At 40.8% G+C, this 115,478-nt stretch overlaps 1 protein-coding gene across 2 annotated transcripts; it reads left to right on the top strand.

The window, feature by feature from the left end:
- The first annotated feature begins 19,706 nt into the window (after window positions 1–19,706).
- Window positions 19,707–77,052, top strand: ZNF37A (zinc finger protein 37A). Of its 2 annotated transcripts, none has more exons than XM_082632982.1 (5): window positions 19,707–19,837; window positions 21,671–21,729; window positions 54,628–54,754; window positions 55,028–55,123; window positions 66,182–77,052. In XM_082632982.1, exons 2-5 carry the CDS (start codon window positions 21,715–21,717, stop codon window positions 67,630–67,632), a joined length of 1,689 nt encoding a protein of 562 aa, XP_082489108.1. In that variant the 5' UTR covers window positions 19,707–19,837; window positions 21,671–21,714; the 3' UTR covers window positions 67,633–77,052. The 2 variants fall into 2 exon arrangements, with proteins under 2 accessions (XP_082489108.1, XP_082489107.1); XM_082632981.1 differs by having other exon boundaries at window positions 19,707–19,933.
- Window positions 77,053–115,478: the final 38,426 nt, after the last annotated feature.

Here is a 115,478-nt window from a genome sequence, read left to right as displayed (position 1 = left end):
TTTGTTTGTCAGTCGTATGTTTTTGCACTGCAGCTGTAATCACCACTAATGAATATTTGGGTTGTTTTTATAGTCTTCATAATACTTTATTTTAATATTTATTTAATTATTTATTTGGCTGTGCTGGGTCTTGGTTGCAGCCTGCAGGATCTTTGTTGCAGCATCCGGACCCCCTGCATTGCGAGTGCAGGGTCTTAACCACTGGACCACCAGGGAAGTCCCCAAAATACTTTAAATTATAGCAACTTAAGGCCCAGTGTAATAGTCTCTTAACACCTGAAACTAAAAGGGCCTCTAATGTCCTAACTGCACATTTCCCTCCCCATTCTACTCCCACAGATAAGGTCCTGTAATCAGACAATCCTCCTGTCTTACCAAGGCGACCGGGTGTACCTGTGGTTCTTGCTTTTCCCTGAGTAGCAAGTTTCACTTCCCTGCCAGCCTGCAAGATTATTCAGAAAAGCCAGTCCCATCCTCTCACAGGAACCAGGGGTCGCTGCACCCTCCTGATAGTACAGAGCCATTTCCCACAACCCCTAGTTGTTCCCTCTGTTCCCAAGTGCGCTACCTGTGTGACCTTGGATGGCACGTGGTGCCCTCTTGCCTGGCCTGTGAATATGCATAACTAGTAAACTTACGTAGATCTCACCTGTCCAGTGTGAGATGTCATGTGTTCAGCTATTCCATTACCCCAGGGCAGGAATCCCGCCACCAACAGAGTGACTAGAAGGCAGTTAATACAGTTGGCATCATGAGCAGGATTATCCATCCAAGACAGGTCACCTAGCCAGTGTTAGCTAATTGCTCTTGGCTAACTGGTTCTGTGACGTGGCAGAGGCCACTTGGGATAGAACCACCAATTGCTGGTAGGCTTGCACTTTGGCCTGCTCTGCTCTGTGTTCTTTTTTTGGAGTGTCGCTCTCCCTTCCCACTCTGAGAGGCTGTTGTCGCTAAGAGAGAATTATTAATTGGCTATGCCCCTGTGTGGCTTGCCATTGGGTTCAGTCTGTTTGGCACGTGGTCTCTGAGCTACCTATGAGGCCGGCTCCTGGACTTTGATACTCTCCCTTGTAACCACCCAGAAGGTCCATGCCATGGGTGATTGGATAGAGACAAAAACTGAAAGCCAAGACTTTATGTGGCTAGAAATCCAAAATAACCGAGGAAATTTGCACAGAGAAAACTGAGAGAGAAAGAAACCTGCATGGCAGAAAAAAAGACCACAGCCATGGTAGACAGAGGATGTTCAATCAATCAGCCACTGGGTTATGGGCCCAGCATGCTTTTGCTGCACAACCTGCTACCTATTTCAATGTTGTAAAAAAAAAAGAAAAAAGAAAAAAAGTTCTGTGCTCATAGTTAGAGGGGAAAACTCCCATCCTGTGGCACAGCAAAGAGGTTAATTCAAATGCAACTTAAGCCTGGGATCCTTAAGCCATATGCAGAAACTATTGCCATGGAGCAGGCCCCTAACCCTGACGATCCTGATCGGAGGCTCTCTGGAGACGGAAATTTGTAAGTTTGATTAGAGTAAAAAGAACACCCCCTCCTCAGAACTATATCCAGTAACCACAAAAAGAAAAGAAATGGAAAGAAAGAATGAAGGGAGGGAGGCAGACTTAGACACAGGGAGAGGAAACAACAAAATAACTGATACAAAGGTCCACAGTTTTTTGTTTTTGTTTTTAATTGAGGTATAGTTGCTGTACAATATTATGTAAGTTAGGTCCACAGTTTGACCCAATTGGAAATCCAGAATTTACTAAAATAATTTATACAACAAAAGATAAAAGGTTGCTGATTGGCTTTTATACCTTCCAAATTAACTTTAATGTTAACTCTAGTATCTGCTGAAATGTACCATTGGCAAACTTTCATAGCCTTAATAAAGGGTTCAATTTATAGTTATACCTGGGCATCCCACTAAATGTAATCACATTACCCCCTAAAATCTTAGAGGAGTTACTGAACATAAAATAATGCTATAGACTCAATTGTGTATTGCTCCAAATTCGTAATATTGAAATCTAATCGCCAGTGTGATAGTATTTGGAGGTTGGGCTTTTGGGGGTGATTGGGTTATGAGGACAGAGCCCTCATGAATGGGGTTAGTGCCCTTACAATAGAAACTCCAGAGAATTCCCTTGCTGCTTCTGTCATATGAGGACTTAGGAAAAGACAGCCATCTGTGAACCAGGAAATGGGTCCTCACCAGACATCTGGCACCTTGATCTTGGACTTCTCAGCCTCTAGAACTGTGAGAAATAATTTTTTTTTGTTTATAAGGCACCCAGTCCATTGTATTTTATTATAGCAGCCCAAACAGACTGAGCCATTTAGGACAAATAGACAGTATTTCTGTTGGTTAAGGTGAAACATCCTAAGATTCATAGTACCCATTGATTTAATTTTAACATAATCCCATAGAAGGCATGGATGCTCTGATTATTATTATAATTTTATAATAATAAAATTATATTTTTGGCACTTACAAATTGGATTGACAAAATGGGACCCCGTGTACCATATACCCCAACTGAAACCATTATAAAGACCTATCTAGAGAAGTGGTTATCACCTCTGCTTCTCTGTTTAATGGTCCAGTTTAGCTTATTCTTAGTCTGGAAATAATGATGATGCTTCACAAGGGATTATCACAACCTTAATGCTATGGCCCATCTGTTAAGGACCCAGTACCCAATTTATTAAAATTACTGCTTCCATCCAAATAGCAAGTAGTAAATATTTTGTTATTCTAGGTTTGGCTAATATGTTCTGTTCAGTGCTCTTTTCAACAGCCTCTCAGCCACAGTTTGCCTTCACCTCTGAAGGGACACCAGACACCTTTACCAGGCTACCGGTGGGATACCTCAGCAACTCTGCCATTGCACAGTCTTCGTGGGCAATACCTTAACTGCATCCAGTTTTCTCCAGGAGCACAGGTATGACATTACATTGATGACATCCTCCTCTGAGGAAATTCGTTTCACAAATCCATTTGGAACATATAAATACCCACAAAAGAACTCACAAAAAGAAGCATAAGTTATGTCACCACACATAACACAAAGATCTACCCCCTCAGTTAAGTTCCTGAAAATTATTTGTAAACCAAGGGCCGCTCCATCCCTGACACCATCAGGAAACAGCTATCGACTGTTTTTTTTTTTCATTGTGTGTTCTTAACACACACAGTGTTAATACACATATGTCCTTTAGTCCTTTTTGGGTTCTGTAGGCAACATTTCCTCACTTAAATTTTTTTTTAATCTCACTGATGCTGTTACTTTCAAATTGGCCCAACTTGTATAGGGCCTCCTCCAAAAGCAGGCTCAAGAATCAGTCCAAATTGAAATCAACAGGTACTCCCATTCATGCCCTCAGAGACTCTTTCACTGTGGGGGCTTTAGCAGCCTCCTCTCATGCCTCCTGGAATCCAAACCAAGGCTGCAAGGAATACCATGCTGGTGGATGAGGCATTTTGTAAATCTCTTGATGTTGGTTTTGACAGATGCATTGCAGGCAGGGAAGGCAAATCCATGTACTCTAAATCTTTTGATGGTAGGTATGAAATACTATCTGTTTTGTGATGGGAATGATCTAATGCAGTCACCCTGATAACAAGTAGCTGAACTAGTCCATCCATGGAATGGTGCCAAGTTGGTTGGTAATTGGTGGTCTCTACTGCTGGCAGATTAGGCACTTAACAGTGACTTTAGCCAGATCGGCCTTGACGAGAGTAAGTCCGTTTTGCTGAGCCCATGCATAATCTCCTTCACTGCCGCTGTGGCCACTTCATTCATGAGCCCACTGGGCAATGCCAGAAGTGTCTGGGAAAAAGGTCTGACTGACAGAAGGAGATGGGCATCCACAGAATGTGTCCTTAATTATTCAGTCCTCCAGTGAAGTTACTCTTTGGTGAGCATTCACATGGTACACAAATACCTTCACTCTGCCCATTTGGAAAGGTCTGGGCATGCATCTCTTCCCAAGAACTGCTTTTCAAAAATTTTCCAGTGTACCCCTTCTTAGTCCTTGACCATTTAGCTAAACCATTAGCCACTGTACATAAATACGTGTAGACCCATAACTTGGCCATCTCTGCTTCCAGGCAAAATAAACCAGGTGCACTGCTCAAATTTCTGCCCCTTTGGATGATTTCCTTTTACCACTGACTTTCAGGACCATCTCAGAGTGGGGCTGCATACTGTGCAGAATCATCTAACCCAAGCCTGAGGTTTTTTCTTTCTCAGTCATCTGGTCATAGGGAACTCCTCATGAGGCCATAGCTGTGGATTTTGGTGGTGGGTGGGGGGGCGTGGGGTTAACAGATATACTGAAAGCATTTGTAGGCATTGAGGGTCTCAGCCCCATTGAAATCTGTTCTTATTTTCCTGTCGCAGTTTTTAGGATTCTGTTCCCTACCGGTCAGTGCCCTAACTTTTAATGAGGCCGTGCAAGGTTGGAAATTCAGTTTACATAGTAATTAAGCTACCCAACAGATTTGTCACTGGGTTTCCTTTCATAAATCTCAGCCCTGCAGCTTTAGGGGATGAGGTGCTTTCAAGATTATCATTGAAGCTTTAAGGTCCCTGTGTGGATCTTGAGCTGGGAATTTAAATCCCCGAGCTTCTCATCTTCTTTCCCCAAAGTTCTCCAGCACATTTAGAAGTAACAACCAGTTCCATTTTACTCCTTGTGTTCACTAAAATATCTAGGGGAGAAAATACTTGATTTCCCAGAGCCTTGGTTTCTATAGGCACTTGATTACAGGTATCTAAAGGTAATAATTTGAGTATCTGTATTGCCACTGCATGTCATGGACTATCACTGCCCCTTTACAACTGAAACAGGATCTTTAATAGCTTTAAATCTGACTCTAGTCAGATAACAGAATCTAATTAAGAAAAACCAGACCCAGTTCAGAAAAGCCAGATCCAATTTGGTACAAATTTATGATTCAGGAAGGATTTAATTAGAGACATAGAACCATAAGAAGAGTGTGTATATCTAAAGGGATTTATTACAGGGCTTTGGCTTTCTACAGCTGTGGGAACTGTTTGAGCAGTCTCTATAAGGTTGTTGTCTTCATGTGTGATGAAGGCACTTGAAGTCCACAAGGCAGACAATAAGGAAAGGAAGGTGGATGTAATGGGAAAAGAGCAAAAACAAACGAGAACTCACAACCATGAGTAGCGCTGACGAGGATGGGTTAAAACTGGAGTCAGTTCTCATTGCCTCTGACCTTGATGGTGTGGTGTCCTACAGAAGCTTGGTCCCTTAGTCACTGAGGTGGTGTGTGCATCGGAGGAGCTGAAGGATCCATGTAGAACACAGTCCTAGAGGTGTCTCATGCCAATGAAGTGGTCAGTAGATCAGCAGTAGCATGTGTGAGATACAAAATGGCTGTTACATCACTTATGCCCTCCAAGTCTTGCACAAGAATCTCTTTTATGGTCCACCCCATGGGAAACATATAGGAAAAGGAATTTTGGGAAATGTAATTCAGCCTCGCCTAGGTAACACATTACAAAGCAACCACATTGGCCTATGAAGGAACTGTGAAATCAGTTCAATGAATCAGAGCTAATATTTTTAAAGAAATAAAACATAATATCAGAATTCATTATAGATATAGGTAAATACTGTTTTATGAAAAATATTTGAAGTCAGTTATATGTTATCCTGGACTGAAGTGGTTTTCCTCCAGATCCATCCTAATGTGACTGTTTTGGAGGTAGAGCCCTTAAAGAGAAAGTTAAATGAGGTCATAAGGGTGGGGCCCTAATCCAACATGATTGGAGTCCTTATAAGAAGAGGAGGAGACCCAGGGATGATCATTGCCCAAAGAAAAGGCCATGCAAGGACACAGTGAGAATGCAGCCATTTGCAAGCCAAGGAGAGAGGCCTCAGGAGAAAACAAATCTACCAACACCTTGACCTTGGACTTCAGCTTCCAAAACTGAGCCAAATAAATTTCAGTTAAGTCACCTAGTCTGTGGTGATATTTTGTTATGGCAGCTGAATGTTTGTGTCCCACCACCCCAATTCATATGTTGAAATCTAATCTCCAGTGTGATGGCATTAGAAGGTGGGGCAGTTGGGAAGTGATTATGTCTGGAGAGTAGAGCCCTCATGAATGGGATCCCCAGCCTTTCCACCATGGGAGGACACAGTGAGAAATTGCTGTCTGTTAACCAGGAAGACAGTTCTCACCAGAATGCAACCATACTTGTGCATTAATCCTGGACTTCTCAGCCTCCAGAACTGTGCAAAATAAATTTCTGTTGTTTATAAGCTATCCAGTCTGTGGTATTTTGTTATAGCAGCCTGAATGACTAAGACAGTAGCCTTAGCAGACTAGTACGTGTGTGTACTAAAGATTGAATCAGTCTTCTGGCAGCTTTTTTAAAAAAAAGATAATCTTTCTAGAGCGATTTCAGGTTCATAGCAAAATTGAGGGGAAGGTACAGAGAGTTCCCATTTCCCACACACGCACAGCCTCCCGTGTTACCAACATCCTGCACCAGAGTGGTGTGTGTGATAATTGATGAGCCTACATTGACACATTGTAAAAGTCCATCATTTACATTGCAGTTCACTCTTGGTATTGTACATCCTATGGTTTGGACAAATGTATTGATGACATTTATCCATCATTATGGTATACTGAGTATTTTCACTGCCCTAGAATTCCTCCGCACTCTGCCTTTTCGTCCTTCCATTTCCACCCCCAACTCCTGATTTTTTTATTGTCTTCATAGTTTTTCATTTTCTGTAAACTCTTTATCCCACTTCAATACTTTAGTTTTTTGCCAAGGTATCATTTAGTATACAAAATATTATACTTAGTCTCTTTATTATTTTATAGTCCCTCACTAGAATATAAACTCCATCAGAACTGGGAGTTTTATCTATTTTACACACTACTATGAATCCAGTGCCTAAAACTGGCACATTGTTAATATTCAATGAGTGGGGGGATTCCCTGGTGGTCCAGTGGTAAAGAATCTGCCTTCCAGTGCAGGGGACACGGGTTCAATCCCTGGTCGGGAAACTGAGATCCCACATGCCGTGGGGCAACTAAGCCTGTGTGCCGCAACTACTGAGCTCGTACGCCTCAACTAGAGAGGTTGCGTGCCACAAACAGCAGACCTCACGCGCTCTGGAACTCACGCACCACAACTACAGAGGCCATGTGCCCTGGAACCTGCTCGCCACAACTAGAGAAAACCTGCGCGTCGCAACGAAGAGCCCACACGCTGAAACCTAAGATCCTGCGTGCCTCAATGAAGATCCCACGTGCTGCAAGTAAGACCCTACGCAGCCAAAAACAAATCTTTAAAAAAAAATGTTGAACGAATGTTTGTATTGGATCATGAATTTAAATGTATTTCTTACTGTAAATTGAGGTTGAAGATACTTGCAAACTTTGGCAATGTCTTACAGAAGTAAACCTAGTCTTATCACACAATTCAGCCATTGCTCTCCTGGGTAATTACTCAACTTATTTGAAAATTTAGTTTCACACAGAAGCCTGCATACGAATATTTATAGCAGGTTTATTTCCAAAATTGGAAGTAACCACGATATGCTTCAGTAGGTGAATGGTTAAGCAAACTGTGGTACATCTATACAATGGAATATTATTCACTGATAAGAAGCGAGGTGTTAAGTCACTAAAAGTCATGGAGGAATCTTAAATGCATATTGCTTAGTGAAAGAAGCCAGTCTCAAAGGGCTGTACAATGTATGATTCATATTATATGACGTTGGAAGAGGCAAAACTATAGAGATAGTAAAAAGATAAGTATTTGCAAGACCTTTAGGGGGACGTTGGGAGGGTTAGATAGATGAAGCACAGAATATTTTTTCCTGATTGGTGAAGCTGTTTATTATTCTGTGTGATACCATAATGATAGATACATGACATTATGCATTTGTCCAAACCCACAGAAGTTTACAGCACAAATAGGGAGCCTTAATGTAGGCAAATTTAAAAATCATTGAGGAGTTCAAAGAATACCAGGAAGTATTGCAGACTATGACAAGAGAATCTATGTAACAACTTCCCTGAAGGCGGTGGGCAGAGCAGGTGCTAAGTAACTTTGGAAATGAGACTGTTAGCCTCAAGACAAAAGAAACTGTACATAAGCACTCTAGGTGATAAAGTTGTTTTCCATGGGTTACAGGTTAGCAATTCTGATTTATACTGGATTGAAACAGTTAAGTGGATGGCAGATAAGGGAGCCAGGTTTATCACTATTGCATTGGAAGGTTACATATCAGCAAGAAGAGGAGGCTAGAATGATCCACAAGATACTCTGGATTAGAGTTGGAAACATCAGTATGAACTCATGTTTAATTTAATATAGATAATTATGGTTATATATGAGAATTATATAAATAGGCTTATATACACGTTAGTATACACAAAATATTACCTTGCTCTGTCATCTGAGAGACTATAAAAACACCAAAACCCTAATAGCAGTATGTACATGCAGTGCCCAGATCTTGGTTCCTAAAACCATATTCCCATAAAAGGAACCAGGGCTTCTTGGAGAAGTTGCTGATTGTAGGAATTGGGCAGGAAATAAATAGAAGAAGCCTGGAGCATCTTATAGTACCAGAATGTAAGGAAGTGCTCAAACAAAAAAAATACCACCTTGATGAGGATATGTCAGAGGACCACAGGAGCCAATCATACTGATACAAATTATTGAATAAATGGGGGAGAACAGAGCTCCTATGTAAAATTCCAAATAATTTATGTAGATTGCCACCAAGGAAGAAGAGCGTAACTCCCCATTCCTGTGGCTGTGCATGGTTACTTCTAAAGTGTACCGTATGGAAAGAAGGACATAAACATGTAACAACCATGGAGAAACTGGACAAAAGTGATCAAGGTCAGTATCAGCAGTGGTAAGTCATGTTGATGGTGTGTACCTCTGGTCTGATGTGATGAAAGTGGCATTTTATGTGCTTTTCCTCCCCAAATCCCACAACCACAGTTTAATCTTAAGAAAAATTTCAAATTTCAGCTAAGAGGCATACTGAAACGTACCTGACCAGTACATCTCAAAACTGTGAAGTTCATACAAAACATGGAAAGTCTGAGAAACTGTCATAGCCAAGAAATGCTTAAGTTGATATGACAACCAAATGTAATGTGATATTCTGGATGGGGTCCTGGAACAGAAGACGACATTAGATGAAAACCAAGGAAATCTGAGTAAAGTGTGGATGTTAATTAATAGTAATTCATCAATATTGGTTCATTAATTGTAACAAATGTGCCATACAGATATAAAATGTTAATAATATTGGGAGCTAGATAGTGTGGGTTATATGGGAACTTGCTGTACTATCTTCTCTTTTCTATAAATCTAAAATTCTAAACTTAAAGTCTATTTATAAAAATGTAATGATAGAATTAGGACATCATTATTTTGCCTCGTCCAGTGAATTAACGGCATCATCAGTTGTTACATCACAAAGAGAGACTACTAGTTAATTATATGCCTCATGGTAAAAGGACACACACTGCATATGGTCTTGCTAAAGTGATCACCCTCAGCATGGTTAGGCCTGTCAATCCAGCAGCCAGTTTGCATGGAGTACAGAGGACAAAGGAACACAGTGACTGCACCATGAATGTGTAAGCAGCAAAATCTGGACTGCACCATGTCAGATGCCCCAGGTTTTTCAAAGCCAAATTGAAAAGAATAGAAAGATACAGAAGAAAATCTGTAGAAGAAATTGAAAGCCATAATCAGTTCTTTTTTTTTTTTTTTGCTTTTTTAAATGGGAAAGACTAAACTATAACTCTAGAGATGCACACTTAGAGGTAACACATGCTGTAAAGAAACGAAAAAAGAATGACTCTAAAATTCAAGATGGTATTACTATGGGGAGAGGTAAACTGGGCAAGGGAAAGATTTTTAGGGTGGCTGGTAAAGTTCTATTTCTTGACCTAGTGGTGATTACTAGGATGTTTGCCTAATAACATTTATGCTGTATATTTGTATGGTTTTCTGTATATGTGTTTTATTTAAGTAGAAAAAGTTGTTTGTTTTTTTGGTTTTTTTTTTGCAGTACGCGGGCCTCACACTGCTGTGGCCTCTCCCATTGCGGAGCACAGGCTCCGGACGCGCAGGCTCAGTGGCCATGGCTCACGGGCCCAGCCGCTCCGCGGCATGTGGGATCTTCCTGGACCGGGGCACGAACCCGTGCCCCCTGCATTGGCAGGCGGACCCTCAACCACTGTGCCACCAGGGAAGACCTAAAAAAAGATTTTTAAAAACCGAATATACAGGATGGATTGGAGTTCAGGTGAGGAAGGGAAACCAGGAAGGAGTCTTTTATAATAGTTTAGATGAGAAGTGATGAATGCCTAGTATGAGGAAATGGTGGTGTGGAAGGGCTCTAAATAAGAGATAAAGGCAAGAGGCATAATGAGTAAGGTTGAGTAGACATTTGGGTGTTTGGTGTGAGATAGAGACAGATCAGGGAGTAGGTATCTTATATCGAGAAGGCTTGAACTTTTATTCTTTTGAAAAGAGCAGGATGTAATAATAGTTTGCACAGGGAACCAAAGGGCAGAGAGTATGTGCTGAGCTTTGTTTTATTCATCTTCCTTCCACACTTTCTTCTTATAAGTCTGATGCTTGAGAGCAAAAAAAGTTTTTTCATTTTCTTCAGTTCTGCCTCCCTCTATTAACTGCAGCCCTTCAGTGTAACTTCACCGTCTCTGCTATCTATAGAACAGAAGCTGAGGAGTCTGAGGTATCTTCATTCCAAGTGGATTTTATAAGATCACATATATGGAATTACATGAGTACATGCACATTTATTTAATTGTTTCTTGGCTGTTACTGTTACTTTCAAATAAAGTGACCCTAACTGATATTGACATGTAATTTAACGATAGAGGTATAATTGCCTATAAACGTAGAAGAAAATTAAGTGACCCCATCCTCTTTTAAAATAGGCATAATTAAATTAAATATGCATAAACTCCAGAGAGATTGATTAATTGATTGATTGATTTTAAGGAACTGGCTCACAAGAATTGAGCTTACCAAAGGCTCCAAACAGCATCCCTATCTGCCACTAACACTTTAAACATGTATAGAAGGGATATCTTGACATGCTCCACACCACTGAACCCCTAGAAATTTCACTAAGGTAAAATTCCCCTGAATTTTTTCAGATTTATTTTTCACCTTTTGACATGCAAATATATTTCTGCTCTCTTTCTCTTGTCCTTCTGGGACTTCCATAATGTATTGCATATATTGGTTTTCATCCATGGATTGTTGTTAAATTGGTGTTTCTAGGGAGAGAGAGGGCTGGAATCTTATTTTTGCCATCTTGCCGATTTTCCATTTATTTAGATCTTTAAAAATCTTTCAGTGAACTTTTCATCTGGCAAGCCTTGTACAGGTCTTTCAGTTTTCTTTGTAGAAATGTTACACTCCTTTTATTAAATTCACTCCTAAGAATTGTTTTCTTTTGATGCTATTGCAAATGAGTTTGTTTTCTTAATTTTGTTTTTGGCTTGCTCATTGCTAGTGTATACAAGGTCAATTGATATATATATATTGATCTTGTGTCCTGTAACTTTGCTGAACTCATTTATTCTAATATTTTTCAGTGGGTTTCTAAGCATTTTCTATATACAAGGTCATGCCATCTGCATATAGCAATAGCATTACCTCTATTTCCCATCTCTATGCCTTTTGTTGCATCTTCTTTCCTAATTGCTGTAAGACCTTCAGTACAATATGAACTAGAAGTGGTGAGAGTGGTATAAGGGCAAATAGAAATGAAAAATAAGAGGAGGATTATTATTCTCTGTTAAAAATAATGGAAGAGACATCCCCCTTCGTTTTTGTAGAGCATTTTCTTTTGTAAACTTGTAAATTCTTTATCCCTTTGAGATGAATATGAACCTTTTAAAAAGCCTCTTGGCAGTTTTGCACCCCTACAGTATCTTTCTCAAGGAGCCTCAGAGCCATCTCTTTGAAGTACTTCCAGGGAGATAGCACTCCTTTTTCCCAGTTTCTGGGGGAGGGTGGGAGCCTAACTTCAATGGGTTCCTTGCTCCAAGTTGCAAAACTGCCTCCTGTCATAAAGATATGAGAAGCTTGTTTTTCCTTTTATAAAGACAACAGATGGTCATCCCAATTACCATATGAATTTTGGGTGAACTATGTGCAATAAATGGTACTGTCAAGTCCTCTTACTTAAGAACTAGTTAGTGTTTATCTTGAGAACATGTATGTAATGAGTTGTACCTGCTTGGCTTTATAAAAAGGTGAGATTTCTCTCTGTCTTTGCAGTCTCTTAGCAGATTGCCTGTAATGCACATCACATTATGGTTTTATGCTTATTCTATAATAAAATTCTTTGTCTTCTACCTTTGTAAGTAGGTTTTCTGTGTTGAGAGAAATTTTTATTTTTAATTATATTTCTCCAACAATTTTGGTAATAATAATGGGATGAGGCTGGCAGTTCCTGATTTGAGCAAATCAACTGAAAGTCTGTGGCCTCACAATAGTCAGTAAAAGACCCTAAGTTATTTTAGCTCTGCTCTTTTGGAATACTGGCTAAACAAACCTCCCTGTTCAAATTCAAGATTTTACTATTGAATGAACATGGGTAATAATGGGCTCTAAAATCTCATCATGATCACCATATGGTTGGAAAATATGGGAAGCCAGGAATGTTGCCTGCAGGTCTCTTTTTTTTAAAGCAGTTAATATCTGTCACATTGGGAATGGGCCTACATGTGAGACTCCAATCCTGCAGTGGCCAGAGGACAATTCTTTTGATTTGCAGAAGTTCTTAGAAGGACTTTATTCCAGTAAATGAGTTGCTGATATTTATGGGATGAATATCATTCTAACTATCATAAGAGGAGTTAAAAATTATTTAGATAGCCAGAAGGAAATATTGAAAAAACAGAAGAGAAAAATATGAGAATTAAATACATTTTCTCTTTCACAGAACCCTACTCCTCCTCACTCTGCTTGTCCCTCCTCCTGCTTTCCCTGAATGTCTTTACCCCTCCATGCCTCAAACTGACTCAGGGGAAGTGAGGTGATGATCTTTCAAATGGGTGGTTCCCTTCAGGGCACACCTTCTTTTTTTTTTTTTGCAGTTCGCGGATCTCTCACTGTTGTGGCCTCTCCCGTTGCAAAGCACAGGCTCCGGACGCGCAGGCTCGGCGGCCATGGCTCACGGGCCCAGCCGCTCCGCGGCATGTGGGATCTTCCTGGACCGGGGCACAAACCCATGTCCCCTGCATCGGCAGGCGGACTCTCAACCACTGTGCCACCAGGGAAGCCCAGGGCACAACTTCTTTAGCTGGTAATAAGTTACCTGCTTGGTTTGAGGACACAGAGTTATGTACTTTGTGGCCTAGACTGGGTCCATTTCATGTCTTAGACCAGATGACCCCTTAAGTAGTCCCTTATTATCCACACATAGCTAGGAAGGCACAAATGATAAAGGGAGAATCATGGAAAGATTAAGAGCTTGGATAATGAGTGCGTAGGAAGGCAGCATATGGAGACTAGCTGTACTAGTCACTTGGAAAAAGGCAAACAAGGTGTTCAACTAATTAATGTAAACACAGGAAGGGAAACCAAAGTGCCCACATGATTCATATTTTTCTTGTCTCAACATGAAGGAAACCAGCCCATCCTATTTGGATCACCAGCACAGCTGATGCCGTTGAGAAGCCACCCAGGACTCCTGGGTAATTCAAGTGCCTTTCTTACCAGCTGATGTTACTCACTTAAAGGCTTATTTTCCCCATGCCCAGAACTTTGCATACACCGCAGTGTCTTTTCAATTTACAGCCCAGACATGGGAATGTATACTGATTATTGCATAGAATTCAGCAACCAGCAGCTGCATGGAATCCTGTAATTAGCAGATTTTGCTCCTTTGATAGAGCAGTCACATTAGGGTCTGGAAGATCACTACATAAAGGGGTGTGGTGGCCAGGGGAAGCTGACTATCTGCCACGCCACCCCTCATAACTGTGGAGTAACTAAGGAAGTTACGAACTCTTTGAGAAGGGTTGCTAACAGCTGTACTTGAAGCCTTTCCACTGAAGTTGAACTGGGAGATGTTGCAACAGTGTACCCAGAAGACATGTGAGTCCCCCACTGATTTCCATCAGTGGTTTGTTGAGGCTTTGTCAAAATTCCCTGATGTGAACCTGGGGTCAGGTCAAAATATGCTCTGGTTTTAGCAACCTTTGTTTTGACTCTCTAGCCAACTGTTCAAATCCAAATTAAGGAAAAGTGGGAGGATGGCAAGGACAGACTGTTAGTCAAATCTGAGCAGCAGCTACCCATTTTGGGGATAATCTAGAGAAAGTGAAAAAAAAGAAATTAAAGACTTCTGTGTTGGCTGCTCAGAACTCCTTGCTAAAGGGAATGCTCCCTACTCTAGTCAGCCTGTGATGGGATCAGCGAGAGGGGACTGTAGAGAGAGACTCCGGAGGAGGCAGGGGTTGCAGGGACAAGAGAATCAGCAGGACCTAGAACAAAACCTTCAGCCAGGAAATACTTGGCAAATGGCTCAACATTGGCAGATTGTGAGAATCTCAGAGGTGGGAACTGGTGAACCGCATGTGTCAGTAACTTTCCCTCAGGCTAATCTCTGCCTGTTCTAATAAAGCCTGGTGCTACTTATTCTGCAATTTCCTCAGAAATTTCTCATTTTCCATCTGGCAGCAGATCGATACAGATGGTTGGTATTTTGCATCAGTCTCCTATTTGTTCCTTTTCCTCCACAGTTCCCATGCAGATAGGTCCTCTAACTTGGGAATGCATGTTCTTACTTTCTCCTGATTCTTCTATAAACCTACTGGGGAGAGACCTGTTGTGCAACTAAAAGGCTATCATACTCTGTACTCTGGATGGAGTAGCTGTGGAGCTCCTTGGGGAAAAGACACCTGATTTGGTCATGATGTGCCCTTTGAAAGAAAAGGGGTATGGCAGAGAGTGGCAGTTTCACACCATGCTGGGCAAGCACACCAAGTGAAATAAATCAGTGCATCATGTTGGGCCTAGGAAATGATTTTTCTTTCCTTCTACCTATGTGGAGAGGTTTTCTGAATTGGAAGATTTTGTTTTGTCTTGTTCCTGATCTTTGTCTTGATTTTGTCTTTGTCTTGTTCCTGATCTTAGGAGGAAAGCGTTCAGTCTTCCATAATCAAATATGATGTTAGTTGTGGGTTTTTAACAAATGGCCTTTATTAGGTTGAGGCAATTCCATTCTATTCCTAGTTCTGTCTTGTATCATGAAAGGGTGCTGGATTTTGTTGAATGCTTTCTTGCATCTATTGAGATAATCATATATTATTAAATGAGATAACAATATGAGTTTTTTCTGTTAGTATGATGTATTAATGTAATAGTCATTTTTGATATTCTGTAATTGATGGTTTAGCATCTTGAAATCATGGGCCAAGTTAATGGCTAAAGATGTTGGCATACATACCATCCCTGTGTTTCCACAGGTGCATAAAAACCCCACCATCTGTGTTTTGCTTCCTGCCCAATAGGGCACTTCCCCACCTAACATAGTATAGTTAGGTTACTATAGTTTATCACCACCACTGTAGTAAGAAAGGCTTTCATTCATGATTTCTCTTCATGTCTTCTGTCTCTTGACTGATGTTTCCCCATGTGGCCCTGCATGGTGTGGTGTCTCCCCTCCTCTTGAACATTGTAAGTAATGAAGTCTTCTTTTAAAGGCAATTGTCTCCATGTCTATCATTTTATCATGCCTGATTAAAACAAATCCCAGGTACATCTTAAAACAATTGGTGCAGTGAGCAGGGTGGTTCAGTGACAGATGAGGATGACATGTCTCCAGACGGCTTTTGGCTTACTAACTGGATCCAACTGACAGCAAATAATGCTTGGGAAGGCTCTGCTGGCTGTTGACATACTTGTGCTTTAGCAGCCACCGCGTAGTGTTGTATCTGTTGGGTTTTTCTGGTTATCCAGTCCAATTGTGTCAGAGCTCAGAAAGCTGAGCCCACCCTGAGCTTAGGGTGCTGTAGTCTGAGCAAAGAGGTCCCCACTTGGTCCCTATGTGTTGTGATGCACCTAGTCTGGATGCAGTCTCCAGGGGTGCTTAGGGTAATTGGCTATCATACTGAGCAAAGGTTCCCTAAAGGGATGGGAACAGTTACCCTCCCACCCTCACCTGGCGAGCTTGATCTGTAGGTAGGGGCTGCTCCAATATTCTCCCTTATTTTCCTTGTATGCAAAAGACATACTAGCCTGTCTCATTAGGTAGCAGGATGCTACCTGGCTAGGCATCCTTAAATTGGAAGGACCTAGTGACGATCAGTTTGAGGGCACCCACCCTACAGAGACCACGGCTCCCACAAATGTTATGTTATTGCAAAATCCTCTGCTGTTCTCCACCGTGCTGTTGTCACAGTTTGATCCCAGACCCAGTGATATAAGATATGAGAGCCCATCCCTGGAGACCAATGGCCCAGTGTTTAATGAAAAAGGGGAAAGGAATATCTGTTTCGAACTCCCCCCGCAAACTAAGGATGTGGTCCAATTAATAAAAACTTATAAAATACTAATCAATTATATCTCCTAAATGCTGCTGATTATCAGTACACAAAAGGTCTTATACTCTTAACAAAAAATTTTAAAGCTAAGGCTGATGCCACTCTTGCAAATTCACAATGCTTTCAATGGTTCAACCTGTTTGTTGTTAGTTGTGAGTTCAGACGTGTGAATGACAGACACATTAACGTGTCATAGGATTATCAAGTTCAATCATTTCAATTTTTGCAGTGGTTGGTATTACCTGTTTTTATTTGTGTACATTTGAATCCTAAAACGCCAAAATGCAAGTGTAAACTTTACGATGAATTTTCTGAAAAGTGGAAATTTATTAAGCAAGGAAAAATTCCCTTTGAAGATTTTTTACAGTATGTAAAAATGGTAGTGGGAATTCCCTGGTGGTCCAGTGGTTAGGACTCCGTGCTTTCACTGCCAAGGGTATGGGTTCAGTCCTTGGTTGGGGAACTAAGATCCCACAAGCTGCACAGTGTGGCCAAAGGCATAAAAAAAAAAAAATGTAGTGAGTCAGATATAAACCGGCATATACTAACAGCTAAGCATAAGAGATGTATAATTTCTTCAGCTAGTACTATAGAAAGAGATAAAATAAATTTTTTGATTAATAGGAATTCAGATTGAGATATAGTAATTGCAGCGGAAGCTGTAAATACCCTCCACGCCATACATCATCACCAGTCTTTCAGCTCAAATGACTGAATGTAGTGCTGCCGGAGTATTTTCTAATTCCAGAGTTGCAATCAAAATTTCAAGTACCAGGGCTTCCCTGGTGGCGCAGTGGTTAAGAATCCGCCTGTCAATGCAGGGGACATGAGTTTGAGCCCTGGTCGGGGAAGATCCCACATGCTGCAGAGCAACTAAGCCCATGTGCCACAACTACTGAACCTGTGCTCCAGAGCCCAGGAGCCACAACTCCTGAAGCCCAGGCGCCTACAGCCCGTGCTCCACAACAAGAGAAGTCACCGCAATGAGAAGCCGGCGCACTGCAACGAAGAGCAGCCCCTGCTCACCGCAACTAGAGAAAGCCCACGCACAGCAACAAAGACCCACTGCAACTAGAGAAAGCCCACGCACAGCAACGAAGACCCAACGCAGCCAAAAATTAAAAACCTTTTTAAAAAAAATTGCAAGTGCCAGGATAAAGTCCACTGCAACAACAACAAAAATAATAGCTTCAGTTATGATTACAGAGATTATCAGTGTTCTAAATGCTTTATCTTTTTTCTTTTTTTTTTCTTAGCATCATCACTGTGGATGCAAGCAATTACAGTGCAGAAAATACATATTTTCCCCTTGCTTCTACATTGCTTTTGGTTGAGGTAATAAAAATACAAATTTTGGTGGATATTTGCATAAAGGTGCAGACATGTTTATTCCAAGGTTAAACAAAGCATGAATGATTCTGTGGAAGATGTTGACTCTGCTGCCCATATTCTGCACAATGCTTGCTGTTCAAATAGCTTCTGATCTTTCTATTGATGTTGAAGTAATTGTCATGAAGTTGTTCTCTTACTTCAGCACTTATACGATTTGAATTGAGTGATTAAAGGATTTTTGTGATTTTTTATTGGCATTCAGTATTTTTCATTTCTCTTGCATTCAGAAACTCATTGACTCTCTTTAACAAACACAGCTGTAAGAGTTCTCAGTTTATTTAAAGCACTGAAATAATATTTTAATTCTCAAGAAAAGGCTCCCAATTCTTGTTTAACCTTTAAATATTCCATTGAATGAAGCTAATTTGCTTATTTCTTGTACATAGATTTCAATATCTTTTTTGCAATAGGATTATGGAAATTGAAAGAAGAGCAAAAAGTGTTAGTGAAATATTCCACTGTTCAATGAAACTTAGTGAAATCTTCATGTCAGACTGTTCTTAAAAGGGAAAACATTACTTATGGAATAATCGGAATAGGAAAATAAATTTTGACTTGTGGATAATCATTATTGTACTTGCCATGACTGTATTTTGAAATGAGTTTCATCTCTGGAAGAATTTGATTCTTTTACATGGATGTTACTAACTGCTCTTATAGCATGAGGACAAGTGGAATTGTCATGTGTAGTGTTAAGAAGGAAAGGAAAAAATTGACAAAAAGTTTTCTTTTATCAGTGGACAGCATGTTAAAAACTTGTTAATCAAGAGATCCATCGTAATCCTGAAGAATGGAACAGGCAAGTTCTGCCATGAATAATGGTATTATGTGTTTCAACAAATCAAATCTGAAGAGCAATTCCTAGAGTTGTTAACTTTATGCCATTATATCTGCTCAGAACGCTAAAGTTGAATGTCTTTTCTCATTAATGAATGTCCAGTGGACAAAGAACGAAGTAAGTGAGATGTGACTACTGTAGAAGATATGTTATAATGAAAATGGAGCAATGTAACAGTCTCTGGAAGAAATTCTATAACTCAATTCTGCAAGGAACTGTTAAGGAGAGCCAATATATCAGGAAGATAGTTAATGAAAGATATGTAATTTAGATACTTAAAATTTATTTCAGATGAACAACGAATAAAAGTATGTCTCATGGCTTGTATTTGCTAAATCTGGCAATTTTACCCAATGTGCCCAAAGTCACAGACCCTTCTCTTTTTTTAATTGAAGGAAGTATACTTGATTTAGTGTTGTATTAGTTTCAGGTGCACAGCAAAGTGATTCAGTTATATATGTGTGTGTTTATATATATATAGAACTTCAGTTATATATAATCTATATACATACACATAAAAATACTCTCAGATTCTTTTCCATTATGGGTTATTACAAGAAACTGAATATTATTCCCCTGTGCTATACAGTAGGTCCTTGTTTATTTTACATATAGTAATCCCAAACTCCTAACTTATCCCTCCCCGCTTCCCCTTTAGTAACCATAAGTTTATTTCCATCGCAGAGCCTTTTCTAATTGAGGTGGCTCTAAGGCTTTCAGGAAATGTACCGTGCGCAGCTTTCTGGCACAGGACGGGGCTTTCACTATGGGCCTTCTGCGCATGTGCACTGCCTCCCCCCTCCCCCCGGATGCCGGGCGTGTTCCCGTTCCGCGGCCGCTGTCTCGCGAGGAGAAGGTTGCGGAGCCTCCGGCGGCTGTGGGCCCGGCAGCTGGCGAGCAGGACGCTGCTGCGGAGAACCGGGGGAACATGAAGCTCCAGGCCAGAGGGGGGTGAAAGAGGAAACGGCTTTGTGTCCAGATTCGGTGTAAGTCTGGCCCCGTTTTTATGCACCTGATAAGAACCTGCACGTCCCAGCGCTTAATTTTCTCATCTCCAAGGTGCCCTGTCGTTTGAGGCCTCGGTAAGACCGCGCGGAAACTAGTCTTTGGCTGTCAGTAGACGCGCGCGTTTCTTCTCAGCAGAGACCCTTGTTCTTTTCCACTCAGGGTGTCGCTGAATCCTCCTCTCCTAACCACCTGTGGTCAGCGTCGCGTCCCCTTTCTAACAGTGAGGCTCCAAGACGGGGTAGGAATTCAAAGTGGCGAGGGGAGCAGGGGCAGGAGCAAGGATAGACCCCATGCCTCGTTCTCTGCCCAGCAGAAAATCTGAGCATGAGTCGGTCGCAGCAGTAAGCAGCTTGAGTACCCTAACCCCTCAAGGAAATAGTTTTGAAGTGAATGCAGCATTGGTTTGGGGGGGGGGGATTTCTTATTTCTAAAGAACCTGTGAACATAAATGGAGGCGTCCAGGCCCCTCTGACCCCCTCCAGCTTTGCCTGTGCCCTCAGTAGCACCAGTTTGCTTTTACAGGAGGTCCTGCTTAAGATCCAGGAGCTTTCGATCTTGGATGAATATTCTAACTGGCTTAGGTTCCACCTTTCTTGCAACAAAGCGGCTTTTGTGAGGTAGCAAGGGGGATTCCCGGGAGCGGGAATTGTCCCGGTAGGACAATCAGTTCGCCTGAGACCTCAGGAGAGATACAGAGCCCAGGTGCAAAGATGCTTGTTGCTCAGCCGGAAGCAATTTGGGTCCTCCTGCCGGAACCACTGTCATATGCAGACTGTCACAGACTGGGTGATGGTGGAAACTTTGGGCCAACTCTCCAGAGAGATGTAAGCTGTGGTTGGGATAGGAGGACAAGACAAAAGGAACAGAAGATACTGCTTCTTGGGGAGTTGTGAAGGCATCGTGTGGAGGGAAGAGCTAACCAGCCACAGGGGAGGGAATTACCTTCTTCCTCCCTTCACTCTTAACTTCACTCTTTCTGAGCTCTGAGCTGTTCCCACACTCGGCACAACTAGAGATATACTGATGCCCCCTGTATCCCGATCTTACAGAAGCACAGATGGTACTGCAAGACAGGTCGTTAAGACTTGGACTTAAGACAGGTCTATTTCTGCTTTACTTAAAAGATGGAGTTGGGTTGGGGTGGGCAAGAAGTGGGTCAAAAATGTTAAGTGGTTACAATTCTACATTTTGTTATGGCAGAATCAAGAGGAGACATGGAGTCTCTTGATGTTCTAGGCAGGTCTTTTCTGCATTAACAACAGATAAGTCAAAACCAGTTTTGTTTGGTTTGGTTGTTTTTTAATTAAAAAATACTTTTGAGACCTGAAACCAATTTAAGAGTAAACCCTTTTTTTCCTTCCAAAAAAGACCAGCCCTTTTTTCCTTCCAAAAATACCCCATCCTTTTTTTCAGAACCTTGTTGAGATTCTCTGGTTTGTAATGAACATTACAAATTTTTGTGCTGAATATTTTTGCTCAGCATCAGTTTTAATGAAAGCATTGTGTTCTATTCCTTGGCTTTTCCTAATTGACTTAATTAGTTTAATGTGTTGTTTATGTTTTTTTCTGTGTTAGAGCATACATTGTTAACAAATCAGCAGAAAACAAATGTTTTTACATTTGAAAACTGGCTTGTCCAAACATTACATAGTCATCCCAGAGTCATGCATGGATACCCGAGTGCTTCCCTCCCTCACTGTTATCCTTTCTGCTCCTTCTCAAAGTGTCTCCCATTCTGAGGTGTTTTGCCAGCTGCTATGCGGAGCTTTCTAGGCAGGTGATGTCACTCATGAGCTTTCCTTCTTTTTCAGGTGTACCCCCTCAGTTCTCTACATCCTTGCAGGAACGGCAGAAAATGATCACATCCCAGGTGAGTCTATTTTATGCACAGTTTTGCTTAACACTGATTATTTGAGGTTTATAAAATATCTGTGCATTCATATGAAATAGTAGAAATAAATATGTTAACATCAGGAAAAATGTAGAACAGAAGTCAGCAAATTGCAGTCCATGGCCCAAATGTAGCATGCTGCCTGTTTTTTTATGGCCCACAAACTAAGAATTTTTAGATGATTGAGAAACAAATCAAGAGTAATAGTCTGTGATGTGAAAATTGTATGAAATTCAAATCTCAGTGTCTGTAAAGTTTTTTTGTTTTTTTTTTTTTTGTTTTGGTTTTGCAGTACATGGGCCTCTCACTGTTGTGGCCTCTCCCATTGCGAAGCACAGGCTCCTGACGTGCAGGCTCAGCGGCCATGGCTCATGGGCCCAGCCGCTCCACGGCATGTGGGATCTTCCCGGACCGGGGCACGAACCCGTGTCCCCTGCATCGGCAGGCAGACTCTCAACCACTGCGCCACCAGGGGAGCCCTGTAAAGTTTTATTGGACACAGCCATGCTCATTCATTTATGCTGCCGTCAAATTACAAGGGCAGAGTTGAGTGGTTGTGACAGAGACTGTGGCTCACAGGCCTAAAATGTTTACTATGTGGACATTTACTGAAAAGGTTTGCTGACTTCTGATATAGAACAGCAGATCAACAGTAGGACAAAGGTGCCGTGTAGGTAAATGCAGATCCTGTGATCTTACTGAGTTGTGAAACTGGGCTATAAAAAAGTTTTTTGATAGACTTCATTAGGTGACATTGTGAACCTTTTTTTTCTTAATTTTTGGCTGCGTTGAGTCATCATTGCTGCACGCGGGCTTTTTCTATTTGCAGCAAGTGGGGGCTACTCTTTGTTGTGGCACGCAGGCTCAGTAGTTGTGGCACACGGGCTTAGTTGCTCCGCAGCATGTGGGATCTTTGCGGACCAGGGCTCAAACCCGTGTCCCCTGCATTGGCAGGCAGATTCTTAACCACTACGCCACCAGGGATGTCCAGTGACATTGTTAACCTTCTAGTGAGTGTCTTGCAGTTGTGTAAAAAAGTGGTAGGAATAAAATGAATGACTTTTGTCTAATCCAGGGGAAAAGTTGAGATGTCAAAAGAAAATATGTGATAAATAATTCAAGTGAATTAGAGCAGCATTAGGACTCATGGTTGTTCAAAGAAGGGACAAGTCTGGGTAGACCAGGGCGACCTAGGTTGGTTAGTAGGATGAGGCAGGCTATATGACAGTACTGAGGACTGGGCAGAATATAAATCTTTGTAGAATATGGCAAGGGATTCCTCTATTTTAATTGTGGCAAAATACATATAACATGAAATTCACATTTCAACCACGTAAAAATGTAGAAATTAGTGGCATTTTGTACATTCATGATGTTATGCAACCATAAACACCACCTACTTCCAGAATATATTCATCACACTAAAAGGAAAACCCATACCCTTAATAAGCAGTACTATATAGCTTAATAAACAGCTACTCCCCATTCCCCTCAGCCCCTAGCAACTGCTAATCTGTTTTCTGTTTATGAATTTGCCTTTTCTGGATAGCTCATATAAATGGAATCATGAAGCCTTTTGTGGGTGGCTTCTTTCACTGATCATGTTTTCAAGACCCATCCATGTTGTAGCTTGTATTACTACTTCATCCCTTTTATGATTGAATAAATATTCCATTGTATGTATATACTACCTTTTGTTTATCCATCATTTGATGGGCATTTGGGGGTGACTCCATGTTTGGTTATTGAGAATAGTGCTGCTGTGAGCATTCATGTACAAGTTTTTGTTTGAAGACCTATTTTCAGTTCTTTCCTGGGAGTGAAATTGATGGATCATGTGATAATTCTGTGTTTAACTTATTTTGAAACTGCTAAACTGTGTTCTGCAGCAAGTCCCTCGCAAGGCTTTATGAATTTTGTTAGCTTTCCTATTTCCGCAAAAAAGGCTGTTGAGATTTTATAATTTTTTAAACTAATTAATTACTTGTTTTATTTTTTTGGCTGAGTTGGGTCTTCATTGCTGCACGCGGGCTTTCTCTAGTTGTGGCAAGTGGGGGCTATTCTTTGTTGTGGTGCGCAGGCTTCTCATTGCGGTGGCTTCTCTTTGTTGCAGAGCACAGGCTCTAGGCGCGCGGGCTTCAGTAGTTGTGGTGCACGGGCTCAGTAGTTGTGGTGCACAAGCTTAGTTGCTCCACAGCATGTGGGATCTTCCCAAACCAGGGCTCAAACCCGTGTCCCCTGCATTGACAGGCAGGTTCCTAACCACTGCGCCACCAGGAAGGTCCAAGATGAGATTTTGATAAGGATTGCATTGAATCTGTAGACCACTTTGGGGAATCTTGCCACTTTAAGAATATTAAGTATTAGAATCCATGAACATGAGATGTTTTTCCATTAATTTAGGTTTTTAATTACTTTCAGCAATGTTTTGTAGTTATCAGAGTACACATCTTACATATGCTTGCTTAAATTTATTCTTAAGTATTTTGTTCTTTCAATTTTTGTTTAAATTACTTTTAACATCTTTATTGGAGTATAATTGCTTTACAATGGTGTGTTAGTTTCTGCTTTATAACAAAGTGAATGAGTTATACATATACATATGTTCCCATATCTCTTCCCTCTTGGTCTCCCTCCCTCCCACTCTCCCTATCCCACCCCTCTAGGTGGTCACAAAGCACCGAGTTGATCTCCCTGTGCTATGCGGCTGCTTCCCACTAGCTATCTATTTTATGTTTGGTAGTGCATATATATCCATGCCACTCTCTCACTTTGTCCCAGCTTACCCTTCCCCCTCCCCATATCCTCAAGTCCATTCTCTAATAGGTCCCTGTCTTTATTCCCGTCTTGCCCCTAGGTTCTTCATGACCATTTTTTTTTCTTAGATTCCATATATATGTGTTAGCATATGGTATTTGTTTTTCTCTTTCTGACTTACTTCACTCTGTATGACAGGCTCTAGGTCCATCCACCTCACTACAAATAACTCAATTTTGTTTCTTTTTGTGGCAGAGTAATATTCCATTGTATATATGTGCCACATCTTCTTTATCCATTCATCTGTCCATGGACAATTAGGTTGCTTCCATGTCCTGGATATAGTACATAGAGCTGCAGTGAACATTGTGGTATATGACTGTTTTTGAATTATGGTTTTCTCAGGGTATATTCCCAGTAGTGGGATTGCTGGGTCATATGGTAGTTCTATTTGTAGTTTTTTAAGGAACCTCCATACTGTTCTCCATGGTGGTTGTATCAATTTACATTCCCACCAGCAGTGCAAGAGTGTTCCCTTTTCTCCACACCCTCTCCAGCATTTATTGTTTGTAGATTTTTTGATGATGGCCCTTTGACCGCTGTGAGATGATATCTCATTGTAGTTTTGATTTGCATTTCTCTAATGATTAATGATGTTGAGCATTCTTTCATGTGTTTGTTGGCAATCTGTATATCTTCTTTGGAGAAATGTCTATTTAGGTCGTCTGCCCATTTTTGGGTTGGGGTGTTTGTTTTTTTGATATTGAGCTGCATGAGCTGCTTCTAAATTTTGGAGATTAATCCTTTGTCAGTTGCTTCATTTGCAAATATTTTCTCCCATTCTGAGGGTTGTCTTTTGGTCTTGTTTATGGTTTCCTTTGCTGTGCAAAAGCTTTGAAATTTCATTAGGTCCCATTTGTCTACTTTTGTTTTTATTTCCATTTCTCTAGGAGGTGGGTCAAAAAGGATCTTGCTGTGATTTATGTCATAGAGTGTTCTGCCTATGTTTTCCTCTAAGAGTTTGATAGTGTCTGGCCTTACATTTAGGTCTTTAATCCATTTTGAGTTTATTTTTGTGTATGGTGTTACGGAGTGTTCTAATTTCATACTTTTACATGTACCTGTCCAGTTTTCCCAGCACCACTTATTGAAGAGGCTGTCTTTTCTCCACTGTATATTCTTGCCTCCTTTATCAAAGATAAGGTGACCATATGTGTGTGGGTTTATCTCTGGGCTTTCTATCCTATTCCATTAATCTATATTTCTGATTTTGTGCTAGTACCATACTGTCTTGATGACTGTAGCTTTGTAGTATAGTCTGAAGTCAGGGAGCCTGATTCCCCCAGCTCCGTTTTTCTTTTCAAGATTGCTTTGGCTATTCGGAGTCTTTTGTGTTTCCATACAAATTGTACAATTTTTTGTTCTAGTTTTGTGAAAAATGCCCATGGTAGTTTGATAGGGATTGCATTGAATCTGTAGATTGCTTTGGGTAGTAGAGTCATTTTCACAATGTTGATTCTTCCAATCCAAGAACATGGTATATCTCTCCATCTATTTGTATCATCTTTAATTTCTTTCATCAGTGTCTTTTAATTTTCTGCATACGGGTCTTTTGTCTCTTTATGTAGGTTTATTCCTAGATATTTTATTCTTTTTGTTGCAATGGTAAATGGGAGTGTTTTCTTAATTTCACTTTAAGATTTTTCACTGTTAGTGTATAGGAATGCTAGAGATTTCTGTGCATTAATTTTGTATCCTGCTACTTTACCAAATTCATTGATTAGCTCTAGTAGTTTTCTGGTAGCATCTTTAGGATTCTCTATGTATAGTATCATGTCATCTGCAAACAGTGACAGCTTTACATCTTCTTTTCCAATTTGGATTCCTTTTATTTCTTTTTCTTCTCTGAATGCTGTGGCTAAGCTTCCAAAACTATGTTGAATAATAGTGGTGAGAGTGGGCTGCCTTGTCTTGTTCCTGATCTTAGTGGAAATGGTTTCAGTTTTTCACCATTGAGGATGATGTTGGCTGTGTGTTTGTCATATATGGCCTTTATTATGTTGAGGAAAGTTCCCTCTATGCCTACTTTCTGGAGGGTTTTTATCATAAATGGGTGTTGAATTTTGTCAAAAGCTTTCTCTGCATCTATTGAGATGATTGTATGGTTTTTCTCCTTCAATTTGTAAATATGGTGTATCACATTGATTGATGTGTATATATTGAAGAATCCTTGCATTCCTGGGATAAACCCCACTTGATCCTGGTGTATGATCCTTTTAATGTCCTGTTGGATTCTGTTTGCTAGTATGTTGTTGAGGATTTTTGCATCTATGTACATCAGTGATATTGGCCTGTAGTTTTCTTTCTTTGTGACATCTTTGTCTGGTTTTGGTATCAGGGTGATGGTGCCCTTGTAGAATGAGTTTGGAAGTGATCCTCCCTCTGCTATATTTTGGAAGAGTTTGAGAAGGATAGTTGTGAGCTCTTCTCTAATTGTTTGATGGAATTCGCCTGTGAAGGCATCTGGTCCTGGGCTTTTATTGGAAGTTTTTAATCACAGTTTCAATTGCAGTGCTTGTAATTGTCTGTTCATCTTTTCTATTTCTTCCTGGTTCAGTCTCGGAAGGTTGTACATTTCTAAGAATTTGTCCATCTCTTCCAGGTTGTCCATTTTATTGGCATAGAGTTGCCTGTAGTACTCTCTCATGATCCTTTGTATTTCTGTGGTGTCAGTTGTAACTTCTCCTTTTTCATTTCTAATTCTATTGATTTGAGTCTTTTCCCTTTTTTTTCTTGATGAGTCTGGCTAATTGTTTATCAATTTTGTTTATCTTCTCAAAGAAACAGCTTTTAATTTTATTTATCTTTGCTATAGTTTCCTTCATTTCTTTTTCATTTATTTCTGATCTGATCTTTATGATTTCTTTCCTTCTGCTAACTTTGGGGGTTTTTTGTTCTTCTTTCTCTAATTGCTTTAGGTGTAAGTTTAGGTTGTTTATTTGAGATGTTTCTTGTTTCTTAAGGTAGGATTGTATTGCTATAAACTTCCCTCTTAGAACTGCTTTTGCTACATTCCATAGGTTTTGGGTCGTCATGTTTTCATTGTCATTTGTTTCTAGGTATTTTTTGATTTCCTCTTTGATTTCATTAGTGATCTGTTGGTTATTAAGGTGTGTATTATTTAGCATCCATGTGTTTGTATTTTTTACAGATTTTTTCCTGTAATAGATAGCTAGTCTCATAGTGTTGTGGTTTGAATAGATACTTGATATGATTTCAAATTTCTTAAATTTACCAAGGCTTGATTTGTGACCCAAGATATGATCTATTCTGGAGAACATTCCATGAGCACTTGCGAGGAATGTGTATTCTGTTGTTTTTGGATGGAATGTCCTATAAATATGAATTAAGTCCATCTTGTTTAATGTATCATTTCAAGCTTGTGTTTCCTTATTTATTTTCATTTTGGATGATCTGTCCATTGGTGAAAGTGGGGTGTTAAAGTCCCCTACTATGATTGTCTTACTGTCGATTTCCCCTTTTATGGCTGTTAGTATTTGCCTTATGTATTGAGGTGCTCCTATGTTGGGTGCATAAGTATATGCAGTTGCTATATCTTCTTCTAGTATCGATCCCTTGATCATTATGTAGTGTCCTTCTTTGTCTCTTGTAATAGTCTGTATTTTAAAGTCTGTTTTGTTTGATATGAGAATTGCTACTCCAGCTTTCTTTTCATTTCCATTTTCATGGAATATTTTTCTCCATCCCCTCACTTTCAGTCTGTGTATGTCCCTAGGTCTGAAGTGGGTCTCTTGTAGACAGCATATGTACGGGTCTTGTTTTTGTATCCATTCAGCCAGTCTATATCTTTTGGTTGGAGCATTTAATCCATTTACATTTAAGGTAATTATCAATATGTATGTTCCTATTACCATTTTCTTAATTGTTTTGGGTTTGTTATTGTAGGTCTTTTCCTTCTCTTGTGTTTCCTGCCTAGAGAAGTTCCTTTACATTTGTTGTACAGCTGGTTCGGTGGTGCTGAATTGTCTTAGCTTTTGCTCGTCTCTAATGGTTTTAATTTCTCCATCAAATCTGAATGAGATCCTTGCTGGGTAGAGTAATCTTGGTTGTAGGCTTTTCTCCTTCATCACTTTAAATATGTCCTGCCAGTCCCATCTGGCTTGCAGAGTTTCTGCTGCAAGATCAGCTGTTAACCTTATGGGGATTCCCTTGTGTGTTATTTGTTTTTCCCTTGCTGCTTTTTTTTCTTTTTTTGCGGTACGTGGGCCTCTCACTGTTGTGGCCTCTCCCGTTGCGGAGCACAGGCTCCGATGCGCAGGTTCAGAGGCCATGGCTCATGGGCCCAGCTGTTCTGTGGCATGTGGGATCTTCCCAGACCGGGGCATGAACCCGTGTCCCCTGCATTGGCAGGTGGACTCTCAACCACTGCACCACCAGGGAAGCCCCACCCTTGCTGCTTTTAGTATTTTTTCTTTGTATTTAATTTCTGATAGTTTGATTAATATTGTCTTGGCATGTTTCTCCTTGGATTTATCCTGTATGGGAGTCTCTGTGCTTCTTGGAGTTGATTAACTATTTCCTTTCCCATATTAGGGAAGTTTTCGACTATAGTCTCTTCAAATATTTTCTCAGTCCCTTTCTTTTTCTCTTCTTCTGGGACCCCTTTAATTCGAATGTTGGTGTGTTTAATGTTGTCCCAGAGGTCTCTGAGACTCTCCTCAATTCTTTTCATTCTTTTTTCTTTATTCTGCTCTGCAGTAGTTAATTTCCACTATTTTATCTTCCAGGTCACTTATCCGTTTTTATGCCTCAGTTATTCTGCTATTGATTGCTTCTAGAGAAGTTTTAATTTCATTTATTGTGCTGTTCATCAGTGTTTGTTTGCTCTTTAGTTCTTCTAGGTCCTTGTTAAACGTTTCTTGTATTTTCTCAATTCTATTTCCAAGATTTTGGATCATCTTTACTATCATTATTCTGAATTCTTTTTCGGGTAGACTGCCTATTTCCTCTTCATTTGTTAGGTCTGGTGGGTTTTTGCCTTGCTCCTTCATCTGCTGTGTGTTTTTCTGTCTTCTCATTTTGCTTAACTTACTGTGTTTGGGGTCTCCTTTTCGCAGCCTGCAGGTTCGTAGTTCCCGTTGTTTTTGGTGTCTGTCCCCAGTGGCTAAGGTTGGTTCAGTGGGTTGTGTAGGCTTCCTGGTGGAGGGGACTAGTGCCTGTGTTCTGGTGGATGAGGCTGGATCTTGTCTTTCTGGTGGGCAGGTCCACGTCTGGTGGTGTGTTTTGGGGTGTCTGTGGCCTTGTTATGATTTTAGGCAGCCTCTCTGGTAATGGGTGGGGTTTTGTTCCTGTCTTGCTAATTGTTTGGCATAGGGTGTCCAGCACTGTAGCTTGCTGTTCGTTGAGTGAAGCTGGGTCTTGGCGTTGAGATGGAGATCGCTGGGAGATTTTCGCCATTTGATATTACGTGGAGCTGGGAGGTCTCTTGTGGACCAGTGTCCTGAAATTGGCTCTCCCACCTCAGAGGCACAGCCCTGATGCCTGGCTGGAGCACCAAGAGCCTTCCATGCACACGGCCTGAGAAAGCTGAGACAATGCTCTGGTGTATCATGGGCGCAGGTGGGTGAGCCCAGCTGGACAGGACCTGTGTTATGACCGTACCAGAGCCTGGATGGATCCTCTGACCCCTACATGGCCTCGTGCTGGGATCCAAGAATTCCTGTGGAATGTCCTACCCATGCTTGGGTCACTGCAGACATCTACTGAAGTTGGGGTCTGTCCTGCAAGGTGACCTGCTAGTGTTCGAGGGTCTCCTGCAGAGGCAGGGGTGGCTGTGGCTCACTGTGAGGACAAGGACACTGGCAGCAGAAGTTCTGAGAAGTACTCCTTGGCGTGAGCCCTTCCAGAGTCTGCCATTGGCCCCACCAAAGAGCCAGGTAGGCTTGTATTTTGTTCTTTTAGATGCTATTGCAAATGGAATTGTTTTCTTAATTTCTTTTTTGATTGCTTACTGAGAGTGTGCTGAAGTACAACTGATTTTCGAGTGTTAATCTTATACCCTGCTTGGCTGAATTTGTTCCAGTTCTAATAGTTGCTTTGTAGATTCTTTAGGATTTTCTATATTTGCCATCATGTCGTCTGCAAATAGAGATAGTTTTACTTCTTCCTTTCCAGTTTGAATACCTTTTATTGATATTTATTTATTTTTTTGCCTAATAGCTCTGGCTAGAATTTCCAGTACAAAGTTGAATATAAGTGACCAAAGCAGGCATCCTTGTTTGTTTTCTTACCATCTTTATGTTCTTAAGTGTACAGTTCAGTAGTGTTAAGTTTATTCACACTGTTGTATAACCAACCTCGAAAACATTTTCATCTTGCAAAACTGAAACTCTCTACTCATTAAACAAAAACTTCCTGTTCCCCTCTGCCCCCTAGCCAGTGGCATCCTCCATTCTACTTTCTGTTTCTATGAGTTTGACTACTCTTGATACTTCATATAAATGAAATCATACAGGACTTGTCTTTTTGTGTCTGGCTTATTTTACTTAGCATTAATGTCATCACGGTTCATCCATGTTGTAGTATGTGTTAGAATTTCCTCTTTTAAGGTTGAATAATAGTCCATGTGTGTATATATCACATTTTTGTTTATTCATGCATCTGTTGATGGACATTTGGTTTGCTTCTGCCTTTTGGCTGTTGTGCATAATGCTTCTACGAGCATGGGTGTACAGGTACCTCTTTGAGACTCTGCTTTCAGTTCTTTTGGATATATACCAAGAAATGGTATTGCTGGATCACATGGTAATTAAATTTTATTTTTTGAAGAACCACCATACTCTTCTTCACAGCAGCTGCACCATTTTATATTCCACAAACAGTGCACAAGGGTTCCAATTTCTACGTATCTTTACCAACACTTGCTATTTGTTTTTAGATTCCACATGTAAGTGATATCATATGATATTTGTCTTTCTGTGTCTGACTTACTTCACTCAGTATGATAATTTCCAGGTCCATCCATGTTGCTGCTAATGGCATTATTTTATTCTTTCTAATGACTGAGTAATATTCCACTGTATGTATGTACCACATTTTCTTTATCCATTCCTCTGTCAATGGACATTTACATTGCTTCCATGTCTTGGCTAATGTAAACAGCACTTCAGTGAACACTGGGGTGCATAGATCCTTTCAAACCATGGTTTTCACTGGATATATGCCCAGGAATGGGATTGCTGGATCATGTGGTAGCTCTATTTTGAGTTTTTTAAGGAACCTCTATACTGTTCTCCATAGTGGCTGTTTCAGTTTACATTCCCACCAACAGTGTAGGCGGGTTCCGTTTTCTCCACACCCTCTCCAGCATTTATTGTTTGTAGACTTTTTGATGATGGCCATACTGTCTGGTGTGAGGTGTTATCTCAGTGTAGTTTGATTTGAATTTCTCTAATAATTAGTGATGTTGAGCAGCTTTTCATGTGCCTCTTGGCCATATGTCTGTCTTCTTTGGAGAAATGTCTATTTAGATCTTGCACCTGCTTTTTGATTGGGTTGTTTGTTTTCTTGATATTGAGCTGCATGAGCTGTTTGTAAATTTTGGAGATTAATCCGTTGTTGGTTGCATCATTTGCAAATACTTTCTCATTCTGTGGGTTGTCTTTTCGTTTTGTTTATGGTTTCCTTTGTGCAAAAGCTTTTGAGTTTAATTAGCTCCCATTTGTTTAGTTTTGTTTTTATTTCCATTACTCTAGGAGACAGATCGAAAAAGATATTGCTGTGATTTATTTCAGGGTGTTCTATGTTTTCCTCTAAGAGTTTTTTGGCATCCAGTCTTAAATTTAGGTCTTTAATCCATTTTGAGTTTATTTTTGTGTATGGTGTAAGAAAATGTTCTAGTTTCATTCTTTTACATGTAGCTGTCCAGTTTTCCCAGCACCACTTATTGACTAGACAGTTTCTTTTCCATTGTATATTCTTGCCTCCTTTGTTTTACATTAATTGACCATAGATGTATGGGTTTATTTCTGGGCTTTCTATCCTGTTCCATTGATCTATATTTCTCTTTTTGTGCCAGTACAATGCTCTTTTGATGACTGTAGCTTTGTAGTGTAGTCTGAAGTCTGGGAGCCTGATTCCTCCAGCTCCGTTTTTCTTAGGATTGCTTTGGCTATTTGGGTTCTTTTGTGTTTCCATACAAATTTTAAGACTTTTTTTCTAGTTCTGTGAAAAATGCCATTGGTAATTTGATAGGTATTGCATTGACTCTGTAGATTGCCTTGGGTGATTATTGTCATTTTTACACTATTGAGTCTTCCAATACAAGAACATGGTATAACCTTCCATCTGTTTGTATCAGCTTCAGTTTCTTTCATCAGTATCTTATAGTTTTCAGAGTACAGTCTTTTGCCTCCTTAGGTAGGTTTATTCCTAGGTATTTTATTCTTCTTGAGGTGATGGTAAATGGGATCGTTTTTTAATTTCTCTTTCTGGTCTCTCATTGTTAGTGTATAGAAATGCAACAGATTTCTGTGTATTAGTTTTGTATCCTGCAACTTTGCCAAATTCGTTGATGAGCTCTGGTAGTTTTCTGGTAGCATCTATTAGGATTTTCTATGTATAATATCATGTCATCTGCAAACAGAGTTCTACTTCTTCTTTTCTAATTTAGATTCCTTTTATTTATTTTTCTTCTCTGATTGCAATGGCTAGAACTTCCAAAACTATGTTGAATAAAAGTTGCAAGAGGGACATCCTTCTCTTGTTCCTGATCTTAGAGGAAATGCTTTCAGCTTTTTATCATTGAGTATGATGTTAGCTGTAGGTTTGTCATATATGGCCTTTATTATGTTGAGGTATGTTCTCTCTATATTTATTTTCTGAGGAGTTTTATCATAAATGGATATTGAATTTTGTCAAAAGCTTTTTCTGCATCTATTGAGATAATCATATGGATTTTATTCTTTAAGTTATTAATGTAGTTATCACATTGGTTGATTTGCAGATATTGAAAAATCCTTGCATCCCTGAGATAAATTCTACTTGATTATGGTGTGTGATCCTTTTAATATATTGTTGAATTCGGTTTGCCAATATTTTATCAAGGATTTTTACATCAATGTTCATCAGTGATATTATCCTGTAATTTCTTTTTTGTGGTGTCCAGTAACTGGGTAATGCTGGCCTTGTAGAATGAGTTTGGAAGCATTCCTTCCTCTGCAATTTTTGGGAACAGGTTGAGAAGGATAGGTGTTAACTCTTTTCTAAATGTTTGGTAAAATTCACCTGTGAAGCCATCTGGTCCTGGACTGTTGTTTGTTGGGATGTTTGTTTGTTTGTTTTGCTTTGTTTTTAATTGCAAATTCAATTCAGTTGCTGGTAAGTGGTCTGTTCATACTTTCTCTTTCATCCTGGTTCAGTCTTGGGAGATTTTCATTTATTGTAATTTGTCCATTTCTTTTAGGTTGTTCATTTTATTGGCATATAGTTGTTCATAGTAATCTCTTATGATGCTTTGTATTTCTGTGGTGTCAGTTGTAACTTCTCCTGTTTCATTTGTGATATTGATTTGGGCCCTTTCTTTTTCCTTGATGAGTCTGGCTAAAAGTTTATCAATTTTGTTTATATTTTTGAAGAACCAGCTCTGAGTTTCTTTGAACTTTTTTATTCTCTATTTCATTTTTTATTGCTCTGATTTTTATGATTTCATTCCTTCTACCTTTGGGTTTTGTTCTTTTTCTAGTTCTTTTAGGTGTAAGCTTAGGGTGTCCATTTTTTCTTGTTTCCTGAGGTAAGCTTGCATCACTATAAACTTCCTTTTTAGAACTGCTTTTTCTACATCCTATATATTTTGGATCATTGTGTTTTAGTTTTCATTTGTCTACAGGTATTTTTTTAATTTCCCTTTGATTTCTTCAGTGATCCATTGGTTGTTTAGTACCATATTGTCTAGACTCCACATTTGTGCTTTTTGCAGTGTCTTCTTGTAGTTGATTTCTAATTTCATGGCGTTGTGGTCAGAAAAGATGCGTGATATGATTTCAGTTTTCTTAAATTTACTGAGGCTTATTTTTTTTTTTTTGGTGTCCTAGCATGTGATCTATCCTGGAGAATGTTCCATGTGCACTTGAAAAGAATGTGTATTCTGTTGCTTTTGGATGGAATGCTATATAAATATCAATTAAGTCCATTTGGTCTAAAGTGTCATTTAAGGCCAGTGTTTCCTTGCTAATTTTCTGTCTGTATGGACTGTCCATTGATTCAAGTGAGGTGTTAAAGTCCCCCCTATTATTGTGTTACTGTCGATTTCTCCCTTTATATTTAATATTTGTTTTATGTATTTAGGTGCTCCTGTATTGGGTACATATATGTTAATGAGTGTCATATCCTCTTTTTGTATTGATCCCTCGTTATGTAACTTTCTTTGTCTTTTGTTAAATACTTTGTTCTAAAATGTATTTTGTGTGATAAGGGTATTGTTACCCCTGCTTTCTTGTTGTTTGTTTGCATGAAATATGTTTTTCCATCCCCTCACTTTCAGTCTGTATGTGGCTTTAGCTCTGAAGTGAGTCTCTTCTAAGCAGCATATAGATTGGTCTTGTTTTTTAATCAGTCAGCCACACCATGTATTTTGATTGCAGAATTTAGTCCGTTGATTTTCAAGTAATTATTCATAGGTACATACTTACTGCCATTTTATTATTTGCTTTATTCTCATTACTAATGCTTCACGGTCTTTAGTAAATTGCTTATTTCTATTTCAGTATTTGCTTTTTCAGGGATTTTCTCTTGCTCTTTCAATTGAGACAAATTCTTCTGTCTTCTCATTTTACTTAACTTACTCTGTCTCTATGAAATAGGTGAAGCAGTTATCTACTGCAATCCTGGAGAGGTGTCCTTACATGGGAGCATTCCCATACTGTCTGCGTGTGCCCAGTGGCTTTGGTGGTATAGCTGGATTTGACTTGAACACAAGTCATGTCTTTTCTCAGGTTGTGCTGGCAATTATCACCTTGGTAGTAGGTGTTGCTGGAGATGTAGGGACTAGGGCTGGATACAGGTTTGAGCTCAGGCTTCCCCTCTGCTCAGTGGCTGTCTCTGCTTTGTTGGGGATGGGGGTGGGTTCTGTGTTGCTGGTCTAGAAGCCCTGAGGGCTGGGTCCAAGCTGGCTCCATTCTCTTTAAGTATGTGCTCTCCCACTCCCAGCACTGGCACCCTTACTCCAGAGGGAAGCAGCTCTGGAGCAAGGTAGGGTACTTGGCTTGAGTCCTGTGCGCAGACCATGGCAGTCCTGCCCGGGCAGAGATCTGGACTGCTGATGCACTGCCTGTGTGAGTGCCAGCAATGTCTGCCCCCACCTTTCTCCAGTGCTGCTTTGGGTCTGAGCCTCCTTTTTCCCTCACAGCTGGGCTCTTCCCTTGGCCTCTGCTTCCCTTGACCTGGTGTGGAGTTGTGCTGTAGAACAAGTAGGGCCCGTGTGGGCTCTCAGTGTGGGTCTGGGCATGGGCTGTGGTGTTCTGACTGCAGATGGAGATCATGGCTGTTTCTGATGTGCTAACTGTGTAAGCACCAGTAATGGCTGTCCCTGCTCTGTTCAGATGCCATATTGGGTTTGAGCCACCTCTGTTACACACATCTGGGACCTCACCCAGTGAGGAGGTGCGTTGTGAAGCAAGTGGTGCTTGAGCGTTTGCTGGGCTCAGGCTTGGGTGCCTGCTGGGTCAGTCGCAGGAAATTGGTCAGCCATGAATGCAGTTTTCAATCTGCCTTGCTTCAGGAGCAAGCAAGCATGTGCATGCTCCTCACTGGCAAAGTCCAGGTTTCCCATAGCCCTCCTGTTACTCTTACTGGCACTCCAACCAGCCGAGGGGCTCATCTTTCCTATGTTGGGTCCTTGAATATGTTGCTCGACCATTCGCTTCCCAGAGAGGATTTCCATCTGTCTGATCTCCCTTTTCTTCCATGTCTTCTCTCAGGGGCACAGGTTCCAGCCTGATCACTTCTCTGAACTTCCTACCTGATTCTGTGTGGATCTTTCTTACAGCCTTGGTTGTACAGGATTCTTTCTGCCAGTCTCCAGTTAGTTTTAAGTGAGAATTGTTCCACATCTAGGTGTATGTTTGGTTTGTGGGGAGAGGTGAGCTCCACATCATACTGTGCTATGTTGATCTCCTTCCTCTGTCAAGTGAATAGTTTGCCCACTAAGTTAAATCTGGTCTCACTTATTACAAAGACCTATAATATAGATGTAGTTGGAGACATTCTTAAAGTAACTAGGAGATTTGTGTATAATATTAGGGTTTTACAAAGTTACAAAGCAAAGAATAATAAAAATAAATCACCAAGAAGTAGTTATTGAATCCAGAGAATCCTCAAGGGCTCAGGATAAGATGGATCATTTTTCATATGAAAGTTAGAATTATTTTTCATCCTTAAATTCTCCAGTTTTCTCAGAAATATCTTGTACTGATATTTAAAGTATAAGAAATCAATGAACCCTTCAACTGATTTTATCACAACTTTATTCATCACAAAAATAAATCTCTTTGTAATTAGTTTATTTAATTTAACTCAGGTATTCATTCAGCAACTACTTATGAGAATCTACTAAGTATCCTTTGCTCTGTACTGTAGGTTCTAACAAAAATGAAATACTGGCCCCTGCAAAAGAGCCGCTCTCAGTGGGGCACAAGTGGGAGACGGGTGCACTGACAGGATACTTGAAAAGCCTTGTAACTGAGGTGCACACAAAATTCTGCTTCATATTTTTTAAGAAATTGCAGCTGTTTTATTGATCACCTTATCACACTACCCTGTAGTAAAAAAATATGAATAAGTTGATATTTAAGTGTTGTTTGAAAAAGTTTCCCGTCATGATAAAACTCTCAGTCTTATTATTTCAACTAATCAAAGTGAATATATTTCAAATATTTATGAATAAGTATTAAATACAAAGTAAAATTTTACTGGAAAATCATCTTACAGAGATGGAGTTAGATTTTTTTACAAACTAGTTTATCAGTGGATGAGAATTACTAAAATGAGAAATAGTCGGCATTAATTCTATTCCAAGTTCAATTCCATGGATGTAAGCATTGAGAAAATTTGTTTGCATAAATAAGTAGATATGAATGAATGGAGTTTTATTATAGTAATGCCTCTAAATTTTTTGAATCCTTACAAATCATATGCCACTAAAGATCTAACAAAGAAAAATATACTTTTAATGATCTGTCAGCTGGTAACTCTGATTAGGTTCTCTCTCATCTTAACTGAAAGCAAGTATAGTCATCCCTTGGTATTTACAGGGGATTGGTTCCAGGATCCCCTCTGAGGATACCAAAATTGACTGATGGCCTAAGTCCCTTAGTTGGCCCTCTGTATCTGCGGGTTCAGCATCCTTACATATGGAGGGTGACTGTAACTGAAAACCACTTGACTTGTAAAACGGTAAGTTCTCACTCACCAGTCAGTTGTTCCTTTCTTTGATGTGCTTGAGGGTTTTGCATCATGGGGATATTTCACCTTAGTAAGGTTTTCCATATTCTTTATGAGTATGTTTTTTGGTAAAGAACATGTATCCTGACATTTTAATTCTAATATGAAGTACTCTGCCCTTTATATTGAGAATTTAACCTGTTTTCATTTTGTTATGGTTACTTATTTGAATTTATAGTAGCTTGACTTCAATAACCTGCAAAAAACTGCTCCTTTATATCTCTGTCCCCACCCCTTTCGGTTGTTGATGTCACAAAATTACATCTTTCTCTTTCTTTCTTTTCTTTTCTTTTCTTTCTTTCTTTCTTTCTTTCTTCCTTTCTTCCTTCCTTCCTTCCTTCCTTCCTTCCTTCCTTCCTGTATAATTGCTTTACAATGGTGTGTTAGTTTCTGCTTTATAACAAAGTGAATCAGCTATACATACACATATATCCCCATATCTCTTCCCTCTTGCATCTCCCTCCCTCCCACCACAAAATTACATCTTTATATAATGTGTGCTCCAAAACGAAAATGAATAATTCTTTTAAATGTCTTAGTCTCCAAATTATGTAGGAAAAAAAGATTTCGAATTACAAACCAAAGTTACATTAATACTAACTTTTATTCTAAATTTTAAAAAATGTATAACTCTCTTAAATCGCATAGAAAAGATCAAGTACAGTTAAAAATGATTGCTATAGTAATACTAGTTCTATAATTACCTATGTATTTGCCTTTATTGGATCTTTATTTGTACGGCTTCAAGTTACTGTCTAGTGTCTTTTCATTTTACTTTGCAGGACTCCCTTGAGCATTTCTTGCAGGGCACATCTAGTGGTCATGAACTCGCTCAGCTTTTGTCTATCTGGAAATATCTTGGTTTCTTCCTGACTTTTTGAAGGACAGTTTAGTTGGATATAGTATTCTTAGTTGACAGGTGTTTTCATTTAGCCCTTGAATATACGGACCTGCTGTCTTCTGACTGCCAAAGTTTCTGATGAGAAGTCTGAAGATAATCTTAATCGAGGATCTGTTGTATGTAATGGTTCTCTTCTCTCTTGCTGCTTTCAAGATTAACTCTGTCTTTTGAAAGTATGATTATAAAGCGTCTTGATATGGGTCTCTGATTTCATTTTACTTGGAGTTTGTCGAGCTTCTTGGATGTTTATATTCATGTATCATTAAATTTGGGAACTTTTCATTCAAATATTAGTTTGTCAAATATTTTTTGTATATTTCTGTGAATTTCTTCAAAGATTCTCTGTGCCCCTTTTTCTCTCTCTCCTTCTTCTTCTGAGACTCCCATGATGCGTATTTTGCTCCAGTTGATGGTGTTTCACAGGTCCTATATGCTCTGTTCACTTTTCTTCAATCTTTGTTCTTTCTGTTCCTCAGCATTGATAATTTCCATTGTCCTATCTTCAAGTTCACTGATTCTTTTTTCTACCAGCTCAAATCTGCCTTTGAATATCTGTATGAATTTTTCATCTCAGCTATTATACTTTTCAGCTGCATAATTTCTTTCTGGTTTCTTTTTAGGTTTTCTGTATCACTGACATTTCCATTTTGCTCACACATCATGTTCTTGACTTTCTCCACATCTTCTTCAAGTTGAGCATTGGTAAGATGGTGGTTTTAAAGTCTTTGTCTAATATATCTGCCATCAAGTCTTTTGCAGGGACAGATTCTGTTGATTTATATTTTTCTTTTTCATGGACCATACTTTCCTGCTTTTTTGTATACTTTCCTCTGTGTGTGTGTGTGTATAAACATGGAATTTCTGGATCATATGGCAATTTTACGTTTAACTTTTTGAGGAACAGCTAAACTGTTTTCCACAGTATCTTGAACCATTTTTCATTTCCACCAGAAATGTATGATGGTTCCAGATTCTCTAATTCTGGCCAAAATGTGTTTTCTGCTTTTTGATTATAGTTATCCTAGTGTGGGTAAAGTGGTACCTCATTGTGGTTTTGATTTGCATTTCCTAAATAACTAATGATGTTGAGCATTTTTTCATGATTTGGACATTAAAAAAAAATCTTCAGAGAAATATCCATTCAAGTCCTTTACACGTATTTTATTTGGGCTGTTTTTCCTTTTTGTTGAGTTGTAAGAGTTCTATGTATATTCTGGATAATCAGATATTAGATACATGATTTGAAAATATTTTCATCCATTCTGGAGATTGTCTTTTTTCTTTCTTGATAAGATACTTTCATTTTAATTTTGATGAAGTCCAGTTTATCTGTTTTTACTTTTATTGTTTATGTGTTAGTGTCATATCTCAAAATACATTACCAAATTTTATATTTTATTCTAAGAGTTTTATGGCTTTACCTCTTATATTTAGATCCATGTGGATTTAATTTTTGAATATGGTGTTGACATAGTTGTCTAACATCATTCTTTCCTTGAGATATACTGTTGACCCAGGTCCAGACTATTCTTTCCCCATTGAATGGTCTTGGCCCCCTTGTTGAAAATCAGTGGTCCAGAGTTATGTGTTTATTTCTGGATTCTCTATACTGTTCTGGTGGTCTTTGTATTTGTTTTTTTTAATATTATTTATTTGGTTGCATGGGGTCTTAGTTGCAGCAGGTGGGCTCCTTAGTTGTGGCTTGTGGGCTCCTTAGTTGCGGCTCCAGGGCTCATTAGTTGTGGCATGCGGGCTCCTTATTTGTGGCATGTGAACTCTTAGTTGCAGCATGCATGTGGGATCTACTTCCCTGACCAGGGATCAAACCTGGACCCCCTGCATTGGGAGCATGGAGTCTTATCCACTGCGCCACCAGGGAAGTCCCTGGTCTTCATATTTATACTTACACCAGTACCTATAGCTTTGTACTAAGTTTTGAAATCAGGAAAGTGTGACTGTTCCCAATTTGTTCTTTTTGTTTGTTTAAGATTGTTTGCGCTATTTAGGACTGCTTGCAATACCATAATTTTTAGTATCAGGTTTTCCATTTGTGCAGAAAAGGCTGTTGGAATTTTAATAGGGATTGCATTGAATCTTCAGATCACTCTTGGTAGTACTGCGTTTTTTTTTTAATATTTGTTTATTTGGCTGGATCTTTAGTTGCAGCATGCACGTGGGATCTAGTTCCCTGACCAAGGATCAAACCTGGCCCCCTGGCATTGGGAGTGCGGAGACTTAGCCACTGGACCGCCAGGGAAGTCCCAGTGCTGCCATTTTAACAATACAAAGTCTTCCAATCTATGGGCATGGAATATCCTTCCATTTATTTAGGTCTTCTTCAAGTTCTTTTCACAGTTTTTTGTAGTTTTGCATATCCCTGGTTAAATTTATTACTAGGTATTTTACTCTACTGGATAATATTGTAAATAGAATTTTTTTTAATTTACTTTTTGGGTTGTTCATTGCTAGTATAGAAAAAAAAAAACCCTGATTGTTGTGTGTTGATTTTGCACTGTTATATAAATAAGTTCCTTTGTGCCTTTTTTAAAAAAATAGATTCCACATATGAGTGACATATGATATTTGTCTTTATCTGTCTTACTTCGCTTAGTATGATAATCTCTAGGTCCATCCATGTTGCTGCAAATGGCATTATTACATTCTTTTTTATGGTTGAGTAATACTGCATTGTATATATGTACCACATCTTATTTATCTATTCCTCTGTCAATAGACATTTAGGTTGCTCCCATGTCTTGGCTATTGTAAACAGTGCTGCAATGAACATAGGCATGCACGTATCTATTCGGATTATGGTCTTCTCTAGGTATATGCCCAGGAGTGGGATTGCTGGATCATATGGTAGTTCTATTTTTAGTTTTTTAAGGAACCTCCATACTGCTCTCCATAGTGGTTGTACCAATTTACATTCCCACCAACAGTATAGATGGGTTTCCTTTTCTCCACACCCTCTCCAGCATTTATTGTTTTTTAGACATTTTGGTGATAGCCATTCTGACTGGTGTGAGGTGATACCTCATTGTAGTTCTCATTTGCATTTCTCTGATGTTGAGTGATGTTGAGCATCTTTTCTTATGCTTTTTGGCAATCTTTATTTCTTCTTTGGAGAAATGTCTATTTAGATCTTCTGCCCCCTTTTTTTTTTTTTTTACATACATAGAGCTGCATGAGCTGTTTGAATATTTTGGAGATTAATCCCTTGTCAGTCACGTCATTTGCAAATATTTTCTCCCATTCTTTGGGTTGTTTTTCCATTTTGTTGATGGTTTCTTTTCTGTGCAGAAGCTCTTAAGTTTCATTAGGTCCCATTTGTTTGTTTTTATTTCCGTTATTCTAGGAGATGGATCAAACAAGATATTGCTGCGATTTATGTCAAAGAGTGTTCTTCCTATGTTTTCCTCTAAGAGTTTTACAGTATCTGGTCTTACATTTAGGTCTTTCATCCATTTTGAGTTTATTTTTGTATGTGGTGTTAAAGAATGTTCTAATTTCATTCTTTTGCATGTAGCTGTCCAGTTTTCCCAGCACACCATTTTTTGAAGAGACTGTCTTTTCTCCATTGTATAGTCTTGCTCCTTTGTCGCACATTTTTTTGTGTGTCACTTAGATGTGATTTACAATTTCACTTCCAAAGGTCCTTTTCAGAAGATGGCTTTTCAATGAATTGTTTTTGTTTTTGTTTTTGTTTTTGTTTTGCAGTACGTGGGCCTCTCACTGTTGTGGCCTCTCCCGTTGCGGAGCACAGGCTCTGGACGTGCAGGCTCAGTGGCCATGGCTCATGGGCCTAGCCGCTCCACGGCACGTGGGATCCTCCCGGACCGGGGCACGAACCCGTGTCCCCTGCATCAGCAGGCGGACTCTCAACCACTGTGCCACCAGGGAAGCCGTTTTCAATGAATTTTAACACAAAGTGTAGAAGTTTGTTAGTTTACTAATTCTACTTTTGTCATACATTGGCAATCTCTTTACTATCTAGAGACTAGATGTTATAAAATTGGGACCCATTTGTCCAGTATATACATAATACATACAGTAAAGTTAAATGAAATGCATATAACATATAGAGCAATGGGTAAGTTGAAATGTTCTAGTACACACTGGCAAAACATCTTTTGCCATCTTCCCTCCCACCTCCCTCAACCCAATGAACAAGCACAGAGTACACTGTTCAGAGGGGAGGTTTAACAATTCCGTTTCCAAAGACAGTATTTCCCATCAGTTTTTAAAAGATATTTACAAGAAGCATTATTCTACTGCTTCTACTTTTAAATACATAAAGCACTTCTAAATATCTAGAAAGACTAGATATTTCACATAAGAACTTACTTGTGCACTATGGACATAGCACTGTTAAATAAAATTGCACACATGTAACAATGGTTATAATCTGAGGTATCTTCTAAATATGACCATTTTGGCCTGAACTATTCCCTCCCTCACTTCCTTCTCTCCACCACCAATCCAGTGGACAAGTACAGGCATGTGTAATCTGAGGTGGTTGAGCAAATTCATATCCAAAAGTCATTTACAGAAGATAAGTTTCCCAAGCTTCCCTATGAATTTCAACACAAATTGTACAAAATGTGCTAATTGTACTACTTTGTCATACACTAGCAACCTCTTTAACATCTAGAGACTAGATGTTGCAAAATTAGGACTCATTTGTCCATTACATACACAGCAAAACAAAATACACATAACATACAAAAAATGGTTTTGTCTGAAAATGTCCAGGTACAAACACACTAGCATGTTACCTTTTGCAATTCTTTCCCTCCCATCTCCTCCAAACCACTGAACAAGTTAGACAGTAGTATACTGCTCACAGAGGTGGTTTAACACTTAACATTCCTCAAGATAGTACTTCCTATGAATTTTGGCAAAAATATATTTACAGAGCGATATTTTACTACCTCTACATTTACCATACATTGGGCACTTCTAAACATAGCTGGACTAGATGTTTCAAATAAGGACTTAATTTGTCACTATATACAGAGCAGTCTTGAATAAACTGCACACATGTGACAGTTATAATCTGAAAGTGTCTTCATCATATGTGCATTCTAGCCTAAGACCAACCCCCTTCCCTTCTCTCCCATCTCCACCAACCCAGAGAGCTATAATGCCCAAGTTTTCAGAGGACAATCTTTCCTAGAAATTTTAACACAAAATGTATTATTTACTAACTCTATTTTTGTCATATTCTGGCAACCTTTATAACATCTAGAAAGACTAGACACGAACCCATGTCCCCTGCATCGGCAGGCGGCCTCTCAACCACTGCACCACCAGGGAAGCCCCAGTCTTTATTTTGAAGTCTATTTTGTCTGATATGCTTATTGCTACTCCAGCTTTCTTGTGATTTCCATTTGCATGGAATATCTTTTTGCATCCCCTCACTTTCAGTTTGTATGTGTCCCTAGATCTGAAGTGGGTCTCTTGTAGACAGCATATATATGGGTCTTGTTTTTGCATCCATTCAGCCAGTCTCTATCTTTTGGTTGGAGCATTTAATCCATTGGCATTTAAGGTAGTTATTGATTTGTTTGTTCCTATTGCCATTTTCTGAATATTTTTGGATTTGTTTTTGTAGGTCTTTTTTCTTTTTCTGTTTCGTTCTCTTGAGGTTTGATGACTATCTTTAGTGTTATGTTTGGGTTGCTTTTTCTTTTTGTGTGTGTGTATCTATTGTAGTTTTTTGGTTTGCAGTTCCCAAGTGGTTTTGATATAGTAGTCTATATAAGATTGTTTCAAGTTGCTGGTCTCTGAATTTCAAATGCAATCCCCTTTTCCTGCATTTGTACTCTCCTCTTCTAATGGTTGCTGGTTTTGATATCATATTTGTGTGTGGATGATTTCCTACTTTTACTGTATCCTTCCCTTTACTGGTGAGGTTTCCCATTTGTGATTTTCTTATTTCTAGTTGTGGCCTCTTTTTTTTTTCCCCCTGCCTAGAGAAGTTTCTTAGCATTTGTTGTAAAACTGGTTTGGTGATGCTAAATTCTCATAGCTTTTGCCTGTCTGTAAAGCTTTTGATTTCTCCATCAAGTCTGAATGAGAGCCTTGGTGGGTCAAGAATTCTTGGCTTTAGGTTTCTCTTTTTCATCACTTCAAATATATTGTGTCACTCCCTTCTGGCCTGCAGAGTTTCTGCTAAGAAATCAGCTGATAACCTTGTGGGGATTCCCTTTTATGTTATTTGATGCTTTTCCCTTTTTGCTTTTAAGGTTTTTTTCTTTGTATTTAATTTTTGTTAGTTTGATTAATATGTGTCTCAGCATGTTCCTCCTTGTGTTTATCCCGGATGGGACTCTCTGCACTTCCTGGACTTGGGTGACTGTTTCCTTTCTCATGTTAGGGAAGTTTTCAACTATTATCTCTTCAGATATTTTCTCAGGCCATTTCTCTTTCTCTTCTTCTTCTGGGACCCCATAATGCAATTGTTGGTGCATTTAATATTGCCCCAGAGGTCTCTGAGACTGTCCTCAATTCTTTTCATTCTTTTTCGCTTTATTCTGCTCTGTGGAAGTGATTTCCACCACTCTATTTTCCAGCTCAGTTATTCATTCTTTCACCTCAGTTATTCTGCTATTGATTCCTTCTAGGATAGTTTTCATTTCAGTTATTGTGTTGTTCATCTCTATTTGTTTGTTCTTTAAGTATTGTAGTTCTTTGTTAAACATTTCTTGTATCTTCTCAGTCTGCACCTCCATTCTTTTTCCGAGATTTTGGATCATCTTTACTATCATTACTCTGAATTCTTTTTCAGGTAGATTGTCTATCTCCTTTTCGTTTAGTTCTTCTTTGGGTTTTTAGGTTGTTCCTTTGTCTGCAATATATTTCTCTGTCCTCTCATTTTGTCTGCATTTCTGTGCTTGTGGTTTCCTTTCTGCAGGCTTCAGGATAGTCGTTCCTCTTGCTTCTGGTGTCTGACCCCTGGTGGGTGAGGTTGGTCTAGGGGCTTGTGCAGGCTTCCTCATTGGAGGGACTGTTGACTGCTCTCTGGAGGGTGGAGCTGGGTCTGGTTCTTCTGGTGGGCAGGGCCATGTCAAAGGGTTGGTTTTGAGTTGGTTGTGAGCTCAGTACAACTTTAGACAGCCTGTCTGCTGAGGAGTGGGGCTGTGCTCCTATCTTGCTGGTTGTTTGACCTGAGGCTTTCTAGCACTGGAGCCTTCAGGCTGTTGGGTGGGGTCGGGTCTTGGTGCTGAAATGGGGACCTCCGGGAGTGCTCACACTGATCACTATTCCCTGGGGCCTCCACTGCCAGTGTCCTTGCCCCCACAGTGAGCTACAGTCGATCCCCGCCTCCCCAGGAGCCCTCCAAGACCCCTAGATAGGTCTGCCAGGTTCCTTTGGAGGTACTGCTTTGTGCTGTGTCCCAGTGCACATGAGGCCTAGTGTGCACATGAGGCCTAGTGTGCACGCCCTCCAAGAGTGGAGTCTGTTTCCCCCAGCCCTGTGGAGCTCCTGCACTCAAGCCCTGCTGGCCTTCAAGGCTAAATGCTCTAGGGGTTTTTCCTCTCAGTGTCAAACCCTCAGACTGTCTTGGAGGGCTATTTTTTTTATTTAATTATTTTATGTATTTATTTTTGGCTGCACTGGGTCTTCGTTGCTGCACACGGGCTTTCTCTAGTTTTGGCGAGTGGGGGCTACTCTGCATTGCAGTGTGCGGGCTTCTCAATGCAGTGGCTTTTCTTGTTGCGGAGCACGGGCTCTAGGCGCACAGGCTTCAGTAGTTGTTGCACGCAGGCTCAATAGTTGTGGCTCATGGGCTCTAAAGTGCAGGCTCAGTAGTTGTAGCGCACAGGCTTAGTTGCTCGGCAGCATGTGGGATCTTCCCAGACCAGGGCTCAAACCCGAGTCCCCTGCATTGGCAGGTGGTTTCTTAACCACTATGCCACCAGGGAAGCCCTGCAGGACTATTTTTATGTGGGAAAGTCCGTGTAGCCTGCATGGGTTTAACATTTTTTGGTCCGAGGGCTGTTTACAGTATGGGTGTCTGCCATCTTTTTCTTCAGCTTATGCTTATCACCTTGGTAAGAGGTGTGGCTGATGTTTTAGTGACCAGATCCTGCACTGGGTATTGAGTGGGGCCTCGTCTTTGCTCTGTGGTTGTCACTGCCCTGTTGGGGGGGGGGTCTGCTCCCTAGCTGTTGTTGAAGAGGCCCCCAGTCTGTTTCTTAGCTGTGTTTCTGATCCGTGGTGCAAGGTAGGCTGTATTGGAGCACTTCCACTGGGAGAGAAGCCACTGAGTACACCTCCTCTGCATGTGTTTACTTCTGAGCATGCTCTGCTGCGTCACCTTTCACCTGTTGTCCGAGCTCACAAATTCCAATCTTATTGGCACTGCTTTCAGCCCCACCTTAACCGTGGGTATGCCAGCAATTGGCCCTCGTGTCTCTAAGGCATTGTTTTCACCAGGCCACCAGCATAGATCCACTGAGGTCAGTTCCCAGGACTGCAGTAATCATGCATCTGGAACCACTGTGGGCACTGTGGAGGCAATGCAGACTCTGGCCTGGCCAATCTCCCACGTGTACTTGCTCACAAAGTCCACAGCTGCTAAAGCTAGACCCATCTCAGCTGCAGGAACACTTTTTGTCCCTTCAGATGTTCCTGAGGTGCTGAGTTTACAAAGCCAGTCATGGGGGTGTAATTCCGTGGTTCATGCAGTGGGAGGAGAGATTTCAGCTCTTCTTTCTTAGTTGCACGGCTCCTGGGGCTCTGCTGTGGTTTCAGCCTCACCTCTGCACATGGGCTACCCACAGGCATCTGCTCCTGGGGCTGCCCTGGAGCACACGAAGCCCTCCCAGGGGGGAGGGGGCTGAGGCAGCAACCAGGGGCGCATGAGCCTGCCCAGGCAGGAGGTGGCCACTGACTGTGCCATGCATGCCTGCCCAGGCGGGAGGGGCCACCGGGGGCACACAAGCCTGCTCTGGCAGGAGCCCCTCCTAGTGCCCACGGAAGAAGTAGCCAGCACATGGGGAAAGAGGCAACAGTAGCAGCCCTGCTCTCTGTGTGTCACTCAGCAATGATGCTTCATGTCTAGGACAGCCTGGGCTTTTTCCCTGAGCATTCGCAGTTACGGAGCTCCTCACTCCCACCCCTTCACGTTGTCTGCTTGCAGCCAACAGCAGTCCTCTTTTCGGATCTGTTCTCCAAGCACCCTGTTCCAGCACGCAGCCCCCGTTGTACTGGTGGACACACCTCAGCCTGGGGTGCACAGGGCTGTGGCACAGACCACCTTTATAGGTCTCACTCTGTCCTGCCTGCCACAGACAGATTGCTGCTCTCTCCTGCAAGCCCCTGAAGCTCCCCTTTTGTCCCACTTGATCTCGCCACTGGTTAGGGGGCTCTTGGGTGTGGCAACCTCTCCTCTCCTTTAGCTCCGCAACAGGGGTGCAGTCCATCCTGTTTCTGGGCTTTTTTTTTTTCCTTTTGTCCTACGTGGTTACACGGGGTTCTTTCTTGTCCTTTTAGGTGTCTGAGGACCTCTGCTAGTGTTCAGCAGGTGCTCTGTGAGAATTGTTCCATTGGTAGATGTGTTCTTGATGCATTTGTGGGGGGAGGTGAACTCCACGTCCTCCTACTCCATCATCTTGACTCCTACCTCTCTTTTATTTTTTAGAGCATATTTAATACAGTTGATTTAAAGCCTTTGTTTAGGAAGTTCAATGTCTGGTCTTCTCAGGGACATTTCTGTCAATTTATATTTTTCCTTTGATTGGGCCATACTTTTTTCTTTGTTCTTTTTGTTTCTTTGTGTGCTTTTTGATTTTGTTGTTGAAACTGGACATTTGTGTATCATAATGTTGTAATTTTAGAAATTACTTTCTTGCTCTTCTCCAAATTTTGCTGTTCTTGATTGTTGAAGACTACAGTTATCCAAATGACTTTTCCAAACTGCTTTTGTTTGTTTGCAAAATCTGTATTTCTTATCTGTGGTCACTGAATTCTCTGTTCCTTTAGCTTGTGTTCAGTTAGTGTTTTGAACATCCATCATCTCATATAGGTACGAAACTAAAGAAATAGAAAAAAAATTTTTTTCCTTGTGATGAGAATGCTTAGGATTTACTACTCTCTTAACTTTCATTTATAACATACAGCAGTGTTACTTATCTTTATCATGTTGTACATTACATCCTTAGTACTTATCTTATAACTGAAAGTTTGTATGTTTTGTCTACCTTCATCTAATTCCCCTTCCCCCTCCTCCCCACCTCTAGTAGCCACAAATCTGATCTCTTTTTCTATGAGTTGGTCTGTTTGTTTTTGAAGTATAATTGACTTACAGCACTATTTTAGTTCCTTGTATACAACATAGTGATTCTACATTTCTATACGTTTCAAAATGATCACCAGTAATATGTCATTTGTTACTATATGAAAATATTATATAATTATGTTCCCCACACTCTACATTTTATACCTGTGACTCTTTTATTTTGTTAACTGGAAGTTTGCACCTCTTAGTCTCCCTCACCTATTTCTCTCCTTCCCCTACCAACCTCCCCTCTGGCAACCACCTATTTGTTCTCTTCACCTATGACTGTTTCTGTTTGGTTATATTTGTTCATTTGTTTTGTTTTTTGGATTCCAGATATAAGTGAAATCATGCAGTATTTGTCTTTCTCTGACTTATTTCACTTAGCACAGTACCCTCTAGGTACACCCATGTTGTCACAAATGGCAAGATTTCATTCTTTTTATGGCTGAGTAATATTCCATTGTGTACATGTGTATGTGTTTGTGTGTATGTATACACACACATACATACCATATTTTCATTATACATTCATCTGTTGATGAACAATTAGGTAGCTTCCATATCTTGGCTGTTGTAAACGATGCTGCAGTGAACATGTGGGGGGGGGATGAGCGAATATATTTTCAAATTAGCATTTTAATTTTCTTCAGATAAATAGCCAGTAATAGCCAGAAATGGAGTTGCTGGGTTGTATGGTAGTTCTGTTTTTAGTTTTTTGAGGACTCTCCATACTGTTTTCCATAGTGGCTTTACCAGTTTACATTCCCACCAACAGCATGTAAGGGTTCCCTTTTCTTCATATCCTCACCAACACTTGTTATTTGTTTTCTTTTTGGTAATGGGCATTCTGACAGATGTGAGGTTCTATCTCATTGTGGTTTTGATTTGCATTTCCCTGATGATCAGTGATGTTGAGCATCTTTTTATGTGTCTATTGGCCATCTGTATATCTTCTTTAGATAAATGTCTGTTCAGTTCCTTGCCTGGGTTTAATTGGATTGTTTTTCCAATGTCAAATTGTATGAGTTCTTTGTATATTTTGGATGTTAACCCCTTGTTGGAGATAACCATTTGCAAATATCTTCTCCCATTCATTAGGTGGCCTTTTCATTTTGTTGATAGTTTCCTTCATTGTACAAAGCTTTTTAGTCTGACGTAGTCCCACTGGGTAGTTTTTGCTTTTGTTTCCCTTGCCTGAGCAGAATATCCAAACCATTGCTAAGATTGATGTCAGAGAGCCTATTTATTTTTGAATTTTATTTATTTTTTTATACAGCAGGTTCTTAATAGTTATCCATTTTATACATATTAATGTATACATGTCAATCCCAATCTCCCAATTCATCACACCACCACCACCCCTTGCCACTTTCCCCCCTTGGTGTCCACACGTTTGTTCAGAGAGCCTATTTTTTGTTTGTTTTTGCCACACAGCACAGCCTACAGGATGTTAGTTCCCTGACCAGGGATTGAACTCATGCCCCCTGCAATGGAAATGCAGAGTCCTAACCACTGTACTGCCAGGGAAGTCCCCTGTGTATGTTTTCTTTCTTTTTTTTTTAAATTAATTTTATTTATTCATTTTTGGCTGGTTGGGTCTTCATTGCTGTGTGTGGGCTTTCTCTAGTTGCGTTGAGCAGGGGCTACTCTTCGTTGCGGTGTGCGGGCTTCTCACTGCGGTGGCTTCTCTTGTTGTGGAGCATGGGCTCTAGGTGCACAGGCTTCAGTAGTTGTGGCTTGCAGGCTGTAGAGCAGTCTCAGTAGTTGTGGCACATGGGCCTTGTTGCTCTGAGGCATGTGGGATCTTCCCGGACCAGGGCTTGTACCGGCAAGTCCCCCTGCATATGTTTTCTTATAGAAGTTTTATGGTTTCAGGTCTTACATTTAAGTCTTTAATTCATTTTGAGTTTATTTTTTATGGTGTGAGAAAGTAGTCCAGTTTTCCCAGCAAGAAGCTGTCTTTTCCCCATTGTATATTCTAACCTCCTTTGTGGTAGATCGTCTCATACACTTTAAATTGTCTCTAGATTACTTATAATACCTAATACAATGTAAATGCCATGTAAATAGTTGTAAATAAAATGTAAATTCTATATAAATAATTGCTGGTATGTGGCAAATTCAGTTTTGCTTTTTGGAACTTTCTGGAGTTTTTCTTCCCCCAAATATTTTCATTCTGTGGTTGGTTGAATCTGTGGAGGTGGAACCTGTGCATATGGAGGGCCAACTGTATATTGATATGTTAAAAAAAAAAAGTGTCCTGACTTTATAGAATGGCTGCACTTCAGCTTTGGTCTTCATTAACTGCTGGATCTCCACAGAGTGGAGGTCCACCAAGGTGCCCTAGGAGTCAGTTACTTTGTCAGTGAGTTACTTTGCCAGTCATTCATCTTAGCACCTATGCTGACCCCTGGCCCTGGTTGGAGGGCTTAGAGATTGGTAGTCTCTGGCTGTAGTTGGAAGCTGCTGCTTCTGCCCACTTCTGTGCTTGTATAAATCGTAGGTACCATGCTTCTAGTTTCTTTTGTCTGATACTATCCACTTATATCACCCAGAAGTTGCATAAAATTGTCTTTCTGGTGTATTCTGTTATTGGCACATTTGTTTGTTTTACTTTTGTTTCTTCCACTTATATTGTTGGAGGCATCAGAGATAGATGTGTGTTTTAAGTCCACCATCTTTAATTGGAAGTGTCAGTTATTTGTGAAACTGTGTTATTATTTCCCACTATTCTCTTGTCATCTGGTTCTGTTCTTACATTTCAGAAAATTTCTTCTCAGCCTTCATAGCCTATTTTTCTTTTTTCTGCCAGCCTCTCAAATATTGGTGATCCCTCAGATTCTGTGCTGTTATTTTTTCTTTCCTGAATTTCTCTCCTCTGTGACCATCTGATTCACTCTGGTGACTCCAGTGACAGAGTTGTGATTTTCACCCAAATCCTTATTTTCATACTACACTTCTAAATTCCAGATTCATCTATCCAAACTTCCAGTTGATATTTCTACTTCCATGTTCTGAAGACATCTGGCATACTGTATGTCTAGCATCTGTTTCATTGTCACTATGCGTCTACCCTGCTCTTCCTCCTGTTTCCCCAGACTTGACAAGAGGTTTCCAGAGCCTCCAAGGCAGATCATGCAGACCCTCTGGGAGTAACTCTTCCTCTCTCCCTTTGCTCAGCAAGTTCCCTGTTTAGCATCTCTGCTAATAATATAGGCGACTCCCCTCTTAATACAGGTGATCCAGCACAGATATTTACAGCGTTGGGATTACAGCATGTGAATTGGCCAGTGGGCAGGTACCTTTCCAGGACATGCACAGGACTCAGATGTTGTTACAGAAACTGAGAGGTCCTCCTCAGAGCCCACTGGATATCAGTATTTTCCCTCAATCAGAATCCAGAATGAAAAGTTCCCCATCAGGTGTAGACTCTGGGATTGGAGAAAGTGTACACGTCTCCAGGGGAACTCGCACAGTAAATAGTGAGATTGCAAACACTGCCCTCAAAAATATTCTCTCCTGCCTTCCTTAGCTTGGTACAGCTCTGTCTGCAACAAGATCCTGAGAAAAGGCCATCAGCAAGCAGTGTATTATCCCACGTTTTCTTCATACAGCCTTATTTTGAGTTTCTGTAGCAGATGAAGGAAGAAAGCCAGAGTTCAGCACTTAACACTGTTGCCTCCTGCTTGTCACAGGCCATCCATAGCACCACCTCCAGCCTCACCTTGGACTGAGCTGGAATGGGATTTTCCTGATGATAAAGATTCAAACTGGGAATGCTAGGGCTGCCAAATCCTTTCATGTCCTATATACTTGACACTTCCTCCCTGCTGCTTTTTCTTCTGTATTGCTAGGTACAAATACTAGAATTATACTTGAAAATACAGCTGGGTGCACTGGAGAATCTATCATTTAGAACCACTCTGTTCAAAGGAGCATGAGTTTATAGCCCCTTTGGTTAGCTCAGAGTGCTATTATAACTCTAGGGAAACTTTGGAATTATTCATCTAACTACATTTAGTATCACCTGTTCTCCAAATTTTTTCCCAAGCTGTGACAAGCTCTTCTTTTTGATCTCTCAATATAATTTTTGAGCCAGTTAAATTTTTCAGCATTTTGCTGCCCTCAGGAGAATGAAGCCTCAGAGGACATTGCTTCCAAGTACATTTTTTTACTTCCAGATTCTCTAGCCTTTTTAATCAGCTATGTTAAATCAACAGGCTAGTTTATCCTGGTATCAAACCCGTTTTTGATAGAAGGGGAAATGTTTATACTTTCCCATTTTCTTCTGTTAATACTTACGGTAATATCAAACTGAGCCTCACACATTAAATGATTCACTTGAAAAAAAAAAACAACTTTGGGATCATTGCTTCCTCGGCAACAATTAGTTTATATAACTAGGACAGAAGTATGTATTTCCATTTCACTATTGGCTTCATGGTATTCACAGCAATGACCTAGGGTGAGTGGAGATGGGGGAAGAGAGAGAGGCTGTGCCCTAAGGGAGTGTGCAAGATAATTCTGCATACATCATATACTGTCAGTCCTTTAGGGCATGGGAAGAAAATATTAGCTTGTTTATTTACATTTCTATCTGAAAAGTAAGAACAGAATTAAGCTCTCCTCATATGTGAATTGACAGTATTTAATTTATAGATAAATATAAATAAAACTGGTGGTTCCTCAAGAATTTTATGGATTAGATGAGTGATGAAATATTTAGAGATCACCAACAGAATTTAAGCCAAATATATTCCCTAGTTTCCTCCCCTGAACCTTTTGCCCCTGCCTCTGCAGCCTTTATCTCATCACAGGTTCAGACCTGTTCTCCTGTCCTGCTGCACAGTCCATTGACTTGCCACATGTTTTTTCAGGTCTTCTTAACGTTTCTTGCAGTTTTGCCGCATATTTGCAAAGAAACTACTATTTATATTTAAGCACTGAAAGTTTTATCTGCTCAGTGAAATCCAGGGTGCTGACACTCTCACATGAACTTGCACAGAACCCCTTTATGATCTGTCTGCATTGTACATATTTGTGATATGGGTCCTTTAAGTCCTATGGTAGGTATATCTTTGTATCTTTCCTTATGAGAATAAACTCTTTGAGACCAGGAAGAGTATATTTTTCAACTTGGAATTCTCAAAAACTAGGACACTTTCAGGCACATAAAAGCATGCAGATATTTTTCCATTAAGTAATAAATTAATCCACCAATGGTATTTCTACCATGGTTTCTTGTTTAATCACAAAGTATAACACAAAACAAGCTATATAGTAGAGGTCCTTTGTAACATGTTCTGGTCAATTTTCAGCAGGAAAAATGGTAAGAATTAGTTTTTAAACTTCTTTTTCCACATCACCTGACTCTGACCACTGCAGATTGAACAGAAGTGTGTTTTTCTAGGGATCACTGTCATTCAGGGATGTGACTGTAGGCTTCACCCAGGAGGAGTGGCAGCACCTGGACCCTGCTCAGAGGACGCTGTACAGGGAAGTGATGCTGGAGAACTACAGCCACCTCATCTCAGTAGGTAGGTAGTGCTTATTTCCCATGTAGACCCCCAGTATACATGTCCTTTCTTATTTACCTGTGGAATTTTTGTAGAATATAATAATATTTAGTTTTGGGATTTACAGGCCAAGGACAATTTATCCCTTTTGGGTACCAGAAAGAATGTGCTGTCCTCTGCCCCATAACAGGATGAGATGAGGTTTTTTTTTTATTGTATACTCTTCGAGAACAGTGTCTCAAAGACCCTGACGCTCATCCAATTTGTCTCCTGTCATATAATTCTCATTCACAGGGTTTTGCATCCCTAAACCAGATGTCATCCTCAAGTTGGAGCAAGGAGAGGAGCCATGGATATTGGAGGAAGAGTCCCCAAGCCGGAGTGTCCCAGGTGAGTCTGGGAGTATGAGCCAGACGGAGTTTAGGAGGAAATCAGATCACAAAGGGGTAGTTCAGATTAAGGCCATGGAAATGGTCTTCAGAAATCATGTTTTAGTGGCTCTGGACCTTTGGAAGTAGCATGTTAACATGACTCAAATATCCAGTGTCATTGAATCATGCACTATCTCCCCAGTGTCACTCTTATACAAAAATGGTATCCTTTTTTTAAGGTGTAAATTACATAGAGTTAAATACACAGATGTTTAAGTGTTCAAGTAAATAAAGTTTTGTATATGCATACACACATATAGCCATTGTCAAAATGAACATATGGAACATTTTTTTAGCACCCCAGAATGCTCCCTGGTGTCCTCCTCCCAGTAAATAACATCTCCCCCTTCTATTATCAGAGATCAAGTTTGCCTGTTTTTCACTTCAGATAACTGTAGTCATACAGTAGGTACTATGTATATATGTGCACTATGTGTATACATACACAGTATGTAAATGTGTATATATACTGTGTGTGTGTGTGTGTGTGTGTGTGTTTGCCGCCTTTGGATCAGCACTATGTCTGTGAGATATATATGCCATATACATTAGTCGTTTGTTTATTGCTTTATATTGCTGTGCAGTGTTCCATCCTGACTATCCCAGAATTTATCTGTCCATTCTATTATTGAAACATAATTAGGGTACACATTTGAAACATACTTGTTTTAAAATATATTTATTTTGAATTTGGGGGTATTTGAAAAATGGTGTTCTATTTTTTAATTGAAGTATAGTTGATTTACAATATTACATTAGTTTCAGGTATACAACATAGTGATTCAATATTTTTGCAGATTATACTCCATTATAAGTTATTACAAGATAATGGCTATAATTCCTGTGCTGTACAATATATCCTTGTTGCATATCTATTTTATACATAGTAGTTTGTATCTGTTAAACCAAACACCTAATTTGTCCCTCCACCCTTCAGACTCCCCTTCAGTAACCATGTTTGTTTTCTGTATCTGTGAGTCTGTTTCTGTTTTGCATATACATTCATTTGCATTATCTTTTTAGATTCCATATGTAATTGATATCATACAGTATTTGTCTTTCTCTTTCTGGCTTATTTCACTAAGCATGATATCCTCTAGGTCCATCCACGTTCCTGCAAATGACAGAATTTATTTTTTTTCTTTATGACAGTACTGTTCTGTTGTGTGTGTGCATGTATGTGTGTATATATAATTTTCTTTATCTAGTTGTCTGTCGATGGGCATCTATGTTGCTTCTGTGTCTTGGCTATTGTAAATGCTGCTGTGAACATTGGGGTGCATGTATCCTTTAAAATTAGTGTTTTCGTTTTCTCCAGATATATACCCAGGAGCATTATCTGCAAATAGTGACAGTTATACCTCTTCCCTTCCAATTTGGATACCTTTTATTGTTTCTTTGTGTCTGTGATTGCTGTGGATAGGACTTCCAATACCGTGTTTAAATAGAAGTGGCGATAGTCTGCATCTTTGTGCTGTTCCTGGAAATAACAGGAAGGCTTTCAGCTTTTCACCATTGAATATGATGTTGGCTATGGGCTTGTCATAAATGGCCTTTATTATGTTGAGATATGCTCCCTCTATACCCACTGTGATGAGAGTTTTTATTGTGAATGAATGTTGAATTTGGTCAAATGCTTTTTCGGTGTCTACTGAGATAATTATGTGATTTTTATCCTTCCTTTCATTAATGTGGTGTATCACATTGATTTGCAGATATTGATCCATCCTTGCATCCCTTGAATTAATCTACCCACTTGATCATGGCATATGATCCTTTTTATGTAATGTTGAATTTGGTTTGCTAATGTTTTATTGAGGATTTCTGTATCTATTTTCCTCAGAGATATTGGTCTGTACTTGTCTCTGGTTTTGGTTATCAGGGTAATTGTCACCTTGTAGACTGAATTTGGGAGTGTTCCATTCTCTTCAGTTTTTTCAAATAGTTTGAGAAGGGTAGGTATTAGTAGTTTGTTATGTGTTTGGTAGAATTCCCCCGTGAGCCACCCAGTCCTGGACCTTTGTTTGGCTGGGAGTTTTATTAGAAAAACAAACTATTGTGGGTTTTTGATTTGTAGTTACCATGTGGTTCATGTATGTTGACCTAGAACTGTATTTATTTTAAACTTATAGTCGTTTAAATTCAGACACATTCTAGAAGATCTACATTCCCCCACGTTTTGGTTTTTAACATATTTTACATCTTCATGTCTATCTCTTAACTTTATTGTAGTTACAGTTTATTTTACAAATGTTGTCTTAACTTTCACAATAGCTTATGTTAGTGGTTGATCCACAGCCTTTCCTATATTTTTGCCTTTTCTGGTGGGATTTTCTCCATCCTATAGTTTCTTATTTCTTGTTGTACCTTCCTCCCACCTTTTTTCACTTAAGGAAGATCCTTTAACACTTCTTATAAGGTCAGTTTAGTATTGATGACTGTTTTAATTTTTGCTTGTCTGAGAAGTTCTTTATCTCTTCTTCAATTCTGAATGATCATCTTGCTGGGTGGAGTATCCTATGTTGGAAGTTTTTCCCTTTTAACACTTTAAATATCTCATGCCACTCCCTTCTGGCCTGAAAATTTTCTGCAGACAAATCAGCTGATAGCCTTATTGGGGTTTCTTATACGTGACTCTTTCTTTCTGCCTTTAGAATTCTCTTTATCTTTAATGTTTGCCATTTTAATTATGATATGTCTTGGTGTAAGTCTCTTTGGGTTTTTCTTGTTTGGGACCCTCTGTGCTTCCTGTACCTGAATATCTATTCTTTAGGTTGAGGGTTTTGAGCCATAATTTCATCAAATATGTTTTCTACCTGTTTTTTCTTTCTTCTCCTTCTGGTACCCCTATAATGAGAGCATTCGTATGCTTGATGTTATCCCAGTGGTCCTTTATAAACTATCCTTTTTTTTTTAAGTTTTTCTTTTTGCTAATATGATTAGGAGATTTCCATTATTCTATCTTCCAGATCACTTCTGCATCCTTCTATATCACCTATTCTGCTCTTAATTCCTTCTAGTGTATTTTTCATTTCACTAATTGTGTTTTTCATCTCCAAGTGGTTTTTTTTCTTTCTAGTTCCTTGTTAAAATTCTGTGTTCATATATTCTTTTCACTAATTCAGTTGTCATGCTTATTACTAATGCTTTACAATCTTTAGTAAATTATATCTGTTTCATTAGTTGATTTTGTTAGGGTTTTTTTCTTGTTCTTTTGTTTGAAACAAATTCCTTTGTCTTCTCATTTTTCTTAACTTTGTCTTTGTGAAATTAGGGGAAACAGTTACCTATCCTGGTCTTGGAGTGGTGTCCTTGGGTGGGTCCGTGTATATATAGTCTGTGTGTGCCCAGTGGCTTTGGTGGGAGTATCTCCCCCCAGGGTATTCTGGCACCTACACCTTGCTGAGGGCTAGGGCTGGAGATGGAGGGGCTAGAAGCCAGGTGTCAGCCAGGGCTCTTCCTATGCTCAGTGGTGGACACCATCTACCAGGGCCAGGGCTGGTGTCAGGTCTTAAGTTAGTGGAGCAGAAGCCTGGAGGGTTGGGTCGGAGCTGGTTCCATTCCCCAGAAGGAAGCAGTGGTTGGAGCAAGAGGGACTGGCGTGTGTGCCCAGTGCAGGCCAGGGTGCACTCTGTGCTTGTCCTGGCACACAAGTCAGTGTTCTAGGACACTCCTGATCTGCTGCCCCTCCCTGCACTGGTAGTGGCCCCCCCATACCATTCAGATGTAGTGTCAGGTCCAACCTAGCTCCATGCCCCGAACTGCGTAGGGTTCTCAGTAGCAACAGCCTTTGCCCTAGTGGGGAGCTGCGCTGTGGAGCAAGAGGGGCTGGAGTGGGTGCTTTGTGTGGGCTGGGGCATGTGCTGGGTCAGTTGCAGGAAACCAGCCCAATTCCTGCAGTCTCAGTCTGCTTCCTCTGCCCGTTCCCTGAGCAAGCAAGCATGTGTGTGCACTTCAAGAGCAGAGTCCAAGTTTCTCACAGCTCCCCACACCGTGGGTCCCACTGGTCTTCATACCAGCCAAGAGGGCTAGGGTGCCCAATAAGGGGTTGGAACTGCTTCCCACCCCCAGGGAGGATCTTTGACCCTCCTCTTCTGTGTCCCCTCCTAGGGTCACAGGTCCTGAACTGTTTCTCTTCCCTTCCTTCCCAACTCTATGGATCTTTTTTTATAGCCTTAGTTGTGTAAGAAGAGTCTTTCTGCGAATCTCCAGATTGTTTGCAGTGAGACCTGCTCCAAAATAGATGTATTTTTGATGTGTTCCTGGGGGGAGGTGAGCTAAGTGTCCTCTACGGCTGCCATCTTGATTTCCTCTTCTGTAAGTATGCTTGTGTATGTCTTTTGTAGGACCTAAACTCTTATTTTTGTTAGGTGCAGAGCCATAAATATACTTAGCTTTAGTAATATTTAAACTGTTTTCCAAAGTGGTTGTACTGAATTATATTGCCACCAGCTATGTATGAGTTCCAGTTATATTACATCCTTCTGAGAACTTGATATTGTCAGTCTAATTAATTTTATCCATTCTAGTCATTGTGGTATGTTACTAAGTTTTAATTTCCATTTCTCTGATGACTAATGATGTTGAGCATCTTTTCATATGTTTGTTGCTTATTTGGATATCTATCTCCTTTAGTGAAGTGATTATTCAGGTCATTTCCTTTTTTTATATTACTAGGTTGTTGGTCTCTTACTGATTTAGAGATGTTTCACAATATATTCTGGGTATGAATCTTTTGTCAAATTTCATGTATTGAAAAGTATCTTCCCAGTTACAGCTTATCACTTTCTTAATGATACCTTCTGATAAACAGAAGCTTATTAAAAAGACTGTCCTTCCTTCCACTGAACTGTGGTGTTTTTTTGTTTTTGTTTTTTGCTATTCACCCTTTATTCCCTTTTTTTTACGACTATGTAACTAGAACCCAAGTTTGTGGATGAAGAGACAACCATGACAGACAGGACCCTTAGAGAATGAAGGGAGTTCAGTCAGACATCCAGAGTTAACACACTCTGTTTCCCCAATGTTGGAGTGATTCTCAGGGGTTTGCTGTAGAGCTGGGCAGTTTTAAACAGCTGACATTTCTCTGTTTGGGCAGCCTAAGAGTGCTTGTATGATAATCATATAGGATGGTGAGGTGGGCATGGGCCCCAATTACTTATTACCTTTTTTCACATGGTGGAGCTAAGTGAAACTGTTAAAAAATGTTTCTCCAGCTTTTAAAAATACAAAGAATGATTTCCAGAATTCCACAGGAAGTAAGAACTGTTCCTTTTGAGCCGAAGAACGTATTGCATTTTCTACTTCACTGCAGAGATATTTCCTCCTCTAAAATACCATCGTCTTTTCATCCACATACAAATTGTGGAACAGAGGGGAACTGGGGCCAGGCACGGAGTATGAAGAGGAATGATTTCACATCAGGTGGGCTAGAAGCCAATAGCTAAGTTTTTTTTCTTTTTAATTTTTATTGGAGTATAGTTGATTAATAATGTTGTTAGTTTCAGGTGTATAGCAAAGTGAATCAGTTATAAATATATATGTATCCATCCTTTTTCAGATTCTTTTCCCATATAGCTTATTACAGAATATTGAGTAGAGTTCCTTGTGCTATAAGGTAGGGCCTTATTATCTATTTTATAAATAGTAGTCTGTGTATGTCAATCCCAATCTCCTAATTTATCACTTGCCCCCGTATTTCCCCTTTGGTAACCATAGGTTTGATGTCAAGATCTGTGAATCTCTTTCTGTTCTGCAAATAAGTTCATCCATTTCATTTTTAAATTAGATTCCACATATAAGTGATATCATATGATATTTGTCATTCTCCTTCTGACTTACTTGGCTTAGTATATGATAACCTCTAGGTCCATCCATGTTGCTGCAAATGGCATTATTTCATTCCTTTTTATGGCTAATATTCCGTGGTATATATATGTACCACATCTTCTTTATCCATTCCTCTGTTGATGGATGTTTAGGCTGCTTCCATCTGTTGGGTATTGTAAATAGTACTGCTATGAACATGGCCGGGAGGGGGTGTGTGTGTATATCTTTTTGAAGTATGGTTTTCTCTGAGTATGTGCCCTGGAGTGGACTGCTGGATCATAGGGTAATTCTACTTTTAGTTTTTTAAGGAACCTCCATACTGTTCTCCATAGTAGCTGTATCAGTTTACATTCCCACCAACAGTGCAAGAGGGTTCCCTTTTCTCCACACCCTCTCCAGCATTTATTGTTTGTAGATTTTTTTGATGATGGCCACTCTGACCAGTGTGAGGTGATACCTCATTGTGGTTTTTGATTTGCATTTCTCTAATGATTAGTGATGTTGAGCATCCTTTCATGTGTTTATTGGCAATCTGTATATCTTCTTTGGAGAGATGTCTAGGTCTTCTGCCCATTTTTGGGTTGGGTTGTTTGTTTTGATATTGAGCTGCATGTAAATTTTGGAGATTAATCTTTTGTCAGTTGCTTCATTTGCAAATACTTTCTCCCATTCTGAGGGTTGTCTTTTCGTCTTGTTTATGGTTTCCTTTGCTGTGCAAAAGTTTATAAGTTTCATTAGGTCCTGTTTATTTTTGTTATTATTTTCATTACTCTAGGACATGTATCAAAGAAGATCTTGCTGTGATTTATGTCAGAGCATGTTCTGCCTGTTTTCCTCTAAGAGTTTTATAGTATCCAGCCTTACATGTGAATTGCGGTTTTAACTTTCTTTGTCAGGTGATCATATATGTATGTTTCTGGGCTTTCTTTACTGTTCCACTGACTGATTTATCCATCTTTATGACAATACCACACTGTCTTTTATTATAATATTATAAGTCTTGACATCTGGCAGTGTTAGCCTTCTAGGTTTGCTGTTTTCTTCAAGATTCTTGGGTATTCTACAGCATGAATATAGAATGTTGCCAAGAACATCTTTAATCTACAGAATGTATTAAAATGATGTTTTTTAGACATTCTGGACAATTCTATACTGTTATAGGTCTTTTGTATTTTCATTAAATTTTAGAATCACCTTGTTAATTTCCACAGACACACCTGTTAGGATGTTATTTGGGATTGCATCACTCATCTGGGGGAGAACTGACATCTTGACCATGGTATACCTCTACTTAGGTCTTTAAATTCTCAGTTGAGCAGTTTTGCTGATTTTTCTTTAAATATATTCCTAAATATTTTATATTATTTTTGTCTTTATACTAGCATTAAACAATTATAGGAAAAAAACAGTACAAATAGTATATAGAAAACAGTTTATGTTTTCACATTTACCTTGTATCCTGCAACCTTGCTGATGAATTCACTGTTTCTGGTAGTTGTTTTGTAGATTTGTAAAAATTTTCTATGTAAACAATTCTGTCATGTATGAATACAGACTTCTTTGCTACTGGCATTCCTAGCCAGTAAAGTGTTGTACAAAAGTTCTGACCTCAGGGAGATACTGTTCAGTATGTTACCATTAATTTTGATGTTAAGGATTTCTGTAAATGCCCTTTATCATTTTAAGGAAGTTCTCTTCTATTCCTTGAGTTTTTTTAAAAAAAAATTATATTCAATTCTGTCAAATGCTATCTATCTCTGTATGAGATAAATCATATGGCTTTTCCTACTTATTCTGTTGAGTAGTCTTGATTAAACCAATCTGATATTTCTGAAATACATCCTCCTTGATCATAATGTATTCAGTTTTTATAATCACTGAGTTTTTCTGTGTGTATTCTGTAGCTGTCCTTTGTTGTAATCTTTCCAGGTTTGGGGTTCAAGACTGTCCTATTTTCGTAAGATGAGTTGAGCATTGTTTCATGATGATTTTTCAAGATTGTGTTATTTCTTCTTTATTGTTTGGAAAATTCAAAAAGCCATTTCAGTCTGAAGTTATTTCTGTGGAGATTTAAAATTTCAGAGTGTTAAATTTTTTAACTTGGTTAATATCATAAATACAATACATGTAGTTTCTGGAACAGAACAGATGGTGAAATATTATTTACTTAAAACCAAATAACAACTGTGTAGTTCCAACATACCTTAATATCTTACTCTTGGTGTAGTGAGACAGAAGCTAGGTGTCCTACACATACACACAAAGTTGGTATTGCAGGTGAAGAACACTGATAAAATGAATCTGGCCTTGCTCCTGTAGAAGGGAGAGGTAGCTGTCCCACTCCTCTTTTAAAAGGAGAAAGAAAAACCTTTGTTCCCTTGGGGAGGATCCTGAATTCTTTCTTTTAACCTTTTGGTATATAAATTTCTTCGGGGGGAAAAAAAGGCCACTGTCTCCAGCTTCATACCTAGGATGTCATCAGGGCTCCCAGGTTTCAGCAGCCCCACTGAAATGTAAATCTCTCTAGCATTCTACCCTTAATAATTACTCTCCCAATCTCATTCTTTGACCTTAGGTTCCAAGTTTCATTAACATTTGCTCACAAAGTCCTAACTGCAGAAAAGTAACATTATTTTCCATAGAGTCCCACAGTGCTACTCATTTTACTTCTCCATAGGTGACTTCTGGCCGGTTTTTCTACGTATGTGCTGTTCCTCATTTTGTTTTAGCCTTTTAACAACAAAGGTCTGTGGTAGAAAGCTGGATAGTTTCCTCTTCAAATTCTTCTCTTAGCCCTTTTGCCTGGCCCAGCTGTACCCAGGTGCAGCAGGGTATACTAATATTTTGCCTACACTTTGCCCTGGTCTGCAAGGAAGAAGTCTGTGGCACATTTTGCCATCCATACAACTCTGGCCAGTCAGTTGAAGCTGATTTAAATGCCTTCCAGGCTGAGGCAGGATCATGCATCATTTCAGCTAAATTTAGGAACAAATTCCACACCTCTTTCTAGCGGAATAACAGCACTATAGGTAAAACTCACAGACTGCATGTCTGAGGTCTCCTCTTTCTTACACTACCAGGTGTTTGCACAAATACTTGAACATTTCTGATAACTATCCCCAGGTGAAAATCACACACATATTCTGATGTAGTAGCCACAAAATAACAGAAAGCTGTTTTTTAAAAATTACCCTTTTGAGTGATGTCAGCATCATGGCAGTTTGAGATATTCATTTTGTCACTCCCCTTCAACCTACAAACAGTAAAACATCTGTAACTCAAGAAATCCTCTGCCCAACACACCAGGACAACAAAGAAAGAGTTCCATACATCAATACATCTACAGGTGGGTGGATGAACACACAGAGGAGACAGAACCAGGGGAACAGCAAGGAGTAGATGACAGTAGATGAAAATGAGCAATTTATAGGGGATAAACAGCTGGGGCTTACCCAAAGAAAAATATATTCATTCTAGATTTGTAAAATGATGGCTAAAAAATATGTTTGTCTCAGTGATACTTTAAAACAATATATTGTCAGTTCTCAAGGGCTTAATTTCCCAAGTATACAAACAGCTCATACAACTCAACAAGATAACCCAATCAAAAAATGGGCAGAAGACCTAAATAGACATTGCTCCAAAGAACACACAGATGATGATGGCCAATAGGCACATGAAAAGATGCTCAACATCACTAATTATTAGAGAAATGCAAACCAAAACTACAACAGGATATCACCTCACAGCTGTGAAATGGCCATCATTAAAAAATCCACAAACAAATGGTGGAGAGGGTGTGGAGAAAGGGAACACTCCTCCACTGTTGGTGGGAATGTAAATTGATACAGCCACTATGGAGGTTCCTCAAAAAACTAAAAATAGAATTGCCATATGATCCCACAATCCCACTCGTAGGCATATATCCAGACAAAACACTAAGATAACATGCACCCCAATGTTCATAGCAGCACTATTTACAATAGCCAAGACATGGAAGCAACCTAAATGTCCATTGACAGAGGAATGGATAAAGAAGATGTGGTACATATATACAATGGAATACTCAGCTATAAAAAAGAATGAAATAATACCATTTGCAACAACATGGATGGACCTAGAGATTATCATACTAAGTGAAATAATTCAGAAAGAGAAAGACATATACCACATGATCACTTATATGTGGAATATAAAATATGACACAAACGAACTTATATATGAAACAGAAATAGACTCACAGATATAGAGTACAGACTGGTGGTTGCCAAGGGGGAGGGATGGAGTGGGAGTTTGGGATTAGCAGATGTAAACTAGGATATATGAGTGGATAAACAACAAGGTCCTCCTCCCTGTACAGCACAGGGAACTAGATTTAATATCCTGTAATTAAGTATAATGGAAATGAATATGAAAATGTATATATATATATATATATATATATATATGTATATATATAACTGAGAAACTCTTCTGTATACCAGAAACTAACAACATTGTAAATCAACTATACTTCAATAAATTTAAAAATATATATTGTAAGTTTTTGGACATTAAACTCAAGGATATAGAATATTGTAGATAGTAGAGGAGTAAAAACAGCCACACGTAAACAAAAAAATCATAAGGTAAAGGTAAAAGAAATTTCTAGGACCAGGTTTAGAATTTTATTCCTTACAGTTTTCATGGTATACAGAGATGTTGAAACATGGATATGAAAGCAGGATTGAAAACTGATACTAACTCAGGTGAAATCTGGGGGAAAGCCAGAAGGGACTGAAACAGGGTTTGATGGTCAGAAGAGGTCCACTGCTGACCAACTCTGATGTAATGAAGGGAACATACCATACCTACAATAGAGCTGTAAGTCTGAATCTGTGGCAAGAATGGCTTGTCCACTCATTGATTTGCTCTTTTGTTGCTTATTTTTATTCCTCATGAATCAGAGCTAGAAAAGAATTAGACTTTGGGTTTTAGTACTGTTCCTTTATGAGTTAGGGCTCTTAGAATATTGATTTGTTGCTGCTGGGTAGAATGGAAAAGAGAGAGAAGACTGGACGTATACACTGTTGTCATAGTCTAGGCATGAAGAGATAAGGACCTAAACTGATCAACTCCCCGAAACCTAATGCTAACTATTTCCTCTAAATATCCTTGTGAACTAATCTTTCTTGTCACTCTATTTCAGAATTAATTAATAGCAGTAGAAACTATTCAAGAAAGAAGTTTGATGAGTTTAACAAAGGTACAAAATGGTTCCATGATGACAAGCATGAAGGAATTCACTCTGAAGAGAAATCTTTTGAATATAATAAAAATGGGAATGGCTTCTGTCTTAATGAAGACTCTGTTCAGCATCAAAAAATTCAAATTTTGGAGCAACCATTTGAATACAGTGACTGTAGGAAAGCTTTCCATGAGAATTCACTCTTTGTTATACATAAGAATCCTTACACAGGACAGAACACCTGTGAATACACTGAATACAGAAAAACCTTCTGTGATATGTCATCTCTCTTTGCTCATCAGAGAACACATCCAAAAGAGAATCACTATGAATTTAATGAATGTGGAGAAAATTTCTTTGAGGAATCCATTCTCTTTGAACATAATGTTCACCCTATGAGCCAGAAGTCAGATCTCATTCCAATTCAGAGAAGCCACTCAATTGACAATATTATTGAATATAATGAATGCGGAAACTTTTTCAATGAAAAATTAGTCTTTGGCATACAACAGAGCATAGAAACAGGGGGAAAACCCTATGAATGTCATGAATGTGGAAAAACCTTCAACAAGAAGTCAGCGCACACAAGACATCGGAGAACCCACACTGGGGAAAAATCCTGTGAATGTCATGAATGTGGGAAAACTTTCTGCAAGAATTCAGACCTCATTAAACATCAGAGAATTCATACAGGGGAGAAACCTTATGAATGTCAAGAATGTGGGAAATCCTTCAGTGAAAAGTCAACCCTCACCCAACATCATAGAACACACACAGGGGAGAAACCATATGAATGTCATGAATGTGGGAAATCCTTCTCATTTAAGTCAGTCCTTACTGTACATCAGAAAACACACACAGGGGAGAAGCCCTATGAATGCTATGAATGTGGGAAGGCTTTTCTCAGAAAATCAGACCTCATTAAACATCAAAGAACTCACACAGGGGAAAAACCTTATGAATGTAATGAATGTGGGAAATCTTTCTCTGAGAAGTCAACTCTCACTAAACATTTGAGAACCCATACAGGCGAGAAGCCCTATGAATGTACTGAATGTGGAAAATTTTTCTGCTACTACTCGGGTTTCACAGAACATCAGAGGAGACATACAGGAGAGAAACCTTTTGGATGTAATGAATGTGGGAAAAACTTCCGTCAGAAATCAGCCCTAATTGTTCATCAGAGAACTCACGTAAGACAGAAACCCTATGAATGTAATGAATGTGGAAAGTCATTCTGTGTGAAGTCAAAACTCACTGCACATCATAGAACACACACAGGGGAGAAACCCTATGAATGTAATGTTTGCAGGAAATCATTCTATGTGAAGTCAAAACTTACTGTACATCAGAGAACACATTTGGGAGGAAACCCTATAAATATAATAAACGAGGGAAATCACTCTGGGTGAAGTCAAGAGTTTATAGAACAAAGAACACAAAGCAGGGAGAAAAATCTATTAAGATTTTGAGAACATCTTTGGTCTAAAGTCAGTTCTCATAATACAGCAGAGAACGTACAGAGGGAAGAAAATAATATGAAGATATTCTGGACATAGGAAAATTTTTTACTGGAATTTGGACCATACAGTGTATCAGAAAGCTCAGAGTACAGAAAACCTATTGGTGAATGAATACAGGGAACCTTCTGCCCAAAGCCACACCTCACTAAACATCAGAGAAATCACACAGGGTAGAAATCTCTATCAGTATTCATAGAGAAGACTTCATCCACAGGCCAGAGAAAATGCACAAACTAGCAAGTTATAGGAAAGCATTTACTATGAGTTGGTGTTTTATTGGACTTGTGTGAAATGTTTGAAGTAGCATTTCAGTGGACATCAGATAGTAATTTAAGTGGATAGAAGCTTTAAGTTAAACCTAAGCTTATCATACATCAGCAACTTTGAACTGAAGTGTCTAGCATTTAGGAAATGTGGAGAATGTTTGCATTTAGACATAGCATTTATACAATTTGGCCTATTGCTGGGTGTGCTATTCCTTCCAATTTAAGGTACTGGACATCAACTGGAACCAGGGGTTGTAAGCAACTCACATGTTTATTGCTCAGGCATATGAAAAACAAGGGAACATTTTTAGCAAGGGGACCCACCTGCAAGATTTTCTGATGTCCAGGTAGAGAGAGATATCCTGGTCTTGGTGATATACATAGCACAGGAACTTGCCAGCAGGATTTCTGATTGTGAGGCTGACTAATTTTGAGTGGCCTGTCCTGAAATGGTGGATCAAAGGGGCAATGTAGGTTCCTTGAATGCAGCTACCTGGTGTAGCGGAAGTGGTATGAAATATAGGTAGTTTCTGCCTTACCAGTGTTGAACAGTTTGGCCAGATGCCATCCTGCTGTGAAGTGACTTACTGCAACCAACTTTATTTATCCACATACTTAACATGTTTCTTTAAAAAGCAGAACATTCATGTACAAACATATACACTGTTAAGTATGGAGCTTTTAAAAGCACAAATAGATTTTACTACTGAGTAAGATACAGTAGTTTGCAGCAGACCAGTGCACTCACTAAGAACAACTAGAAAAGCAGTTCACAAAAGTCATCTATTTACTTGCAACCTATTGCAGAAGCAAAGAGGGCTAGAATGGTAATATTCAGGAGAGGAGTGAATGACAGAAAGTATATGGGAAAATATAGCTGTTTTTCCTGGGAGCACTTGCCAATTCTGGCTACAGGGAGGAACCTGAATATTGAGCGTGGCTCAGGCAGAGGGCTATAGCTTGGTGGGGAAAGGGAGGTTAGGGCGCAGGGAGACCAGAAACCAGGTGAACGGTGAACTCTGCCAGTCAAGGCTGGAGTGAAAAATATTGAAACATGAGAGGCTTTCAAACACATAGCCAGTTTCTTAAAATTTTGAGAATACTGACACAGGGCAGGAACTTGAAAATCTAAGCTCAAAAACACAAGTAGATTTTTTCAGTACTGAGAAAAAATGAATTCAGGAACTGCCAGTAGGATGGGCCCCTGGCAAACACAGCATGCTATCAGTAAAAGCACAAGGTCATACCAGAGGTCAAAACTGCCAACAATCTGAGTCATATTTTAAAATCTACCAGAAAGAAAACTCATAGGAACAGATGGCTTCACTGCAGTTATTCTAAATATTAAAAAAAGACATAATACCAAACTTTTATAAACTTCCAGAGATAGGAATATAGGAATTTTCCTGTTCACTTTATGAGGCCAGTACAACTTTGATACCAAAACCTTCAAGACACTTCAGGAAAGTAAAGTTATAGACCACTATCTTATGAATTTAGATACAAAATCCTAAAATTAAAAAAATTCCAGCCATATCAAAGGATAATGTATCTTGACTAAATGATGTTTACTAGAGGAATCAAAGGATAGATTTAGTATTGCAAATTCAATCCATTTGGCCTTCTACTCCTCTCTCTGATTCTCCTTTCTCCCTTGCACTTTGTAAATTTCTCTTCTGCTGTCCCTTCCTAGAGTTGAAGAGGCAGAATAGGCCTGCCGTGAGGGATGAGAAAGGTGTTGTGGTGATGTGCCAACCTGCATCAAGAGTGCTGGGGGCAAATGGAAGAGATGGTTAGCATGGCTGAGATACTGGTAACATTGAGCTGATAAGTAAATGTATTGAAGATGATGAGAGCCAGGTTCCTCACTGTTGGAAAAGGTATCTATAAAAATGGAAAGGGGGGAAGCTAGAAAACCACCTGGAGTGTTGGACTGTAATGATACTCATTTTAACTACACAGAAATAATTATAGCAGTTGTGTGTGTGTGTATTTTATGGATCTGTCTACTGACACCTCAGTAGCACTGAGCACACCAATTACCAGGTTATTAATTACTAAATACTATCCTCCCACCAAAAATGGAGCAGGTCTCTGGAGTGGTAGATATTTCTCCCCATCTCTGACTTGGAATAAGCTATCAGACAATAAGAAAATGTTCTAAGAATTATGGAAACATGTCAAAAGAAGCACCTTGGACAGGTTGCAGTGGCCAAATTTGAGACAGTTTGAACATCAAAACAAATAACAATAGCATCATAATATAAGTGACTTAAAAATGGGAATCCAATAATTTGTACAGATATAAATAAGTGAATAAATACATAGAGGAGGGAAAGCTTTCTTTATAAGCCAACTAATAAATACAGGAGGAATAATGGCAATAGAAAAAACACTATTTGGCAACCATCATACTGGTGGTTGATTCAGTAAATAGTTGCCAACATAGGCTAGAGTTTGTGGGTAGAAGTTTAATGAAGAACAGGTATTGGCATTATCTCCAAATATTTTGCCACAAAATACTAATCAACTACAAACGTGAAAATGGTGATTTTTATGATAAACCTGGCAGACACCAACATAATCAAGTGATCAAAGTTCACTTCACCAACGGTAGGACAGGTCAACATAATGTACTCCCTGGTGAGATGCTCTGAGAAGAGCCAATGCATTTGTGCTGTATTCTTACCAAGAAAGCATAGCCAGAGTATGCTAATGCGGGAATATCAGATGAACCCCCTTGAAAGGTTATATTATAGAATGTAAAGCCTGTATTTAAATTGTCAAGGACATAAAAGGAAAAGACTGGGAGACTGTTCCAGGTTGGAGTAGACTGAAGATGTTTTAAAATAAAAACAAAAAGGAAAAATAAAATAGTTGGGACAATGAAGAGTGTGTAAATTCGATAGTAGTGTTTATTTCCAGACTTGGGTCCATAGGTAAGTGTTTTGTTTCAGGAAAATACACACTCAAGTACATAGGGGAAACGAAGTCTCGTGTCTGCAGGTTATTTTCAAACACTTTAGAAAAAGAGTAATGAGTGTGTGTGTGTAGAGACAGTTCAAGTATGTGCTCAAGGGACAGATGGAGGAAATGCAGTGCACAGGGGGAAATCAGAGTGAGGTTTTCCTACTAGTGACTTTAGTAAATTTGAAATCATATCCAAGCAAATACTTAAAAGTTTAAGTTAATTGATGTAGCCTACCACATTAGAAAAAAATAAGTTAAACCATATTAGTGTCTCAGTAGATGTGCAAAACATTTGATAGAACTTTACACACATTCATGATTAAAATACACTAGGAATAGAAGGAAACTTCATTAAAAACAAATAAAAAGCTAACATACAACAAATATCAAACTAAGTAGACAAATACTAGAATATTTCTTCCTGGTATTAATAATGAGACAAGGACCTCCCTGGTGGTGCAGTGGTTAAGAATCCACCTGCCAGTGTGGGGGACACGGGTTCGAACCCTGGTCCAGGAAGATTCCCACATGCCACTGAGCAACTAAGCCTGCGTGCCACAACTACTGAAGCTTGCATGCCTAGAGCCCGTGCTCCGCAACAAGAAGCCACCGCAATGAGAAGCCTGCGCATCACAACAAAGAGTAGCCCCCACTTGCCACAACTAGAGAAAGCCCGCACGCAGCAATGAAGACCCAACGCAGCCAAAAATAAATAAATTTTAAAACATAATAATGAGACAAGAATGCTTGTTACTACCACCACTACTATCTAACAGTGGACTGAAGGTTTTAGCTAGGTCAGGTCAGGAAGGCGAAATAAAAATAAGACATAAAAACTGGGAAGACTGAAGTAAAACATTATTTGCAGGTAATACCATTGTTTACATTTAAAAGTCTATGGAAAAATTATTAGAAATATGTGAATTTAGCAAACTGGCTATATAAAAATTATATTTTTATGTATAAACAACCAATAGAAAAATTAAATGATGCCAGGAGAATTGCATCCTTCCTGGATAGGGTGGCAAAGACCAGATTTATTCTCCTGCCTGACATAACTGGGGAAAGGGGAAACAGAAAAATAAAGGAAATAATTATGTTCGAGTCTCTGGACATACAACAGCCCTAAAACAGTTCCAGAAATCCAAAAAGTGCAGCACAAAATTAAGAGAAGTTCAAAGACAAAAATAAATGAAAGGGTGTTAAGAATGACTTGTGGGGAGAAGATGGCAGAGTAGAAGGAAGTGAACTCACTCCTTATGGAACCATCAAAATCACAATGAACTGAACAACCACTGACAAAAAAAAAAAAAAATGCTGGAACCTACCAAAAAAGATACCCTACATCCAAAGACGAAGAAGAAGCAACAAAGAGACAGTAGGAGGAGCACAATCACAATAAAATCATATCTCATATATGCCGGGTGAGCGACTCACAAACTCGAAAACAGTTACACCACAGTTCTCGCACAGGAGTGAAAGTTCTGAGTTCCCAGCCTGGGGGTCTGGCAACAGGAGGAGGAGCCCCCAGAGAGTCTGGCTTTGAAGGCCAGCAGGGTTTGATCACAGGAATTCCCCAGGACTGGGGTAAACAGAAACTCCACTCTTGGAGGATGCACAAAGGGTCTTGTGTGTACCAGGACCCAGGGAAAAAAAGTGGTGACCTCGTAAGAGACTGGGCTAGACTTACCTGCTAGTGTTGGAGGGTCTCCTGCGGAGGCAGGGTTGGCTGTGACTCACTGCGGGGACAAGGACACTGGTGGCAGCAGTTCTGGCGAGTACTCACTGGCCTAAGCCCTCTTGGAGGCTGCCATTTTCTCACCAAGACCTGGCCCCACCCAAAAGCCTACAGGCTCAGTACTGGGACACCTCAGACCAAAAAACCAAGAGGGCAGGAACACAGCCCCACTAACAGCAGACTGGCTGCTTAAAGTCCTCCTGAATAAACTGCTGCCTGATAAACACACCCTGATATGGCCCTGCCTACCAGAACGACAAGACCCAGTTCCACCCACCAGTGCGCAGGTACCAGTCCTTCCCACCAGGAAGCCTGCATAAGTCTCTTAGCCAGCCTCATCCACCAGGGGGCAGGTAGCAGAAGCCAGAAGGAACTACAACCCTGCAGCCTGCAAAATGGAAACTGCAATCACAGAAAATTAGACAAAATGAGACAGCGGAGGAATATGTCCCAGATGAAGGAACAAGATAAAACCCCAGAACACCATCTAAGTGAAGTGGAGATAGGCAATCTACCCGAAAAAGAATTCAGAGTAATGATAGTAAAGATGATCCAAGATCGGGGGGAAAAAAATGGAGACACAGATGGAGACACAGGATACAAGAAATGTTTAACAAAAACCTAGAAGAACTAAAGAACATACAGATGAACAATACAATAATTGAAATGAAAAATACACTAGAAGGAATCAATAGAATAACTGAGGCAGAAGAATGTATAAGTGAGCTGGAAGACAGAATGGTGGAAATCACTACCATTGAACAGAATAAAGAAAAAAGAATGAAAAGAAATGAGGACAGTCTAAGAGACATCTGGGACAACATTAAACACACATTTGTATTATAGGGGTCCCAGAAGGAGAAGAGTAAGAGAAAGGACCTGAGAAAATACATGAAGAGATAATAGCTGAAAACTTCCCTACCATGGTTAAGAAAATAGTCACCCAAGTCCAGGAAGGGTAGAGAGTCCCAGGCAGGATAAACCCAAGGAGAAACACGCCAAGACACATAGTAATCAAACTGACAAAAATTAAAGATAAAAAATATTAAAAGCAACGAGGGAAAGGCAACAGATAACATACAAGGAAACTCCCATAAGGTTATCAGCTGATTTCTCAGCAAAAACTCTGCAGGCCAGAAGGGGGTGACACAATGTATTTAAAGTTATGAAAGGGAAGAACCTACAACCAAGAATGAACAGCAAGCTTCCCATTCAGATTCAACAGAGAAATCAAAAGCTTTTCTGATAAGCAGAAGCTAAGAGAATTCAGCACCACCAGACCAGCTTTGCAGCAAATGTTAAAGGAACTTCTCTAGGTGGGAAAGAAAAGACCACAACTAGAAACAAGAAAATTATGAATGGAAGAGCTCACCAGTAAAGGCAAACATACAGTAAAGATAGGAAATTATCTGCACACAAATATGATATCAAAACCAGCAATTGTGAGGAGAGTACAAGTGCAGGATATTGGAAATGCATTTGAAATTAAAGATCAGCAACTTAATACAATCTTATTTTTTTGATATAGACTGCTATATCAAAACCTCATGGTAACTGCAACTGAAAATCTACAATAGATACACACACAGAAAAAGGAATCCAAATACAACACTAAAGTTAGTCATCAGATCACAAGAGAACAAAAAAAGGAAGGGAAGAAAAAACACCTACAAAAATCCAAAGCAGTTAACAAAAATAAATGAAAGGATTTACTTAGTGTTGATGACTTTGAAGACTGATTTCTCCCTAAATTGAACGATTAATTCAATGCAACCCTAACTGCCATCCAACAGCAGGTTTTGTTGTTGGAAATTATGAATTTAAAATGTATTTTCAGATGCACTGACCAACAATAGCTGACACAGTCTGCAAATAGCAAAATAAAGCTCCAGGACTCAGACTGCTACATAACTAGACTGTTACAGGCAGACCTCAGAGTTATTGGCTTGGTTCTGGACCACAGCAATAAAGTAAATATTGTAATAAAGCGAGTCACACTGGTTTCTCAGTGCATATAAAAGTTATGTTTATACTGTAGTCTATTAAGTGTGCAACAGTGTTATATCTGTTGATAAAAAATGCTAACCACCATTAGAGCCTTCAGCAAGTTGTAATCTTTTTGAATAGTAACATCAAAGATCACTGATCACAGATTGCCTTAACAAGTTTAAAAATGAAAAGTTTGAAATACAGTGAGAATTACCAAAGTGTGACACAGAGACATGAAGTGAGCAAATGCTATTGGAATAAAAATGGCACTGATAGACTTGCTTGATGCAGGGTTGCCACAAAACCTTCACTCTGTAAAACATGCATTATCTGTCAAGTGCAACTAAGTGAAGCACAATAAAATGAAATATGTCTGTATAGTCACAGCAATGAACAATGTTGAGAAACAGGTCCAAGCATACTGATAAATGACAAAGGTCACATGTAGTACTGTGGTGAAAAGATGGTTTTCATCATAAGTGGTACTGGGATAATTGGCCCGCTATATGCAAAAAAGAAACATCTTGGCTGTAACCACCTACCATGCACATAAGTCAGTTTCATATAGATTGTACATCTAAATGTGAAAGGCAATACAATAACACTGGTAGAAAACGGGTGAACATCATGACCTTGGGTAAGAGACGTTAAACAAAAACAATATAGAAAAATTTGCATTGGAATTAAATGCTGTTTGTTCAAAAAACACAAGTTAAAAGCCAGTGGCATACTGGGAGGAGACAACTGCAGTGCATGTTTCTAACCAAGGACTCTTACACAAAATATGTAAACAGCTCCTATAAATCAAGAAAAGTCAGAAAAATTAGCAGAAAAATGTAAATCGAACATAATTTACAAAGAGTATATTTGGCAAGTAAACGTGAAAACTTGATCAGCTTCAGTAGCCATCAAGGAAAGGTAAATTATAACAAAAATTTAATACCACTACACACCAGAATGGCTAAAATGATTTTTTAAAAACTGATGAAGATATGAAGCAACTGGGACTCATACAAGTTTGGTGGAAACCTAAATTGTACACTTCTGGAAACAGGCTTTTTCTACTAAAGCTGAGCATGCATGTTAATTTTGAGGTTTTTTTGTTTTTTGTTTGTTTTGCTAGTTTTTTGTTGTCGTTTTTGGCCGTGCTGCACAGCACCCGGGATCTTAAGCATGGAGTCCTAACCACTGGACTGCTAGGGAATTCCCCTAAATTTTGGATGTGTAATTGTACTTCTAGGCATATATCCAACAGATAAATACAAATATTTTTACTGAAAGAGTATTCACAGTAGTACTATTCTCAATAGCCCGGATACAGACAACAGCACAAATGTCCACCAACACTAGAATGTATATATAAATGTGCTCTATTCACTCAGTGATACACTCTACAGCAGTGAGAGTGAACCAACCACAACTGCACGCATACAAAAGAAACAGCACAAAGGGGTACATACTGTATTTCACTCAAAAAGGCAAATTTAATATGTGGTGTTGGAAGTTGGGATGGTAGTTGCCTGGATGGTGACAAGTTGCAAGGATTGACTTGAGGGAGCTCCTCTGGTGTTAGCAGCGTTCTGGTTTTTTATCTGCATATTGATTGTAGGTGTATTCACTTGGCAAAAGTTATTGTGAATATTTATATACACTCATAGTTTAGTATAACTGTTCCTTAATAAAAAACAGAAAGTCTGAACATGTTGGCTCCCTGAAATCCCTCCAATAGTTTCTCAGTTCTTAAAAAACAAACAACACAAATAAGATAATTCATTAGGATAACAGCAGTTAAGTATGTAAGTGAAGAATCCCTGTGTGATGTGCTAAAGGTATGTGAATATATTACATATTTTGTCCCCTTAGCTATGTGACAAAGATTTTTCACATTAAATGCTAACCAATTTCTCTTAATATACATTTTAAGGCAAATAATATTTTACAGTTGTCAAGTTTACCATACCTAGTATATGTTCTCTTATGGTTTCCTAGCATATATAAGTGGATATGGCCAGTGTTTTCTATTAACTCTGATAAAGAATTTAAACATTGTGTTTATTAAGTTTTCATGTGCCTCAGCATCTACCAGTGGGTATAATGAAAATACTAATTAAACAAAATAAGCATTATCATGTTAATTAAAGAAAGCAGATTTGAGCTACTTCAATTCAACACAGTATTGCTTTCCATTATATGAAGAAAATATCCTGTTAAAATGTTCAGATGAGACATCTAGGTATGAGTTGTATAATCCAAGCTAAACAGGAAATACTTACATCTGTATTATGATGTTGTGTATATATTTTTTCCTATTCCTTTCTTCCCAATAAACAGGAGGATGTAGAGTTAGATACCAGATTGCTTGAGTTTATATGCTCTCTGGCTTTGTCTCTTAAAAGATTTGTGACAAATTAACTATCTCCACTCAGACCCTCATCTATAAAATGGGGACATTAGTAGTGCCTACTTCACAGCAGTGCTCAGAATAATTTATGAACTATGAGTTATGCATGCATTAGCTGTTATTTCTTGAATTAGCTTTCAAACAATTGATAGATTCTTACAAACTCTTTTTTCCTCTATACTCATTTTTTTCCCTTGGTAGCATAGCCTTGATTTGTATTTTTTTACCTTAGTCTTAGAATGCTCAGAGTAAACCTTGATTAGATTAAGCCAGTCATGGAAAAGTTTCTCCTCAGGGATTTGTTTGGGATTGGCACATGTCCTCATTCTGGCCAGAGCTGTTTGCATAGGTGTTCTGAAAACTTCTGGAAAGGCTTCTTTCTTGTGCAGCTGAAATTTTTCATGTCTGGACATGACCCTTAGTTATATCCTGCATCTCTGAGCAGTAGGTGAAGACTGAGGGTGGTAGAGCAGAGAGTGAACAGATTTGGATTCATGAGGATGTCATTCAGCTCTTTAACTGTTCTGCAGTGAGGATAGTTGGAGGCTGTACTCAGCAGTGGGCAGAACTCAGAGTAGCTTCCCTGCCCAGGCAGGGCCACAGAACAGCCCCCAAGGCTGGCAAGACTCTTGTTTGGAGAGCTAATCAGGGAGAACTGTGCCCCAAGTTCCTTGGCCAGACATGGCCCAGTGTCCTGGTTCTGCAGATGTGCAGTGCTGCTGGCCATGCTCTCTGCGGAAGTGCTGTTGGGTTAAGCAGCTTTCCAGGCGCTCAGGTCAGGTTTCCTGGTAGGGTGGGGCTATGTATTAGCTCCCCTGCCTGGCTGGAGTGGGGGAACAGCTCCACCAAGCCTTGCAAGGCTATTTTTGTGTGTGTGTGTGTGGTCTTAACTCAATCCAGTTCTGTGGTCCTGCCTGGGCAGGGAAGCTACTCCATAGCTCTACCCATTGCTGAATACAACCTCCAACACTACCAATCAGGAAACCTAACCAGAACTCCTGGGAATCTCAGTAGCTCACCCTGCAGCCCTGATTACAGTGGCACTTGAGCAGAGAGTTTCGCCAGCAGCTCTGCATCTGCAGAACAAAGACAGTGGCCCCATTTGTCCAGGGCACTTAGTGCACAATTCTGTCTAACTTGATCCCCAAACAAAGAGCCCTGCCAACCTTGGGGGCTGATCTGCAGCCCCAGCTGGGCAAGGATGCTCGTTTATAGCGACACCCAAAGTGAATACAGCTTCCAGCCTGGCTTGACCAACAAACCTAGCCAGATCTCCTGAGAATCTGTGTAGCCCATCCTGCAACTCTGATTACAGCAGCACTTGAGTAGAGAGCCCATCCAGTGGCCCTACCCATTTGACAGAGCTAGGACAGTGGTCTGTCAGGTCACGGAACTTGGTACATATTTCTGCCTAATTTGATCCTCAAACAAGAGACTTGCCATGCTTAGGGCCTGTACAGGGGCCCACCCTGATAGGGAAACTAATTTGTAGCCCCTTCCATTGCTGAATAGAGCCTTCAGTCCATCCAATTAGGGAGCCTAACCAGAGCACAAGAGGAGCTGCCTAGCCCATCCAACACCCCTGCTTACAATGGCACTTGAACAGAGAGCAAAGCCCTTGGCTTTCCTCATCTGCAGGGAAAATCTGGTGACCCCATCTAGCCAGGGAATTTGATGTACAGACTTGCCTTATTTGGGTTCCCAAACAATGAGCTGTGCCGGCCCTGGGACCTGTTCTTCACCCCACCAGGGAAGAGAAGCTCATTCATAGCTCCATCTAACTGCTGAGTATAGTATTGATACCTAGTCCTGACTGTCCAGGAAGCATGACCAGAGAACCCAGGCAATAGCAGAGCCCATCCTATGGCCTCATTTGAGCAGGAAACAAAGTCAGCAATTTCTATTCAAATGTTTTCAGCCAGAGGCAGCCCCTCCTGACCTCAGAGCTTGGGCAGAGGCCTTGCTCCAAAAGAAATGGAGAGCAAGCCCCAATTGCCCAAAGTATGCTACCAGTTGACATGTCCAGAAACCGAAATTGAGCTGACTGGTGAAGAACTGACTTTACCAAAGTTAACCTGTGAAGTCTGGAAGAGGGACTGTTTGCTCAAATGTAAAAACCAACATATGGATTCAAGGATCATGAAAAATCAAGTAAACATGACACCACGAAAGGAAACTAGTAATACCCTAAAGAAATGGAGATCTAGGAACAGTCAGACAAAGAATTCAGAATAATCCTCTTAAATAAGATTAGTAAAGGGCTTCCCTGGTGGTGCAGTGGTTGAGAGTCCGCCTGCCAATGCAGAGGACACGAGTTCGTGCCCCAGTCCGGGAAGATCCCACATGCTGCGGAGCGGCTGGGCCCATGAGCCATGGCCGCTGAGCCTGTGCATCCAGAGCCTGTGCTCCACAACAGGAGAGGCCACAACAGTGAGAGGCCTGCGTACAGCAAAAATAAATAAATAAATATATAAGATTAGTAAACTACAAGAACACAGATATTTAAAGGATATTAGGAAAACAATACATGAACAAAATGAGAAGTTCAACAAAGAAATCAAAAAAAATTAAGAGCTGAAAAAAAAAGAAACTGCACTGAAGAATTCTGTAGTGTTTCAACAGCAGGCTCAACCATGCAGAAGAAAGGATCAGAGACCTAGAAGTTATCCAGTCAGAGGAACAAAAAGAATAAAGATTGCAAAAGAGTGAAGAAAGACTACACGATGTGTGGGGCACCATCAAAAGCAACAATATCCTCATTATAGGAATTCCAGAAGGAAAAAAAGGACAGATGGCATATTTAAAGCAATAATGTCAGACTTCCCAAACTAAGGGAGAGAAATGGACATCCAGATCCATGAGACCCAAAGGACCCCAAATATGTTGAATCTGAATAGGGCTACACTGAGACACATTATAATTAAATTGTCAACAATCAAAGACAAAGAATTTGCAAAGCAGGAAGAGAATGGAGACAAGTTACATGCTAGGGAACCTCCATAAGACATGGTGGATTTCTCAACAGAAACTTTCCAGGCCAGGAGAAAAAGGAATGATAAATTAGAAAATGCTAAAGGAAAAAAAAACCCTGTCAACCAAGGATTCTATATCCAACCAAGCTGTCCTTCAGAAATGAAGGAGAGATAAAGACCTTCCTAAACAAATAAAAGCTGAGAGAGCTCATCACCATTAGATCTGCCTATAAGAAATGCTAAAGAAGCTCTCTGGAAGAAAAGGACACTAATTATATAATCATAAAAACATAAGAAGGTAGGACAAAACTCATTGGTAATGGTAAATATATAGTCAAAGTTAGATTCTGTAATATAGTAATGGTGGTACATAGTTCCCTAACTCCAGTTTAAAACTTAAAAAAAAAAAACAGTAAAAATTAGCATAAGTAAAAAAAATCTATTATATTTGCAATATGAAAAATATGTAAACTGTAACATCAATAACCTAAAATGTGAGGGGGAGGAGAAATAAAAGTGTAAAGCTTAGGAATGCTATTGAAGTCTTGTTATCAGTTTAAAACACGGTGTTATAATTTTAAGATATTTTACGTAAGCCTCATGGTAACCACAAGGAAAAAACCTGTAGTATTCATACACACAAAAAAATGACAAGTCAAAGTATACTAATTCCAAAAGACATCAAACACAAACACAGCAGGATAAGAAGGAACAATGGATCTACAAAACAATCAGAAAACAATTAACAAAATGGCAATAGTAAGTTCTTACCTATCAATAACTGCTTTAAACATAAGTAGATTAAAGTCTCCAATCAAAAGACAAAGATGGCTAATTGGATAAAACAATAAGATCCAATGACATGCTGCCTACAAGAGACTCACTTTAGCCTCAAAGACATACATAGACTAAAAGTGAGGGAATGGAAAAAAATATTTCCTGCAAATGGTAACCAAAAATAGCAGAGGTAACTATACTTATATCAGACAAAATAGACTTTAAACTGACACTGGTAGAAAGAGAAAAGTTTTATACACACACACGCATGTAAAGGGATCATTCCATTAAAAAGGTATATAATGTTTGTATATACTTATGCACCAACATTGACGCAACTAAATATCAACATATAAAATAAAACTACAAGGGCTAAAAGGAGAAATAAACAGCAATACAGTAAGAGTGGGGGATTTTAATACTGCACTTTCAAAAAGGATAGATCATCCAGAGAGAGAATCAATAAGGACCCAGTGGTTTTAAACAGAACTACATACCAAATAGACCTGATAGACATACAGAACATTCTATCCGACAACAGCAGAATATGCATTCTCATCAAGTGCACATGGAACATTTTCTAGGACAGACCATATCTTAGGCCACAAAACAAATTTTAGCAAATTCAAGAAAATTGAAATCATACCAAGTATCTCCTCGGACCACAATTACAAGGAACTAAAAATCAACAGGAGGATAACTGGAAAATTCATGAATACACAGAAAATAACAGCACACCCTGAACAACCAATGTCTTAAAGCAATTAAAAGGGGAATAAAAAAGTATCGAGACAAACAAAAATGGAAAGACAACATACCAAAACTTATGGGATACAGCAAAAGCAGTTCTGAGAGGGAAGTTCATAACAATAAATGCCTACATTAACACATTATTGACCGGAGATGTATTAATACATCTTTTGTTACCCAAATGTTACTGACCAGAGACATATCAATATGTTTTTAGAAAGTGACATAATTTACATCACCATGCGAAGTTGTTAGAGCTTAGAACTGATCAAGGGTTCATTATACAACTTATGATTGCCATTATCATTCACATTTTGCTCCATTAGGTTTTTGTTCCAACCTTGTGCATAGTTTATTACCATAAGGTTTTCAAAAATGACGCATTGCAAAATTTTGAGTGAAGAATAATTTTTCAGTGAATTTTATGCACATACTTTCTCTGACTGTCCGAGAGGCATATATACTAGTGTATCAGAAAATGATAGGGGCTTCCCTGGTGGCGCAGTGGTTGAGAGTCCGCCTGCCGATGCAGGGGACACGGGTTCGTGCCCCGATCCCGGAAGATCCCACATGCCGCGGAGCGGCTGGGCCCGCGAGCCATGGCCGCGGAGCCTGTGTGTCCGGAGCCTGTGCTCCACAACGGGAGAGGCCACAGCAGTGAGAGGCCCGCGTACAGCAAAAAAAAAAAAAAAAAAAAAGAAAATGATAGTTCTTCAGAATATAGTTCTGATTCAGACAATGTAAATATTAGACCAAAAAGACAAAAAATCTTAGTGACTGATTCTGATACGGAAAGAGAAAATGAAATTTACAGTGCTGGAGAATGCTCCTTTGCTTCTACAGAAGAGTGGATTGAAGACAACATTTCAGGAAAATTAGAAGACTTTACAGGTGTGTCAGGTGTAACTACTGAATGTAATAACCAGCAAAGTGTTAGTGAAATAACAGAATTAATTTTTGGTAACTTGTTCGAGTTGGTCACTTCTGAAACTTGTATCACCAACAGAATGAAAAATCATATAAAAAGTATGATAAGGCTTTAAAATGGACTGCTGTAACCAACAGTGACATGAAGAAGTTTCTTGGATTAATAATTTTCATGGCACAAATAAGAAAGTCACACTGGAAAGGATATTGGTCAACTGATCCCTTACTTGAAACACCTATCTTTCCAAAGATTATGACGAGAATAAGGTTCAAACAAATAATGACATTTCTTCACTTTAACGATAACTTGGAAACTCCACTTCCTGCAGACAGAATTTCAAAAGTTAAACCTCTTTTGGATTATTTTCTACCAAAATTTCAATCAATCTATATACCCAAACAAGAGTTATCACTTGATGAGGCAATGATAATGTGGAGAGGATGACTCAGATTCAAAATCTATAATCTGGGAAAACTCACAAAATATGGAATTTTGGTCAGGATGGTTAGCAAAAGTGAAACTGGATATATATGCAACCTTGAGATTTACACAGGTGAAGGAAAGAAACAATATTATCAGTCCTACAACCTTATCTTGGTTCATGGCACTATATTTACCAAGACAGTTATTACAACGGTGTGTCCACACCTGAAATATTGTTGAAAAATAAAACCAGAGTTTGTGGGAATATAAGAGAGAATCATCATCTACCAAACCAATTAAAGGAGAAATCTAAAAATCTATGGTGGGGGGAGGGAAATGACATTCTTATGGAAGGGAGAAGTGATTCTTCTTATATGGAAAGACAAGAGGCTAGTCCTCATGGTGACAACTATTCATGACGCCTCCAGAGCATCTACAGGAAAGGAAGACAGAAGGATTGGCCATTAGACAACTAAGCCCACTTATGTATTAGAGTATAATAAATATATGAAAGGAGTTGATTGATCCAATCAATAACTGGCAAACTTCAATATCTTCCAGAAAACTTGAAAATGGTATAAGAAAGTGGGTTTCTATTTGAGTAATGCAGGGGGCCCGGGTTCGATCCCTGGTTGGGGAACTAGATCCTGCATGCATGCCACAAGTAAGATTTTGCATGTCACAACTAAGAGCCCACATGCTGCAACTAAGAATCCTGCATGCCACAATTAAGAGTCCTCATGCCACACTAAAAAAAGATCCTGCAGGCCACAACTAAGACCCAGCACAGCCTAAATAAACAAATAAAATTTATTGTAGCCTTAATGCACAGAATAAAATGACTCACAAGCAATTTTTGTTAGCAGTAGCTAGAGAATGGATAACTGACCATTCTGGTGAATGCAGTGGTAGTCCCGCACCTGGTCCTTCTTGTGGCGTTTCTAAAAGAGCCCCCCACAAGTCGATCTACCTTGTCAACTATCAGGTAAAATAAAACATATTCTAGAGGAAATAATACCCACAGGACTAAAACAAAAAAATTTTTAAAATGCTGCCATAAAGTGTAGAGTCTGCTCTTCCAGGGGAAACTACAGTGAAACAGAGCATATTTGTAATAGATGTTCTGTTCCCCTGCACAGAGGTGCCTGCTATATTGCCTATCACACTCCAATAAAATACTAGAACGCTTTAGTAAGACATGTACAATGTTTCAAATAAATACATTAAGTGCAAAAAAAGTTGATATTTACTCAAACACAGGTGTTTCAATATTCACTTACATAACAAATTGCCAGCCACAGGCATTAGTTTCTGCAAAAATCCCCTGGTCAAATAGTGTGTTAAGAAACTGAAACCATGCCCCACAGGGTTAAAAAAAAATCTTAAAACCATGCCCCATAGGGTTAATAGAAACTGGTGATTTACAGAAATTGAGTTTGTATTACAGCTTGCTAAAAACCCCTCTGCTTGTAGCCTGCCTTCACTGAGCAAACTTGCCTTATTATTTTATTGCAAATTACATGCTGTTCAAGCTTCATGTAGCTTAAACAATAAAATGGTTGCCTGAGTTGTTTTCCAGGAACTTGCAGTCACCTGAGTCTAGTTCAAGCTGAGCCAGTTAAGACTGGTTGGGACCCTAATCCTAAAACTGGGCCTATGCAAGTGTTTGATGAATGGCTTTTTGATGTCAGAGTGCCCAAAACTAGACCCTCATATCACGCTACACACCTCCATTTGTTTTTTCCTGATTACATATCTTTCTTTTTTTTTTTTTGCGGTATGTGGGCCTCTCATTGTTGTGGTCTCTCCCGTTGTGAAGCACAGGCTCCGGACGCGCAGGCTCAGCAGCCATGGCTCACGGGCCCAGCCGCTCCGCGGCATGTGGGATCTTCCTGGACTGGGGCACAAACCCGTGTCCCCTGCATCGGCAGGCGGACTCTCAACCACTGCGCCACCAGGGAAGCCCTCTTTTTTTTTTTTTAACATCTTTATTGGAGTATAATTGCTTTACAATGGTGTGTTAGTTTCTGTTGTATAACAAAGTGAATCAGCTATACATATACATACATCCCCATATCTCCTCCCTCTTGCATCTCCCTCCCACCCTCCCTATCTCACCCCTCTAGGTGGACACAAAGCACTGAGCTGATCTCCCTGTGCTATGCGGATGCTTCCCACTAGCTATCTATTTTACACTTGGTAGTGTATATATGTACATGCCACTCTCTCACTTTATCCCAGCTTACCCTTCCCTCCTCCCCGTGTCCTCTAGTCCATTCTCTATATCTGCATCTTTATTCCTGTCCTGCCCCTAGGTTCTTCAGAACCATTTTTTTTCAGATTCCATATATGTGGTAGCATATATTGTTTTTCTCTTTCTGACTTACTTCACTCTGTATGACAGTCTAGGTCCATCCACCTCGCAACAAATAACTCAATTTCATTTCTTTTTATGGCTGAGTAATATTCCGTTGTATATGTGTGCCACATCTTCTTTATCCATTCATCTGTTGATGGACATTAAGATTGCTTCCATGTCCTGGCTATTGTAAACAGAGCTGCGGTGAACATTGTGGTACATGACTCTTTTTGAATTATGGTTTTCTCAGGGTACATGCCCAGTAGCATGCCTCCATTTTCGAACATATATCCCATGAAGAAAAATGTAATTCAGATACGCCTGCACAGAACACAGATTACCTCACCTCTTCCCTACATCCGATCACCTTTCCCCACACCTGCTTCTTTATCCCATAAATATCCCAAGCCCCCCACCATTAGGGAGGCAGATTTGAGACTTGTTCTCCCATCTCCCCCCTTTCTTTGCTGCAAACCTCAGTGCCTCAGCATTTTAGCTTGTTGCACATCAGGCAAACAAACTTGGTTTGGTAACAAAACAAGAAGATTCCTCACTCTATGCCTCAGAGTAGTAGAAAAAGAACAAACTGAGCCAAAAGTAGAAGGAAGGAAATAATAAAGATTAGGGCACAAATAAATAAAAGAGAACAGGAAAACAACAGAAAAAAATTAATAAAACAGAGTTGGCTCATTGAAAAGATAAACTAAATTGACAAACCTTTAGGTAGACTAACCAATAAAAAAGAGAGAGGACCCAAATCAACAACATTATAAATGAAAGAGGAGCCATTACAACTGATACTACAGAAAAACAAAGGATCATAAGCTATCTGAAAAAGTATACACCAACAAACTGGATGACCTAGAAGAAATGGAAAAATCCTTAGAAACATACAACCTACAGACTGAATCGGGGAGAAACAGAAAATCTGAGCATATCAATAACAAATAATGAGAGTGGACCAGTGATTAAAAAAAAAAAAAGAAATCTGGGCTTCCCTGGTGGCGCAGTGGTTGAGTCTGCCTGCCGACGCAGGGGACACGGGTTCATGCCTCAGTCTGGGAAAATCCCACATGCCGCCGAGCAGCTAGGCCCGTGAGCCATGGCCGCTGAGCCTGCGTGTCCGGAGCCTGCGCTCCGCAACGGGAGAGGCCACAACAGTGAGAGGCCCGCATACTGCAAAAAAAAAAAAAAAAAGAAAGAAATCTCTCAACATGGAATACCCCAGGACCAGATGGCTTCATGGGGGAATTTCACCAAACATTTGAAGAAGAATTAATCAATCATCAAATTCTTAAAAAGAAAATCAAAGAGGTGTGAAACTCTGAAACTCACTTTATGAGGCCAGCATTACTCTAATACCAAAGCCAGGAAAGGACACCACAGGAGAAGAAAACTATGGGTCAATATCCTTAATGATTGCCTTGGGGAGTACAGTCATTTGCAGCAACATGGATGGACCTGGAGATTATCATATACTAAGTGAAGTCAGTCACACAGAGAAAGACAAATATCATATGATAGTGCTTATATGCGGAATCTAAAAAAAATGATACAAGTGCACTTACTTCCAAAACAGAAACAGACTCACAGACTCAGAATTAACTCATGCTTACCAGGGGGGAAGGATGTGGGTGTGGGGAAGGACAGACTGGGAGTTTGGGATTGACATGTACACACTGCTGTATTTAAAATAGATGACCAACAAAGGACCTACTGTATAGCACAGGGAACTCTGCTCAGTATGCTGTAATAACCTGAATGGGAAAAGAATTTGAAAAAGAATAGATATATGTATAAGTGAATCACTTTGCTATACACCTGAAACTAACACATTGTTAATCAACTATACTCCAATATAAAAAAAAATTTTGGGGGGCTTCCCTGGTGGCGCAGTGGTTGAGAGTCCGCCTGCCGATGCAGGGGACATGGGTTCGTGCCCCGGTCTGGGAAGATCCCACGTGCCGCGGAGCGGCTGGGCCCGTGAGCCATGGTCGTTGGGCCTGCGCGTCTGGAGCCTGTGCTCCGCAATGGGAGAGGCCACAACAGTGAGAAGCCCGCGTACCGCAAAAAAAAAAAAAAAGTTTTAAGGTAATATCCCTGAGAATATAGTTGGAAAAATTCTCAGTAAAATATTAGCAAATCAAATTCAGCAGCACATTAAAAGGATCATTCACCATGATTCAAGAGGGATTTATCCCTGGGATGCAAGATTGCTTCAACATACACAAATCAATAAACGTGATACATCATTCTAATAGAATGAAAGAAAAAAATCATATGATCATTCAATAGATATAGAAAAAGCATTTGACAAAAGTCAACATCTGTTCAGGATAATAACTCATAACAAATTAGGTCTAGAAAGAATATACCTCAACATAATAAAGGCTATATATGACAAGCCCACATCATCATACTCAGTGGTGAAAGGCTGAAAGCTTTTCCCGCTAAGATCTGGACAAGGATGCCCACCCTCATCACTCCTATTCAACACAATAGTGGAAGTCCCAGCCAGAGCATTCATGCAAGAAAAAAAGGCAACAGAATTGGAAAAGAGTAAGTAAAATTGTCTCTATTTGCAGATGGCATTGATTTTTATAGAAAATCCTAAAGACTCCACACACACACACACACACAAAAACCCCACCCTGTTCTTTCTAAGCAACAAATTCAGGAAAATTATAGGATACAAAAATAACATTAAAAAATCAGCATTTCTATACACTAACAATGAATTTTTGAAAAAGAAATAAAACTCTTCCATTCACAATAGCATCAAAAACAGTAAAATACCCAGGAATAAAATTAACCAAGGTGGTTAAAGATCTCTACACTGAAAACTACAAGAAACAGATGAAAGAAACTGAAGATACCACAAATAAATGGAAAGGCATCCCATGCTCATGGGTTGGGAGAATTAGTAATATTTAAATGTCCATACCAACCAAAGTCATCTACAGATTTAGTGCAATCCCTGTCAAGATTCCAATGGCATTTTCTTTTATAGAAGAAAAAAAAAATTCTAAAATTTATGTGGAACAGCCAAAGACCCTGAATAGCCAAAGCACCCTGAGAAAGAACAAAGCAGAGGTTCATTCTTTCTGATTTCAAGCTATATTATAAAGCTAAGGTATTCAAAACAGTATGGTACTGGCATAAAACAGACACATAAACCAATGAAAAAGAATTGAGAGCCCAGAAACAAACCCACGCATATATGGTCAACTAATATTTGACAAGGGAGCCAAGAATACTTAATGAAGAAGAGACAGTTTCTTCAATAAACAGTGCTACGAAAATTGGATATTCATAGGTAAAAGAATTATACTAGATCCCTATCTTACACAACTCACAAAACTTAACTCAAAATGGATTAAAGACTAAATATAAGACTTGGAAAACATAGGAAAATAACTCCTTGACATGGGGCTTGGCAATGATTTTTTGCATGTTAACACCTAAAGCACAAGCAACAAAATAAACATGATTACATCAAAGTAAAAAGCTCTGCAGAGCAAACAAAATGAAACAACAAAATGAAATGGCAACCTATTGAATGGGAAAAAAAATTTTGTGACCCATATATATGAAAAGGGTTAACATACAAAAGATAAAAAGAACTCATGTAACTCAATGTCAAATCATTATCATCATCATCATCATCCAATTAAACAATGGGCAAAGGATCTGAACAGATGTCTTTCCAAAGATGACATTCAAATGGACAATAGGTACACAAAAAGGTTCTCAATAATTAGAGAAATGCAAATCAAAACCATAATCTCTCTAGCCTGTATCAACCTAAATAAAAAAGGAAAATGAGGCAAGCTCAAATTGTCAAAAAGATGACTTTATTCAGGAATAGCAGAGAAATACAAATCAGGACATGCAAACTGAAGCAAGCTACAGGTGAGTCCACTGAGGGTCTGGGGTAGGCTGTATTTATGGGCAGGGAATGTAAAGAGAGTTCAGCTAGAGTCTGTTAAAAAAACAAAACACACACACACACACACACACACACACAGGTCAGCTTTGAAATTTTCCTGTACAGAGAAAACCAGTCTAGTCATACAAACAAAGCTCAATTCAGCTTATTTTTTTGGGGACTAATCCGACCTGGGTCATTTCTTGTTCATGACTCTGGAATCCATAAGTAAAATTTCCCAAGGTTGATTTCCCCTGACCAACTCCCTATTATTTAAGAAAATTAGAATATTAACAGTTTTCTGTAAATCAGGCACATACAGGAAATCAGTCCTTAACTTTTGTTTTTCTGAGGGCACATGTATAAGATTTTCCATTTTATATCCTTTGGTTCCACTTTATTTTTTTAAATAAATTATTTATTTTTGGCTGCACTATGTCTTTTGTTGCTGTGCCCAGGCTTTCTCTAGTTGCAGCGAGAGGGGCTACTCTTCATTGTGGTGCCTTCTCTTGTTGCAGAGCACGGGCTCTAGGTATGTGGGCTTCAGTAGTTGTGGCACGCAGGCCCAGTAGTTGTGGCACATGGGCTTAGTTGCTCCATGGCATGTGGGATCTTCCCAGACCAGGGCTCGAACCTGTGCCCCCTGCACTGGCAGGTGGATTCTCAACAACTGTGCCACGAGGGAAGTCCCTGGTTCCACTTTAGATTGAAATTCTTTCACACCTGTTAGAATACCTATCAAGAAATGAATGCTGGCAAGGATATGGAGAAAAGGGAACTATTGTGCACTGTTGGTGGGACTGTAACTTGGAACAGCCACTATGGAAGACAGTGTGGAGTTCCCTCAAAAAATTAGAACTACCATTTGATTTGGTAATTCCACTAGTGGGAATATATATGAAGGAAACAAAAACACTATGTCAAAGAGATAGCTGCACCCCCATGTTCCCAGCAGCATTATCTACATTAACTAAGACATGGAAACAATGAAAGTGTCCACTGCAAGAGGGAGGAGATATGGGGATATATATATATGTGTAGCTGATTCACTTTGCTATAAAGCAGAAACTAACACACGATTGTAAAGCAATTATACTCCAATAAAAATGTTTTTAAAAAAAAGGTACCCACTGATGGATGAAGGGAAAAAATTGTATTTATATGCAGTGAAAGAGTCAGCCATAAAAGAAGGAAATCCTGCCATCTGTGACAACATGGAAAGACCCTGATGATTTATTCTAAGTGAAATAAGTCATACAGAGACAGACAAATACTGTAGGATCTCACTTATACGTGTAATCTAACAAGCAAATAAACAGAAAAACCAAACTCATAGAAAAAGAGCTGAGATGTGTGGTTACCAGAGGTGGTAGGTGGGGGTGGGCAGTGGATGAAAGTGGTCAAACTGTATAAACGTTCAGTTCCAAGATAAATAAGTCCTGGGTATATAATGTAAAACATAATGGCTATAATTAACTCTGCTGTATGGTATATTTGAAAGTTGTTCAGAGAAGATCCTAAGAATCCTCATCACAAGGAAAATAGGTTTCTTCTTTTTTCTGTATCCATGAAATAATGGATATTAACTGAATTTACTGTGGGAACCATTTCCCAATATATGTAAGGCAAGTTACTACGCTGTACACCTTAAACTTGTAATTCACACACAGCACTGTGTCATGGAGTGAATATGTTTATAAAAGTGGAACCTGTATTCTACAATACCTATAGAAGAGTGTTATTTAAGAAAAGAATGTGAAAGGGGGGACAAGATGGCGGCGGAGGAGGAGGACGTGGAGCTCCTCTCTCCCCTCAAGGGCATCAGGAACACATCTGCCAATGGAACAATTCTCATAAAGCACCTGCTGAACACTAGCAGAGGACGTCAGACACCTAAAAGGACAAGATCCCCACGTAACCAGGTAGGGCAAAAGAAAGAATAAGGAAAAAAGGAAGAGGAGAGGACACGGGACGGGACCTGTGCCCCTGGGGGGAGCTGAAGGAGAGGAGAGGTTCCCGCATCTGGGGAAGCCCCCTCACTGACAGGAGATCAGCTGGGACAGAAGGGGGCTATGAGGCGAGTGCACAACCAGACTGTGGCAGGCAGGACAGACTGAGACCTGAACAGAGGGTCTGAGCCACAGCCCTGGGTGTCCCAGCCTGAGAAGTGTGTCCCTGGTGCAGACGGGGACTGGGTGCTGGAATGTGGGGTTTGGAGAACAGACCCGGGGAGGGAACTGCTGTTGGCCGTGAGAAGGGGACAGCCTGAGGGGATGGGAGTGAGGAAATCCACAACCGGGAATGCTCGTGAAGGAAACCTGGACCACCATAGGAGCAAGGCACCAGTTGTTGAGTGACGCACAAATGGTGTGGCCACCACTGCAGCCTCTCTCCCCACCCGCTGGCACCTGCCTCCCAAGGTACTAGGAAGGGCTCCCGCCAGCGCTGGCTCTCTCGCGCCCCCACGTGCCCCACCCCTCCAGGCCAGCTCTCTCACGCACGCTGCCGCCAGCTCTCCACGCAACGCAACCATCCCTGCTGGGGCTGGCTGTCTTGTACCCGAGGCCTCTGGATACACTGCCTGACCCGTCCCTACCAGAGTGGACTCATGTGTTCTGGGGCAGCCTCAGGAGCAGATACCTGTGGGTGGCCCACATGCAGAGGTGGAGCTGAAACCACAGCTGTGTCCCAGGGGCCATGCAACAAAGGAAGAAGCTGAAATCTCTCCTCACAACTGCACAAACCGTGGAATCACACACACCCCCAATGACCAGCACTGTAAACTCAGCACCAGCAGAATATCTGAATGGTCAACGAGTGCTCCCGCAGCTGAGACGAGTCTAGCTTTAGCAGCTGTGGGGTTTGTGGGCAAGTACATGCAGGGGATGGGCTGCCCCCATAGCGCCCACAGTGGGTCCAGATCCATGATTACTGCAATCCTGGGACCTGACTTCAGTGGATCTACGCTGGTGGCCTGGTGAAAACAACACCTGAGAGACACCAGGGCCAATTGCCAACATACCCATGGTTAAGGTGGGACTGAGAGCAGTACCGACCACAGAGTAACTTCTGAGCCCACACAACGGGTGAAAGGTGACACAAAAGAGCACGCTCACAGGTGAACATCTCCAGAGGAGGAATACTCAGTGGCTTCCCTCCCAGTGTGAGTGCTCCAATCCCATCTATCTTGCATCGCAGATCAGAAACACAGCTAAGAAACAGATCTGGGGGACTCTATAACAACCAGGGAGCAGACACCGCCCCTGACAGGGCGGTGACAACCACAGGCCAAAGGGGAGGCCCCACTCAATACCCAGTGCAGGATCTGGTCACAACACCAGCCAAACCTCCTATCAAGGGGATAAGGGCCAGCATACACTGAGGAAAGAGGTGGCAGACACCCATACTGAAAACAGCCCTCGTAACAACAACAACAAACAAAAAACGCAGGCTACACAGGGACGTTCCCACATAAAAATAACCCTCCCAGACAGTCTGAGGGTCTGGCATTGGGACGAAGAACCCCCAGAGCATTTAGCCTTGAAGGCCAGTGGGGCTTGAGGGCAGGAACCCCAGAGTGTGGGGAGAAACAGACTCCACTCTTGGAGGGTACACACAAGGTCTCATGTACACTGGGACCCAGCATGAAACAGCACCTCTACAGAAACCTGAGCTAGACCTACCTAGGGGTCTTGGAGGGTCTCCTGGGGAAGCGGGTATAGGCTGTAGATCACTGTGGGGGCAATCACACTGGTAGCAGAGGCCCCAGGGAATATTAATCAGCATGAGCTCAGCAGGAGGTCCACATTTTGGCACCAAGACCCAATCCCACAAAACAGCCTGCAAACTCCAGTGCAGGAATGTCTCAGGCCAAACAATAAGCAAGATGGGAACACAGCCCCACCCATCAGGAGCATATTACATATTAATCAAACTAACAAGAATTAAATACAAAGAAAAAATATTAAAAGCAACAAGGGAAAAGCAACAAATAACATACAAGGGAATCCCCATAAGGTTATTACCTGATTTTTCAGCAGAAACTCTGCAGGCCAGAAGGGAGTGGCATGATATATTTAAACTGATGAAAGGGAAAAACTTACAACCAACAATACTCTACCCAGCAAGGCTCTCATTCAGATTCAATGGAGAAATCAAAAGCTTCACAGACAAGCAAAAGCTAAGAGAATTCATCACCAACAGACCAGCTTTGCAACAAATGCTAAAGGAACTCCTCTAGGTGGGAAAGAGACCAGCAACTAAAACAACCTTGTACATATATAGACTACTATATCAAAAACTCATAGGAACAGCAAACCCAAAAACTACAATACACACACAAAAAAGAAAAAGCAACCCAAACACAACACCAAAGATGGTTATCAAACCACAAGAGAACAAAAGAGGAAGGGAGAAAAAAGACCTACAAAAACAAATCCAAAAATATTCAGAAAATGGCAATAGGAACATACATATCGATAATTACCTTAAATGTGAATGGATTAAATGCTCCAAACAAAAGACACAGACTGGCTGAATGGATACAAAAATAAGACCCATATATACGCTCTCTACAAGAGACCCACTTCAGACCTAAGGACACATACACAGTGAAAGTGAAGGGATGGAAAAAGATATTCCATTCAAATGGAAATCAAAAGAAAGCTGGAGTAGCAATACTCATATCAGACAAAACAGACTTTATAATAAAGCCTCTTAACAAGAGACAAGGAAGGACACTACATAAAGATCAAGGGATCAATCCAAGAATAAGATATAACAATTGTAAATATATGTGCACCCAAAATAGAGCACCTCAACATATAAGCCAAATGCTAACAGGCATGTAAGGGGAAATTGACAGTAGCATAATAATAGTGGGGGACTTTAACACCCCACTTACACCAATGGACAGATCATCCAGACAGAAAATTAATAAGGAAACACAAGCCTTAAATGACACATTAGACCAGACAGACTTAATTGATATCTATAGGACATTCTATCCAAAAGCAGAAAAATACACTTTCTTCTCAAATGCACATGGAACATTCTCCAGGATAGATCATATCTTGGGTCACAAATCAAACCTCAGTAGGTTTAAGAAAACTGACATCATATCAAGCATCTTCTCTGACCACAACACTATGAGATCAGAAATCAATTACAGGGAAAAAACTGTACAAACACATGGAGGCTAAGCAATATGTTACTATACAACCAGTGGACCACTGAAGAAATCAAAGAGCAAATCAAAAAATACCTAGAGACAAATAACAACGAAAACAGGATGATCCAAAACCTATGGGATGCAGCAAAAGCAGTTCTAAGAGGGAAGTTTATAGTAATACAATCCTACCTCAAAAAGCAAGAAAAATCTCAAATAAACAATCTAACCTTACACCTAAAGGAACTAGAGAAAGAAGAACAAAGAAAACCCAAAGCTAGTAGAAGGAAAGAAATCATAAAGATCAGAGCAGAGATAAATGAAACAGAAACAAAGAAAACAATTGCAAAGATCTCAAATTGATAAAACTTTAGCCAGACTCATCAAGAAAAAAAGGGAGAGGACTCAAATCAATAATATTAGAAATGAAAAAGGAGAAGTTACAACTGACACCACAGAAATATAAAGGATAAGAGACCACAACAAGCAATTATATGCCAATAAAATGGACAACCTAGAAGAAATGGACAAATTCATAGAAAGGTACAACCTTCCAAGACTGAACTTGGAAGAAAGAGAAAATATGAACAGACCAATAACAAGTACTGAAATTGAAACTGGGATTAAAAAACTTCCAACAAACAAAAGTCGAGGACCAGATGGCTTCACAGGCAAATTCTATCAAACATTCTGAGAACAGTTAACACCTATCCTTCTGAAACTCTTCCAAAAAATTGGAAAGGAAGGAACACTCCCAAACTTATTCTACAAGGCCACCATCACCCTGATACCAAAACCAGACAAAGATATCACACAGAAAAAAAAGAAAATTACAGGCCAATATCACTGATGAACACTGACACAAAGACACTCAACAAAATACTAGCAAAGTGAATCCAACAACACATTAAAAGGATCATACACGATGATCAAGTGGGGTTTATCTCAGGGATGCAAGGATTCTTCAATATATGCAAATCAATGTGATACACCATATTAACAAACTGAAGAATAAAAACCATATGATCACCTCAATAGATGCAGAAAAAGCTTTTGACAAAATTCAACACTGATTTATTTTAATATCTCTCCAGAAAGTGGGCATAGAAGGAACCTACTTCAACATAATAAAGGCCATATACGGCAAACCCACAGCAAACATCATTCTCAATGGTGAAAAACTGAAACCATTTCCTCTAAGATCAGGAACAAGACAAGGGTGTCCACTCTCACCACTATTATTCAACATAGTTTTGGAAGTCCTAGCCATGTCAATCAGAGAAGAAAAAGAAATAAAAGGAATCCAAATTGGAAAAGATGAAGTAAAACTGTCACTGTTTGGAGATGACATGATACTATACATAGAAAATCCTGAACAAGCTACCAGAAAATTACTAGCACTCCTCAACGAATTTGGTAAAGTTGCAGGATACAAAATTAATACACAGAAATCTGTTTCATTTCTATACACTAACAACAAAAGATGAGAAAGAGAAATAAAGGAAACAATCCCATGTACCATCACATCAAAAAGAATAAAATACCTAGGAATAAGCCTGCCTAAGGAGACAAATGACCTGAACTTAGAAAACTATAAGATACTGATGAAAGAAATCAAAGATGACACAAACAGATGGAGAGAGATACCATGTTCTTGGATTGGAAGAATCAATATTGTGAAAATGACTATACTACCCAAAGCAATCTACAGATTCAGTGCAATCCCTGTCAAATTACCAATGGCATTTTTCACAGAACTAGAGCAAAAAATTTTACAATATGGATGGAAACACAGAAGACCCCAAATGGCCAAAGCAATCTTGAGAAAGAAAAACGGAGCTGGAGGAATCAGGCTCCCTGGTTTCAGACTACACTGCAAAGCCGCAGGAATCAAAACAGTATGGTACTGGCCAAAAACAGAAATATAGATCAATGGAACAGGACAGAAAGTCCAGAGATAAACCCAAGCACCTGTGGTCACCTAATCTATAACAAAGGAGGCAAAACTATACAATGGAGAAAAGACAGTCTCTTCAATAAACGGTGCTGGGAAAACTGGACAGCTACGTGTAAAAGAATGAAATTAGAACACTCCCTAACACCATACACAAAACTAAACTCAAAATGGATTAAAGACCTAAATGTAAGGCTGGATACAATAAAAATCTTAGAAGAAAACATCAGCAGAACATTCTCTTACATAAATCGCAGCATGATCTTTTTTGATCCACCTCCTAGAGTAATGAAAATAAAAACAAGAATAAACAAATGGGGCCTAATGAAACTTACTTTTGCACAACAAAGGAAACCATAAACAAAACGAAAAGACAACCCTCAGAATGGGAGAAAGTGTTTGCAAATGAAGCAACCAACAAGGGATTAATCTCCAAAATACACAAAAACCTCATGCAGCTCAATATCAAAAATACAAACTACCCAATCAAAAAATGGGTGGGGGCCTCCCTGGTGGCACAGTGGTTGAGAGTCCGCCTGCCGATGCAGGGGATACGGGTTCGTGCCCCGGTCTGGGAGGATCCCATATGCCGCGGAGCGGCTGGGCCCGTGAGCCATGGCCGCTGGGCCTGCGCATCCGGAGCCTGTGCTCCGCAACGGGAGAGGCCACAACAGTGAGAGGCCCGCATACCGCAAAAAGAAAAAAAAAAAAAAATGGGTGGGAGATCTAAATAGACATTTCTCCAAAGAGGACATACAGATGGCCAAAAAGCACATGAAAAGATGCTCAACATCACTAATTATTAGAGAAATACAAATCAAAACCACAGTGAGGTATCACCTCACATCAGTGAGAATGGCCATCATCAAAAAAATCTACAAATAGTAAATTCTGGACAGGGTGTGGAGAAAAGGGAACCCTCGTACACTGTTGGTAGGAATGTAAATTGGTACAACCATTATGGAGAACAGTATTGAGTTTCTTTAAAAAACTAAAATTAGAACTACCATATGATCCTGCAATCCCACTCCTCAGCATATACCCAGAGAAATCCATAATTTGAAAAGGTACATGCACCCCAATGTCCTCTGCAGCACTATTTACAATACCCAGGACATGGAAGCAACCTAAATGTCCATCGACGGAGGAATGGATAAAGAAGATGTGGTATATATACATAATGGAATATTACTCAGCCATAAAAAAGAATGAAATAATCTCATCTGCAGCAACATGGAGGGACCTAGAGACGGTCATACTAAGTGAAGTCAGTCAGACAGAGAAAAACAAATACCATATGATATTGCTTATATGTGGAATCTAAAAAATATTACAAGTCAACCTGTTTATAAAACAGAAATAAGAGTCACAGATGTAGAAAACAAACTTATGGTTACCAGGGGTGAAAGGTGGGGGAGGGATAAATTGGGAGATGGGGATCCACATATACACACTACTATATATAAAACAGATAACTAATAAGGACCTACTGTATAGCATAGGGAAGTCTTCTCAATACTCTGTAATGACCTACATGGGAAAAGAATTTTAAAAAGAGTGGATAAAACTAAAAGCTGGTTCTTTGAAAAGATAAAAAAAAAATAATAAACCATTAGCCAGACTCATTAAGAAAAAAAAAGAGAAGACTCAAATCAACAGAATTGGAAATGAAAAAGGAGAAGTAACAACTGACACTGCAGAAATACAAAGGATGAAGAAAGACTACTACAAGCAACTGTATGTCAATACAGTGGACAACCTAGAAGAAACGGACAATTTCTTAGGAAAGTACAACCTTCCAAGACTGAACCAGAAAGAAATAGAAAATATGAACACACCAATCACCGGCACTGAAATTGAAACTGTGATTTAAAATCTTCCAACAAACAAAAGCCCAGGACCAGATGGCTTCACAGGTGAATTCTATCAAACAATTACAGAAGAGCGAACACCTATCCTTCTCAAACTCTCCAAAATATAGCAGAGGGAGGAACACTCCCAAGCTCATTCTATGAGGCCACCATCACCCTGATACCAAAACGAGACAAAGATGTCACAAAAAAAGAAAACTACAGACCAATATCACTGATGAACATAGATGCAAAAATCCTCAACAAAATACTAGCAAATCAGGGCTTCCCTGGTGGCGCAGTGGTTGAGAGTCCGCCTACCGATGCAGAGGATGCAGGTTCGTGCCCCAGTCCAGGAAGATCCCACATGCCACGGACCGGCTGGGCCCGTGAGCCATGGCTGCTGAGCCTGCGTGTCTGGAGCCTGTGCTCCACAACAGGAGAGGCCACAACAGTGAGAGGCCTGCCTACTGAAAAAAAAAAAAAAAAAAAAAACTAGCATACAGAATCCAACAGCACATTAAAAGGATCATACACCATGATCAACTGGGGTTTTTCCCAGGAATGCAAAGATTCTTCAATATACGCAGATCAATCAATGTGAAACACCATATTAACAAATTGAAGGATAAAAACCATATGATCTACTCAATAGATGCAGAAAAAGCTTTCAACAAAATTCAACACCCATTTATGATAAAAACTCCCCAGAAAGTTGGCATAGAGGGAACCCAGCTCAACATAATAAAGGGCATATATGACAAACCCACAGCCAACATCATTCTCAATGGTGAAAAACTGAAACCATTTCCTCTAAGATCAGGAACGAGACAAGGTTGCCCACTCTCACCACTATTATTCAACATAGTTTTGGAAGTTTTAGCCACAGCAATCAGAGAAGAAAAAGAAAGAAAAGGAATCCAAACTGGAAAAGAAGAAGTAAAACCCTCACTGTTTGCAGATGACATGATACTATACATAGAGAACCCTAAAGATGCTACCAGAAAACCACTAGAGCTAATCAATGAATTTGTAAAGTAGCAGGATACAATATTAATGCACAGAAATCTCTTGCATTCCTAAACACTAACAATGAAAAATCTGAAAGAGAAATTAAGGAAACACTCCCATTTACCACTGCAACAAAAAGAATAAAATACCTAGGAATAAACCTACCTAAGGAGACAAATGATCTGAACTCAGAAAACTATAAGACACTGATGAAAGAAATTAAAGATGATACAGATGGAGAGATATACCATGTTCTTGGACTGGAAGAATCAACACTGTGAAAATGACTATACTACCCAAAGCAATCTACATATTCAATGCAATCCCTATCAAACTACCAATGGCATTTTTTCACAGAACTAGAACAAAAAATTTTACAATTTGTATGGAAACACAAAAGACTCCGAATAGCCAAAGCAATCTTGAGAAAGAAAAATGGAGCTGGAAGAATCAGGCTCCCTGACTTCAGACTGTACTACAAAGCTCCAGTCATCAAGACAGTATGGTACTGCCACAAAAACAGAAATATAGATCAATGGAACAGGATAGAAAGCCCAGAGATAGACCCACACACATACGGTCACCTTATCTTTGATAAAGGAGGCAAGAATGTACAATGGAGAAAAGACCACCTCTTCAATAAGTGGTTCTCGGAAAACTGGACAGGTACATGGAAAAGAATGAAATTAGAAGACTTCCTAATACCATACACAAAAATAAACTCAAAATGGATTAAAGACCTAAATGTAAGGCCAGACACTGTAAAACTCTTAGAGGAAAACATATGACATAAATCATAGCAAGACCCCTTTAGACCCACCTCCTAGAGAAATGGAAATAAAAACAAACAAATGGGACCTAATGAAACTTAAAAGCTTTTGCACAGCAAAGGAAACCATAAACAAGATGAAAAGCCAACCCTCAGAATGGGAGAAAATATTTGCAAATGAAGCAACTAACAAAGGATTAATCTCCAAAATATACAAGCAGCTCATGCAGCTCAATATCAAAAAAACAAAGAACCCAATCCAAAAATGGGTGGAAGACCTAAATAGACATTTCTCCAAAGAAGATATACAGATTACCTACAAACACATAAAAGGATGCTCAAATCACTAATCATTAGAGAACTGCAAATCAAAACCACAATGAGGTATCACCTCACACGGGTCAGAATGACCATCATCAAAAAATCTACAAACAATAAATGCTGGAGAGGGTGTGGAGAAAAGGGAACCCTCTTGCACTGTTGGTGGGAATGTAAATTGATACAGCCACTATGGAGAACAGTATGGAGGTTCCTTAAAAAACTAAAAATAGAACTACCATATGACCCAGCAATCCCACTGCTGGGCATATACCCTGAAAAAAACATAATTCAAGAAGAGTCATGTACCACAGTGTTCACTGCCACACTATTTACAATAGCCAGGACATGGAAGCAACCTAAGTGTCCACTGACAGATGACTGGATAAAGAAGATGTAGCCCATATATACAATGAAATATTATTCAGCCATAAAAGGAAACGAAATTGAGTTATTTGTAGTGAGGAAGATGGACCTAGAGTCTGTCAATACAGAGTGAAGTAAGTCAGAAAAACAAATACCATATGCTAATACGTATATACGGAATCTAAAAAAAAAATGGTTCTGATGAACCTAGTGGCAGGAGAGGAATAAAGACACAGATGTAGAGAATGGACTTGAGGACACGGGGAGGGGGAAGGGTAAGCTGGGAGGAAGTGAGAGAGTGGCATGGACATATATACACTACCAAATGTAAAATAGATAGCTAGTGGAAGCAGCTGCATAGCACAGGGAGATCAGCTCGGTGCTTTGTGACCACCTAGAGGGGTGGGAGGGAGGCACAAGAGGGGGGCGATATTGGGATATATGTATACACATAGCTGATTCACTGTTATACAGCAGAAACTAACACGACACTGTAAAGCAATTATACTCCAATAAAGTTGTTTAAAAAGAGTGGATATATAACTGATTCATTTTGCTGTACAGCAGAAACTAACACAATATTGTAAATCAACTATACTCCAAAAAAATTTTTAAAAAATGGATGTGACAGAATTCCGCAATGCATTTAGAAAGTAATTAAAACACATGTAATAATAATGGTTATATGAGTGTGCATGCAAGCTACTTGACAAAAGTGTTATTTAAGGCAACAGGTGTGATAGCTGTTCTCTAATGCATTAAGAGAAGTTTTTAGAAACACAGTAAAAGTGGTTATAGTACTATGTGCATGTTGCTTTGAGAGGAGTGTTATTTCAAGGAATGCGTGTGATAGCCTTCTAGTAATGCATTTTGAGAAATATTTAAAAACACATGGAATAATGATAGCTATAAGAGTGCAACCCATTTGCTACATTAAAAAGCTGTGTTATTTAAGGGAATGCTTGTAATATCCACTCTGTAATGAATTTAGAGCAGTGTTTAGAAAGACATGTAATAAAGATGGTTATTAGAGTGCTACATATCAGCTTCACTGAAAAGAGTGTTATTTCAGAGAATGCATATGATAGACATTCTATAACGCATTGAGAGAAATGTTTAAAAACACATGGAAAAATGGTTAAAACAGTGAAACCTGCTTGCTACACAGAGAAGAGAGTTGTTTAAGGAATTGGATTTGAAAGACATTCTGTAATGCATTTAGAAAATTGTTTAAAAACCTATGTAGGAAAATGTTTAAAAGATTGCTATGTACAAGCTACTTTGACATGAGTGTTATACCAGGGAATGGATGATATAAACATTCTTTAATGCATTTAGAGAAGTGTTTAATGCCCTTTGATAATCTCCTCTGCTTGCTTCCTTTGCTTGTTATGGATTAAAAATGGTTATATGAGCGTTCTGTGCAAGATACTTTGACAAAAGTGACGCTTCTATCTCTAGCAGTATGACAAGAAGGAGCCGGCCAGTCACAGGTCTGGAGATATTCAGCACAGAAGAATGCACAGCTGTGTAGAGACACGGAAGCAGAATGTATCTGGCCAGAGATGAATTTAGTAAGCAGGCCAGTGTGGCTGGAAGGGGGCGTGGGCGGAGAATAGGGGAGAAGAGTATGGGGAGGGCATGGCCTGGTATGTAATGACTGAATTAGCGATCTGTTGCTATGGGACATTTCCCAATGCTGGTGGCTTGAGCAACAAACATTTATTATCACAGGTTTCTGGGACCAGGAATCGAGCGTGGCTCAGCTGGATGCTTCTGCCAGTGTCTCCTAGGAAGTTTGGGGCTGTGAACAAAACTGAGTCAGCATCTGACCTCACTGAAGGAGTAGTATAAAGATGCAGTTTGGACTGAAGTTCTGATTTCTCCTGTCTGTTGCTTTCCTCAGTTCTGGGCCATGTGGGCCTCTCCAGATAGCAAGGGACCAGACAGAGGGCAGGAGGGAGAGACAGAGAGAGAAACAGAGAGAGAGACAGGGAGGGAAGGAGGTTAGACACTGACTGTCGACAACCAAATCTTGGAAGTGACCTTGAATCACTTCGCCACCGTCCATGGAATAGAATGAGACACTAAGTCCAGTCCACACTCAAAAGTAAGAGATGACACAAGGATGTGTTCACCAGGACGTGGGGACCACGGGGGTCCCTCCATGAGTAGAGAAGGGGGAGGTCCTGAGAGCCTTACTGCCTTGCCCAGAACCACATACTGCCAATAGGCAGAGCCAGGTATGAACCCAACTCTGTGTCCTCAAAGCTGGGGCCTGGCTGCACCCAGGTTCTCTCAGGGGCTCTGGAAAAGGCTGTGCTGATGTAGTTAGAGCAGATATGGAGATGGCATGAGGAGGAGGGACAGCATTTTGCAGCCCAGATGGGTATCTGGCAACTTCTTCTCCTAGGAGGTGCCTATGTCATGGGAACCCTGAGTGAACCCCTGTCCACACCACAACCAGGGAAGAGGGATCTAGAGACAGCTCTATGCTGAGTTTAGTTCTTGTACATCTGAATCTATCTCTCACTGGACAGTTGAAAATTGAGGTCCATAGACACACAGGGACTACCACAGGGCCCACGACAGGCAGCGTGCAAGAGTAAGGGTGTGTTATGACCCTCTAGTCCAGGCTCAGACCCCTTCCATAGGGATTGCTTTGGTAATGAGAAACCCTAAGATCTTGGTAAGTTCTTGTCCATTTTCTCCCTATGGGGGGGTGGGCATTTTCTACTGGGCATTCAGGGAGTGAACACTGGCAAACACACACACACACACACACACTGATGTTAGACATATAGACTGTGGTGTCAGAAGAGAAACAGACGCAGGGAGGTGACAAGAGAAAGAAAAAAGGGTTTGGAGGCACTTCCAACATGTGAGACCACTCCTCCACTTTTACAGGTATTATTCCACATATGCCTGAGGACACCCCTAGAAGTACAGGCCACAACAGTCTCCATTGCACAGACAGGGAAACAGAAAGGTCCTGAGAGACACAGTGACTTACCCAGGATGGAGGACAGGTAAAATGGGGAATTGAGTCTGGAACCCAGGTCTGCCTCCTCAAAGCTGCGCACAGACCCTCCCCGGGAGCGGTGGAGAGGGCTGTGAGGTGTGACTGTGTGAGATATGGGGTTGCGTGGAGAAGGGGTGAGCCGTCGGCAGCCCAGAGGGCTGTGTGTAGCGGTGTTGTCTGAGGAGGGGATTCAAGTAAGGGGCCCCCAGGAAGTGAAGTCACCTCCTTGGCAACAGACCCCAACAGAACTCGGAGCCCCAGGAGCCAGGCACACATGTCCTAGCGACAGCCCCACAGCCCGCTCACTTGGCTGGAGACGCTTCACAGAGACGGATGTTCTCCTGCTGTGTCCTGACTTCCCAGGGCTTCTGCTTCAGGAAACCCCTGAGTGGGAGGTTTCTCAGATGCGTTAGACGGTTCAATACTTAACCTGGACGACTCTGGTCCTCTACCAGGAGGTCCCTAAGGGAACACGAGGTGGCCTAGAGCAGGCCAATCCAGGCCCAGCCGCGTCTGGGAGCCCCCCCGGGCAGCCTCACAACCCCGCATCTCCATGTGGGGGGAAGGGGGACTTGAGGGGAGGGCTGTAATGGGGGAGGGATGAGCTTGGGGCCGTTAGCCAGTAGCCGTCCTGCTCCACCACCGGTCAGCATCGCAGTGATCCCCACAGCCGCAGTCTCCCTGGGTCGCAGGCCACGGGACCTGGCCCCCATTTGCACACTCACCCCCTTCACCGGCGCAGTCACCATGTTACTGAATGCCAAGTCCATGTGCCCAATGCACAGTGAGGCCAAACGATACCAAAACGTCAGAGTTTGGAGCAGAGAAAGGTTTATTGCAGGGCCATGCAAGGAGATGGGTGGCTCATGCCTTAAAAACCCCGAACTCCCCAAAAGCTTTCAGCAAAGCCCTTTTAGAGGAAAGGTGAGGAAGGGGCGTGGCTAGCTGTTGCAGACTTCTTGGTGTCAGATACTTTGTTCTTGGGGTCAGGTCATGGTCAGGACACGATGTTCCTTTAAACCTCCACCAAAACGAATGTTATTCTCTGTTCTGACAAGAAAGGGGAAGGTCCCAACGCTCAGCTTTCGCCCTCCAAGGTCCAGGCCCTGGCTAAGAGGAGGGGGTCCCTGCATGGGCCGCTTAACCCTGCCCCAGAGCGTTCGTCCAGCACCCAGTCTGGGTCCTCCCATCAGTGCCCAGGTCCGGCTGAAGAGGCAGATCTCAGCTGGCGGCGCCCTTAGGGCTGAGTCCCCAGACCCTGCCCAGCCATCATCACTGAGGGAGCCAGGCACCCAGCACCCAGCCTGCCCTTCGGCTTTTCATTTAAACTGGAGAGAATCATCTGTATAGGATCAATAGCAAATACCAATCAGGTTATTAACAATTGTCCTTCCCAGCTCACAGCAATTGTCCTTTTTGAGAATAACCCGAACCACAGAGGTGGACCTTAAGTAAAGATGGGCCATGTCCTTGCAACTTAACCCTGACCTCTGGCCACCTCCTAGCGGTAGACAACTGATCTAAGCTGTACCAATTTTTGAAACTTGGAGAGACTGAAGCTGGTTGAAGCTGGTACCTTTAGGCAGTGTCCACGTACTCATGGACTGTGACCCATGGAGACTACCACCGCCATTAGGTGGTAGAAATGGGAATGGTGGAGAGGTGCACTGCTGCTTCAAGGCCTGGGCCTGGCCAGTGGGCAGCTGTGGCGAGGGCTCTGGAGCTCTGCAGGACACAGCCCTCAGCCTGTCCCCAGGTCCCCAGCTCGCCCACTAGCCCGAGGCCAGAGGCCCCAGAGGGCCCTGGGGAGAAGGCTGGGATCTGTCTCTCACGGCACCCTGCCGCGAGGACCACTGCGAGGCTGACTGTGCATGGAGTAGGACCTCTAACCACCAAGCTAACGGTCTTGCGCTAACAGCTGCATGCCCGCTCCATCCCTGTTACATCCTGCGAGGGCGCTGCAGGGGCCTGGACAGCAGCCGAGCTGGAGGGTTCACACTGTCCAACAGCAGATGCTGGGCGTGTGGGTGGGCACAAGCACCTCAGGCCCCAGGCCCGTGCACCGAACGGCCCCTGTACTGGGGTGGAGGGCCATCTTGGGGGTCAAATCCTGGGTCCTAGTGGGGCAGCCCCGGCCAGCCCACCTGTCCAGGCATGTGCAGCCGCGCCTTGGAGAGGGCTTGGTAGGAGCCAGCAGGCCAGACGTGCAGGCAGCTGCATCATCGCCTGTGGGGCCGTTTAGTCCCCTCCCCAACCTCAGAAGGGCGAACGCCCGTGCTTCACGGCCTCCCCTTGCTCCCAGTGGTGACCCCACCGCAGCCACACTGGGCCTCCACACATCCGAGCGGGCAAGCCCGTGCCGGGGCCATGACCACCTCTGTTCCAGCCATGCGGGGCAGCCACCCATGACGTAGCCACCATGGCTCGTGAAAGCTCCAGGACAGCTGCACACTTGGCCGGCAGCGACGGCCCACCTGCTACCTTGAGGAGCGACGACGGCAGAGGCAACCTCTGGCCGAGGCTCACACCAGCTGCCCGGCAGGCGCCACATGAGCCTGGTCTGACATCATGGGAGGCTCCTTGAGCCCCTTCTCTGGCTGTTACCTTTAAGAGTATTACACTTTCAGATTCAAAAGTTGCAGAACAGAGAATAGTATCTGTTTTGTTGGAGGTTTGCAGGAACATCGTGACCTGACCGTGACTTAACCTACGTAGACAGCTAAAAGAAGAAAAGATTTCTGCACCAAGAAGTTCTCACCAACCAACCACCCGCCGCCTTTCTGGTATAAAAGACGTCTGACTTCTGACTGGGGATATGGTGCTTTGAGACACTCGTCTGCCGTCTTCTCGGTCTGCTGACTTTTTCTGAATAAAGCCATTATTCCTTGCCCTGACACTCTGTCTCCCGATTTATTGGCCCGTCATGCAGCGAGCAGGACAAGCTCGGACTTGCTATCAATTCTGGTGAGCCAGCCAGTAGCCTTGCTGCTTGTGGCCAGACAGCCCGGGTTGGGAAATTTTGGGGTAAGGCCCTAGCTACCAGCTGCTGGGACCACTTATCCTGAGGATCTTCCCTTCAAAATTCCCTGCAGTGGCACTGGCTGCCCTGGTGCTTGGCAGCTGGAGAAAGTGATTGAATTTGGGAGCCGATGGGCTCTGTACAGTAGGGTAAGTCACTCCAGTGTGTACAGCCGAGAACATTCTCCCCCACTCAATTAGGGCTTTTTCTGTAAGGTAAAGGCCAGTTTGTTTTGCATTTGATTGGGGTACCCTGTTGGAGAGGAGAATTATTGTGGGGCTCTACCCCATTTGTGAACCTGTTCGTTTGCTTTTGTTTTGTGTTCATTCAGGATGGAATTTGTTTGTGGTTGTGGTATTGGAATTTATGCCTTTTGTGTTTTGTTGCTCTTGAACTTGTAAATATAGGAAACATTCCATCTGTCCCTAAGGAAAGCTCTTTGGGGGCGTATCTCAAATAAATGGGCAAAATATAGCTGTGGGCCTATGACTAAGAAAGAGATAATATTCTATTATAATAGCATGTGGCCCCAATATATGTTAGGATCAGGAGAGCAATGGCCCTTGAATGGCTCAATTATTATACGATTTTGCATTTAGAACTGTCTTGTGAAAGAGCAGGTAAAAATGACGAGATTCCATAGGTAGAAGCATTTATGCTATTCATCAGGAGGAAAAAAGCCAGATGGCTGCCACCCTATGATGCAGCAGTCTAAAAGGAAAACCAAGGGAAAATCTGTTCTACAAGAGGGAGAGTGAGAAAATGAGACTGAGGACTTGTTGTTTCAAAACTTAAACCCTCTCTGACCAAGCCAGCTCCCCCACTGGCCCAGCAAGCTGCACCAGCGGTTGTTCTGATCACCCCCATGCCACCAATATATGCACTCCTTTTACCAATTCCTGTTTCCCCTACTTATGGGGATCAGTTAGAAGTTTCTATGTTAACCCCTGGGGCACAGGGGCCTGCTTTGGTGTCACCATCTAAGACCCAACAGGGCACCCAATTTGGACCGGGAGCCACTTCTGGATTGGGGCAATTTCCCTTGCGCCAATATCCCACAGGAGGCCTTAATGCAAATGGCCAGCCAGCTGGGTTTCTATGGATGCACAATCCACTTTCAACTTCAGATTTGTTTAATTGGAAAAACCATAACCCTGCTTACTGAGAGGACCCCCTCCACATGACTGAACTTTTCACTTCTATCTTTGCCACTCACCATCCCCCCTGGGTGAACATTCACACGGTTATGAATATGATTCTTACTGGGGATGAAAGGAGGATGGTCACTGGCTAGCAAGGAAGCACACCAGCTTCATCCAGCAGATCCAAATGGAACTCCAGAAGCAAATCTGGCAGTTCCTACTGCTGAGCCTGACTGGGATCCTAATAATGGAGATATACCACATCTAGAGCATTATAGGAAGTGTATCTTAGTGGGTCGCCTAAAGGGGTACCTAGGCAAAAGAGCTTAAACAAAATTCAGGAGATACACCAAAAATCCAATGAAGATCCATAAGACTTTCTAGAAAGAATTTATCAAACTTATAGATGCCTAACTGATGCAGACCCTGAGGCCCCGAAAATATGAGAATGGTAAATATGACCTTCATTGGGCAAAGTGCCCCAGATATAAGAAGAAAATTACAAGAATTAGATGGTGCATTTGGAATGAACCCTTCTCAATCGGTAGATGTTGCTTTTAAAGTGTTCAACAACAGGGAACAATGACAGAAGGAAGATGATGCAAAATGGAATTCCACTTTCCTGGCAGGAGCATTAGACTCCCGGAAGGTGAGTAACCCAAACAGAGGTAAGCCACCATTGGGGAGGGAACAATGTGCTTACTATAAGGAGGAAGGGCATTGGGAAAAAGATTGCCCTAGGCTAAAAAATAAGAAGGAAAACAATAAAAGAAAGACGGGAACATTTCATATGGTAGAAAGAGAGGAACACTCTGATGATGAATGAAGAGAACCAGGGGCTCCCTGCTCCCTTGGACTTCAGGTGTCCAATTCCAGTTTCTCCACAGGAGCCCCAAGTAACTTTGACAGTGGGGGACAAGTTGATTGACTTTCTGATAGATCCAGTGCAACATATGCTGTGGTAAACACCAAGGTGGCACAGAAAACATCTCAATCCATCCAGGTCATGGGAGTTTCTGGGCAAGTACAAAATCGTTCTCTCTTACAGCCTCTAGAATGCCAATTAGGGGACCTCACCCTGAAACACAGTTGCTTATATATGCCAGCGTGTCGATCCCTCTTCTGGGCCGAGATCTCCTTTGTAAATTAAATGTTCAAGTAACTTTTTCACCGGAACAGCCTGACATCAGGGTCCCATCGAAGCACATTTTAAGCCTACAGAGGGCACTCATGGACACCCCAGAAAAGGAGACGGAGCTCTGTCCCCCCGAAGTCTATGAAAAGGCAAGGCCAGAAGTGTGGGCTGACAGCACCCCAGGGAAGGCCAAATACGCATGTCCAATACAAATCCCGTTAAAAAGGACCCCTGGGGCACCTAATCTAAAACAATATCCTCGGAGGCAAGAGGCCCAAAAGGGAATTGAGACAATTCTAAAAAAGTTTTCGGGAAGAGGACTAATTAAACCTTGCAGGTCTCCGTATAAGACCCCTATTCTCCCAGTCAAAAAGCCAAACTCAGCAGAGTATCACTTTGTCTAAGACTTGAGGGCTATTAATGAAACAGTCCAAGATTTGCTCCCTGTGGTACCTAAGCCATACACTCTGTTCACAACTATTCTGGGAGAATATAGGTGGTGCTCAGTTTTGGACTTGAAAGATACTTTTTTTCTGCATTCCTATTGCAGAAGAATCACAGCAGCTATTTGCTTTTGAATGGCAGGACCCAGAAACACAGGCAGTCCAACAGTATTGTTGGACAGTCCTGCCCCAAGGATTTAAGAATTCCCCTACCTTGTTTGGGGAAATGTTAGCTAGGGACCTTAGAAACTTAATATTGGGTGAAGGACTCTTACTCCAAAATGTGGACAATTTGCTCATAGCGAGCCCTACATGTGTAAGTGTCTACAAAATACCATCAGAACACTGAACTATTTGGCCAACAACGGATATAAAGTTTCCCAGAAAAAGGCCCAAATATGTAAGCAACAAGTCATGTATCTGGATTTTGTCCTTTCCCAAGGACAGCAGGATCTTTTGCCTGATAGAAAACAGGTAACTGCAGGCTTGGGAACACCCAAGACTCGCAGACAGCTGAAGGGGTTTCTGGGAATGACAGGGTTCTGTTGGATATGGATCCCGAACTGTGGGCCCATAGAAAGCCCCTCTGTGAGACTTTAAAGGGACATGATCTTGAGTCCCTTACTTGGACTAAAGTAAGTTTCAAACAGCCTTTGAAACAATAAAAACAAAGTCAGTTTCAGCCCTGGCTTTGGGACTACCAGACTTAAAGAAACCTTTCAAATTGTGTGTACATGAGAGACAAGGCATAAGTCTCGGGGTGTTAATTCAAACTCTGGGGAATATCCCTCTACCTGTTTCCTACTTCTCAAAACAACCAGAACAGACTTAAGGGATGGCCTCTCTGCCTTCAAGTTGTAGCAGCTACTTATGACATACTTCAGGAAACTCAGAAGTTTACCCTGAGGCAACCCACCACTGTGTATGTCCCTCACCATGTTCTTTCTTTACTGGAACAAAAAGGGGGCTATTGGCTGACTTCTGGGAGAATGGGAAAGTACCAAGCCATTCTCTTAGACAATTTCAATGTAAGACTTCAGGTCACTTCAGCCCCAATCGAGCCACAATGCTCCCAATTAATGCTGCACAAGCCCCAGAGCACAAATGCCTAACCGTCATCAAGCTAGTGTACTCTAGCAGACAGGACTTAAGCGACTAACCCTCGGCTAAGCCGGATATGGAACTGTTTACCGATGGAAGCAGCTTCATGGACCAAGGTAGGTGACGTGCTGGGTATGCGGTGGTAACCCTTAAAAAGATTGTTGAAGCAAAAGCCCTGTCCCCAGGCAGCTCAGCCCAGAACGCAGAAATCATTGCTCTGACAAGAGCCCTACTACTCACTGAAGGAAAGTGAGTAAATATATACACAGACTCTCACTATGCAGTCTCCGTGGTTCATGCTCACGGGGCAATCTGGAAAGAAAGGGGGCTCCTCACTTCAAACAGTAAAGACATAAAGCATGCTTCTTAAATCCTGTCACTATTAGAAGCAGCCCACAAGCCCTCACAATTGGCCATAATGCACTGTCCAGGCCACCGAAAGGGTGAAGCTCATATAATAAAAGGCAACTGGTTAGCTGACCAAGCTGCAAAGAAGGCAGCAAAGGAAGGCAATTATCAAGCAGTAACAGGGTCACTTCTCCTGCAGATTGACTTGTCAAAATGCCAGGAGGCTCAGATTAGTTAAAGCCCTCCTTAAGGAAAGTATCTCCTGCCTAATACCCTTCAAAGTGATAATGGGCCTGCTTCTGTCTCTAGCATAACCCAACATGTGTCTAAAGCACTGCAAATTGGAAGCTACATTCACCCTGGAGACCACAATCAACAGGAAAAACCAAGAAAATGAATTATACATTAAAAAGGAGCATTGCTAAAATATGCCGAGACTAATTTAACTTGGGATAAGGCTTTGCCAGTTGCCATGCTACGGATCAGAGTGGCTCCCAGAAGCAGGCCTAAATTAAGCCTCTTTGAAATACTGTATGGTAGGCCATTCCAGATGTCTTCTCTGTTCCACCCCAAGGGAAAAATGTGTTCACAGTGGGCAGGAACGAGACCTGCATGGTGTGGAGCGTCCAGGCATGCAGGCTTGAGAAGCTGGTGGGAAACCTGGTGCCTGCCTTCCTGGGCGGGGCCCCCTCCAACCTCCCCACATTCCTGGGCACCTACAGGGCTTTCCCTACCACCCAGCAGATGCTGGAGCTTCTCTTCACAAGGTGAGCACTTTCCCCACTGTGGAACATTGGTGACTCGGCCACCTATTAGCTGTGACATGTGGGAATGTCCCTCCACCTCTCTGAGCCTCAGTTGGCCCCTCTGCACACTAGGGTAAAGAGAGGACCAGCGCCCTACAGTGACTGTAGGGACCAGCAGGTCCTTCACGGAAAGTGCTTTCTGGGGACCCGGCCTGTGGAAAGGTCTGCTGTAGGGGCCGTAGTTGTGCTAATTCATCATGTCCCTCCTCCCCATGAGGAAGCCTCTGTCTCAGTTGTCACTGTGCCTCTGACCTTGGGATGAACGTTTTTCCCATGTGCAAGGTGATGAGTGATTCTATTAGGGGTGCCCTGTCCTGGATGAGTGAGAGCAGGGATCCTTGGGGGCGAGCAGTGGGGCCCCAGGCTGCTCAGATGTGTGCGATGGGGCTGGTGGGGCTCATTCATTCTTCACATATAGAGGAAGGCCCACTAGGTACAGGCATTTTTCTAGGAACACCCATCATTTAATGCACCAAGCACACAACAGTCCTGCCCTCCAGGGCTTCCATTCTAGTTTGGAGTCAGACAGTCACACTAGACCTCACAACCAGGGCTACCCTGGGAGCACAGTGTGGAAGGAAATGCCCGGTCTCTGACTTGGCTGCCCAACTGACTCCCCACCAGGGCCGTGTCCTCCATGCTGGGCACCTGGCTGCACCATTACCCTGAGCATTTCCACCAGCCCCCAGAATTTCCCCGCCTGAATATGCTTCTGGCTTACACAGAGCTCAGCATGCCTGGCTCAGACCTGAAGCAGCAAGCCCACATTCTCCTGGCACAGCTGGAGCACCTGGAGCCCCCGAGACAGAGGGTGATGGTGAGGAAGACTCAGGGTGGTTGATGGGGGTCAAGTGGGGAGGGGAAGGGGCGAAGCCACACAGAACAGAGCTTCCCGAGGCTGGAACTGGGCCTCTGAGGAGACTCAGATCACTGGATCCCCAGACTGCAGTCTGGGAAGACTTCCTGGGGGTGGCATCTTGGATTGAGACTTCACTGATTGGCAGTGAGAAGTTTCCTGTCTTTGGAGGCAATGGAAAAGCAGTCCTGTTGATATTTTCTCTTCTTGGAGCTACAGCACAAGCTCCAGAACAAGCTCTGGAAACAAATCAAGACCTAGAGCCAGCTACACCTCTACTGCCCACTACAGCTCCAGAGCCAGAGCAAGCTCAAGCCACAGCTATTGTTCAAGCTCAAGAGCCAGAATATGCATTACTGCCAGTTCCTCAGCCAGAACTAGAGAATGGTCATGCCCTAGCTCTCATTTAAGCCACAAGTTATCAACTTATTTCCAAGATCTATTGCAGTGATTTACAACAGAACAAACAAGTAAGCAAACTAATGAAAACCCAGTATGGCCCATCTGCCCCTCATGGAAATATTAATGATTCAAAGGTATAAGCTCTATATTGTATCTATAGATATTACAATATATAGTTATATATAACTATCCAAAGAGTAATACTTTTATCTCTGAATAAGAGCACAGAATTTCAGAAAATACACAATGTGCATCAAAGAAAAGAAACATTCCTCCTTTAGTCACCTTCCTGGTATCCAAGGTCAAGACCCGTGATGGGGGAGACAATGTTTGCTCTCCCACAGTCAGACTGAGCTCGATAGCACACCCTCTCTCTCGATTACTCTTACCATCAAACCAGTCAGTTTCTATGTCAGTCTTTCTGTCTCGGTCTCTGATTCCCTCCTTCTACCTGTCTTTGTCTGTCTGTTTTCCTCCCTCTCTATTTCTGTCTCTCTCCTCTTACTCTCACTTGCTCTCTTTTGTTTTTTTTGCCTCATGGATGCCTGAGTAATGTTTCTCTGTCTCTCTTAAGTCACCTTAGGCAGTACTGTTTCATAACATACAGTACATTGGTAAGTGCCCCTGTCAAAAACTCACTAAACCCAGATGACAATAATTAAAATCCCGTGCTGCCTGGGAAGTACTCATTTACAGTTATTTACCTCTTAGTGGATACAGGCCACAGTCATTTCTAGGTCAGGACACACGGATGTACCCAATCCCCATCTTTGAAATGTGTGCCACTGACTTCAACAGTGAAATGACGCGCTTGCTTCCTCATTACTGAAGACCAAAGAGCACCGTGTGTTCATTTTTCAGTCATTTCTGAATGTTGTGTGTGGATAATTAGATAAACCAAGAAAACATTTCAATAGGGAAAGACAGCCCACCTTTGTTGACGTGTTGTGATGTCCCAGGCCTTGTGCTCAAATGCTAACTCTCTTCCTTTAATTACTCCTCTCAAACCTGACCAGAGAGGAAGCCTTCACAGGTAGTTCTTTGGAGGCAAGCAATAAAGGAACAGACTCCATGGCAGAACAAGCCTCATGCTTCACTGTTTCATGGACTTTTCTTTCTCACCATCCACTGGAATGGGCCTATAGCCACTCGTCTCACTCTGGCCATATGTTCCCAAGGGATGCACAATCACTGCCAGGATTTGAGTCACTGTTGTCTCAAACACCCAGAAGAGAAGCACCGAGAGAAAGAAGTATGTCCCCTCCCTAGCGTGCCCTCAAAACTGAAGTCCCTGTAGCAGACGGCATATTGGGTGTACAACCCACGAGAAAACCCTCATCTCATACCCTTTCTCTAGTACGTCACTTTCACTTGCTGGGGTTTTTTTATTTCGTTCTTCACATTGCATGACACCATCTGGCTAATGTTTATAAGCAAATTTCCAGACCTTAAAGATTGACTCCAGATTGCTTAGCCCTGACTGCTTCTGGACGTGGACCCTGAGAGAGAATGAATAAAGACATTCAAGTTTACCTGAATTCTGCTTTCTAGAATGCCAAGTTCTCAGGCCAGTTGTTCTCTGGTAGTTATACCAGGGTAAGGGTTCTTCTGAAGCAGTGCTTGCACAGCATCCTTTTGACATGGCTTCAAAACAAGTCTCCTTCCTCACAGTCCTCTTGGGAGTCGCCTGTTGAAGAGCAAAGGGGAAAAGTCTTAGGAGGGATTCCATATAAATGCAAAACGATGGTGCCAGCCCAGCTGTTGTCTATATGCCATGTGTAAAACTTCTGAGTCCAGAGATTATACTCCATTTTTTTTTTTTTTTTTTTTTTTCTTTTTGCGGTATGCGGGCCTCTCACTGTTGTGGCCTCTCCCGTTGCGGAGCACAGGCTCCGGATGCGCAGGCCCAGCGGCCATGGCTCACGGGCCCAGCCGCTCCGCGGCATATGGGATCCTCCCAGACCGGGGCACGAACCCGTATCCCCTGCATCGGCAGGCGGACTCCCAACCACTGCGCCACCAGGGAGGCCCTATACTCCATTTTTAACTGAATGGGACACTGGGAGTTCAACATACGCCTATCAGAAAAGAAGATAGTCAATGTTATCGGGATCTACCAACCACTAACAAATAATCCATAGAATTACATGCAAATGAAATGCAAAGCTACAGAAAAACAGGATTTCACTCAATTGATGGAAGAATTTTTCACATATTGATTCATGGGAGAGTCATTATGGCTTATGCTAACTAGAAAAGCCTGTCTTATGGCCTGTCGTACGTACATTGCACATCTGCTTGAACTATTAAAAAAAACACAGAATGCCTTTATCAGATTGTTTTCAATACCTACTTTCAAGATAAGGGCAAACGTCCCCCTTCTGATGATGCCCAGGCTGGTTCTCCTTGGAGGATGAGTTTCTCTTTCCAGACAGTGAGGTCATGCTGCCTAGCTGTGTACGTACTAAACTTTCTCTTTTGAAACCTTGAAGTGACATACTCCATACCTGACGTTTGTTCCTTGT

The sequence above is a fragment of the Mesoplodon mirus genome, assembly GCF_964341445.2.
Source record: "Mesoplodon mirus genome assembly, chromosome: 2".
Classification (NCBI taxonomy): Eukaryota; Metazoa; Chordata; class Mammalia; order Artiodactyla; family Ziphiidae; genus Mesoplodon; species Mesoplodon mirus.
The sequence above is the reverse complement of the archived record's forward strand: the minus strand, read 5'-3'. Positions and strand labels throughout refer to the sequence as shown.

Coding starts and splice junctions, on each gene's coding strand:
- ZNF37A (XM_082632982.1), top strand. Junction 54,755..55,027: donor CAGCCACCTCATCTCAGTAG/GTAGGTAGTGCT, acceptor TCTCATTCACAG/GGTTTTGCATCCCTAAACCA. Junction 55,124..66,181: donor CCCAAGCCGGAGTGTCCCAG/GTGAGTCTGGGA, acceptor ACTCTATTTCAG/AATTAATTAATAGCAGTAGA.